The sequence below is a fragment of the Humulus lupulus genome, chromosome 3, assembly GCF_963169125.1.
Source record: "Humulus lupulus chromosome 3, drHumLupu1.1, whole genome shotgun sequence".
Classification (NCBI taxonomy): Eukaryota; Viridiplantae; Streptophyta; class Magnoliopsida; order Rosales; family Cannabaceae; genus Humulus; species Humulus lupulus.
In genome coordinates this window covers 281,773,622-281,897,672 of record NC_084795.1, presented here as the reverse complement: position 1 = coordinate 281,897,672, position 124,051 = coordinate 281,773,622, and the positions used below count along the sequence as shown (strand labels likewise).

Here is a 124,051-nt window from a genome sequence, read left to right as displayed (position 1 = left end):
CGGTTACTGTTTCTCAGGCGAACTTTGTGTAAGGATTTTCGTTTTTCCTTCTGGTTTTCATCATCTACACACACACACAGTTTCTTTATAATATGTGATTGATTTTGATTTTCTCTACATATAACTTGATTGCAAGGGAAATGACTCGTGACAGGTTAAGATTTTGTTTATGTGGTATTTTAGGTTTTCAATATTTTAGGTGTTATCTGGTTTTTATGATAGTAAATGTCATTGTTGGAAGCAGATCTATAGTTTTGACCATATTTCTTGTTATATATATCCTTCACTCTGTATATCTCTTCTGTTATCTATGGTGCCTGTAGTAATAATCATGTGTTTATGTGTGTATATATATATGTTTATCTTTTTTTTCTGACTTGTGTGTGTATATGGTTTTTATGATGAGTCTTGTTATATATATCCTTCACTCTGTATATATTTTCTCTTATCTATGGTGCCCGTACTAATAATCATGTGTTTGTGTGTGTGTGTATATATATATATATGTTTATCTCTTTTCTGACTTGTGTGTGTATATGGTTTTTATGATGAGTCTTGTTATATATATACTTCTCTCTGTATATCTTTTCTCTTATCTATGGTGCCTATAGTAATAATCGTGTGTTTGTGTATAATGACCCACTAATCTAGACTAATTGGACCATTATCGAAACTATACATAAAACTTACATTTTTACGAAAATACCATAATTTATTGAGTAACTTGAAAATAAGAGTTATTTACAAATAAACATAATACTAAGAAGGATTTTGGGAATGAAAATATCTTGATTTTACTTGAATAAAAATAATGGCTTTTTAAGTGAAAATCATTTGAATAATCGTTCAGCAGAGGCTGAAGACTCGTTCAGAAGATGCTGGACTGTTGAAGGAGTTTGAATGGCTGAAGGGAAAAGAATTCAAATGTATTTGAATTCATGCTGGTGGAGGCGATATATCGCCCCCTATAGGCGATATATCGCCTGGACCTTTGTTCCCGAGGCGACCGTGCATCGATTCGTGTTTTCCGTATCTACGTGCTGCGACATATCGCCCCCTATAGCTGCGATATATCGGCATACGCTGAATATTTAAACACGAATTTACACATTTTTAGCTGAGTTTGAATGGAGTAAACAGCCTTGACTAAGCCCTCAACGTGCTCAAAGCTGCTGACTGACCCTATACATTCAAACTTTTACCCTTATTTAATTTAATCCTCAAAAATACTTAATCCTTAATTACCATTCAAAACATGTGCTTAAAATCCTATTGGTTGATGTCTAAATCTTATAATATAATAATATAATCCTTAATATCAGACACATTAATCAAACCTTAGGTTATACTTAATATTCTTAAACTATAGGTTAAACTTAGAAAATCTATAAGTACTACTATGAGTGTCCAAATAACTCCCGGTCTGAACCAAAAATCCAAAGTAACAATGATAACACTAAACATACTATAATACTACTAAACAATTAGGTAAGTAAAGTTCTTGGACTCTACAATTCTCCCCTACTAAAAAGAATTTCGTCCTCGAAATTTACTTACCAAATAATTCCGGATACCGGCTCTGCATGTCCTCTTCCAACTCCCACGTTACCTCGCGTTCAGAACTATTGCTCCATAGGACTTTAACTATAGGAAAGCTCTTGGACCGTAACTGCTTCATCCCCCTATCTAGGATGCTAACCGGTCGTTCCTCGTAACTTAAGTCCTTCTGGAGCGCTATGGTGTCGTACTTGAGGACGTGAGATGGGTCTGACACATACTTGCGTAACATCGAGATGTGGAAGACGTTGTGACTATCGGCTAGTGCTGGCGGTAGGGCTAGTCTATACGCAACTGGTCCCACTTTGTCCAATATCTCAAAAGGACCTAAGAATCGGGGACTGAGCTTGCCTTTCTTCCCGAACCGCTTGACACCCTTCATAGGAGATATCTTCAGGAAGACTTGATCTCCAACTTGGAACTCCACATCGCGTCTCTTGGTATCTGCATAGCTTTTCTGTCGGCTTTGAGCAGCAAGCATACGCTGTCTAATAAGCGTTACTGCTTCTTGAGCTTGCCTAACAGCTTCGGGCCCTAGAAGCTGCCTTTCTCCTACCTCGTCCCAGTGCAACGGTGATCGGCACCTTCTTCCATATAGCAACTCATAAGGTGCCATCTCGATCGTCGACTGGTAGCTATTGTTGTACGAGAACTCGATCAGCGGTAAGTACTTGTTCCACGATCCTCCGAAGTCAAGTACACATGCGCGTAGCATATCCTCTAAAATCTGAATCGTACGCTCTGACTGCCCATCTGTCTGAGGATGGAAAGCTGTACTAAGACTTAACTTAGTACCCATGGCTTGCTGTAAGCTTCTCCAAAATCTTGACGTAAACACTGATCCTCTATCTGATACTATCGTCTTGGGGATTCCATGCAATCGTACAATCTCTTGGATGTAGATGTCTGCATATTGGTCTGCCGTATAAGAATTCTTAACAGGCAGAAAATGAGCCGACTTGGTTAGTCTATCTATGACTATCCAAGCAGAATCATGCTGCTTATTTGTCTTTGGCAGAGACCCGTCACGAAGTCCATGGCTATATCGTCCCACTTCCACTCCGGTATGCTAAGCGGTTGCAATAATCCTGCAGGCCGCTGATGCTCCGCCTTCACTTGCTGGCATACCAGACACTTAGATACATACTCCGCTATGTCCTTCTTCATCCCTGGCCACCAATAGACTGCCTTGAATGAGTCATCTTGGTAGACCCTGGATGAACCGAGTATGGGGTGTTGTGCGCTTCTTCTAGGATCGTCTTCTTAATACTTTGATCGTCTGGCACGCATACCCGATCCTTATATCTCAATAAACCTTGACTGGATATTGAGAAATCTGTAGTCTTGCCTTCTCTGACTGCATCCATGTGCGTTGCTAGTGAATCATCATGTCTCTGACCATTCCGTATGTCTTCTAGCAGATTCGATTGGATAGACAAGTTAGCCAACTTGCCTACAACCACTTCTATTCCGGCACTGATAAGCTCCTGTTGCAGTGGCTTTTCTATTCCGGATAAGGCTGCTAAGTTCCCATAACTTTTTCGGCTAAGTGCATCGGCAACTACGTTTGCCTTCCCCGGGTGGTATAGGATTTCGCAGTCGTAATCCTTTACTAATTCCAACCACCGGCGCTGCCTCATGTTAAGCTCCTTCTGAGTAAAGAAGTATTTTAAAATTTTGTGGTCCGTATAAATCTCGCACCGTTCTCCGTAAAGATAATGGCGCCAGATTTTTAACGCAAAGACCACCGCTGCCAACTCCATATCGTGAGTTGGATAGCGTTGTTCATACTCCTTTAACTGACGTGACGCGTAGGCTATCACTTTGTCATTTTGCATCAGTACGCATCCCAATCCTAACTTTGATGCATCACAGTAGACAACGAACTTGTCGTTGGGTGTTGGGACACTAAGTACTGGTGTTGAGCAAAGCTTATCCTTAAGCAACTGGAAGCTTTCCTCACACTTATCATTCCAGTTAAACTTTTGTTGCTTCCGGGTCAGGTTGGTGAGTGGAGTGGCTATTTTAGAAAAGCCCTCTACAAACTTTCTATAGTAACCTGCTAGCCCTAAGAAGCTTCTTACTTCCGACGCGTTCTTTGGTCTAGGCCAATCCTTCACGGCCTCTACCTTCGATGGATCTACTGCAACTCCGTCTTTCGATATGATGTGCCCGAGGAACGCCACTTGTGAGAGCCAAAACTCGCATTTCTTGAACTTCGCGTAGAGTTGGTGCTCCTTCAATCGCGTCAAAATCATCCTCAAGTGTTCCTCGTGCACCACTTCATCCTTGGAGTAAATTAAAATGTCGTCGATAAACACAACAACGAATTTATCCAAGCAGTCCTTGAAGACCCTATTCATTAAGTCCATAAACGCGGCTGGCGCGTTAGTAAGACCAAAAGACATAACCAAGAACTCGTAATGTCCATAACGAGTCCTAAAGGCTGTCTTAGGAATATCTTCCCCCTTTACCTTGAGCTGATGATACCCAGACCGTAAATCGATCTTAGAGAATATAGTCGCGCCTCGGAGTTGATCAAACAAATCATCAATCCGAGGTAGCGGGTATTTGTTCTTAATCGTTACTTTATTCAGCTCACGGTAGTCTATGCACATGCGCATACTTCCGTCCTTCTTTTTCACGAATAGTACCGGAGCTCCCCATGGTGAATGGCTTGGCCTAATGAAACCCAAGTCTAGGAGTTCTTGTAGCTGTGTCTTTAACTCCTTGAGTTCCGTAGGTGCCATCCGGTATGGTGCCTTAGAGATAGGCTCGGTGCCGGGTACTAATTCTATCGTGAAGTCTATTTCTCTAGTTGGCGGCAATCCTGGCAAGTCATCGGGAAATACTTCTGGAAATTCTTGTATGACTCGAACATCTCCAACTTTGAGTGATGTCTCCTTCTCCACATTCGTGATGTTGGCTAAGAATGCTTGGCATCCTTTCTCCATCATTCTCTGAGCTTTGAGAGATGACACTAACGGTGTGCGTAGTCCTGAAGCTTGTCCCATGAAGCACAGTTTCTGGCCGTCAGGAGTATCGAATGTCACCTTCTTGCGTCTGCAGTCGATCGTTGCGCCATGCCGTGCTAGCCAATCCATGCCTAGTATGACGTCGAAGTCTTTGATCACCAGCTCTATCAGGTCTCCTTCTAGTTCCTTGTCCTCAATCTTGATTGGTATGCCTCGTACAATTCGTGATGATAGAACTACTTTGCCCGAAGGCAACTCGGTTGCAAACCTAGTTCTAAATTTTTCACTAGGTTTGTCTAGTTTATCTATCATTCTTAACGACATATACGAATGGGTGGCTCCCGAATCAAATAATACATGACATAATTTATTGAGGATGGAAACCTGACCTGTGACCACCTTGTTGCTAGCATCCGCCTCTCCTTGGGTTAAAGCAAAAACCCGAGCAGGAACCATCTTTTCGTCCTTCTTTCCTTCCGGCTTTTGCTGAGGACAGTCTCTTTTACGATGCCCTTCTTGACCACAGTTGAAACACTCCTTGGTGTTGGCACGGCATTCTCCAGGATGCTTCTTCTGACATTTGGCACATGGCGGGTATTCCACGTAGCCCGACCTATTTCCCCCATTACTTGGTCGTGCCCTTTTATTGTTGTCGGTTTGCTTGTTGTCAGGATGCCTTCTCTTCTGTCCGTTACCGTTGTTGTTGGACTGACTGTTGCTGGACTGATTGTTGTTCCGACTGGCCTGAGGTTGGCTCTGCTGCCTAGGTTCCGGCTTGCTGGCTTCTTCTTTGCTCACGTTGGCTTGCAACCTTTCTACTTCAATTGTCGTCTCAAGAACGTCGGCATATGAAGTGTTTCCCGGGTTTGCTAACTTAACCCCCATCTCGATCTTCGGGCGAAGTCCTCTAACAAACTTGTTCACCCTTAGATAGTCGGTCGGAACTAACTCTGCCGCGAACTTGGCTAAGCGATCAAACTGACGAGCATATTCCGCCACTGTTAAATTCCCTTGCTTCAGATTGGTGAACTCCTCAATTCTCGTAGCAAGTACCGCTGAATTGTAGTACTTCTTGTGGAAGAGCTCCACAAATCGGGTCCACGTCATAGTGGCAGCATCGTGGGATTGCTGGACCAAATCCCACCATATCCTGGCATCTTTCTTGAGTAAAGATGAGACGCAGGATATGCGATCAGCATTATTGAGGTTCATGTGGGCTAGGATCGGCTCCACATTCCTTAGCCATTCTTCTGCTTCAAAGGGGTCTGTAGTCCCTTCAAAGTTCGGAGCGTGCTGCTTGCGGATTTCGTACACTGGCTCCATGTGCTGTACAGGATAAGGAGCGTAGTTCGTCATAGGCCATCCCCCATACGGACCAACTTGTTGGGGTGCTGGGGCCATTGGCTGTGGCTGCGGCTGCGGCTGCGGCTGCGGCTGCGGCTGAGGCTGAGATTGAGCCTGTTGGCGTTGTTGCTGCAGAAGTTCCACAACTTGTTGTCGCAGTCTGGCAATCTCTGCAGTGTTGTCAGCTGGCTGTGCCGGCGCGTTGCGGCGAGCAGTAACACGCACTCTCCTTCGGCGAACGGTAGGGACCGCATTGGTTGCTGGAACATCGTTGGAAGCGTTCCCGTTGGTGCGAGCAGATCTTCGGAGAGACATCGTAGCAGAGTTCTAACAGTTAAAAGAAACATGTTAGAACTTTTTCCTAATAGGCTCTAAGGCAAAAACTTATTCTAAAACAAACATATCTCGGACCTATTTATTATGACTTTTTATGAAAAATTATATAGGTCTTTATTTATTATTAGAGTGGGTTTCTATACTTAGAAAAACAAGTCATCTTTATTTTCTAAGTGTGTTTCTAATAATCCTATATGACTTAATTCTCAGGCTCGAAACTTATCTTTGTTCCAAAGTTAACCATATTGAGGGAGGGCTGGGATCAGTAAAATCGTTCCCACTACTAAGGCCCCCTAACTCTCAACAAGGAAACCAGGTTCATTGATTTGTATCCACCCTCACCGAACTCAGTCATTATTCATTTTATTTAGTATTTATTATGATTGAAAAAAAAAATTCAAACTCACACATGATATTCAAATAGCATGTTTATTCATTTGGAAAACAATTTCACTTATTACAATCATAACATAAAAGTAAATAAAACAAATAAAAACTACTAATCTAAAAATCGGGATCTTCTACATCCGATCCGTCATCTAACATATCATCATCTATAGCCTCATAGTCATCATTATCATGAGCATCAAAATGCCCTCTAGGAAGGTTTGTGAGAATCCTATTCTTTTGCTCCTTGGTGAATTGAAATTCAAATTTTGCGGTGAACCTAACTAAGAGGAAGTAGTATCTCATTGCTAATGGTGATTCATCCTCATCATTCATTTCTTCCCATATTTCTTCTAAGGCTGCTATTACAGGATGGAAATCTTTAAACAAACTAATCACTAATACATATTGTTCTGTTGATCTTAGCATTATTTGTTTAGCCTCTTGAAGGCCACCTATTGCTTGGTGAAACAAAAGCAACCTTCGTGTAATCCTTTCTAAGGCTCCTACGGTGTTTCTTGGCTCCCTTATTCTTTTTAAGGCCTTAATGGCTCGGATATCTTGGTAGGTTAAAGCTCCATTCATTTTTAACTGAAACATAAACACTAAAGTTGTTAGCTATACACATAAACAAAGTAACTTGTAACTTGTAACTTAAACACTTACTTGGCGGTCCGATTCGGAGCTTTGAGCATGTGTATCGAGGAGAACTTCATGCGAAGGAACCGTTTGCTCTGATACCAACTGTAATGACCCACTAATCTAGACTAATTGGACCATTATCGAAACTATACATAAAACTTACATTTTTACGAAAATACCATAATTTATTGAGTAACTTGAAAATAAGAGTTATTTACAAATAAACAGAATACTAAGAAGGATTTTGGGAATGAAAATATCTTGATTTTACTTGAATAAAAATAATGGCTTTTTAAGTGAAAATCATTTGAATAATCGTTCAGCAGAGGCTGAAGACTCGTTCAGAAGATGCTGGACTGTTGAAGGAGTTTGAATGGCTGAAGGGAAAAGAATTCAAATGTATTTGAATTCATGCTGGTGGAGGCGATATATCGCCCCCTATAGGCGATATATCGCCTGGACCTTTGTTCCCGAGGCGACCGTGCATCGATTCGTGTTTTCCGTATCTACGTGCTGCGACATATCGCCCCCTATAGCTGCGATATATCGGCATACGCTGAATATTTAAACACGAATTTACACATTTTTAGCTGAGTTTGAATGGAGTAAACAGCCTTGACTAAGCCCTCAACGTGCTCAAAGCTGCTGACTGACCCTATACATTCAAACTTTTACCCTTATTTAATTTAATCCTCAAAAATACTTAATCCTTAATTACCATTCAAAACATGTGCTTAAAATCCTATTGGTTGATGTCTAAATCTTATAATATAATAATATAATCCTTAATATCAGACACATTAATCAAACCTTAGGTTATACTTAATATTCTTAAACTATAGGTTAAACTTAGAAAATCTATAAGTACTACTATGAGTGTCCAAATAACTCCCGGTCTGAACCAAAAATCCAAAGTAACAATGATAACACTAAACATACTATAATACTACTAAACAATTAGGTAAGTAAAGTTCTTGGACTCTACATTGTGTGTGTGTGTGTGTGTATATATATATATATATTTATATCACTTTTTTGACTTGTGATTCTGTATATCTCTTCTCTTATCTATGGTGCCTGTAGTAATAATCGTGTGTTTGTGTGTGTGTGTGTCTATATATATGTATATATATATATATTTATATCTCTTTTCTGGCTTGTGATGGAGTAATTGTGATGGAAAAAGTCATTGTGGGAGGCAATAATTGTGATGGAAGCAGTAATTGTGGGAAGCAGTTATATTTTATATCCTTCAATCTGTCTTTGTTTTTCTCTTCTATATGGTGCCTTGTAGCAATATGCGTGTGTATGTGTATATATATATATATATATGTTTATATCTCTCTCTTTTTCTGTCATAGGGTGGGGGGACAGTGTAACATGGCTTATAATGAACATTCCCATGTTGTGTACTTTTAATGATCAAATTAGCTATGAGATCTAAGGGCTGTCTTTGGTTGTACTTTTTCTTTTCTTTTGAATATTCATGTTTGTTTATTCATGTTGTTTTATAATGCTACTTGTTAATAATAATATATTTTATTGAAGATTTTTCTAATGACAAGTAATGATTATTTTAATTATTAGTAAATAGAAGTTACTTTTGCAGTAGGTTTTGGTTTTGTATTTTACCTCTACTATGTGGAAGTTAATCATTTTTTTGCCTATATTATATTTGTTCCTCAATTATTTATCTAAACTTTTTAATTCCTGATGGTTTTTTGTGTTTTCTGTTTGTGTAGCGATGGTTCAAAAGGGAGGTGATGCTAGCTCTTCTAAGCCCTATGATCATGGTGGACCCTCATTAAAATTGCGACGTTCTCCTCGAAGTCCTGGGGGAGGATTGAAGTCCTGTGGTCCTGTGATTATTGATGAGACAAACAAGCAGGTATTTTAGTTTTCTTATATTCCTGGTTCAATTTTGTTTTTTTTCTTAGTTGGGTGTTTAGTCATTTTATAATGAACAAATTTTTATATGACCAGTAACCGGTTTCTATCTTTTTTTTTTGTTTGTTTATTGTGATTTATTTATATTTATTTCTGTTATTGGTAATTGGTTGGATTGAGGTGATTGATATTTTAATTATGTTGTTTATATTTTAAGGTGACCGGTTTCTTTGATGCATATTTTGTTCCTTTTTTATAGTGTGTTTTTTAGTGATTCTAAGTGATCATTTATTTGTGATTTTTTACTATTCTTGTTTCTATATTTGATATGTTTTTGGTTTGTATATGTTGTATGCTTTTTTCTTTTGCTCTATAATTTTATAGGTAACTGGTTACTTGTAGGATCAAACTAGTTGCCCTTCAAGTGTATTCATTTGTAATTGTTGTTTAATGTTTAAGGTAACTGGTTACTTGTAGGATGTATATTGGTGTTTAATGTTTAAGGTGACTGGTTAATTTGTAGTATGTATATTGTTGTTTAATGTTTAAGGTAACTGGTTACTTGTAGGATGTAACTAGTTACCCTTCAAGTGTATTCATTTTTAATTGTTGTTTAATATTTAAGGTAACTGGTTACTTGTAGGATGTATATTGGTGTTTATTGTTTAAGGTATCTGGTTACTTGTAGGATGTAACTAGTTACCCTTCAAGTGTATTCATTTTTAATTGTTGTTTAATGTTTAAGGTAACTGGTTACTTGTAGGATGTATATTGGTGTTTAATGTATAAGGTAACTGGTTACTTGTAGTATGTATATTGTTGTTTAATGTTTAATGTAACTGGTTCCTTGTAGTATTCCTGTTTTCATTTCAATTTTATTTTTTAAATTGTATATGTTGTAATGTCGCTGGTTACGCTTTAAAGTAACTTGTTTCCTTAGATGTGTATGGTTTGTTTAATGTTGTAGTAATTATTTATTTTAATATTCCTTTTTGTGGTATTTGTGTTATATTTTTATTCAGGCTGTGCATTATATGATCAAACCAGAGTTTCGGTTTGGAAGTAAGGTTCAGCAATGGAATAAACAAGAAGTTATAACTGATTTGAAAAAAGTCTTCACCAAGAAGCAGAAAGCTATGTTTAGAAGGACTCCTTTTGGTCATTTTTTGGATTTGCCAAGTACTGCATGGCAAGCACAGCTTGTGCATAGTGTTTTGATGAGGGAGGTTCATCAGGAAAAAGAAGAATTTGAGTTTTGGTTTAAGCTTGGTGATAAGGTAGTGAGGTTTTCTCTTAATGAGTTTGGATTAATTACTGGGCTAGACTGTGCTGGTAGTGTTGATTTAAGTATGTTTCCTGATGGTAAAAAAGGTCTTAGGACAAAAATTTTCCCTAGTGTTAAAGCAAATGACAAAGTTAGCAAAAATGAAGTTAGTAGCCTTTTTAATTTAGACAATTTTAATGCTATGGGGGATGAGCTTGTTGTGAAGTTGGGTATTGTCCACTTTTTGGCTAGTTTTTTGTTTGGGACCCAGAATGAGACAAGGGTAGACAATAAGTTTTTTGGTATGGTTGATTGTGAGCTTTCCCTGTTGAAAAAGTTTGCATTTGGCAAACTTTTATGGCAAAGAACTAGGTGTTATATGCGCTCTGCTTTAAAGGAGAGGAATGCTCTTTATATGAAGATTCCTAGAAAAGCAGATGGGTCTCTTGATAATTGGAGTTACAAGTGTTTTGGTTTTCCTCTTGCATTCCTTATATGGATTTATGGTTTTCCAAGTTGCTCATTGTTTTTATGTCGGAGGATTGGTTCTTCATTTCCAAGGATATTGAATTGGCATAACAAGGATAGTGTGAGTTATCATGAAGTTCTTGAGAAAGTTTTTATAGATGAGAAGGTAGTTTTTTTCCTCTCTTTGTTTTGTGTTGTATTTTTATATCTGTTATATTTGTAAGTAACTGGTTACTTCTCATTTTTTATAACTTTTTGTTGCTATTCATGTTTTTTTTTTTGATTCATTTTTTTTTAAATTTAATGTAGTTTGATGTCAATCTTGTTGTTCCTAATGCGGAAGAAAAGAAATTGGGTATATTGAATAATTTATCATTTGAAAGTGTATTCTGTCCAACCCCACCACCTATAGGTGATGACATTCCCCTATCGGAGATGCCTTTGTTGAGGCCTGGACTCTTTCTTCCAAAGAATCGTTTGGAGGTTTTTATTTTTTTTCCTTTTTTATTTTTTTTAAACCCTTGTTATATGTCATTATGTTTTAATGTTTTTGTTATCTTGTTAAATTTTATGTAGGATCAATATAACAAGGGGCTTCAAGATCAAATCAAGGAGTTACATGTTAAGTTGACTGAAGTTCAAGCGTCGCAAAAGTTGATTATTGGTGAACTTGGTTGCCTCAAGAAAAGTTTTGAAGCTGATTTTGCTACAGCTATTGGTTTGCTTGTAGACATTAAGTCTGTTGTGTCTGTGAAAACTGATGGTGGAGATTTAGATTCTGAAAATCAAGTGGACTTTGACCATGTTTATCATGTAAATAGTTTATTGCGTAATTTTCTTTTCTTATATTATTTTGTTTGTATATCTTGATTGAATATTTCATTGCTTTTCTACAGGATTATATTGATGATGTTTGTGTGGGGGGGTACCAAGATGTTCAAGTTGATGAAAAGTTGGGGGCCGATTTGGAGCATTCTGTGAAGATTGCTTCAGATTTTGTTACTCCTGTTAAGGTATGTTGTTTAAATAACATTTTGTCTAAGGAAGTCGTTTTTTTTATATTTGTTATAAATTTTAATTTTTCCCTTTTTGTTTTTGCAGAGTCAATCTAATGAAGCCTCATTGCGATGCTCGAGTCCTTCAACTTCTACAATTCATGTGTCAAATGAAATGTGGAAGATGATAAATGAGTCTACTAAGAGATCATCAAAAGATAGTAGTAATATGGAGGGTAAGAGCGATTGGTCAATTGTTGTCTATGATTCTTCAAGGTTGTCTGATCCTGTGGCTATTTTGCCTAAGAATAGAGAGGCGAAGCCAAGTGCTGTTGTCAAGTCTCCTTTCATGACAAAGTTTGGTTCTTCTGAAGATGAAGGTAAACATAAAAGAAAGAAGACTGTATTGGATAATATATGCCCTTTTTCTAATGATCTTGGTCAGAATCACACTGAAGAACAAGCTTCTGAGTTTCATAGTTGGATTGAAACTAAAGTGAAGCACAATAACAAGTATGTACAATTTGTTTTTTTTTTGTGATTTTTTTTTTTGGTTTTGTGTGAAATTTTTGGTTTAATTTTCTAAATACTATTTGATTTTTTTGTTTTGTAGGTATAAGAAATATGATGATAACAAGGTTGAGCCATCGATCGATTTCACTTTCATTTTTATTGATGAGAAGACTTGGTTCTACCGTTTGTATCATCCTGGGCAGTTTGTTGATTCATCGGTGAGTTTCTTTTTCTTTTTATGTTATGTTTCTCATTTAAAAAAAAAAATTCTTTTGATGTGCTTGAATTCTATATTTCTGTGTTTTGATGGGGGTAACTAGTTCCCTCTGTCTTTTTTGTGTTTCCACGATGTGTAACTGGTTACCTAAATGTATAATCTAGTAGTTTAGCTGGGGTAACTAGTTACCACAGTCATCTTTTTGTGTTGCAATGCTTTGTGTAACTGGTTACCCAAATTTATACATTGATGTTTAGCTGATGGTAACTTGTTACCCACACTTTTTATTATTTGTTGTGCAGCTGATTGGAACTGGTTACCCTATGTTTTATTTATTTATTATGATTTGTTGTAAGTGGTAACATGTTTCTACATAGTGGTCTTATAAGCCTTTATTTTTTAAAATGCAGCATATTGATGTCATGATGTATTATTTGAGGAGAAAGGTTAAGTTGTCCAAAGGTTTGATGAGGAGGGTCTCTACTACTGATAGTTGTTTTGCCCAAAATATTGTTTTCATGTATGAGAATTTTGTGAAATCAGGCAGTGATACATTGAACATTGATGACAATTGTGTTGCTTTGAAGATTATGAGGGGCAACTCATTATTTTGCAGTAGTCACTGGAATTTTCTTGATCATGTTCTTATGCCTGTTAATGTTAAGGATCTTGCTCATTGGCTTTTGCTACATTTTGACATAAAGAAGAGGTTGCTCATTGTTTATGATTCTATGTCGGGGGCGAGGCATGCAAATTTGAGTTTACCTGTAATTGAAGCATTTGCTGTAATGCTTCCTCTTCTATTGGAGAAGATTGATTTTTATGATCGTCGTGACATAAATCTTGATATTAGTCCTTATGATGTTGCTGAGACTGATGCTTTGCAGTTGAGTATTGCTAGAGGCATTCCTCAACAAGTTGAATGGTGAGTTTTTTTTTTTTTAAGTTTGCTTATCCTGTTTGTTTCTGGTTTTGTTTTTATGTTCTTAGTTTTTTATGTGTTTGTAATATTGCAGTGACTATGGGATTTTTACAACGTATTTTGCCGAGCAATTAATTCTTGGAAAGGAAAACAAGATGCCAAAAGAAATTGATGCTCAGTTGCTTCGCCAAGACATTGCTGTTAGCTTGTATTTTCATGGGAAGAAGAAACAAGAAGATGGATATTTGACTAGCGATGAGTTTTCTGAAAAGGTTTTGGATAGGAAGCAGAAGAGGAGGAAGACTGCTGCATAGGTTCTCTTAAGACTACTGCATAGGTTATTTAGGAAGTTTTATGAAAGGATATTAGACTTTTTTTATTTTGTCTATACTCTAAATCAGATCATCTTTTGGAAAAGGATGTTTGACTTTTGGAAATGATTACCAATAGTTAGTTTGATACTTGTATATGTTAAATTGGTACTATTTGTAAGACATTGGTTACTTAAGGATATTATATATATCTTTTGATCTTTTCTGTGTTATTTATTTGAATATGTATCAAAGTTATTATAATACTCAATATCACTGTATGAATATGAAAGTCAATCATTTAATGAATGAAGCGACTGGTTACTTTTTTGGTGTTTGTTGATTTTCATTTTTTTTTGTGGCAAATGTTAGATCAAAGTACCTACTTTATTGTTTTTTTTTTTTTTGTATTTCATGTTTAATAATTATATATAATAATATTCAACTTTTTAAAAGTAACTATGATATACAAAGCAATTGAGATATAATAACCAGGTACCCAGCTGGGTCATCATGTTATATACTAATTGGTAACTGGTTACCTCACCCAGAATATTATGTTTTATTTAAAAAAAAACATGTTTTCATGGTGTTGGTTGCATAAATATTTGACATATATCAACAAAAAACCAACAATTTATTATAAAGGGAATCTTATATGCTTTGGTAATCATTCAATTTATTTGAATATGTAACAAAGTTATTATAATACTCAATATCACTGTATGAATATGAAAGTCAATCATTTAATGAATGAAGCTATGATATGGTTGTTTTTCTGTAATATATCAAGCTATGACTTTTGTTTTTTCTGCTTGTTTGCCTTGTCAATTGGTGGATTCCTGCAAGTCTTCCTGTTATGTCCTGGTTGGCCACATTTACCACAGGTGATTATCACTTTTGGTTCTCCTCTTGATCTTATTCTTTTCTTTCTTGGTCTTCTTGCAGGGATTGTTGCCTTTGGAGGTAGCACCACTATGTCTAAGTGTTGTGGTAGATTCCATTCATCTTTATGAGGCAAAGGATGAACATTTTCTTCATACATTGCTTTCAAAGTTTCTGTTTTGTAAAACTTTGCACAGTAATCATATACTCCCAAGTTTCTCTTTGCAATTACAGCTACTGCATGCCCACAAGGCATTTCATCTTCTTGAAACCTATTGCATGCACAAGTTCTATTGTGAATATTTACTGTGAAATTGGTCCCTTTTTCATCACGAACTTGATATTCTATTGGGTTGAAATGTAAGACCTGAAAATAGTTTTGTGATGAATTAAAATAAAATAATAAACATTTATGTACAATTAACATTGAATGTATGCTGTTCCCACTCTGTTTAGTTTATTGTTTTATTTTTGTTGTTACCCAGAGTAACTGGTTACCATATATTGACAGAATAAAGAATAGTAAGAATAAGTTTAGTTGCATACCTCATACTTCATTTTTGAAACAATGTCATGTCTCAATTCATTTTCTGTTGCTGTAGATACTTTTGTGAATGTTCCATTTGCATTATTTGAATTGTTCCAAACCCACTTTTGAACCAAACTTCTAAGACATTCAACCAATATATCAATAGGGAGATTTCTTGTAGCTTTTAGTGCAGCGTTGAGCGATTCTGCGATGTTGGATGTCATCATGGTGTATCTTTTTGTTGGTGAGTATGATCTTGCCCAAGTTTCATATTTGGCTTTCTCTAAATAGGGTCTAATGCGCCTGTCAAGTCTATCAAGGCTTCTCATGTAGTGTTCACATTCTGTTTTTGTGTATGCTTTTGCTGCTGCAATGAAATTCATTTGTAGCTGTTCTCCATGGTTTCCATACTTGCTTTTCAAATTATTGAGCAAGTGATACATGCAAGCTCCATGGAACGCATTTGGGTACACTATATGTACTGCATTCTCTATGCTCTTGTGTCTGTCAGAAACAATAGCCAATCCTGTGAAGTAACCAGTTAGTTTTATAAGATACTAAACGAAATAGCATGTATTTGTGTATTGGTTTTGGGTAACCATTTCCTTTTTATATGTAAGCCATATGATAAAATTGAAGCTACCATACCTTCGGGTTCTCCATATGTGTCTCTTAGTTTGGAGAAGAACCAAAGCCAAGAGTTATCATTTTCTGAGTCTGCTATTCCAAAAGCCAAGACAAAAATGTTGTTGTTTGGATCTAATGTTGATGCTAAAAATAGTGTGCCGCCATGTGCATTTTTTAAGAAAGTTCCATCAACAACAATGATAGGCCTCAAGTATCTCCAACCTTTGATTGAGTTGGAGAAAGCTATGTACAAGTATTTGAATCTATCTTCATTGTCTGTGAGCAGATGTGTTACTGTTCCTGGATTTGCTTGCTTCAACATGTGAAGATACATTGGCAACTTTTGATATGAATCATCAGGGTTCCCTCTTACTAGAAACAAAGCTTTTTCTCTTGATCTCCATGCTTTTGTGTATCCCATGGTTACTCCAAAGTCATCATTCATGATGTCATTTGGAGTATAATTTCTTTTGACTGACTTGTACTTATTCTTTATTAATTCCCCAATTATTATGCTTTTTGCTTGCCTATGATCCTCCATAACAATTTCAACAGAGCAAGTATGATTTGGAATGCATTTTCGTACCTTGAATAAATCTTGATTTCTGTATTTAGAAGCTCTCACAAACCAGCTGCATGTGTCATCTGCGCAGGTAACCAGGTACTCTCTTGGTTCTGATCTTTTTGTTTTGAACTGAAAGTTATGTAGCATTGCATGGTAGCCAAGAGCTGATTTGATTGTGTTCTTGTCCTTGTAAATCTGTCCTTGCTCTATTTTGTTCACTCTGTAATCAGATATTACTATTTCAATTTCCTCCAATCTCTTTTTTCTTTTTGAATTGTCTTCAATTATAAAATCAGCTACTTCTTTAGCAAGGTGAGGTATGTATGCCACATTGATTCCCTCATTTGTTGTGCTTGACATTCCTTCTTCAAGTAACATATGTTCATTGATGGAAGCTTTGTTTGCTTGCATTAATAATGTTCCCACCTCCATTTCTTGTGCTGTAGCTTTCTGATTTGATAGCTGAAGAAGATTATTTTCATCCATTGATTCTTGAACTATATTCACACACAATGGTAAGTCTGTTATTTTTTCTGCAACTTTTTTCTTTATTTCCAAGTAGAACAACACTGAATTGTCTGATTCAATCTTCATTGGTGGTGTTCCTTTGGCTACTTGATAATAAACTTTAATGCTTGCTCTTGTTTCCTTTATCTCCTGTTTTACCAAATTCACCAAGTTGTCAAGAGAACAATTTGGTGGAATCAATATTCCAGTCATTGTGTACCCTTCGTACTCATTTTTTTCATTCCACTTGCCTCCAAATTGAACCAAAGAAGTAGTATTTTCCATACCTGTAATATTTTGTAAATTTTTAAGTAGTTATTTGGGTGTATCTGGTGAAGGTAACTGGTTACTGTAGTCTGCAATTACATACTTCAGTGGAAAACTTAATTGGAAAATATGACAGTTTTCAAGGTAACTGGTTACTTTGTTGTTACTGAAAGTTTTGACAATTAGAATTCAGACCAATAGACCAATATGAAATGTTTTTTTTATTGCAAAGACAAAATTGAATCTAAAATAATCATAGTTCTTGTTTTTTTGTATATTTTTGCTCAATCAATATAACTATATTAGTAGGTTTAATTATTTTTTTCAAATTTCATGTTAATTATTATGTTTTTTTTTTTTAAAATGGACATAATGAACTTCATGATTACCATTATAATCTGTAAAATAGGTATGAGAAAAATATGAAATCAATGGTTCTATATTATGTAGAAGAATTATGAATTTAATAGATATTAAGTTGAATAAAATTACAGTAATATAGTATTTGACAGAGAAAGATTTTTAAACCTGAGTTTCTTGGATGCTTTGGATGATGGACAAGATCGTCGCCGGAGATGGAGGACGTCGCCGGTGATGGAGAAGGATGTCGCCGGTGATGGAGAAGGACGTCGCCGGAGATGGCTGGAGGTGGCTGGAGGTTCGGGTTTGTGGTTGCCAGAGATTGGTGTTCTTGCTGAATTTTTTTTTTTTGGCTGGGTTTGTTTTTGATCGACTGAAAATTTCACCATGGTAGGATGTGCATCTTTAATTACAATACTACCCTCCTTAGTGGCTTATTTGTTTTATTTTTCAATGTGGGATAACTTTTCCCATATTCTAATTTTCTGTAATTAAGTTTTTCCATATAAAGTAAGTAAAGTTTAATTACCATATTTTTGCACATTAATGGCTAAAAAGACATATTTATGAAAAATCCCCCTTTTTTTTTTTTTGAAATTGTTCTTATCTTATCTTTGAATTGGAAGTATTGTGGGGGAAAAAAACAAAAGATTGTTAGTTGTTGGGTACCATTAAAGAATAGTTAGACATTACATGGAAGTCTAAGACCCACAAAATTATTGAGAAAATATATACAATATTTATTTATATAAAAAGTGTATAAATAATAGAAATTTTTAGTTTTAAAGGCTTTTTTTTTGTTAACTTTAACGAAGCATTCTAAATATTTAATGGAATATACCTTTAAAACTAACTAAAAATATATTTATTAATTATATTAATATAAATTTAAATATTATAAAATATCATTATTATAATAATATTTGATATAAGACTACATATTTAATAAATATATTAATATAAATTCAAATTCAAATTCAAATGTTATAAATTTCATTATTATATTAATATATAATATAAGACTAAATATTCAATAATTGTATTAATATAAATTTCAATGTTATAAATTATTATTATGATAATAATATATAATCTTAATTTTTCTACAAATTATATTAATATAAATTTAAATATTATAAACTATTATTATAATAATATTTAATACTTATATTAATATATATTTAATATTTATATTAATATAAATTTAAATATTATAAAATATCATTATAACAATTATAGATAATACATAATCTTAATTTTAATTTTAATTAAAAAATTATCATTTATATTTTAAAAAATTATCATATTATATATGTTTAAAAATTTTAAACAATGTTTTAGTTTAATTTTTATTTTAATATGTTTATGTCATTCTTTTATAAATAATATTATTTATTTATTTGAAATTTATATGACAATGATACAAATTTAATAAAAATAATTAATAAATTCTATAATTAAAGCTAAGCAAACTGACATTTCACATTGTTTGTATCTAGTGTATATATATGTCTTCTATATAATAAGTGTGTAAATAACATAAATTTTTTGTTTTAACGGTTTTTTATTTTTTTTTCCGCTAACTTTAACAGAATATTCTTATATATAACAGTAGATTGTAAACATGACTTAAACTTAAATAAATAAATAGTTAAAAAAATTAAAATAAGATATTTTTTAGATATTTTACATTGATAATTATTTAAAAATAATAAAACCATACATTTTATAACTTAAATAAAATTTAATTAAACTTAATATAATATTAAACATATAATATATAATATTTTGTTGTCAATACCAAATTTAAAAACTAGAACAAACATAAACTTAAACAAAAATTAATTAATTAATTAATTAAAATATATAAGATATTTTATGATAATTTAAATAATTAAATCATATTTATTTAAAAATAATAAAGGCATACATATTATTTTTTTATCTTATAAATTTGTGAGATTTTTTATTTTTTATCAAGTGATTTGAACTCTTTTTCTTCATCAAATTCACCAAATAATATTGCGAGATACATTAGAAACAAAAAATAGTTGATGTACATATACTACTGTACACTATGACTTATTCTATTCTTATTTTATTTTTATTATTAATTTCTTTTTAAATATTATTGTATTATATATATATATCATGTAGTTGTGTAAATATATGTATCAACGTTGTATTTAAATGTCATATATGTAGATATTATTGATATAAATATTTATATATACTATAGAACTATAATTTATTCTATTATATATATATTTAAAAAAATAATAAAGCAGATTTTATTAAAATTAATGTGCATTGCATATTGTTTCTAGTTAATATATATATATATATTTCTAGTTAATATATATATATATATAAATAAAGGTAATTATTCTTAATTATGTAATCTTACTTTGTCCAACATATGCAAAGTTATTATCACTTTAATCATGGGATAGTTCTTTTATTAAAATATTATATAGATAATTTACATCTACATAGAATCACGTGTATCACGTAGTCATATGTATCAAAATATTATATAGATAATTGATAAGTCTTTTTTATATTATTAGTTCCATTTTAAATAAATTAATATGTGCCACTTTGTATAATATTTTGGTATACATTTCAAAGAGTGTATACACTTACATAAAAAAAAAATAGAAAGTTTTGGAATAACATTATCTCAATTGTGATAGACATAAAAATCATCTTTTTTTTTCTGTTTTATTAACTTAACACAAATTACATAACGAAATTAGAGAAAAAAAAAAGTTAATTTAATTTAGGTTTGATTCTATTTGTTTTTCTTTTATAACACTGTCAATAATCTTGAGGTTTTTTTCAAAAAAAAAAAAATATGGTAACCAATAATTGGATCAATATGTGACCTTTTTTTCTTCCTTGGAATGTAATATGAGGCCCAATCACTCAAAACCATGTAAATAAGCACGTTTTATGTTTGCCATACATATCATTGTCTTCTTCAGCTTTTTCTTTGTCACCTTTATTTGTAAACTAAAGGACCACTGCCAAAGGTACAATAATGTTTCACAGTATCTTGGCCTATAGAGTTAGCATTTTATTTGACAAAATAATAATGACAAATAAATATACTTATTTTAATTGTATTAATTGCAATGAGACTTGATGAATTTGGATGGTGGGTGGGGCCATGGATTAGGTTTTAGATATAAAGATCCAAATTCACTCTGTGGTGTTTTGGTCCAGTCAACTATGCTGATGTGGATTAGTTGACTGACTGCCTAACTGTCAAAGTTTACTATTCTTGTAATGTTTTAGTTTTATTACTCGGCTATAAAAATAGAGTAATACTCATATATAGAGTTTGACGAAACGTACAAAATTGATTTAGTTTTGTACATGTTTTAAAAAACATTCCAGTAATAAAGATTGAGATTCATTTTTCATTCTTGTTCTTTTTGGAGTATTGTGATTGTTCAACAGTTCTTGCATGAAAGTTATAGTTTGATTGAATATAGTGTGACAAACTAAACTGTAAGTATTTGAGTTTCACAACAAGTGGTGCGGTGAGCGTGGAGGACAGTCAGAACCATGGCATCAGCAAAGTACGAAGTAGAAAAATTCCCAGGCCAGAATGATTTTGGCTTATGGCGATTAAAGATGAGGGCTCTGCTTGTTCATCAGGGTCTTGAAGAGGCGTTACAAGGAGAGGCAGCTCTGGATTCAAAGCTGGATAAAAAGGAAAAGAAGATCTTGATGGACAAAGCTCACAGTGCGATAATCTTGAGTCTTGGAGACAAGGTTCTGAGGCAAGTCTCGAAGGAGAAGTCAGCAGCTGGTATTTGGTCAAAACTTGAAGGGTTGTATATGACCAAATCACTGGTAAATCGTCTTTATCTCAAGCAGACCTTATATTCATTCAAGATGCAAGAAGACAGAACAGTGGAATCACAGGTAGACATTTTCAATAAACTGATTCTTGATTTAGAGAACATAGATGTGACGATTGATGATGAAGATCAAGCCTTGCTATTACTATGTGCTATGCCCAAGTCGTTTTCTCATTTCAAGGAAACACTTTTGTATGGAAGAGAGACATTGTCTCTGGGTGAAGTACAATCAGCATTAAATTCGAAAGAACTAAATGATCGAAATGAGCAGAAGGCTTCTGCAAGTGGTGAAGGGTTACTAGTTCGAGGAAAATCAACCAAGAAAGACAAGAATCAGGAGAAAAGAAATACCAAGATGAAAACTGGAAGTAGTGGTGGCATGACTAATCTACGATGTTATCACTGTAAGAAGGAGGGGCACACTCGGAGGTTCTGTCCAGAAAGGCAAACCAGATCTAATTTCCAAAAATCATATGAAGGAGGAAAGGCAGCAATAGCACAGGATGGCTATGAATCAGCAGAGGCATTGATGATTGCTTTTGGGAAAACAGATGGAGAATGGATCATGGACTCGGGGTGCTCTTTTCATATGACACCTAATAAGTCCTTGTTTGATAAGTATACTGATCTTGAGGGAGGATCAGTATTACTTGGAAATGATGAACCATGCAAGATTCATGGTATTGGATCAATACGGTTCAAACTTCACGATGGAGCTGAAAGGATAATCCAGGAAGTGAGATATGTCCCTGACCTTAAGAGAAATTTGATTTCTCTTGGTGAATTAGATAAAAGGGGTTATCTGTTCAAAGGTGAAAAGGGTGCATTGGAAGTCATAAAGGATTCAAGGGTGGTCATGAGAGGAGTAATGAAGCAGGGTTTGTATTCATTAGAAGGAGAGGTGGTAATTGGGTCAGTAGCTTCAGTGACTGATAAGGAAATGTCAAAGACTGAGCTGTGGCATAGGCGATTGGGGCATGTAAGTGAAAGAGGACTGGTGGAGCTCTGTAAACAAGGCCTTCTGGGTGGTGACAAAGTGGAGAAACTAGAGTTTTGTGAACACTGTGTCTATGGCAAGGCTTGTAGAGTGAAGTTTGGAGTTGGACAACAAAGAACAAAAGACATCTTGGATTTGATACATGCTGATCTATGGGGCCCTTCAAGGACATTATCACACTCGGGTGCAAGGTATTTCTTGTCCCTTGTAGATGATTTTTCAAGGAAATTGTGGATCCATATTCTCAAAACTAAAGATGAGGTGTATGAGAAGTTTAAGGATTGGAAGACAATGATTGAGAATCAAAAGGACAAGAAAATCAAGAGGTTTCGAACAGATAATGGCCTGGAATTCTGTTCAGATTTTTTCAATGATTATTGCAGAAAGGAGGGGATTGCAAGACAGAAAACAGTGGTGAATACACCCCAGCAAAATGGTTTGGCAGAGAGGTTCAATAGAACTATACTCGAAAGAGTAAGATGCATGCTCTTGAGTGCTGGGGTCCCAAAGATTTTTTGGGCAGAAGCTGTAACAACAACTTGTTTCCTAATTAACAGATGCCCATCTAGAGCCTTGAATATGAAGACACCAGAGGAGATTTGGTCTGGTCATCCCCCCACTTATGACAGACTAAGGGTGTTCGGGTGTGTTGCCTATGCACATATAAGGCAAGATAAATTGGAACCAAGGGCATTGAAGTGCATGTTTATTGGTTATCCAGAAGGCATTAAAGGGTATAAACTGTGGTGTTTAGTAGATGGGCACAGGAAATGTATAATTAGTAGGGATGTGGTGTTCAATGAGTCTGAAATGGCTTATAAGACAACATCAAATACCAACAAGGAGCAATCAAGTTCAGTTCCAGAAAGTGCTATGTTTGAGGTGGAGCCTGCTGAAACTTCCCAAAGAAATTCAGATAGCAACAATGCACCTGAAGCAGAAGAGTTGGAAGGGATGCAATCTGAAGAAGAAGAAGAGAGAACTGACTATCTATTGGCTCGAGACAGAACCAGAAGACAAATTAAGCCTCCTGAAAAGTTTGGATATGCTGATCTTATGAGTTTTTCATTTGTAGCTGCCAGTGAGGTGTTCAATGATGAACCAAGGAGTTATAAGTCAGCAATGTCAAGCAATGATAAACTTAGATGGAGGGAAGCAATAGAGGAGGAAATGAAGTCACTTCTTGATAATCACACTTGGGAATTAGTCAAGAAACCAGCCTGTGCAAAACTGGTCAATTGCAAGTGGATCTATAAGATCAAAGAAGGTATTCCAGGAGTTGAACAAGGCAGATTCAAGGCAAGGTTAGTGGCTAGAGGTTTCACACAGAGAGAGGGCATCGATTATAATGAGGTGTTTTCACCTGTAGTAAAGCATAGATCAATTAGAATACTGTTGGCAATGGCTGCAAAGTTTGATCTAGAGCTGGAACAGATGGATGTGAAAACAGCCTTCCTGTATGGAGAACTTGAAGAGGTTATCTACATGAGACAACCTGAAGGGTTTGAAGAGAAGGGAAAGGAAGACTATGTCTGCAAACTACACAAATCCTTGTACGGGCTGAAGCAATCCCCCAGGCAGTGGAATAAAAGATTCAATGATTTCATGTCAAGGATTCATTTCAGCAGGAGTAAGTTTGACAACTGTGTTTATTTTAAGTTTGTCAATTCAGATACTTTTGTAGTCTTGTTACTTTATGTGGATGATATATTGCTTACAAGCAATGACAAGGCTGAGATTGCAAAAGTGAAAGGAGAACTTAAAAGGGAGTTTGAAATGAAAGACTTAGGTGCTGCCAGGATGATTTTGGGGATTGAAATCAAAAGGGATAGGAAGAAGAAGTACCTGTTTCTGTCTCAAGAAAGGTACTTGAGGAAGGTGTTAGATAGATTTGGTATGACTGAAGCTAAACCAGTAACACTTCCTATGCCCCAGCAATACAAATTAAGTAAGGATTTGGTACCAAACTCAGAAGAAGATAAGGAAGTTATGGCTGAGATTCCTTATGCAAATGCAGTAGGCTCGTTGATGTATGCCATGGTTTGTACACGGCCTGATATAGCATACTCTGTAAGTTTGGTAAGCAGGTTTATGTCAAATCCAGGAAAGGTGCATTGGCAGGCTTTAAAATGGCTACTCAGATACATTAAAGGCTCTCTTGGAAAGGGTCTATTGTATGATGGAGCAGATTGGAATAAAGCAGATGCAATAGAGGGATTTGTGGATTCAGATTATGCTGGTTGTCTGGATACCAGGAAATCACTTACAGGGTACATATTTACTGCATTTGGAACAGCTATTAGCTGGAAAGCAAGCTTACAAAAGGTAGTGGCATTGTCCACGACAGAGGCAGAATATATAGCACTTACAGAGGCAATAAAGGAGGCACTGTGGCTTAAAGGAATAGCAAGGGAACTTAAGCTTCAAGATCAGATTATCACAGTTCATTGTGATAACCAAAGTGCCATACACCTATCAAAAAATCAAGTCTATCACGAGAGAACTAAGCACGTGGACATAAAGTTGCATTTTATTAGAGAAGTTATCTCAGAAGGAGGAGTACATGTTCAGAAGATTGCTACTGAGAACAACCCATCTGATATGATTACTAAAGTATTACCAAGTAGCAAGTTTTATTACTGCCTAGACTTGATTCAACTCAAGTAAAGATCTCATCTTACATAGTTACTGTACCAAGGTGGAGATTTGTGGTGTTTTGGTCCAGTCAACTATGCTGACGTGGATTAGTTGACTGACTGCCTAACTGTCAAAGTTTACTATTCTTGTAATGTTTTAGTTTTATTACTCGGCTATAAAAATAGAGTAATACTCATATATAGAGTTTGACGAAACGTACAAAATTGATTTAGTTCTGTACATGTTTTAAAAAACATTCCAGTAATAAAGATTGAGATTCATTTTTCATTCTTGTTCTTTTTGGAGTATTGTGATTGTTCAACAGTTCTTGCATGAAAGTTATAGTTTGATTGAATATAGTGTGACAAACTAAACTGTAAGTATTTGAGTTTCACAACACACTCAATACCATTGGCCCCAATAATATCCTTAGCAATCTTTGCCTTTGGTCTTTTGTCCATAATGAAAAACTAGTAACAACAACAGAAAAAATTTATACCATTTTCGGTGTTTTTTTGTTTTTTAAGATCATATTGTAGACTTTTATTTTCAAACAATTACAAATAAATATTAATTTTTAAATTGATAAGAGATGATATACTGAACTCAAATTTAGTCAGGAATAAACTAAAAATTAGTCTCGATTTTCGTTGATGGTCTCATGTGATGGACTGAGTAGTGAGAGGAGAAATAGAAAAAATGAGAATGATTAATCTTGACCAGCATTTTGGTCAACGATACTGAATCAATTTATACGATAGAGTAAGAATTAAATGAATTGGAATCAAGTAAAATTGTGTGTTGTTAACTTCGAGAATTTTAGTTTTATTTTTTGTTGATATCAGTTTTGAGTTATTTCCTACAAAATTTTAATCATTAATATATACATGTCATTATCAAGCTTAGCAAAATAAACGGCAAAACACCCAATGCTTTTTTTTTTATAAAAATAGCCAGTCAAATACTATAAAATAATTTATTTTATAAAAAACAGAGTAAACAAACAAAAAGAGTAAATAGACAAACAGACAAAAAGCTATTTATCCAAACAGAGTAAACAAAGATAAGGAATCATACTTGCCAAAAACCTCAAAGAACCTTCAAACCCCAACACTGTAAATGAAAAAAGTCTGAAATAAAAATACATGCACACAATCAATTTCAGACATACTTTCCAAAAATTAAGCAAATATATATATAGAACATACCGATAAAACAACAAAGTTTATGTAAAAATCAACCCAAGTTGTCACAAGCCACCTGAAACAAAGAAAAATTATATATAATATATATATAAGTTTATATATATATAATATACTTTCAGATAAACTGCTCAAAACCCAGAAAAATTATAGCAAACTCAAGTCAAAAAATTAAAAACTCATGCTTTTGAGCTACAACGTACATCTCTATACTTTATTTGGAATAAGTAACTAGAACCCAACGTAAAAAATCCAGGAAAAATCTACAGATTTTGTTTTTCAGAACTTGCTAACGTTGTACATTTTACATTTTCAAATTCGTTTGAAACTTTTGCTAACATTTATAAAAACAAAAAGTTCCTGCTAAAACTTCTTAAAAATTTGATCTTTTCTTTTATAAGGGTACAAAAATCTCAAAAACTGAAAACTACCTGAATCCAAACAAGCGCTCAATATCTATCTATAGAATCTGAGAAATAAAAAAAATGTTCACTTGATCAATATTATTGTTTAAAAATGTAAAAATTTCCAAGAAAGAAGCAAGGAAAGCAGAACATGTAGCAAAAGCGCACAACAATGTACAAATATTTAGAATCAACATGTATAATACTCAATACAAATGTTTTTATAATCCAAAACTCCATTTCATGCGTCAGATAATGATGTTGATCCATGAGTAACTTAACTGTTCGACATTATTTTTTCAAAAAAAAAAAGATGGATTTATACCGACGAACCTTCGAGCTGGCGCTTTGAACTTGTGAAACAGAGTGCGTGAACGAGAAAGTGAGAGATTTTGGCGCCAGTACGTGATTCCGACGTGTGAAGTATGTGGATCACTCATCAACCATTGGTTTTCATCAACCTGAAACGGGTGAAAATGGCAGTCGGGAGGGAGAGAAAACGGGTGAGGGAGACGAATGGGGTGGGGAAAAATGTTATTAGATATTATATAATATTATTACCGGCGGGTCTCCGCCGGTAATACAATATCACCGGCGGGTCCGCCGGTATTAACCCGCCGGTAATACAACATCACCGGCGGGGTCCGCCGGTATTAACCCGCCGGTATTATACTATTACCGGCGGGTCCTGCCGGTATCACCATACCCCGCCGGCGGGTCCCGCCGCTATATCCATTATCCCGCCGGTAAAATCCCCGCCGGTATTAATTTTGAAACCGGTCTCGCGGCATTTGTATTATCCGCCGCTAATAATGGGCAAGTCCGCCGCTAATAAAAAAATTCGTTTTTTATTTTGATTTCCTCATTATTAGCGGCGGACCTAGTACTCCGCCGCTATATATACTGCACATTACCAGCGGATTTAGTCCGCCGGTAATATTTCCGCCTCTAAAAACTATTTTTCTTGTAGTGACAAAAAAATTTATAGTGGTTCGACTCCAAGAGTTGGTAATGACCTTGTAGAGTCCAAGAACTTTACTTAGCTAGTTAGATAATATATAGTAGTAATAGTAATAGCTAGTAGTAGTTATGTATGTTTATTACTGTGGATTTTGGTTCAAGCCGGGATTTAGTTGGAAACTCCTAGCAATAGTTATGGATTTTATAAGTTTAACCTATAGTTTAAGAATATTAATTATAACATAAGGTTTGATTAATATTGCTGGTTATTAATATGATGATTATTATAACCTAAGGTTTAGATAGAGCCAATAGGATTATGACACTTGTCATATGCATGATTATTAAGGGAAATATAAGGCTTAGTTTTCACCAGAATATGTTAGGAGCATGATATTTATTTAGATATTTAGACTCACAATTTTATTTATTTGTGGATTAGGTTGTTATTTAGATCATTAAATAGATTTTTTTTTCGTAACTTTAGGGTACTGTAACTTCCGACCTATTTTTGACTCAGTTATATTATGAATTTCGAAAAATAGTATTTCTAAAAAGTTGTAGATAATTTAATTATCTTTCTAACGGTATAAAGATATTCTAAATCGAAGTCCTACAACTCCAGATATGTTGATTTTACTGTAGGTTAGTTTAGAGTTACGGGATTTAGACAGTTAGAAGTTAGGATTTTATTTTAAATTTAAACTTGGATTATAATTAGAAGATTTTTATTCCTAGAACTCTATAAATAGGACCTAGCACCAAGCATTTTCATTCATTCTTCAAGCATTGATCAGAGCCTTCTAAGTGCTAGTGAGACTATAGAGTGATAAACACTTGAGTTGGGGTTATAAGCTTTGTCATTCTAAGCTTATTAGACACTTGGGAAGTAAGGTTCATAAAGTGTATTTCGGTTTCGAGGTGTAGTTCGGTCATAGCAATTTCAAAGGTATTCCTATTCTTAGTTCCTTTTCTGTATTGTTTCATTAGTTATTATAGTTTTTCTCTACTCAATTCCTAACCCAATCTTCTCTATTCTTGGTTAGGCATCTAAGTTCTTCGAACTTGAGATTTCTTGTTGGTAAGTATCTTCTCGATGGTTTAGTTCATTCCTCTTCATCTCTTTCTTTTAGAAAACTCACATCTCTATTAATGGTTTTTAGGAGTGTTCCAAAATCCTGACCTTGTTCTCATCATCCTGGTATTTTGGTAAGGAAAATAGGCTAGATCTTGTATGTTTGTATGATATGTTATGTTTTTATGTTATGTTATGTTTAATATGTTATGATAAGTTTATGTTTTTATATGTTATGTTATGATTTACCCTACCTCAAATATTAGACAGGGGACGTAGATGGGTTATCATACACTACATGTGATCTAACCTACCTCAAATATCAGACAGGGGACGTAGATGGTTTATCACATGTCATAATGGGCATTATTAGTATAGTCTTATATAGTATATGTTATGATATGTTTTTAGCATATGTTATGATATAATTTTATGTGTATGTTTATGTGGTTAGTAGTTTTTCCTTGCTGGGCATTAGGCTCATTCCTTTATGTTTATATGTGCAGGAAAATAGTTATGGCAGCGGAAAGATTTTTGGCAGCTTGAGGATGTGTATTGAGGCAGGATGGAATCGGTGGATTGCGTGTTCGATTCGATGATGAAGTTTTTAAGTCTTTTAGTTATGATTTCTATGTATTATTTTTCCGCACTTAATTTTGTAACCAATTTATTTAAGTTATGTTTTGTTTTCAAAACAATGGGATCTCATATCCTAAATGAATTTTTATGTATTTAACCTTTACTTTACAGTTTTTAAATAAAGTTATGGTTATTTCATATGTACATTTTCTTAAGATTAGTATAGTAGTCATTAATGGTCCAAAGTCTAGAATAGTTGGGTCGTACACCAGCATTTTGGTCAACGATACTGAATTAATTTATTCGACAGAGTAAAAATTAAATGAATTGGAATTAAGTAAACGACACAAAGAATTTTATAGTGGTTCAGCCCCAAGAATTGGTAATGACCTACGTCTATTTGTACTTTTATTTATCGAAAGAGCGTCACTCTTAAGATCAAGAAGAAACAGGGTTTAACTGAGTTTCTTAAGCTGTGAAAGAATAAATTCCAAACAATGGGACAACATAGAGAGCCAGGCATTACAACCATCACCTGCACAAGGTTGGCAACACCTTGCGACCACCACTAGGGAGAAGAATATTAGACGAGCTAAGGTCGTTTGACAAAACATGGATCCGGTAGAAGGACTGAGTGGCAAGCTTCCGATGAGAATAGCAGCAATCTCGGCCAGAGCTGATGAAATTACGGCCAAGAAAAACTCAGTAATGGGGTCCGTCTAGGTTAACGACGCTAGAGAGCAAACAAGAAACCCTAAAGACTATATATATTCTTGTACGTAAGCCTGTGGTGAACTGATTTCTTGCTTGCTATGAATAATTATCATTAGCAAAATCTACATATTCGCTGATAAATTATTTAACTTAGATTAGGGATACATATGTTCCCTATTGAACGGAGCCTCGAGAGGATCTGTCCTTAATGAGGCAAGGATTTTCAATCTAAATAGGAAACGAGACAGAAACGAGGACAATAATGAATGATGCATATATTATCTTGATTTAATTTTTAAATATATTTATATACAAATGGAGGTAATAGTTGGAGCTACTTTTTATCATCATCCATAACGAACTCATTTATTTTGAAAATAATAATAAAAAAAATATTATCATCATTGGAACTATATAAAAAGAAGAGAATAATAAGAAACTCCATAATTATAATAATCAAGTGATACCTAGAGCCTGAAATGTGTATATATAGATACACATATATATTATGTACGTATATGATTAATTAAGAAGAAGAAGAAGAAGATAGAGAGAAGAGATATTAGAGAAAATGAAGAGCAAGAGAGGGAGTTTAGTTCTTCTCATAGTCCCTCTGTCTCTACTACTCCTCCTTTACGTTAATCCATTTGGCTCTTCCTCTTCTAATAATCACCACCTTTCTCATCAAACTACTCTTCACTTAACAAACCCTACTTCTACTTCTTCTTCTTCTTCTTCCTCGGCCAACTACGCCGTTATATTCGACGCCGGTAGCTCTGGTAGCCGTGTCCATCTCTACCATTTCGACTCTAACCTTGACCTTCTCCCCTTTGCAAACGAACTTGAGATTTTTAAACAAGTATACTCATTATTCTCTTTTACTACAACAACTTAATTAGTAGTCTTTGGTATATATATGTATATATATATAATGTTATTTGTATACGTGTATATGCAGGTAAAACCAGGACTAAGTTCATAAGCTAGTAATGTCACCGCTGCTGCAGAATCTTTGATTGGACTTCTCCAAGTAGCTGAGGATGCAGTTCCTCAAGATCTCCATTCCTCCACACAAGCTAGGGTTGGGGTGAGTTTTATATATATATATATATATATATATATACCTCTTTGTGGTCAGCATGAGAGTAATGATAAGTAACCAAAATATACACTCAAACTTTACACACACTAACATGTCACTGCTTTTTAAAATAGTGGGTCTTAATTTTAATAAATGTGATTAGCTAGGCTAAGCTGTCATATCGTGTGTAATATTTGAGTGAATACACATATCATTACTCTTATTTGGTGTTTGGTATGAGGTAAAGTAAAAGTGGGAATGAGAATCTAAATTCATTCCAATATTTGTTCAAATTTTAAGGAGGTAAAGTTAATAATTTGTGTGGGCTCCACGTGTATTTTAAAGGTAAAGTGAATATTTTTGTACACAAGAGTTTAATATTACCTACATCCTAAGTCCCTCTACACTTTTCAAGGTAACTCAACTACTCAAAACAAACACCACTTTAGTATAAAACTCATATGAATAATGATATATATGTGAGTCAAAATTATGTACTAAAATATTACACCAACTAATGTGGAATTATTTTTTAAAATAATGGGTCTCACCTTATATAAATTTGATTGCTTAAATAAAATTAAATAAAATTATCATGTGAGTTGGTTTAATATATTTGTATTGGTGCATAATTTAGTATACATATCAATACTATATATATATATAGTCAGATTTGTTTCTTCTATTTGTTAAATGAAGAAAATGTTATTATTATAATTGATTAATTAATGACGATATTTTAATTTTAAAATTGAAAAAAATATCTTGATTCTATTAAATGAAAGAGCAATGTGAGTATTTTATTCATGTAGTGCTAAAAGTTATTATTCTTTTTCCTTTTTTTTTAATTTTTTTTTAAGAAAAGAGAAATTTGATGCAATTGGTTTTATTAAATGACAAAATGCAGGCAACTGCTGGTTTGAGTTCATTGTATTGTCTGGGAATACTTCAGAAGAAATTTTGGAAGCTGTAAGTAGTTTTTTTTAATCATTGTTCTTATATAATTGTATATGGATCTGCTTTTATTATTATAAATTGAAGAGTTTAATTAATAAATTTTTGTGTGTCAAAAAAATTAGGTTAGGAATCTGATCAAAGAAAAAAGTGACTTCAAACTTGAGTCAGATGATGCAGTTGCTGTTCTTGATGGAATTCAAGAAGGATCCTATTTGTGGGTATGATATATCTTACATTAATTATGCCCACTTCTATATATTAATAATATATATATATATATATATATATTCATGGCTTAATGATTTGATGTTTCTTTGCATTATTGCATGAATTTTTTTTTTTTTATTTTCTTTGAATTTTGGTTAGTATCACAACCTGAATTCTAACACATTTTTTCAATTTCCTTTTTTTGGTGGGTCTTTATATGTCCCACTCCCAAGATAAGTGTGTGGTCTTAGAAGTCACCAAATAAGGGCAAGAATATGATAAAAATAAATATTGAGAATATGGACCCTATATAAAATGAATACCACTAACTAATAAAAAATAAAATATCACTTTAGCAAAATAATTAAAAAAAATTATATATAAAATAGTCTTGTGTGACTATATCTTCAACGTTATTTTGTTGATTATTAAATTTTACATGATGTTCTAAATAATTATAATGTAAGTCGTCATGAAAAAAAAATTAGAAACCTAGTGTCGAAACCCGAGAATGTGAACATACAATTGTACAGAAGGTTCTCCCCAAATTTTTAGTTGCAATATAAATATATATATAGACTAAGCATCATTTTTAGTAATAATAAAAAATTATTTGTAACTAAAAAATAATATTTAATTATAAATTATCACTAATATATAATTAACTTATTATATATATTGATAAAATATATTGTGACTAACAATATATTTAGTGACAATATAATTTATAATTAATACTTTTAGGTATGAATTTTTTAGTGAATCATATTATTTTAATTATAAATTTTTTATTTTTTATTTTATCACAAATTTTGCTGTGATTGCAAAACTTTTTGTAGTGCTAGTAGATAATGGTTTATTTAGAAAAATAGTCCTCTCCTACATGTTGGTTTAAAATAGATAATAATACTGATTCAACAAATTAAACCAAACACCATGTGCGAGGCAAGCACTAAGTAGGGTCTCATACCCCACTAAAATCATATAATTTTAATTTATTTTTAGGAATCACCGTTCAAATATTATTATTAGTTAAAATTCGACCAGTTATCAAAAAATTTCGACTAATTGTCTAAAATTTTCAATCACTTGTCTAAATTTTCGATTAACTGTCTAAATTATGAGATATCATTTTACAAAGAATTATTAAAATTAAGCTAAAGTGCAAAATAATTTTAAAAAAAAAAGCTATTTTACCAAAGTACCCTGAAAAAATAGGTCATATTGCCAAATGACCCTATATTTATTTAAGTGTACAGTATCATACCAATATGGAGATAGGATGTGTCAATGGGAATTTTTGGCCAATATTATATATATATATAAGTCCTATGCCTGTTACTCCACTGCAGACAATTTTCTCCCTTAAAGATATAGATACATGTGTATCCTCACTAACTATTGATGTTAATATATGATGGCAACTACAAAACTCATAAACTTCTTCATGAAGCTCAACATTAAAATTCATTTTCTCCTAATTCTGCTTCATATATTCTACAGGTGTCAATAAACTACTTACTAGGAAATTTGGGAAAAGAACATGGAAAAACAGTTGGAGTGGTTGACCTTGGAGGTGGATCAGTTCAAATGACTTATGCTATCTCTGAAGAAGCTTATGCAAATGCACCAAATCCAACATATGGAGATGAAACATATGTGAAGGAGACCTATCTCAAAGGCTCAAAATATTATCTCTATGTTCATAGGTTTTCATTATTATTCTTTCTTTTCACTTAATACATTAATTATAGAACTTTATGCAGCATAGGCCACACTAATATATATGGCATGTTGATTTTATTTGTGTGCAGTTATTTAGGTTATGGTTTGCTAGCTGCTAGAGCAGGGCTCTTAAATGTCACTGGAGATTCTGGAAGCCCTTGCATTCTGGCTGGCTATAAGGGTAAGTAATAAATAAGGTGATATTTGGTTGGAGGTAATGAAATCGAATGGAATGGAACAGAAAGGAATCAATTTTCATTTCATTCTTTTGTTTTGTTTTGTTGGATTTTAGACTATTGGAATGTCACTCCAACAGAATGATTTTTCCATCATTCTGGTCGAATAACTATTATTCCATTTGAAAAATGGGAGGAAAGATTACATTCAATTCTTATTCATTTTCTCATTCCCATTCTTACTTTTCCATTTTCATTCCCTCCAACCAAACGTCACATAAGAAAATAACTACTGCAACTTTTAATATTCACCTGATCAAATTATAAAATCATTATGTCTCTTAATTCTTGATTTTTCAAAGTAAATAAGAGTCTTAAGATTTTCTTTCTTTCTACCTTATCTTGAATTTTCTTTCAGGGTCTTATACATGGAGTAACTTACAATGCAACAGCCTCTGGCTCAAGCCTCAATAAGTGTAGGAATGTAGCTGATAAGGCTCTTAGATTATCAGAGACATGTTCATACTTGAACTGCACATTTTCTGGGATATGGAATGGAGGAGGAGGACTTGGAGAGAGTAATCTTTATGTTGGTTCCTTCTTCTTCGACCGAGAAGATCAGGTTTTGTATTGCCTATTCAAGATTATAAGGAGTTCAAAATTTGTTGTTATGTAGTGATTGAATGGTTGGACTAATTAACCACATAATTCAGGTTGGTTTCATTAATGGGAGTGACAATGTTGCCAAAGCTTACCCTGCACAGTTTAAAGAAGCAGCTACTCTTGCTTGTCAAACTAAACTCGAAGACGCGAAATCTGTCTTTCCAGGTGTAGACGAATACGATTTACCATACATTTGCTTGGACCTTGTTTACTAGTATTCCTTGCTTGTTGATGGTTTTGGTAAGTTTCACTTCCATATTTAGTTTAAAAAAAGTTCTTTATTGAAGCACACATTGAAGTTTTTGTTGTTTATGGTTTTCTAAATAGGTTTGGACCCTTCTCAAGAGATTACTTTGATGAAGAAAATTAAATATCAGGATGGCTGGGCTGAAGCACAATGGACTCTAGGCAGTGCCATAGAAGTGGTCTCATCATCATCATCAGTAAAAGCTATATAGATATGCAAAAGTTGGCCTCTGAATTTTGGTATCATATTCATGGAAAGTAGCATTTGGATTTGTTAACTAAAGACTGCCTGTAATACCCCGAATTCTCCGATGTGTTTAATGGCGGGGATAGTAGGCCGGGAGGGCCATACTTGTTTAATTATGTCATTAAATGAATATATGCATGTTTATAAGAATTATATTATAATATGATGATAAATGCATGCACGTAGGTCCACATTTGTTTACAGGGGAATTTTGGTAATTTGGCCCGTTGAGGGCGTAACTGTGTATTTGTTTGTATGTTAATGATATATATTGTGAGGCCACATTATAATGTGGATTGGGTAGAGTTATTCGGCATGAGACGATCTTTTAATATTAATTGTCGGTTTGGTCATAACAGGCTTGAGCTCGAGGCTCGGGGTGATTTTAATGATTGGAGTGTTACCGGGCATTAAAGGGTAATGAGATGTGAATTATTGGTGTTTGAGATTATTGAGATTAGCTGGAATTGGAGAGCATTAATTATGATTAACGAGATAGGTAGAAAATACCAATTTTACCCTTGGGAAGGCTTTAGAAACTTTTAATGACCTAGGGGCATTTAGGTCATTTGGTTTGGATGTATATGATGCTTTAGATGGCTGTAGAAAACAGAACAAAACAGAGCAAGGTTCTTCTCCTTCCCGTACATCATTTTTCCCTCATTTCTTCTTTGGAGTTTTTGAGTTCAGAGTGAGGAATCAAGCTAGGAAATCAAGGAGCTGAGTTCTTAGAGTTGGTTCATCCATTGGAGGGGGTTTAATTCCAAGTTTGAGGTGAGTTTCATCCATTAACTTTCTGGTTTTACTCTGTTTTGGTGTTTAGTTTCAACTCATGTTTTTATGGTGGGTTGTTGGAATTGATGGAAGTTTTGGTTGGGGTTTAACTTGGGTTTTGCTAAGGGAGTGATATAGATCAAGTTAGGGGTTGTATTGGAGGTTTGAGTGGTGTTTAAGCTTGGTTTGAAAGGTTGGTTCCAAGAGAAATCGCAGGGGAAGAAAAACAGGGATTATGGCTGAACTGGAGGTTGGGCCGCGGCATGGCCAGGGAGGGCCGCGGCCCTTGATGGATGCTGAAGTTGGGCGCCTCTGTTTGAGGGGCCGGCCGCGGCATGGCCAGGGAGGGCCGCGGCCCTTAGTGGCTTTTTGGCTAGAAATGGCTTTTTGGCTCGGGGATGCAAGCCTTAGGACTCGGGGTCGATCCTACTACCCGGTTTAGTAGTGTTTGATGTCTCGGAGGCTAGGTTTTGGTTTGGGAACCCTTTGTTAATCATTTTATTGATGGAATCCCATTTTTGGTTATGACCAGGTCACCGTTAAAGGACTCAAAGATTGATCGTTCTCAAATGTCGTTCTTATATTAATTTTCACTCGAACCAGAGGTAAGAAAACAGTGTATGAATACAAATGCACCATGTATATGTATATGACAGGCGTGAATGTTATTGAAGCATGTTGGTTGATATATGTGGACATGGATTGCATATTAAATGCTAGTGAATGTTGGACCGACCCTAAGGTCGATGAACTTATAAGCGGTTGACTAGTCTAAGACTAGTACTCAGAGCCAGCGCATAAGGCCCCGGTGACTGTTGTCACATGGCTAGGGAACGATGTTCCAGGATTATTACTCTATGGTCATGAGGAAGGTTATGTTGGTGACTATTCACCATGCATCTATCCTGGTTAAACTTATGAAAGGATCACTTATCAGTTAAGCCCTGGTGACCCTATTGTCACATGGCTAGAGGGAGCTGTACCCACTTTTGTGACATTTGCTATTGTCACCTATCTGCTTTGGACTGATAGTCTTGAATGGTTATTATGATCACTGTTGATATTATATCATGCTTTATTGTGTTTTCTTGCTGGGCCTTGGCTCATGGGTGCTATGTGGTGCAGGTAAAGGGAAAGAAAAGCTCACCTAGCCTTGAGTGGAGAGCTTAGGTGGTGTTGTGTACATATGCGGCCGCTTGACCACCACGGCCAAGGAGTTCTCAGAGGAACTAGGGGGTTTACCCTATTTTTGCCGCTTAGGTCGGCGGGTTTATATTTTTGAAACTGTAATGACCACTTTGAGTTGTAAAAAGCTTGTAAACATTTTGATGAGCTCATGAATAGTTTTATGTACTTAATAAAGTATATATTTTCCCTTTTTATTGATTTTCACCTTAGCCTGTTAATAACACTTAGAACACGTTTTTAACCAAAGGACTCGGGTAGCGGGTCAAATTTCCGGTTCACCGTTCACCGTAACTGTTCTGGGGTAACCAGGGCGTTACACTGCCTATTGTAAGTCTATATTTATCCTACACAATATAATAAAGAGTGACACCATACGAGGTGACACTTCATAATTGATTAGCGATACCTCATAATTCTTATTAAATTCAAATATGTGGGACCCGATATTGAATTGCGACAATAGCAATACGTCACATTTTTGTGGTGTTGGGCACCACTGGTGTCCCTTAGCAATTCTATAATAATAATGGTTTAAATCTCCAACTCTTTTGGAGTATTTTGTATGATTGGCTTTAATTTAAATATTTATTAACAATCCATCTTAAGATAACCCTAAAGAGACCCTAAATTTACATTGTTTGCTATTTTAAAACTTTTAAATGGAGACAGGTTAGCAAATTATCCCATTGAGTCTAAATCAAGTCGACTTTGTTTTGAGATAAAAAATCATATGATTTATGGTCCAACAAGCTAAAGCTTATTTGAATGTATAAGTATTATTATATATCATCTTTATAGTATAAAATGTTACAAATCATTTGTTAGAAAATAGAAATCATTTAATATGTTATATTATTTATATTATAAAAATATATAATGTTGATTAAATGAGTGTGACAAAATATTATTTTGTCAATTTGTAACATACAAAAAGTAATCAGTTACTAATTTGTATTTCCCAAAATATCACCATAATCAATATGTAAATGGATTTAAATATTCTTGATTTAATTTTTATGTGCTATAATGTTTTGTAGATGTTAAGGATGTTATTTTGACAGTCAACAATTACATAGATGTTACAAAATTACAAGGGAGAAGGGAGAAGGTTTGAGACATTTTAGCAGCTTGTAACCAAAGTTGTTACTTGGGGTTACAAATTAGTAACCTGATAGTTTAAGTTTTGAAGCATCTTTTTTATGCTTTGTATTTTAAGCATAGTGTTGATGTTTTTCTTTTTTCTTTTTTGTAACAATCACCTTGTCCAATTGTATTTGTTGTCTAGGACTATAATATTGGCTTTTATTATATTCCAATGAAATATAGTATTTAACAACTATATTATAAAGCTTAAGCTAAATCAAGCATAAGAAGATGAAGATGGTTTCAAGCTTGCACAAAAAAAAAGGACTTGAAGATGCATTAAGAGCTTGAAAAGAAGACTAAGAATCTATTTGTTTATTTGACTACATAGGTTAATTGCTTAGTTATGTATTCAGATTTGTTGCACTGTATGATTTTAATATAGCATGGCTTAAGTTTGCATACTTCACCAAAATAATTTTCAAGTATTCTTAAAAATGACTTTTTTACAAGAGAAATCTATTATTGGAAACAAATTTTTATGATATTTCAGTTAAAGCACATGTTTTTGTGTTTATTAACTTGATTATGCGTGCCTAAAACATAAGTTTAAAAAGGTATATTAAAATATAAGAGGAAATACTGTTTTGTGATTGTTTAAGTAGTCTTCTATAGGTGGTATAAAATACTTAACGATTTTACTTAAGTTGAAGTAATACTACGAGTTTTTGTTGTAAACATATATATTTAATATTTGGGGTTCTAAAGTGATACAAAGAGATTTCCAAGCATGCCCTAAAAGTTTGAAGTCATTTTGAGGTGTTTTTTGACACCTTAAGCAGTGGGATGGCGGCATGTCGCTTGTGGCCATTAAAAGTTTTTGTGATACCCCACGTCACTATGGCTGCTTTCTGGAATGATGACTGACCCTACAAACCAAGACAAGTCTTTCCAGCGTGCTTTGTCCTCACTCGCACACTTCCTGGGAAAACTTCCCAGGAGGTCACTCATCCCTAGATTACTCCAGGCCAAGCACGCTTAACCATGGAGTTCTCAAGTGATGGGCTACCGAAAAGAAGATGCACCTTCCTAATATAGGTAGTACCCATCAATCCATTTAAGCCCTCTTCAACTGTGTAATCCCATACCTACACAGTCTTAGAATCATTACACTTGACCTTCCCCAGGCGGTGTGCGATTGCACAACTTACCCGGTCTTTCCCCTTACGGATCACGGGATTCTGACTGTCACAGTTTTAATGGCTACAATAACATGTCGCCACATAGGTGGCGTATGTCACTTGGTGCAAAGAAATTAATGTGCATTTTGGCTCAAAAAATGTGTGATTAAAATGGGTTATTCTATTGGTTATTCCTAATGACGGTACCTACACTATAAAATGGATCATTTAGAGTTGTGAAGCATTGATCACACTCTTCAACAATCTCTAACCCATTTCTATCTCTAGATTTCTAAGAAACTCACAAAGAATTGCTTGACATGTGTGAGTTTAAAATGCTTGTTAAATCACACTTCTCATTCCATCTTGGTGAAGCTTCAAGTGATTTTGGGAAGGCTTGGAATAAAGATTTTGGATAACGATACTCCTAATGTATAAGCCTTTTGATGTTCCCCAAAGTTTGAAGACTCAATTGTTCAATTCAAATGTCGTATCTCTCTAAACCTCTAACTCTATGAGATAGACTATTTTGATTTTGTTTTTTAGTTTATGATATTTTGTGATTTTATCTTTAATATAGTTTTATTATATTTTATATGAGGGTTTCATTTATCAATAAAGTGTAATTTCACTCTCAACTTTAAATCTTTTTCTAGATTTTGCTTTAATTTTTGAATTTTCAAGATGTGTTGTCATACTATGCATGTGATTATTAATTAGTCTCTAGGGTTTGTTTATTGAGTTTATTCCTATATTATTCATTGTTAATCTAGATTGTGTAAGCCATAAATTCTCAACATGTACTTACAGGGATTGGTTGAGAATATTGTATATAAATATATTTTAAAGTTTTATATAAACATATTAAAACTATTCTACATAAATGTGACTATAACTTTGTTAGGGATGCATATTTTCCCCATGGGGATGGGGCTCCGCGGGAACCCGCCCCTAATGGGGCGGGGAATCCCCGTCTAAATGGGGAACGGGACGGGGACGGGGATAGCACTCCCCGCCCCAACGGGACCCGTTTAAATTCTTATATATTTTTGTAATATTTTATATGTATTTTATATATTTCTTTATGTGATTTTGTAGTATAGTAGTAACTTTTTTAATATTTTAAATTTTATTTAGGATAGTGTTTAATATTTTAAATAATAAATATTGTGCAATATTTTAATTTGCATATAATTTACGATTTTTATTTAAAATTTATTTTTTAAATAAATGGGTTCCCCGTAGGGATTCCCCGCCCCAATTGGAGATTCCCCACCCCGTCCCCGACGGGGAATAAGCGGGGATGGAGCGGGGATGGGGATTAGAAATATAAATGGGGACGGGGACGGGGACGAGAGAGCACTCCCCGCCAATTCCCCGCCCCGTGTGCATCACTAAACTTTGTATACATATGAGAGGATTAGTAAGTTACATATTAAAATTATTTACAACATATTAAAATAATAATCCTTAATCAAAATGCATGTGATTTATGTAACGCCCCACGCACTATGGTTGCTTCTTGGAATGACGACTGGCCCTGTAAACCAAGACGAGTCTTTCCAGCGTGCTTTGTCCTCACTCGCACGCTTCTTGGGAAAACTTCCCAGGAGGTCACCTATCATGAGACTACTCCAGGTCAAACATACTTAACTTTGGAGTTCTCAAGTGATGGGCTACCGAAAAGAAGATGCATCTTGTTGGCATAGGTAGTACTCATCAATCCATTTAAGTTATCTTTAACTGTGTAGTTCCATACCTACAAAGTCTTAGAATCATCACACTTGACATTCCCCAGGCGATGTGAGATTGCATAGCTTTTACCCAGTCTTTCCCCCTGTGAATCACGGGTAACATAATTATATAAGACGAGCCCCGATATGGATTAAATTCTGTATAAAATAATGTTTACCATAAAAAGTTATAATCATATAAATAAATGATCATATGCAAATCAATATGAATCCTTAGTGATCATGAACTCTTTTTTATGTCAACGGGATCTTTTGATACACTCATCAGAGTTTTACAAAGACTTTTTTTTTTTGATATTCATAGATATAGATGGCTAAGGACATAATTTAGAATACAAGCTTTCTTCTATGAAGATTGAATAGTAATTCCTCTAAGTACTAAATGGTTTTGAGCTCAAATTTATGAACGTATCATAAATTAGTCATTCACTAGTGATCAATCCTTAATGATAAAGATGTAATTAAAATGGTAAAACAATAATTCCATGTGAAGGAAAGCAATTTAGAATGGAAAGTAATTTTGAATATATAATGAGAATGTAAACAAAATATACATATATATTTAATGTGTTTGGTGAAGATGTGGGACCAAAGAATACGACACATATTATAAATTTAATAATTAAACTATAAATATATATATATATATAATGAGTGTTTATACATGGTAGGAAGGTCAAAAATAGGTGTACTTGTCCACTATTTTGGTGTTTTCGTTCGTGAATGGTTTTAGGTGCAATTTTTTTTATGATTGTGTATATTATAATTATTTAGAACATTTTACAAATTTTCATAAAATTTTCAATAATTTACAGTGTCAAAAAAAAAATTCAAACATGTTTTCTAAATGCATAAATAAAATAGTCACAAATGCAACAGCTTATTTTAATCTTATTTTCGGTACTAAAAATTAATTTTCTAAATATTTGAAGACGCTCTAAATAACTACTATACCGATAATAATTTTTTTTTACCAAAAACTATTCACAAACTTAAAACAAAATAAGGTATATGGGTGATCCTCTCTTTTTGGGTGTCCAACCTACACAAAAATTTACACAAAAATACTATTATTTTGAATTTATTTTATTTTATTTTCAAAAACAAAATATATCTAGGGGTAGTTAGGTACAATTTAAATTCACACATGCTAAACTCGTTTCCTATTAACATATATTTTTAGAAAATAATAAATAAATAGATAATGAATAAAAAGATAAGGAAGAAAAACTCCATAACCAAGTGAGCTCACACACACACACACACACAGAGCTTTGTTGAACCAGAAGAAGAAGAGTAGACAAAATGAAGAAGAAGATAGCGAGTTTGGTCCTTCTCTTCGTGCCTCTGGCTCTACTACTACTCCTTCACGTGAACCCACCTCGCTCTTCTCTCAATCTCCACACCATTAAACCTCACCGAAAGCTTTCTGCTCATCACACCAGTACCAGTACCACCACTCTTCTCTTAGCTTCTTCTTCTTCTTCCAATTCTTCGAGCTATTACGCCGTTATATTCGACGCCGGTAGCTCTGGTAGCCGTGTCCACGTCTACAATTTCGACTCCAACCTTGACCTTCTTCCCTTTTCAAACGAAGTCGAGATTTCCAAACAAGTAGCAGACTCATTTTTTTAATCTCTTTTACTATACAACTGCTTAGTACACTTCTGTATATATAATGTTTGTATATATATATATGTATATGTGTATATGCAGGTAAGACCAGGACTAAGTTCATATGCTAGTAATGTCACTGCTGCAGCAGAATCTCTGACTGATCTCCTCCAAGCAGCAGAGGATGCAGTTCCTCAAGATCTGCATTCCTCAACACCAGTTAGGGTTGGGGTGAGTTCATACTTCATATATATATATATATATATATATGTGACCAATCCACTTTTTTTTTGACAATTTAGGTATGGTTGGGTAGCACTTAAAAAAATAATTTTTTATTTAATTAATTAAAAATTTGAAAATTAAATATAAAATGTGTTTAGTAACTCTATTTTTTTTAATTTTAATTAAAATTTATTAAATTTTGAAAATAGAACTTTTTCACTTTTAAAATTTTTTTAAATAGTTTTCAATTTTTTTTTTCCTTCTCTTCTTCAAATTAACACCTTATATTGTTAACAAAAAAAAAAATTATCAAATGTGTTTATTATTTTTTGTTTTTAAAAACAAAAAACAAAAATAATTACCAAACATATTTTTATTTTTTTAAAATAAAGAAACAAAAATAAAATTATATTTCTATTTTTGTTTTTAAAAAATTCAAAAACAAAAATTTTACCAAACGGGCTCTTAGAGTCAAGAAATTTCAAATAATTTAATGGGTAAAAAATAAAGTTAAAATAATTTATAAGTCTGAATCTTATTATTGATATTATAATTTATTTAAAATTTTTAAAATATTTATTGAATATTTGAAATAACTACAATATATATATATAATATAAAATATTTTTTTTAGATTATGTTTATCTGTGCAGAAAATAAAAAGTAAGCGGAAAAATGTTGTCCTTAAAAAATTAACATATATACATAGTAGCTTTGTCTCTTTTGTTTGTTGAATGAAGACAAAAATGTTAGTTAATGACAATATTTTAGTTAGGCTATTTTCAATCTATAATACTATACAACATTAAAATTAAAAAATCTTAACATTATATATTTTTTTTATTCGAATTATGATACCAAAATTTATACAAAAAAAAATATTTTTTATTATTATATTAATTTTTAAAACATACAATTATAATATATATACATTTAACAAATTTTATTAGTATTATATTTAAAATTTAAAAATATATATTAAATAATTTTTTGCCATCATCAACAGTGGCGCCTCAAATTTGATGTTATCCAATTCGATTGGAGTTCGCCCTAAAAAAAAAAAGGAAAAGAATACATTTTTAGTACTAATGTATTTACTTAAATGAAACAGCAATTATTTAATGACAGTGAGTAGTTTTGTTTTTTTGCTTTTTTTTCTTTTCTAAAATGACCAAATCCAGGCAACTGCTGGTTTGAGGTTATTGTCAGGGAATACATCAGAAGAAATTTTGGAAGCAGTAAGTAGTTTTCTGATCCTTGTTCTTATATAATTGTAATGTTTATATAAAGGGTTTATATTTTTTTAGACTCTGTGTTTTTTCTCATTAATTGTTTAGATCTTGTATTTTGATAAATTATTTTTTGGACCTTATGTTTTGTAAAATAGTTAAAATAGAATCCTAAACTAAATTTTGACAAAGAAACAATTGAATATAACAACACAGTTTTTAAGCAGAATGATTTTATTTTTGTTCTGAATTGTTAGTTTGGTAAATTATTTGTGATTTTAGTTGATAAAATATTAACCAAAATCGGATTTAGGGTTCTATTTTAACCATTTTACAAAACACAAGGTCCAAAAAGTAATTTGTCAAAACACAGGGTCCAAACAAATAATGGGAAAAAATATAGGGTCCAAAAAAATATAAACCCTTGTATAAATATATATATATATATATATATATAGATCTGCTTTTATTATATTATTATAAATTGAAGAGTTTGATGAATTTTGTGTGTGTTAAAAAAATTAGGTTAGGAATCTGATCAAAGAAAATAGTGCCTTCAAACTTGATGCAGTTGCTGTTCTTGATGGATTTCAAGAAGGATCTTATTTGTGGGTATGTTCTTATTATATAATTAATTATACTCACTTTTATATATTAATAGTACATCTATGGCTTAATTTGATATTTCTTTGCATTATTGGTTTTTTTTACTTGTAATTACCTTTAACTTTTTATTTTTGTGGGGATTTATTTATGTCCCTCTCCCAAGATAAGATAAGAAAGGAATGAGAAAGATGATGAAAAAAATGTAGAAAGATTTATATGTTGTTTATTAGTGAGGGTAATTTAGTAATTTACTAAAATAATTTTAGAAATTTTTTAATGGGTCCCACTCTATGTCATTTTCCTCAATTTTCTCATTCATCCATTTTTCTCTTTTATCAAACACATTTATTTTAATTTTCTCTCCATCCACTTTAGTTTTATTTCAATTTTTCACTATAACTAACATAGTGTTAAAAGTTCATATTTTAAACTTATTAGCCATTAAAGGGTAAAAATTTAAAATATCACTTTAGCAAAATAGTTAAAAAAAAATTATATATCTAAAGTAGTTTTCTCAATATGCTATCAATACTATTTTGTTGAATATAATAGAGAATGTTATTATATATAATAGACTATTTCCCAAAATATCTTTAAAAAGAGAGTAATTTACAAAACATCTCATATTTCTTTGTAAATCAACACACAAAAAAGTTATCTTTTAGCTATAATATTTTAGTTGCAATATAAATGTTTTCATATTGTAATTTTAATTCTAACTTATTATATATATTGATAAAATTTGTTATGATTATAAAATAGTCACAACAAATTATAATTTTTTTGTAACTAATATTTTTAGCCATAATATAAATATAAACTTTTTTTTTTGTAACGGTCAAATAAATTTATAATGATGGTAGATAATGGTTTATTTTTAAAAATAATCCTCCCTTACCTGTTGATTTAAACTATACTTAACAAATTAAAAGCATATAATTTAGGGGCATGGTGCAAAATGACCCTTAATGATTTGTGAAAGTGAGTAAATGTCCATATTTTTAATTTTGTAGTAAAATAGTCCAATTATCTCATTAATATCACATATTACTAAATATGTCCTTTAACAAATTACTATTTTATTCTAAATATTCTAATATTATGGTATATGTATATTAGTTTTGTTTAATTAGTTTTTATTTTAAAGTTATTTTGATTTTTTTCGTTTTTTATGGGTTGTTGAATGATATATCATACCACAAAGTATATATACTGAGTTGAAAAATAATATACTATCAAAACATACAGAATTATTACTCAAAAATGTATATACTATCATTAAAAATGTATATACCATGATACAAAATTATATACTACCACTATGTATAATAAAATAGAAACTAAATATCACAAAATATATATATATACCATATCACAAAAAACATATACACTAATTAGAAAATAATATACCAACAACCTATAAAAATCTTAAAAAATCAATATAACTTTAAAATAAAAACTAATTAAACAAAACTAATATACATATATCACTATATTAAAGTCATACAGTCCTAAATAAATAAATAAATTATAAAAAATAGCATTTTAGGTAATCAACAATGTAAATGGGTTATTTCTCTACAATTTTAAAAATGAGGACATTAGCTTCTTGATGCATTTATTTTAGGCCATTTACTATAATTTCTCTATAATTTAACTTATTTTTAGCAATCCCTGTTCAAAATATTATAAGCCCATAAATATATACTAAATTTTATACACTAACTATTTTTTTAAAAAGTTTTTTTATAGTGATTTTTTGGATTTTAAATTCATATGAATTAATAAGTTTTAGATTATCTTTTATTTTTTATAATAAATTAAATTTGAAACTCAACCTTCAATATTTTTTTCCCACGTAATTATTTAAAATTGAAAAAAATATATATTTATTTCAAACAAATATATATACTTCAATAATATTTATCACATTTTTTTTCTATAAAAATAGCTCTATTGAATATAAGCATATATATATATATATATATATATATATTTAAGTCACTATGCCTTGTAACTCCACTACCTAATGTACGTACAAATTACACACTAAATTATAATGATTTGTTAAAAAAAAAATATGTCATTTAACATATGTGTCCTCACTAACTATGTGTTAATTTTCTTCAAAAAAGCTAAGCAAGAAAATGCATTTTCTCCTAATTCTACTTCATATATTTTACAGGTGTCAATAAACTACTTACTTGGAAATTTGGGGAAAGAATATGGAAAAACAGTTGGAGTGGTTGACCTTGGAGGTGGATCAGTTCAAATGTCTTATGCTGTGTCTGAAGAAGCTTATGCAAATGCACCAAATCCAACAGATGAAACATATGTGAAGGAGACCTATCTCAAAGGCTCAAAATATTATCTCTATGTTCACAGGTTTTCATTCTTTCTTTTCACTTGAAAGATTTCCTTGTTTTGCATTACTGTCATATAATATTAACTCTAGACTAACATGGCATGTTGTTCTCATTTACAGTTACTTAGGTTATGGTTTGCTAGCTGCTAGAGCAGGGCTTTTGAATGTCACTGGTGATTCTGGAAGCCCTTGCATTTTGGATGGCTATAATGGTATGTTAATGTCTATTCCTTGCTCATCTTATGCTATACAAATCATACTTTGTATTTTAAAATATTAGAATTCCCTTGATATCCTTATTTGGGTGTTTGCATTAAATGCTTTTCTAGATTATAAAATTGTTTTGAAAATTGATGATGCATCCATCCATCCAGGTATAAGACATAAAATAACAATAGAGACATTATAGTATGGAACTGTTAGAGAAAATATCTCATATCGGAAGTGTGTGGGTATACTCAACAATTTGTAAGAACATGAGTTACTCCACCTATCACCAAATGATTTTGAGATGGAACTTATGCTTCTTACTTTACACCATATTCTACTTTTAGATCACTTTTCAACATTCTAACATGGTATCATGAGCCAAAAAAAAACTCTAACGAACAAACACGATCCAAATCCAAAACTGGTCCAAAATGAGAGCAAAAGAAAACCCTTGTGATTCGGGGATAGTGAGCCAAAAAAAAGCCAAAGAGTCACCTTACGATCGAGCCATTTAAGATTGGTGTGCAAAAATATCCACCATCTTGAGAGGATGTTAGAGAAAATATCCCTCATCGAAAGTGTGTAAATATATTCTACAATTTATAAGAGCATGTATTACTTCACTCATCACCAATTATTTTTGAGATGTAACAGCATGCTTTTCACCATGCACCATATTCTACTTCTAGACCACTTTTTAACATTCTAACAGGAACCATTAACATATTATCTTGAATTGATTATAAGATGACAATATCTTTGTTGATGTTGTTTTTCGTCAGCTGAAAATTATTAATAAAAACTTAATGTCTTAAGATTTTTTTTTCTTATCTTGAATTTTCATTCAGGGACTTATACATATAGCGAAGTGACTTACAATGCAACAGCATCTGGCTCAAGCATTGACGAGTGCAGAAATGTGGCTGACAAGGCTCTTAGAATATCAGATACTTGTTCATACCCGAACTGCACATTTGCTGGGATTTGGAATGGAGGTGGAGGAGATGGAGTGAGTGATCTTTATGTTGGTTCTTTCTTCTTCGACAGGGCAAATCAGGTATGTTTGTTCATGACATTTTGTGTTAATTGCTTATTCAAGATTAAGGAGCTCAAAATTTGTTGTTATGTAGTGATTGAATGGTTGGACTAATTAACCACATAATTCAGGTTGGTTTCATTAATGGAAGTGACAATGTTGCCAAAGCTTACCCTGCACAGTTTAAAGAAGCAGCTACTCTTGCTTGCCAAACCAAACTCGAAGATGCGAAATCTGTATTTCCAGGTGTAGACGAATCTGATTTGCCATACATTTGCTTGGACCTTGTTTACCAGTATTCCTTGCTTGTTGATGGTTTTGGTAAGTTTCACTTCCATACTTAGTTTTTTTTTTAAAAAAAGTTCTTTATTGAAGCACACATTGAAGTTTTTGTTGTTATCGTTTTCTAAATAGGTTTGGACCCTTCTCAAGAGATTACTTTGATGAAGAAAGTTAAATATCAGGATGGCTGGGTTGATGCACAATGGACTCTAGGCAGTGCCATAGAAGTGGTCTCGTCATCATTATCATCATCATCGAGTGCTAAAGTTTGATGTTTAGCAGTCCATTTGGGCTTGTCAACTAGAGAATAAGTTTGATGTTTAAGAGTACACTTGGCTTTGTCAACAAGAGACTAAGTTTGATGTTTAGCAATCCATTTGGGCTTGTCAACTAGAGAATAAGTTTGATGTTTAAGAGTACACTTGGCTTTGTCAACAAGAGACTAAGTTTGATGTTTAAGAGTACACTTGGCTTTGTGATCTAGAGACTAAGTTTGATGTTTAATAGTACATTTGGATTTGTCATCTAGAGGCTGCCTATTGTAACTATCTACTACTTCCTACTGGTTCTTTGTTATCTTCTTCTTCATCGTTAAAATAGAAAGTAATTTATTAGGGTCATGATTCTCACCCATGAAACTGAATAAACATGAGAAAGCACAAAATTAACCCAAATAAGAACAAAACTAATAAATTTAAACCAAATTGCAAAGATAATATTTTGCAACGACTCCAAAATTTTGTTGTCAAATTTCTAATGATGTACAATTGTGCACAATCAAATAAGTAATATAGAATAAGTTATTGTCTTCAACAAGTATCAATATGGTGGTCATGAGCTAGGATGAATACTGACTCATGTATCACTCTTAGTAGATTATTCCCACACATGATTTCTCAATCATTTTTTTTCCAAACAAACCATTTCTTGAAATGCCATGACACCAATGTGTCAGGATCGGCCCTTAGCTAAGACGGGCTAGACCCACGCCTAGAGCATCTTAGCCCAATGACCTATTTTTTTTTTTAAAATTCTTTTGAGTTCTTGCCCGCCCAAAACCCCCTATCGGCGTTGAGTTCTTGCCATTCTTGAAACCCCCTCGCTCAAGTTGTGTTCCTGCCATTCTTACCTGATTTATCTCCAACCATCTTTTTAGTTTTTTTTTTATTTTAGTTTTGTTGAAAAAAAATATATTTATATAGTTTTAATTTTTTAAAATCTGATCTTCTTTATTTTATTGTTTACAAGTTTAATTTTTTTATTAATTTAAATGTATTTTTAATTAATTTTTTATTTTAAAATCAATATTTAAAAATAATTATGATTTGGATCAATAAAAACGTGACACGTGTCTGCCCACTCAACTTATTAACAGACCTAACGGAAGGGTCCTAACAGAATTACAGTTTTTACTTAGGTACTTTTTCCGTGAAAAAAAATTTGGGTACATGTCCCGTACAAACTCAAAACTTTGGCTACTTATGACGCAAATATCCCTTATAATAATAATAATACTCGTCAAAAACCTTTTCAAATATTTAGACTACTTTGAATATAAGCAGAGATTTTTTGAAACACTAAACAATTATAAAACCCTAACATTTAATCCTAAAATATTAATTTGGAAACAAAAAAATTAAAAGCCCTAGCATTTAACTATTAGATTACATCAACATAACAAAATCAAGACAGAGAGAAAGTTAGAGAGTTTATGGCAGTGACTAGGCCTATGCAAAAAAATTTGCAACCCGCCCAACCCGAATAAATCGTCCAAACCAACCCGAAAAAACTGACAAAAAATGCAACCCGAAAAACCCGACCTTCATTTCAAACTGCCCAATTATTATATTGGGCGGGTTGAAATTTTTGGCAACCCGTCCAATTAAGGATTTGCCTATTTTTTAAATTTTATATTTATTTAATTATTAATTATACATATATAAAACTAAATTCAATTTTTTTTTTATAAAACACCCTATATTTTAAAGTAACAATTATTTTAGTTACAAATACAAACTAAAAATAGAGAAAATAATAAAAAATATAAGTGAAAAAAATGATTTTTTTAGAAAAAAAAAATTTCGGCTGTTTGGGCGCCCGCCCAAAACAGATGGTCGGGTTGAACTTCAATTTTTTTTTATTGGGTGGGTTACGGGTTGAAAAGTACCAACCCAATTATAAATTTTGGTTTGTCAAAAATTTACCCAACCTGCCTAAACCGACCAATGAACACCCCTAACAGTGACTGATGAGGAGATTTTGAAGAGAAAGATGGATGATTAGAGAGTTTGAGAGAAATGGAAGAGAAAAAGAGAAATAGTTTAAAATGAGCCGAATCAACAGTATGAGTTTATTTATCTAGGCCCAATGCTCAATATTCTACAGAGCCCAATGTGTCATATTTGTTTCAAGATATAAAAAAAGCCCAATGTGCAGTATAAGTTTATTTATCAATAACACTTCTCAAAATATGTCATTTTTTTAATGGAATATAAAGTCTAAAATATTGTTGTGTAGATTGAGAAAGAACTAAATTAAGTAAAATTTTATCCAAATCTAAAACCAAAAGTATGATTTCCAAAAATATTATTAATGGATGAAGTGGATAAGGGAGAAAAGAAATTGATTAAAATTATCAATTCTACCAAAGCATTTTATTATCTTTTAAAAAAAATAGCACTCTTAATTTCACAAAAATACAAAATAACTTAACAAAAAATATATATCATATTGGACAAAGTATTAACCAAATATCAAAAAAAAAAAAAAAAAATTACATGTGACAATATAAAAAATAAATAAAAAATCTGCCCAACGTAATGGAGAATCTAATTGAAGAAGACCTAAGATACATAAGCTGACACTTGTTGACGCCGTTTTTCGTCAACAGATAAAAGAAGAGAGCACGTAAACAATTAAAGATAATGGCCAAAAGAAATAAACGAATCAAACACAAGGTTTTTTACGTGGTTCAGCAGTTAAATCTGCCTAGTCCACGAGTCTCTGTTATTAATCTCAAGATTATCTCTAAACAATTCTTTAGCATGAATTCTCCAGAGTTTTCTCTCAAGGATCAGAATTTCGGTCCTCTACAATGGTGCATGACTTCTCTATTTATAGAGAAGGATGCAGAATACTATCCCACATATTTTGGGTAGTTACCCTTTTGTGAATAAAAATAAATGGCTTTAAATGCCTTTAATCAGATAAAAAAGGAAACGTCCCTGAAGACCAGGGAATGCATAACTGACTAAATAATATCTCACAATTCTTGGGGATTTACATCAATAAATGAGGATTACATCTCATGTTTACAATACTTGTAGATATTCAAGGTGGTTATAGCGTATCTCCAAGGCTTCAGCATCTCAGGTTTCATGTCATTGTGCGAGCCACTGACATCTCCCGAGCTAACATTGCTTTCGAGATAGTACATCGAGCTCAAGACCCATGCTCCGAAGTTCCTGAAGATGAAGGTGTTCTCGGAGCTACATTTCTAGATCGAGATCATTTCGAGGTCACCGCATTCGAGATCATATATCATACTTTGCATGCTCGATTTACAATCCTAGATCATACTCTAATCCTCACGAGACCATTTATTGCGAACTCAGCTTTCGAGGTCATATTTACCATGGCTCGAAATCTGGGTATAACATCTTGCCCCCTCAAAAGTATTTGTTCGAATCCTAAGAGAAGGAAACTTTTGAACTACTTTCTCTGGGAACCGTACCGTCATACGCTCTTGAAAACGGACACGTGCCAGATGGGTATTGCTCACTTTAGGTACTTGAGTACCTTGGGAACATGCCCACGATCATCCGTCTGACAACTTTTCGGCGCCATCTTGTCATTGATCCCCATCCGTTCGATCTAGTGAGAATTCCATTTGACGCTCCTGATTAATTCCATTTTCCCACCTATATATACAAGACCCCCTCTTCGTCTTCTTCTTCATGTTTGTTCATCGTAAACCAGAAAGGAAAAAAAAACAAGAAAACCAGAGACTTTCTTAAGAAGCTTCCGTCCCGTGCATGTTTTCTCGACCCAAGAAACAAAGAAATCCTGGTCTGTTCGAGTCAGTGAGTTCTTTCTTGCAACCTCTCCTCCAATCGACGATTTCGCTGCAATCACCATCACTGTGTAAGTGTGCCATTTTTGTTTTCAGCTTTTTACCCATACTGTTCTTGTTGTGTATGCTAGTTTACGTTCTTAGAATGATACGATAGGAAGTTTTGAACCGATGGGCTTTTATGCCTTCTAGATTTTCATTCTGGATGTTTGTCTCTGGTTTGTACCCAGTTTTGTCGTTTGAACGAAGTTTCAACTTTCTGGGTTTTGAAAATTTTAGGCCATGTTTCTTGTACACTAAGTTTTCGGGTAAAAACCCTTGTTCTTGACAATTGCACGAAACCCAAAAATGCCCTTTCCTGGCTAACCGCCACCTTTCTTTCCCTTGAATTTCGGGATTTTCAAAAAATCATCCACGCTCCTTTTCTTTCCTGTGGAACACACGCTCTGACTCGTGATTAAATCTCCGAGTTCATCCCATCGAGCTCGTGATACTTAGTTTCTTGTCCTTAAATCTCCGAGTTCATCCCATCGAGCTCGTGATTCTTGCATGCATGGCCCTCACCATTTTTTCTTTCTCGCTAGATGTCACAGAATCCAGAAAGACGGTGGGGGTCATTACGAGCAATCCCTTACGAGCCCAAATCTCCGAGCCCGGAATCGGTCTTTGCCCGGAACCAACGTCGGATTAAAGAATACGAGATCGCACGCGAGCAAGAAGACATTCGAGCCCACTATCGTCGCCAGATAGACGAGGTTATTGAAAAGAAGAGAAGAGTTCTTCGGGAAGCCATCTATCCGGAGCCCAACCCAGGACCTAGGCCAGTTCCCCTCGACCCTGTGTTAAAAGTCACGGTTGCATACCACCCAGGGGAACTCCAGTTTTCCTTAATGGCGGAGCCTTCGTCTTCGCAGCCTAGGAGGGAGATGTTTGAAGCCGAGTTCTACCAGAGTTCGGTTACCACCATCGACCAAATAACTGATATCTTGGCCCTCCATGGCCTTAGTTCGTTGGACACACTGAAATGTCGAGCTCCGACTAGGCATGAACGGAGCTGTTTCGCCCCTGGGGGCCGCGATTCCAGTGTAAAATACGCGGCCTGGAGCCAGGAACATATAAGGGGAGGAGCTTTGCTGCCCCTGAAGTCCTTTTTCAGAGACTTCATTGATTTCGTTGGGTTGGCTCCATTCCAACTCAACACCAATTCATACAGGGTGCTGTCTGCCCTGAGGTCCTTGTTCCACGAGCTGGGGTGGACAGGGCCTTCACCCCAAGAGATTTTATCTCTCTTTTGTTTGAAGAGTAATCCCTCCCGAGCTCGGGGAGGAGATGGTTTTTACTATCTTTCGAGCTACCCCAAAGAGACGAAGATCTTTGAAGATCTTCCGAACCACCCTCCTGACTTCAAGAAGGCTTTTTTCTGGACAGACGGCCTGTCCCCGTCTCGACATCGTTCGTTCAGGCGGATTCGTAAGTATTCTCGTTACTTTCTATTTTTGAGCTCGGAATTTTAGCCCTTAAGTCCATATTTAGTTGAAGTGTATCTCGCCTTTCAGCTAACTTTCAGCGTCCCACCCCTGACGAGACAATGAAGGGGCACAGAGAGACCTTGCTCCGACTCCCTTACGGCAGGAGATCTCTCTCATTTCTATTACATGAGGACAAGCTACGAGCTTGTGGGTTGTTGGGACAGGGCCAGTCAACCTCTGACTGGTCAGTAAAAAATATGAATGCTGGGAGGAAGTGCCACTGCCCACAGGCATCCTTCCTCCGAGGAGAGAAAGGAGGGCATCTCTTCCAATTCGCTCGAGAAGTCCGCGGTCGGGGAATGAGGCCAATGACGAAGCCTCGGGTTCGGACTCCGATGGAGGTAAAACCCTTCCTACTTCGCGAATGTGGTCCCCCACTTTATTAAAACACAGGCCCAATAGACTAGTCTCATGCCCACAGGATAGATACCACTTCTACATATGGAGTTGGGTAGATGACTGTGTCCATAGGTTTGATAGTGGGCTCGGGAAATACGACACTATGTACACCACGGACGAGGTGTGGAATGGGATAGCTGTGCAGTATGGGACCAATGATTATAGGGACCTCTCGAGGTTATCACCAACTTATAGGGAAGGCACTCCCCCCGCCTCTTCTGAAGACGGGGGAATTTCATGGTCCCCAAGCTCGAGCTCGGGGGAGAGTCTCAGTTAGGTTTTTTCTTCAACTGGTTTCCATCTTTTTTCAAAGTTATTATTATTGTTTTAACTCACTGTCATTGTGCAGGTGCCATGAATCCCGACCTCGACGCCGTGCTTTTTAGCGATGGGGGAGCTGGCGCCCAGAAGAGTAAACGCCCGAGGATACCAAAGAGATCCGACCGACCGTCCAAGGTACCTAAACATCACGAGACGACTCCCATGGCCCAGACCACTGCGAACACCTCCAAGGAACCGACTGCCCAGATTGATGGGTCAGGCCCGACTGCATCCATCTCGCTGCCTCCCACCGAAACCCTGTTAACAGTTGTTCGGCCCCCGAAGAAACCTTCTACCTCAACGGTTCAGCTGCCAACGGATCGAACCCACACTGAGGAGTATGTACTTGATGGTGCCGCTAGGACAGAAGGGGATGTACTCAGCTCGGACGTCCTTTCTCGGGTAGGTCAGAGCTTTTCTGGCTTTGGCGCCGACCACTGGGATCTCGTGCGCAAGGCCTCGGACTGCAACACTCTTTATGAGAAGAGTATCGAACTCACCGCCACGGTAGCCTTCTCAACTCTATTTTAAGTATTTATGCCTCAATTTGCAATTCTGATTCGTTTGTGTTTCAGGCCCTTGTTGTTTCAGCACAGCTCAACTATAAACTGACCAACGAGGTGCAAACGAGCTTGTCTCTGGCTCAGAAGTCGAAGGATCTCGAGCTTAAGATGGTTGACGAGCTCAAAGACTCGAAGTCTGAACTTGAAAAACTGAAGACCCGTCTCGAGGAGCTGGAAAAGTCAAATGCTGAGCTCGAGAAGGCCAATGCCAAGCTCGAAGAGGAGAAAGCTGCTACCCTCGACCTCATGGAGAGCGAGAAGGTCCGCCTCCTGAACGAGTCTAAGGAGCAGAGGGAGAAAGCGGTCGACCAGGCCATGTACAAGCTTTGGGCCGACAATGCCGACCTCGACACCAGCTTCCTGGGTCCTCTCGAAGCCACATATGTTGAGCGGTGGAATGCCCGTCTCGAGGCAAGTGTAGCTGCTCGAGAGGCGGCCCAGCAGGATAGTCATGCTATTCGTCCTGGAGGGTCTGGTGATATTGATGCTGAGAAGGCCAAGGATACTCCTCTTCCTTAAATCTGATCTCGGAGAAATCAGTTATCGGGGCTGCGTCCCCTCATTCCTATAACTATTTAAATTTGTGCCCACGGGGCTGACACAATTTCTTTAACTATTCCTTTTATATGCTTTACATTTCTTGGCTCGAAATATTTTGCATATTCTTACATTGATGAGCTAGTTATGTTTATTTAATTCATACAAACATAGTTTAGATTTAGGCTCGAAATTCGATGCATTCATGCATAGTTTATTCGAATTATCCGCTTCCAACCTCGTTATTTATCAAGGTCAGACATTACTTTAACCATGAACTAAAAAGTACTTATATGGCATGTAATATGAATGATTTGGTTATATCTTTTTTTAGTCACTTTTCCTCATCCTCAGTATTTTGGCTCCGAGGTTAAGAGTTCGAAACTATTTTTCTAAGATATTCCAGCCTCGACTTTGACTTATCTCGCAATAGGTTTAGGCTCCCATTTATCATCGATCGATAATTTGGCTGGTTTGTTCCAAACCTGATGTGTTTGCACATCTGGTTAACTCCAAATATTTAGGTTTTTTGATGGTTCGGTTATATCCGAACTATCTAAGCTCGCGTATTTGGTCATGTCCAAATACTTTATGTTTTTTATAATTCGGTTGTGTCCGAACTATCTAAGATCGCGTACTTGGTTATATCCAAATACTTTATGTTTTTGATAATTCGGTTGTGTCCGAACTATCTAAGATCGCGTACTTGGTTATATCCAAATACTTTATATATTTTTTATTTTTTAAGCTGGTGGTATGTATACCAATGATGCCCCCTTAATATCCTATGAGTGTGACCATAGGTTATTAAATTAAGAGAGATTGCAAAAATAAAAATAAATTACATGTGAAACAAAGTAGACCTTTCATTTGTTGAAATTCAAAAACAAACTAATATAGATAGAAAATCATGGTTACAGGCAACACTTTTCCTATACTATTGATAATAAGGTCTAAGGTGTTCGCCATTCCATGCTCGTGGTATCAGGTTCCCATCTAATCTCGCCAGTTTGTACACGCCAGGTCGGATGACTGATTCTATCTAGTACGGTCCTTCCCAGTTTGGCCCGAGCACTCCAGCCGCTGGATCTCGGGTTGCTAAGAATACGCGTCTCAATATCAGATCTCCCACTCCGAACTTTTGATCTCGAACCCTTTTATTGAAATATCTTGTGGTTCGTTGCTGGTAAGCAGCATTTCTTAGCTGAGCCTCTTCCCTTTTTTCTTCGATCAAGTCTAGGGTTTCTTCGAGCTGAGTGTGGTTTGAATCCTGATCGTAAATTTGAGTTCGAATTGTTGGGATTTCAACCTCGATGGGAAACATTGCCTCGCAGCCGTACGCTAGAGAGAACGGGGTATGTCCCGTCGATGTCCGAGCTATAGTTCTATATCCCCAAAGGACTTGGGGTAATTCTTCGGGACATCGTCCCTTTGCCTCCTCCAACTTTTTCTTTAGAGAACTCTTGAGAGTTTTGTTAACGGCTTCGACCTGACCATTCGCCTGAGGGTGAGCCACTGACGAAAAGCTCTTTACTATGCTGTTCTTGTTACAAAAGTTGGTGAATAAGTCGCAATCAAACTGGGTTCCGTTATCAGATACAATCTTTCTTGGTACTCCATATCGGCATACGATGTTCTTTACCACGAAATCTAGGATCTTTTTCGAAGTTATGGTGGCCAATGGTTCAGCCTCCGTCCATTTTGTGAAGTAATCAACCGCGACCACAGCATATTTTACTCCTCCTTTGCCAGTTGGGAGTGAGCCTATGAGGTCGATGCCCCATACCGCGAAAGGCCATGGGGATGTCAACATGGTCAGTTCGGAAGGTGGAGCTCGGGGTATCGTGGCGAATCTTTGGCATTTGTCGCACTTTTTCACGTACTCGAAAGAGTCCGTTTTAATGGTTGGCCAGAAATATCCTTGGCGTATAATCTTCTTGGACAGGCTATGCCCCCCGGTATGGTCTCCGCAGAACCCTTCATGAATTTCTTCAATAATCTTCTTTGCCTCAGGAGGAGTCACACATCTGAGCAACGACATGGAATACCCTCTTCTGTATAGCCTTCCGTCCAGGATGGTGTAACGAGGAAGTTGATACATTAGTTTCCGAGCCTGATATCGATCTTTTGGAAGAATTCCATTTTCGAGATAATCAACTATCGGGCTCATCCAGGTCGGCTCTGTCTCGATCATACACACATCTTCCTCGTCTGGCTCAGTAATGCTGGGTGCTGACAAGTGTTCTACGGGTACAACATTCAGCTCTTCATTTTCGGCGGAAGTGGCGAGCCGAGCTAAGGCATCTGCATTTGAGTTTTGCTCTCGGGGAACCTGTTCGATTGCATAAAACTCGAAATACTCTAATGTGGATTTTGCCTTCTCCAGGTAAGCTGCCATTTTTGTGCCACGAGCTTGGTATTCTCCCAAGATTTGATTAACCACGAGCTGGGAGTCGCTGTAGCAATGTATAGCTTTGGCCTTGAGCTCTTTTGCTATTCGTAGTCCCGCAAGTAAAGCCTCGTACTCAGCTTCATTATTAGATGCTTTAAAGCCGAACCTTAAAGCAGAGTGAAATTTGCTCCCTGCAGGAGTGATCAGAATAACTCCTGCCCCCGCTCCATTTTCATTTGACGAGCCGTCGACGTAAAGTTTCCACAGCTCGTCGGCCGTGGTTATTACCTCGTTGTCGGCTATACCAGTGCACTCCACTATGAAGTCTGCCAAGGCTTGTGCCTTAATGGTCGTTCTCGGATGGTAGGTGATCTCGAACTGTCCAAGCTCAACAGCCCATTTAAGGAGTCGACCAGACGCCTCTGGTTTAGACAAGACTTGCCTTAGTGGTTGATCTGTTAGTACATGGATAGGATGTGCCTGAAAGTAAGGGCGGAGCTTGCGAGTTGAGTGGATTAGACTGAGGGCGAGCTTCTCCATCAGTGGATATCTTGATTCTGCCCCCAGTAATCTTTTACTGATATAGTAGACGGGTTTCTGTATTCTCTCTTCTTCTCGAACGAGCACCGCGCTTATCGCGTGTTCGGTAGTTGAGAGGTATAGGAACAGTACTTCTCCCGTCTCAGGCTTCGATAGGATGGGTGGTTCGGCTAAGAGCTTTTTGAGCTCCTGAAAGGCTAGCTCGCACTCATCTGTCCATTCAAACTTATTACTTCCTTTCAATAAGTTGAAGAATGGGAGACCGCGGTCCGTTGACTTCGAGATGAACCTGCTCAGAGCTGCCATCCTGCCAGTCAAGCTTTGAACATCTTTATGCTTCCGAGGCGAAGGCATATCGATCAGGGCCTTTATTTTGTCGGGATTAGCCTCGATCCCACGAGAGTTGACAATGAAACCCAGAAATTTTCCTGAAGACACCCCAAAAGTGCACTTCTGAGGATTCAACTTCATGTTGTACTTTCTGAGCACGCCAAAGCACTCTTCGAGGTCATCAACATGGTTCTTGTTAAGTTGAGACTTTACGAGCATGTCATCAACATAAACTTCCATGTTGTTCCCTATTTGCTCTGAGAACATCATGTTTACGAGCCGCTGGTACGTGGCTCCGGCATTCTTGAGTCCGAATGGCATGACATTGTAGCAGTAGAGCCCTTTATCTGTGATGAAGCTCGTATGCTCTTGGTCGGGGGCGTGCATGGGAATCTGGTTATATCCAGAATAGGCATCCATGAACGACATCAGACCATGCCCCGCCGTGGCGTCTACGAGCTGGTCAATTCTCGGCAGTGGAAAACAGTCTTTTGGGCAAGCCTTGTTGAGGTCCGAGTAGTCAATGCACGTTCTCCACGTCCCATTGGGCTTCGGGACCAACACTGGATTGGCCACCCAGTCAGGTTAAAAGGCGTCCCTAATGAAATTATTTGCTTTCAGCCTGTCAACTTCCTCCTTTAGTGCTTTCTTTCTGTCTTCATCCAGCTGTCTTCGCTTTTGTTGCTTCGGGGGAAAGCTTTTGTCTATATTCAGTGCGTGGCTCGCTACATTAGGGCTTATTCCCACCATGTCAGAGTGTGACCATGCGAAGACATCCTGGTTTTTCTTCAGAAAGCAAATTAATTGCTATTTTGATTCGTCTTGGAGGTGTTTTCCGACCTTCACCTTCTTTGAGGGATCAGCTTCCTCGAGCTGAACCTCCTCGAGCTCTTCCAAAGGTTGGAGGTCAACCTTTTCCTCAATCCTCGGATCGATCTCCTCATCAATTTCTAAAACTGTCCCATCTTTATTTAGTATGACGAGTGCTTGAGCGCTCGTTTGTTTCTTTCCCCTTAAGGAAATGCTGTAGCACTCCCTTCCTGCCAATTGATCTCCTTTCAATGTTCCGACCCCGCTTGGAGTTGGGAACTTAAGGGCTAGATGCCTTACAGATGAAACTGCCCCCAGCCCGACCAGGGCGGGTCTCCCGAGCAGTACATTGTAGGCAGATGGTAACTCTACTACCACGAACTCCATCATCTTGGTTACCGAGACTGGATAGTCTCCCAAGGTCACAGGGAGTTCAATGGACCCCATACAGGCGGTTCCTTCTCCAGAAAAGCCATACAAAGTGGTTGCACAAGCCTTCAGGTCGCGAAGGGAGAGTCCCATTTTCTCTAGCGTTGCTTTATAAAGAATGTTAACTGAGCTCCCATTATCTATGAGAACTCGGCGCACTCTTCTGTTGGCAAGCTGCAGGGTGATGACAAGTGGATCATGATGAGGGAACTGGACATGGGAAGCATCTTCCTCGGTGAAGGTTATAGGCTGAGTTTCAACTCTTTGGCTTTTTGGTGCCCTTGGTTCGGGTTCATAAGGAGACCCGTCCCCTGTCTTCAGCTTATTCACATATCGCTTTTGAGCATTTCTACCCCCTCTTGCGAGATGAGGACCTCCCGAGATGGTTATTACGTCCTCTCCATCTATCGGCGGAGGCCTGTCTTCTTCCCGAGATCGGGAGTTATTATTCTGTGCTGCCGGAAGTGCAGCTACTCTCTGGCTTGCAGTAGTCTGTCCAGTACTCTGGTTTTTGACATACTGCCGGAAATAACCTCTCGAGATCAACCCTTCGATCTCGTCCTTCAGCTGTCGGCACTCATCAGTTGTGTGTCCGGTGTCTCTATGAAACCGACAATACTTACTGGAATCCCTCTTGGACTTTTGATTCCTCATTGGGTCCGGACGCCTGAAGGGGACCTGGTGTTCATTAGCCAGGTATATATTTTCCCGAGACTCGTTGAGCTCGGTGTGTACTTTATATACGGAGTAATACCTTTCTCCTTTCTTTTTCTTTCCTCCTTCAGCCTCGGGGTTATTTCCCTCGCTCTTTTTCCTCTTGGAGGGATTCTCCGAGGTAGGCTGTGGAGCTGCTGGGTCAGCCGAGGTTGAGGCGGAGTTAATGTTTATCGTTGTAGTTTCGGTCTGCGAGGTCGCCTTGAGCGTTGACCTCGCCTCCTCTACATTGACAAATCTCTGCGCCCGTCTGTTAAACTCGGTTATCGACCTCACCGGTTTCCCTTGCATGTCATCCCAAAGGGCACTCCCGGGTAAAACACCAGCTCGGATAGCCATTAGGTGCCCACTGTCATCCACATCTCGAGCTCGGGCGACATCAAGATTAAATCTTGTCAGATAGCTTTTCAGTGTTTCGCCCGGCTGCTGTCGGACGTTGGTCAAAGTGGATGCCTCTGGTCTGACTCCCATCATTGCCCGGAACTGCTTCTTGAAGTCCCTAGATAACTGATCCCATGAAGTTATCGAGTGTCTCTTGTACTTCTCGAACCAACTCTTGGCAGGTCCGGCCAATGATGTTGGAAACAACATGCACCTGAGCTCGTAACCCACGTTACTAGCTCTCATAATAGTGTTGAATGTACTCAGGTGGCTACATGGGTCGGTTTTTCCCTCAAACGCTGGGACGTGAGGAATCCGGAACCCTTGGGGAAACTGAGTGTTAGAAATATTGGGAGCAAACGGCTCGAGCTCCTCGTCAGAGTCCTCATATCGATCGTTCCCTCGTTCATTCTTTAAAAGCCTAAAGGCTTTTTTGAGCTGATCAATCCTTTCTTGGACCGGGTCCTTAGGCGGTGTCTGGAATTGTCAGTCATTGATTATGATCCCAGGCTCGCGTCTCCGTGAGGGATCTCTACGCCCATTTAGGTGATTCCTTAGGTCCGGATTTGTCTGATCTCCCTTCCCCCTGCTCTGATTCAGATGATTCCGCAGGTCAGGACAGGTCTTGCGGCTTCCAGTATTTTTACAACCTCGGTCGCGTTTACTGACGGACCTAGTTTCTCCGGACTCGTCACTGGTGAAACTTATTGATCGGTCGTTTCGAGATGGGTTCTTCCCGTGTCGCCTTGTCTCCGCAGTGCGAGACCGAGACGTCTGACTTCTCTTAGATTGTGCGCCTCTCCGCTCCTGGAAAGTCTCCCTGTGTCCTTGCCTATCCCCCGTACGCCCTTGATCCTGATTCTGAACAGGTTGAGCGTTTCTGCAGGGAGGTGAAGGATATCTTACGGGAGATGGAGGGAACCGTATAGGTGACGGTGGCTGCCTCCCTTGCTTCGGCCTAGAGGGTCCAGAATTTGCCCGAGATGGACCAGTTGCGTTCGGTGCGCTACCAGGAACCTGAGTCCGAGCCTCGGTAGGAGCTCGGTTATTCTCAGTTCCTGCAGGTGCTTCCGCAGGTGGATTAGGCGGGACCCGAGCTCGGGTACCCCTCTGGGGCCTAGAAGGAGCGGATGGCTCTGCTGGTGCCGGAGGTTGAGTCGGCCTCCTTGTGGCAGCATTTTTTCGTGGACGTCCACGGGGCCTCCGGGGAGGAACGTGCACGTCCCTTGGAGGAGGGACTTGGTTTTCGCGCGGAGGCGGGGGCTGAGCCACCTGCGCCTCTGCGGCTATCCTGGTCAACTCCTCGTTACGTTTGTTGGCTTCTGCCAACAACTGTTTCAGCTGCCGATTCTCCAATTCTACAATAGGGACATAACGCTTAGGATTGTAGTACATGTCCTCATCCCTTGGTTGTGGAGGTGGTCCCCGGGAATCAGAGGACCCACTTCTTTCATCAGCATCCGGGTTCTCCATTGGTTGTTTTCCAGGGCGCCTTGGGTAATTTTCTTCAGGAGTGTTCTGATTGTTTGCAGCCATGAATCTCTCAGGGATGGATGCTTAAGGCTCTCAATGAAAGCACCAAACTGTTGACGCCGTTTTTCGTCAATAGATAAAAGAAGAGAGCGCGTAAACAATTAAAGATAATGGCCAAAAGAAATAAACGAATCAAGCACACGGTTTTTTACGTGGTTCAGCAGTTAAATCTGCCTAGTCCACGAGTCTCTGTTATTAATCTCAAGATTATCTCTGAACAATTCTTTAGCATGAATTCTCCAGAGTTTTCTCTCAAGGATCAGAATTTCGGTCCTCTACGATGGTGCATGGCTTCTCTATTTATAGAGAAGGATGCAGAATACTATCCCACATATTTTGGGTAGTTACCCTTTTGTGAATAAAAATAAATGCCTTTAAATGCCTTTAATCAGATAAAAAAGGAAACGTCCCTGAAGACCAGGGAATGCATAACTGACTAAATAATATCCCACGATTCTTGGGGATTTACATCAATAAATGAGGATTACATCTCATGTTTACAATACTTGTAGATATTCAAGGTGGTTATAGCGTATCTCCAAGGCTTCAGCATCTCAGGTTTCATGTCATTGTGCGAGCCACTGACATCTCCCGAGCTAACATTGCTTTCGAGATAGTACATCGAGCTCAAGACCCATGCTCCGAAGTTCCTGAAGATGAAGGTGTTCTCGGAGCTACCTTTCTAGATCGAGATCATTTCGAGGTCACCGCATTCGAGATCATATATCATACTTTGCATGCTCGATTTACAATCCTAGATCATACTCTAATCCTCACGAGACCATTTATTGCGAACTCAACTTTCGAGGTCATATTTACCATGGCTCGAAATCTGGGTATAACAACATGTTGACCCACGATTTAGCCAACTGACACGGAGTCAAAATATGAGTGATATAGACAAATATATATAGATAATAACGTAATGACAAAAGTAAAGAAAACACAGTAATTTATAGTGGTTCGGCCCCAGGATCTGGTAATGACCTACGTCCACTTAGAATGATATTGATATGGGATCAAAAGTGTGATCAGAGAACTTGGGTTCAATGAGTTTCAACACTCCTCATAAACAATACAAGTTTACTCAGATAATTTCTATAATCTCTATGATTTCCGGGCTCCCCCCAAAAAGTCCCTTCCCATGAGCCATCTCCTGCTATTTATAGGCTCATGGAGGGTTGTCCAATATTGTTACAGATATTGTCCCTGAATCATGGGATATTCAGAAGATTGCATGAGATAAATTCGGGATTCATAAGATCTTTCCATAAATGTTGCTTTGCCAGCGGAACCACCGACCAGTCTGGTCGTGGTAAAGACAGGTCTGTCCTGCTTCTGGTGTGTCTCCTGGTCGATACTCTAGCAGACGCTCTAGGTGTCAGCCACGTGTCAAGAGATTATTCGCCACGTCACAAATGCTAATTTATTGGATAACATTTGCCCCCCAAAGTTTATTTACCACAAACAGTAAATAAACTTTGAGCGAACGACCCTTCGGTAACCCCTCCTGACGTGTTAGAGCCCTTCGTGCGTTCTTGAAAAAAGCAAACCACTCCTGTCTAATCAAGGCTTTTCAGTTTCCCAGAAACAATTTTGATGGCCATCACGCTTCCCCATACTTCGAAAATGGAAAACTAATGATCACGCCTCTTGAATACCAAAGACAAACTTATATAAGGTTACTTGAGCCACTTCTTTCCTTTTTACGCACGTTACTTCTCTGTCGAAAACCCTAAAAACCAGAGCTTTACTCTCTCCGGCGAACCTTCCTTTGTGCTGTAGGATCAGACGGTGGGCTCATTGACTCTCCGAAACTCTCACTTCCATCTTCACGACCATTTTCCTTGGTAAGTTACTTTGAAACTCCATGCTCCTAACCTTTTGTGGTGCATGCTTTTAAATGGTGTACTGTTTGAATCTCTTGGTTTCTGGTTTTTTGAACGCCTGTAGATAAGATGTTTTTGTAGGCAAAGTAGGCTTTTGAGTAGGTTTAAAACCCAGGATTAGTGCTTTTTAGGACGTAGGATCGAAGTAGCATTTCGATTTTTTAAACCAGTTAGAAATAATTTTTTCCCGTCGTAAGGGGAGTCGAAAAAGCTTTTCAGGAAAACTTTTCACTTTCACCCTTTGGTCCGTTTTTTAAACTGTTTGCACAGAGAGACTTAGTTAGAATGTTGTTATATAAAGGCTTAGTTTTTATACTCGACCAGCGTTATTCTAAGAACCTCCTAGATTCCTCTGACCTTGCCTCCCCATTCTTCTGTTTGCAGATTTTAATGCCAGATTTGTGGGGAGGTGAGAGACCCATTGACGACGACCTCCTCGCCCAACTGCTCGAGGGAGAAGAACAACCAGCCGATCGCATCCACCAGATACCTTTCTCACGAGCCTCTTCCAGACCGCACCCTTCTCCTTCAATGGCCCGTTCAAAATCCTCTGGCAAGAAAAGGTCCGAATCTGAAAGTAACCCTTCTTCTTCTGCCCAGCCTGATTCGTAGGCGGGGGCTCCCTCGACCAATGGTCGAGAGAATCTTGTTCCTGACCCCAATATCCAAACTAGGGCTCGTCCTCGTCATCGCAATCCGCCTGATGTCGAGTGGTACACTCCTCCAGTCAGTTCGATGACCCTTCGGATGGTCGCCAACTGCTTCAGAAAATACCCCCTAACGGGGGTGACCATTACACGTCCTACTGCGGAGCAGAGGGCTAACCGTCCAGGAGGAGCAAACAGCGCCTGGTCCCGGTATCACATTGAAGCGGGGGCTTATCTCCCTCTTCATCCTTTCTTTGTGGGGGTGGCCAATTATTTCGGCGTCGCTCCCTTTCAAATAACCCCTAACGGATATAGGATGTTGGCTGCACTCTATGTCCTGTACAAACTTAACAAATGGCCAGAACCTTCACCTCATGAGGTTAACTACCTCTTTGACCTCAAGTCCAATCCTCAACACAACGGGACGGGCTTTTTTCACTTCTGCCATCAGGAAACTGGCCGGACGTTTTTGAGTGGCACTACCCATATATCAAACGTGGGACATTACAACAAGGAGTACTTCTTTACTCCGGATATATCCAGAAACAACTTGGCCTTCGCGAGAGGAGGTACAAATTTGCCTTTGCCTTGGTCGATACTTTATCATAGAGTATTTCCTTTCGTCATTTCTCAAACTTGATCTGCTTTTCAGGCCCCTGGTTGCGCCCGACCCCTACACCAGACATGGTGTCGAGGTCTGATACTCTGGCCAAGATGTCTGCCACAACCAAATGTGTCAAGACCTTGACACTAGAAAAGAATTTGAGGTCGTCTGGCCTTCTGGCTCCTCGCCATGACAATAGAGGGTCCGAAACGGACGAACCCACTGCCGGGGGGGTTCCCGAGCAACAACTTCCTGTGCCCTCTCCAAGGAGGAGGCCAACAGGAGTTACGATCAGGGAACCCACGGGCAGCCCTTCTGCAGAAAGGCCTTCTGCTCCCCAAGGCAAGGGGAAAGAAAAGGCCACAGAACTAGTTGTTGACTTGGAAGAGTCTTCTGATGACAATGGTAACGTTATTTCGCTTTTAAATGGTCTGCCAATCCCCTGTCACATGTTTGACGGGGATGGTAACTTTACATATGCTCCAAATCTAGGGCCAAACTTCTTCATGCCAGAAAATGAGTATATGATTAATAGAGTCAATAGTATAGCGACCAGTAGTTGTAGCTCGGGTATTCACTTTATTATCTTCTTTCTGTTGTATTACTTACTTTCACCTTTTTCTTCCCTTACTAACCTCTTGTGTTTATTTTTATGCAGATATGTCGACTCCCAATATCTTTGACATGTACCAGGCCGAAGAGGAAGAGGAAGTCCCTCAACTTCAACGGAGGTCAAAGAAACGAACTGGTGAAACCAGTCAAGGCCCTTCAGCCAAGAAGAGTCGACCAGAAGACCTTCCTCAGGGCACACCAACCGGGCATAGTCCTGCGCCAACTGGGCGAACTCCTACCCCTCCTCCAGCTCCTTCTGAACAGCAAAACATCCCTGCTCGGTCCAACCCTCCACCTGCGCCTGCTAGGGAGCATCTTTCTCGCGAAGAGGCTCATGAGGCCAGGCTCGTGAGCCGTACCATTCGATCCGCTAAGGATCAAATTGAACGCATAGGCAAAGGTGAGCGTGTTGGGGCCGCCATGATCCAAGCTGAAGAGCTACCAGTCGATCAGATCCTAAACAGGGCTCTGAACGAGATCTCCAACGTAAGTATTTCTTTGTTCTTCGAGTCTTTGTTTTTTCAGTTCTCGTGATAAGTCTTGACTTCTTTTTCTTTCGTTTACAGGCCTTACTTTCTGCCATTACCGCTCGTACCCGAGCCCAGGCCTACTTTGAGCAGATTGAGGCTAAAGTTCTCGAGAAACATCAGGTGAAGGCGGCTGAGGAGCTTTCGGCTGCTAAGGCCAAACATGCTAAGGAGTTGGAGACGGTGGTCCGAGAGAGGGATGCAGCGGTGACCAAACTGTCCGCGGCTGAAGCTTTCAGAGGAAGTCAGAGTTGCGGAGTTGGCTCGGTGCGCTGCTCAACTGGCTGAAGAGGAGGCGAGAGCTGCGACTCCTGCAACCCCAAGCGTCGTTGGTTTGGATGAAGAAACCATCGAGGAAGAGACTGACCAGGTTGTTGCCCAGGATCCTCCTGCCTCCCATGCCTCTTAATTTATTTAACTGTCTTTCTTTCTTTTTGAACATGCGACCCACGGGTCGTAATGTAAAAACAACAGTTTCTTTTTATTTTAAACTTTGCTGCACGGGTAGTAAATCTTTTTGTTTGAACAATTACATCCAAGCAGCAATGCTTGCGGTGTAAAAGCTTAACTCTTAGTGTTATAATATTTTTACTTATTATAACGTTTTTCCGTATGACCGAACTTAGCATAGTACTTTGGCATGATTTATCAAAACATATATTTTGAAAAAATACTCTAAGTACTTGAAGCATGCTTTCACTCATTTTGTTCATGTGTTTACATACCTTGAGAGTATGCTTTGCTATCGATGTGCCTTATATGCCCCCCAAGTGATCGAGGAGCTTTAGGTCCTTGGTCACTTGCCTTGACCATGGCCTGTCCGAACATTCCTGTTCGTGCGGAAAAATGATACTTGTAATACAGCAAAACAACACACGTAATGAACAAATACTTGTAAATGTAAATTCACAAAGGTTGGCAAGAACGACTGGCTGAGCATAGTCCCTTATAATTTTGTATTAAAAATAGACTAATCATGTCATTACGAATGATTCTGAAACAGAATCTTACATATATGAGCAGTTAGCCATACACCGTGGCTAACCCTCTTTGCAAAACTTGTAAAAATTAATAGAAAAATTTGAACAAGCCAGTCCTTTAAGAAGGGATGTTTATTGATAATACTTGCGCAGGTGTTCTCCATTCCAGTAACGTGGAACGAGATCTCCGTTTAAGCGTGCAAGTTTGTAGGTGCCTGGGTGAAGGACTTCTTCAATCTGGTAAGGTCCTTCCCAGTTAGGTCCGAGCACGCCAGCAGTGGGGTCGCGGGTATTCAAGAAAACTCGTCGTAACACCAAGTCTCCGACGTTGAATCTTCTTTCTTTAACTTTGGAGTTAAAGTACCGGGCGACTTTTTGCTGATAAGCAGCAACTTGGAGTTGAGATTTTTCTCGTATCTCATCAATTGAGTCTAAGGACTCCAGCATTAGCTGGCTGTTTTGCTCTTGATCGTACGTTAAATGCCGATGTGAGGGGGGATTTATCTCGACGGGTAACATGGCCTCATACCCATAAGCTAAGGAAAATGGGGTACGTTCTGTGGCTGTTCGATGAGATGTTCTATACGACCAGAGGACTTCAGGTAGTTGTTCTGGCCATGCTCCTTTAGCTTCTTCAAGTCTTTTCTTCAGGGTGTCCTTGAGGGTTTTGTTTACAGCTTCGACTTGCCCATTCGCTTGGGGGTGTGCGACTGAAGAAAAGCTCTTAATTATCCCATGCCTTCCGCAGAAATCGGTGAACAGGTCGCTGTCAAATTGGGTCCCGTTGTCTGAAACTATCTTTCTGGGCAGACCATAGCGGCACACAATGTTCTTGATGACAAAGTCGAGAACTTTCTTGGTCGTTATGGTTGCGAGTGGTTCAGCTTCGACCCATTTTGTGAAGTAATCAATTGCCACAACTGCGTACTTTACTCCTCCTTTTCCTGTTGGCAGGGATCTAATTAAGTCTATTCCCCATATTGCGAAAGGCCACGGGCTCTGCATTTGCTTTAGTTCGTTTGGAGCTGCTCGTGGGATTTTGGAGAACCTCTGACATTTATCACACCTTCGTACGTACTCCATTGAATCCTCGTTCATCGTTGGCCAAAAATAGCCCTGTTGAAGAATTTTTTTCGCCAAACTCTGCCCCCCAGCGTGATCTCCGCAGAAGCCTTCATGCACCTCTTTCATGAGTTCCTTAGCTTTTTCTGATGTAATGCACCTGAGCAGTGGCATTGAATATCCTCTTCGGTACATAACACCGTCGAGCAGTATGTACCTAGCAGCTTGTCTTTGCAGAGTTCTGGCCTTGTTTCTATCTGCTGGCAATGTCCCATTTGTCAGATATTCCAGGTAAGGCGCCATCCATGTATCTTCTATTCGAATTTCCATGCTGACTTCGGTCGCATCAATGCTTGGTTCACTTAATCTCTCTACTGGGACTATGTTCAAGGTGTCAGCATCTTTAGCACTTGCAAGTTTGGCCAAGGCGTCTGCATTCGAATTTCGGTCTCGCGGAATCTGCTGGAGGGTGTATTTTGTAAACTGTGCTAGCAAATCTTTTGTTTTGTTAAGGTAGGCCATCATTTTTAACCCTCGCGCTTGATATTCTCCCAGGACTTGATTCACGACCAGCTGGGAGTCGCTGTAAATATCGAGCGCTTTTATATTCATCTCCCTGGCCATTCTCAGTCCAGCGAGGAGTGCTTCGTATTCCGCTTCATTGTTTGACGCTGTGAAGTCAAACCTGATTGCGTAGTGAAATCGATGCCCATCGGGTGTTATCAATATCACTCCCGCTCCAGCGTGAGATTCATTAGATGATCCATCTGTGAATAGTTTCCACGAAGGAGTCTTGTCTTGAGGCATGGGCGCCTCAGGCTTTTCGCACAACTCGTTGCTGGGGAGTTCGGTGAACTCCGCAATAAAATCGGCTAAGGCTTGTCCTTTTATTGCTGCTCGCGGTGAATAAGTTACGTCGAACTGTCCCAATTCGACCGCCCATTTTAACAGTCGTCCAGCCGCCTCAGGTTTTTGGAGGACTTGCCGAAGGGGCTGGTCGGTCAGAACCGTGATAGGATGGGCTTGGAAGTACGGTCGCAACTTTCGGGAGGCTAGAATTAGGCAATATGCTAATCTTTCGATCGGTGGATATTTTAATTCTGCACTGATAAGCCTTTTGCTGACGTAGTAAACAGCTTTCTGCACGCCTTCTTCTTCCCGTATCAGTACCGCACTAGCAGCAACTTCGGTAATCGCCAGATAAACATACAAAGTCTCTCCTTCGATTGGTTTTGATAGGATGGGAGGTTGCGACATATGAGCCTTTATTGTCTGGAATGCTTGCTCGCAGTCTTCCGTCCATTCAAACTTCTTATTTCCCCTAAGTAGATTGAAGAATGGAACGCACTTGTCAGTTGATTTTGAGATGAATCTACTAAGGGCAGCTATCCTTCCGGTCAGGCTTTGGACATCCTTGATCTTTTCTGGCGACTTCATATCGATCAGGGCTTTTATCTTGTCGGGGTTGGCCTCTATTCCCCTTGAATTCACTATAAACCCCAAAAACTTTCCTGACCCGACTCCAAAGGAACATTTGAGGGGATTCAACTTCATATGGTACTTGTTTAACACATCAAAGCACCTTCGCAAATCCCTCACATGTCCTTCAGCCTTCTTGGACTTTACCAGCATGTCATCCACATATACCTCCATGCTTACTCCGATCAGCTCCTTGAACATGTGGTTGACCAGTCGTTGGTAAGTCGCACCTGCGTTTTTTAGTCCCAAAGGCATTACCTTGTAACAATATAAGCCCGTATCGGTCCGAAAGCTGGTATGATCCTCATCAGGGGGATGCATGCTGATCTGATTGTAGCCTGAATACGCATCCATGAACGAAAGGGTCTCATGCCCAGCAGTTGCATCGACTAGCTGGTCGATCCTCGGGAGTGGGAAGCAGTCTTTTGGGCAGGCTTGATTGAGGTCTGTAAAATCCACACAGGTCCGCCATTTGCCGTTAGGGATGGGGACCAGCACCGGATTGGAGGCCCATGATGGATAAAACGCCACCCTGATGAACCCATTTTCTTTAAGTCTTTCGACTTCTTCTTTCAAGGCTCTTGATCTGTCTTTATCGAGCAGCCTTCTTTTTTGTTGCACCGGTGGAAAGACTTTGTTTATGTTCAGGACATGGCTGATCACTGCAGGATCTATTCCGACCATGTCTTTATGCGACTAGGCGAAAAATTCCTGGTTCTCTTGCAAGAATTCCACCAGCGCCTGCTTTGCGGTAGGTTCTAAATTCTTCCCAACCCTTACGATTCGGGTCAGGTCTTTTTCATCGAGCTGGACCTCCTCCAGGTCCTCGACGGGTCCAACATTTTCTTCAAAATCCCCAAAGCGAGGATCCAAATCTATATCCTCACTTTGGGCAACACCCTATTTGGTGACTTTTCCACCTGATTGGATCTGTCTGTCTTCCGTCATCTGCAATCGTTCTGGGGTAGCGCTCCTCGATGCTCCACTTTTTGCCTATGTGATCGAGGCGTTATAGCACTCCCTGGCTTCCCTTTGGTTTCCCAAAACGCATCCTACCCCTGCGTCCGTTGGGAACTTCATGGCTAGATGCCACATGGAGATGATGGCCCTCAATTCAACCAGTATGGGTCTTCCAATAACGGTGTTATACGCTGAAGGACAGTCGACCACTACAAAAGTGGCGAGTAATGTCCTTGAGGCAGGCGCTGTTCCCGTTGTCACTGGGAGTTTGATCATTCCGGCTGGTGCGAGTCCTTCTCCCGAGAAGCCGTGTATGGTTTGATTGCAGGGCTCCAAGTCCTTCACGGACAGCTTCATGCGTTCCAGCGTTGATTTATACAGGATGTTCACTGAACTTCCTGTATCGACCAGTACTCTTTTTACCATCATATTGGCCATTTGGATATCTACGACCAGCGGATCGGAATGTGGGAATCGGACGTGTTGGGCATCGCCCTCAGAGAAGGTTATCCTGCACTCCTCTGAGCGGGCCTTTTTCGGCGCTCGGTCCTCCACAATCATCATTTCGATATCCTGGTCGTGGCGTAGAGTTCGAGCATATCGTTCTCTAGCCTTTCCGCTATTTCCTGCGAGGTGCTGGCCTCCACAGATGGTTAAAAGTGTTCCGGCTACGGGGGGCGTGTGGACGTCTGCTCGTTGCCACCTGGAGCTTCTCGTTGGGAAGTTCCCGAGGCCCGTACGTACCTTCTCAAGTGTCCTTGTCTAATGAGGAACTCAATTTCATCTTTTAGCTGGTTGCATTCATTAGTGTCATGTCCGTAGTCGTTATGGTAACGACAGAATTTGGTAGTGTCTCTTTTTGAAATGTCTTTTCGAATGGGCCCAGGTTTCTTGTAGGGCACACTAGAGCTTGTGGCCTGGTAAACCTCTCCTCGAGACTCAATGAGGGCAGTGTAGTTAGTGAACCTAGGTTCATAACGATTACCCTTGGCTCGTTTATTGTCGGAGGTGGAAGGCTCATTGTGTGGCCGTTTCCCACCATTCTTGCCATTACCGTTGCCGTTTATGTTGCCCTTGCCGTTGCCATTTGGTTTGGTGCCATTGGCGGCTTTGGCGGGTTCGGCAGCCTTCTTACCCTTGTTCGAGGGTTTTCCATCATCGGCAATGGCTTCTTCGAGCTTGATATACCGATCAGCTCGGTCTAAGAACTCCTGGGTGGTTCTAACCCCATCCTTACGAAGACTTTTCCATAGGGGCGAACGGCGCCTCACTCCCGCGGTTATAGCCATCATTTTTCCTTCGTCCCCGACTGTCTTTGCTCCGGCTGCCGCTCGCATAAAGCGCTGGATGTAATCCTTCAGTGATTCTCCATCCCGCTGGCGGATCTCGACCAGTTGGTTTGCTTCGGTCGGGTGGACACGGCTTGCGTAGAACTGTCCGTAGAACTCCCTTACGAACATTTCCCAGGAAACTATGCTTGCAGGTGGGAATTTAAAGAACCATTCCTGCGCGGCTTCAGAAAGTGTTGCAGGAAATATCCTGCACCGAGCGTCTTCGGATACTTTCTGAATGTCCATCTGGATTTCAAACTTATTCACATGCGAGACGGGATCCCCGTATCCATCAAAGTTTGGGAGCGTAGGCATCTTGAACTTGCCGGGAGTCTCTGCGTTGGCTATTCTTTGGATAAATGGAGTGCCTTTTCTCCTATCGTGATCAATGTAAGAGGTCCTTCCTCCGACCAGTTGTTGCACAGCCTGATTTAGTGCGTCTATCTGGGCTTGCAACGCAGTAGGAATAGCTACGGTCTCTGCTGCTGGGTGGATGTTCTCACCATGCTTCTCTCGACGATCATTGAGTATGTCTCTTAGATCTTCCTCTCTTCTCCGTTGCTCGCTACCTCCGAGCCGGTTGAAGACATTATTTTGCCTGGGTTGCCCCCCAGCATCTTGTCTATTTGGTTGATCATCTTGAGGTATTTGGCTCCTGCTCTTACCTCTATTTCCGTTCCTCCCATCAGCATTGTCCTTGCCTGAGTAAGCCTCGTTATAGCCGTGGCCATCTTTGAACTTTGACTGGCTGTGGTAAGACTGGTTGTTCCCTCTATTCCCGTCTCTGGCAGAAACACCCCGAGCGTTAGAGGGTGGCCTGCGCTGGTCGCGATGTCCCCGTGCATTATCATGCCGCTGGGATCCACGGACCGCAGAGCCTAACTCCGAGTCTCTCCTGTTACCAGGAGGGTAGTGACCCCTGTTCGCTTGGTGTGGCCCATCATTCTCGCGGCGTCTAGGACTACGAGGTTGTCGCTCGGCCCTATTCTGCCTTTGCTGCGAGGGATTACCTCGAGCACCGTGGGATGGAGGATCTGCCTCGGGGTCCAGTGGAACGTCGTCATGGGGCATCTGGGGCTGTTCAGGCCTTTGCGGACTTGAAGGATGGACCGGCAGGCTAGGATTGGGACCTCCCTGGGGTGGCCCAGTTTCAGGTTGATTAGGCTGCGAGGCAGGCGCGGCCTGATTTCTGGCCAACAGCAAGGCCGCTTCAAGGGCTGCCATGGCCTCGGTCTGGCGGCGATCCACCTCCGCTTGTCTCTCGCTTAACTCCGCCCGCTGACGATCAAGTTCCTGCTGCTGCCTTGCCATAGCTTCTGCGGCAGTCTCTTGATTGGCTCTCAGACTAGCCAACTCTTCCTGCAACGTGCCCAAGGTGCTCCTCAAAGTCGCATCGTCCATTTCCTCCTCTTCAAAATCTAGTTGTGGCTCATCTTCCGCCATGCTTGCAGGGGGAGGAGGAGGTGGCGGATTCGACGGTGCAGCGGCGGCGGTCTAAGCAGCTTTCTTCCCTGCTTTCGCCATTAGTTTTATCAACAACAATGAATCGTCCTCTCAATGAAAGCACCAGAATGTTGACCCACGATTTAGCCAACTGACACGGAGTCAAAATATGAATGATATAGACGAATATATATAGATAATAACGTAATGACAAAAGTAAAGAAAACACAGTAATTTATAGTGGTTCGGCCCCAGGATCTGGTAATGACCTACGTCCACTTAGAATGATATTGATATGGGATCAAAAGTGTGATCAGAGAACTTGGGTTCAATGAGTTTCAACACTCCTCATAAACAATACAAGTTTACTCAGATAATTTCTATAATCTCTATGATTTCCGGGCTCCCCCCAAAAAGTCCCTTCCCATGAGCCATCTCCTGCTATTTATAGGCTCATGGAGGGTTGCCCAATATTGTTACAGATATTATCCCTGAATCATGGGATATTCAGAAGATTGCATGAGATAAATTCGGGATTCATAAGATCTTTCCATAAATGTTGCTTTGCCAGCGGAACCACCGACCAGTCTGGTCGTGGTAAAGACAGGTCTGTCCTGCTTCTGGTGTGTCTCCTGGTCGATACTCTAGCAGACGCTCTAGGTGTCAGCCACGTGTCAAGAGATTATTCGCCACGTCACAAATGCTAATTTATTGGATAACACAACACTAATTAACCAAATAAAGACGATTAAAGGTAATAGATTCCAGAGAGTAATAATTTGTTAAAACTTAGTATTATATATTTTTAAACTTATTTATTTTATTATTTATCACTATAACTTATTTAAGATCTCATCAGTTGTCCAATTTTGGTATTTGAAAAAATTACAACTTAATTATTTTTTCATGACAGTATATTTTATAATTATAGCAAATTTTCTAGTAATTTTTAAAAAATTTCGAATAATTTATAGTGCTCTAATCATAGTTCAAACAGTTTGTTTTCCACGTGTATAAAAAAACTTAGTTACGTGCATAATTGATTGTTTAGACTTTGATTTTGGCACTGTAAATTATTTAGAATTTCTCGAAAATTGATGAGATGTTTACTATAATTTTTCTAAATGTCAGAAATAGAAAATGTCCATAGGATAGGGCACAGGACTACCAAAAAATTATCCAATATTATATATTGCTTATTACAAAATTCATGACATAGGGTAGGTATACTAATTAAAGTTTATTAAATAAATATAGCATACGCTAATTAGCCTATATGTTTCCACATTTAGAGGGTCCCTCCCCACCACTTACTAATATATATAATTATATATAATGAAAATTAATATTTATTGTATTTGGTGATAATATGGGACCTGAGAATAAGACACATATTCTAAATTTAATAACCATATTATGAAGGGTTTATACATTTTTGGACCCTGTATTTTTTTCACATTACCTGTTTGGACCATGTGTTTTGACAAATTACTTTCTGAACCCTATGTTTTGTAAAATGGTTAAAATAGAACATGTTATCCCCAAAAATTGGAGTTCGATGACGTAGCAATAGAATTGACAAATGGCAAGGAATGGTTGGGTGATCTGACTTAGGAGTGACCCGGTAGACCAGTGAAGAATTTTGACTGGCCAATCACATGTTTGTCTGCCCAGGCATGACCTTGGCCGACCAGTCATGACCATGTCCGATCAGCCAAGCGCATCTCTGCCTAGCCAAGTGAATGTCTGCCCAGCCAAGTGCATGTCTGCCCCGTTAGGTGCGTGTCTGCCCAGTGAAAGTTTGGCCGACCAGCCTGAATGAGATATGGATCGAATAGACAGAGCGAGGCTACGCAAGAGATCCCAGAAACGGCTTCCACAAGAATTGGTCTTGGCTTGCACGGGAATCTCTCATTTATCCCACGAATATAGTATATTGTTATATTATGAATATTATTGTAAATTAAATATAATGAGAATAACAAAATATCCCGATTATGAAGGGATACCATCTGTACGATCCTGAGCCTATAAATACAAGGCTTATGGCATCATAAAGAGGACTTTTGAACTTTTGATTCGAATTCTAATTTTCTAGAGAGAGAGAGAATATTTGTATTTGAGAGAATTCTTGTATTCCTGTATTCTTGTAATCTGCACTGAAGAAACTCAGTTGACTCAGGTTCATCTGATCTTGAGTGCAGACCTATAATCTCAAATTTAAGTGGATTAGGCTATTACCAACACATTGGGGCTGAACCACTATAAAAATCGTCTGTGTCATTTATTTCTCTTGAAGGTTTTTGTCGTTTTTGACGTCTACATGTCGTTGGCCAAAAACGCGGTCAACATTTTGGTGCTTTCATTGAGAGCCTGAGGAGAAAGACAGACGGTCCCTGAAGTATTATGGCACCTAAGAGCACCAATGTGGCCTCCAAGAAGACAGGCTCCTCTAAAGAGCCAGCTAGATCAGAAGGTCCTGGCCCACAAGACCATGAGACTGAGCCTAGGGTCATGCTTGAGGACGTGACTCCAGAAGTCGAAGAACTCCAGGAAGCCATGGGGGCCTTCCAGAAGGAGATGGCACAATTCCATGCCAGACAGGAGGCGTTCGCTGAAGAGATGGTCAGGCAGAAAGCCGCGTTAAAGCAGCAAAGGCGCGATATGGAGGCCAAAAGCGAAGAGCTCAGACAACAACAGGAGGAGGTCAATCGAAGACATCGTGAAGCAGCACTTGCTCTAGAAGCAGCTACCCAATTGGCCCAAGCCAATGCTCAAGTCGCAGCACAAGCAGCCACCCAGGGAGCAAGAAATAATGACGCTGGTCGAAGGACCACTGACAGAGCCGATTCTCGAGGACCGGGCAGAAGCAGGAGTAACCCCCCTGGTCGGGAAGATGATGGGGACCGATCCAGAACTGCCTCGATGCAAAGGAAGCACTCTAGAACCCTCTCCAGGAGCCACCGATCAGAGACTTCTAGATAAGGGAGTCACCGATCGGGCAGTAAAAAGACTCCACCCAGGCAGGATTAGACCAAGACTCCTCGAGAGAAGAGGACTTCACAATTCAAAGATGGGCATGGTCATGATGAGGCTGATAGTCATCACACCGATCAGTCAAAGGAAAAGGAGGGCAACAACCAACAAGATAGGAAAGACTGCCCAGGACATACTGAAAGGCCTCCACTGCACCCCGACCAGCAGCGTAGTAGGAGAGAGCAAGTCCCGCGTAGTAAGCCCTCTGGGAAATCGAAGAGTACGGTGTTCGATCGGGCAGGAGAGCATGCTTCCCGGAAGGATCTAAGGGATGTTATCACCAACAAGAGGAGGACTGTCTCGGTCGAAGGGCAAAATCTTGACCGCCCTGCCAGTCAAGTAGAAATATTTGACGACAGCGCGCCAGATGGAAATTCCTGACCAGGCGGTCAAGATCTTGGAACTTCATCAGTTGCACCAGCCATCCAAGCCCAGCTGGATGTACTAGCAGCTGCAGTGCAAGGTTTGTCAAAACGACCTTCCGGGATAGATGCGATAGAACACCGGAGTGGCAGCCCATTTTGTGCCCGGATTAGAGCAGCCCAGCCACCGGCAAAATATAAAGCATCGGTTCTGCCAGTATATACAGAAAAGGCAGATCCCATCAAACATGTTGGGATATTCGAGGACCAGATGGAATTGCTCGGAGTAAGTGACGATTATCGGTGTAGAGTTTTCCCGACTACATTGTCGGATACTGCCCAGGAATGGTATTGGAAGTTTAAGCCAAACTCCATTACCTCTTGGGAAGCATTCAGGAAGGAGTTTTGTAGACAATTCAACACTGCCCGGACTCCACCAGTTTATGCCAACCACTCGGTAGATATCAAACAAGGAAAAGATGAGTCTCTAAAGAATTATATACAGAGATTCATGAGAGAAGCCAATAGAGCAACTGCTATAGGAGACAAGGGGAAGATGGTTGCAATATCTGCTAGGATAACTTATCGAAGCCCTTTGTGGGATATAGCATACATAGAAATCCAATTTCAACACTTCAACAATTTCTTGACTGAGCAGACAAGTATATGAAATTGGATGATGCAATCGAGAAAGAGGAGAATGGCATAAACAATCCGGGCGGATCAATTGACTGTCCTAAGGATGGTGGAAAGAAACGTGGAAATAACGGGTCTGACCACCATAAGGAAAAGAAAGTAAAGTTGAGTTCTAATGAAAAGCCAACCAAGTATGAGCCTCGGTTCACTAACTACACCACTCTCTCGACCAGCCGAGCAGAGATATATCTTGCTAGTCATGAAGAGGTTCCCTACAAGAAGCCTCCCCCCATCAGGAAAGAGATGAGGAAAAGAGATATGAATAAGTTTTGTCGTTTCCATGGAGATTATGGTCACGACACGAATGAATGCAATCACCTCAAGGACGAGATATAATTTCTTCTCTGGTCGGGCAAGTTGAGGAAGTACCGGGCAGAGACACCCTAAGTTGAGGAAGTATCGGGCAAGTTGATATTACAATTTTATATCAAAATAATTATATATGTTGGGAATTCAAACAAAGTTTCACATAGATTAAAAATGTAGAAGAAATGAGATTGATAAGTATAGACACATCTCCATTGGTATGTATGATGAGGTCTTTTGGGTAGAGTCCAAAAGTAAATTCATAAGGGTCAATATGTAAATATTTATATATATGTTTATGAAGAATTAGTGAAAATGACATCTTTTTTGAAGTGATTTTGCATTTTTGCATGCTTTTAGTAATTTTTTACAAAATGACATCTGTCTAAAATTCGACTAGTTGTCGAAACTAACTGTCTAAAATTTTCGACCGGCTGTTTGAATTTTTTGACCACCTATTTAAATTTTTGGCTAGCTGTCTAAATTATGAGATGTCATTTTGCAAAGAATTATTAAAACTAGTTTAGAGTGCAAAATGACTTTAAAAAATATGTCATTTTGCTAAAATAACTTAAAAAAATAGGTCATTTTGCCGAAGGTCACTATGTTTATTTAAGTGTACAATATCATACCAATATGGAGATATGGGGTGTCAATGGGGATTTTTCGCCAATATTATATATATTTAAGTCCTATGCCTCCACTGCAGACAATTTTCTCCTTTAAAGATATAAATACATATGTATCCTAACTAACTATTGATGTTAATATATGATGGCAACTACAAAAATCTCATAAACTTCTTCATGAAGCTCAACATTAAAATCCGTTTTCTCCTAATTCTGCTTCATATATTCTACAGGTGTCAATAAACTACTTACTAGGAAATTTGGGAAAAGAATATGGAAAAACAGTTGGAGTGATTAACCTTGGAGGTGGATCAGTTCAAATGGCTTATGCTATCTCTGAAGAAGCTTATGCAAATGCACCAAATCCAACATATGGAGATGAAACTTATGTGAAGGAGACCTTTCTCAAAGGCTCAAAATATTATCTCTATGTTCATAGGTTTTCATTATTACTCTTTCTTTTCACTTAATACATTAATTATAGAACTTTATGCCGCATAAGCCACACTAATATATATGACATGTTGATTTTATTTGTGTACAGTTATTTAGGTTATGGTTTGCTAGCTGCTAGAGCAGGACTCTTAAATGTCACAGGAGATTCTGGAAGCCCTTGCATTCTGGGTGGCTATAAGGGTAAGTAATAAATAAGGTGATGTTTGGTTGGAGGTAATGGAATCGAATGAAATAGAAATGAATCAATTTTCATTCTATTCTTTTGTTTTGTTTTGTTGGATTTTAGACTATTGTAATGTCACTCCAACAGAATGATTTTTCCATCATTCTGGTGGAATAACTATTATTCCATTTGAAAAATGGGAGGAAAGATTACATTCAATTCTTATTCATTTTCTCATTCTCATTCTTACTATTTCATTTTCATTCCCTCCAACCAAATGTTATAGAAGAAAATAACTACTGCAACTTGTAATATTTTCCTGATCAAATTATAAGATCATTATGTCTCTTAATTCTTGAATTTTCTACCTTATCTTGACTTTTCTTTCAGGGTCTTATACATATAGTGGAGTAACTTATAATGCAAAAGCCTCTCGTAGAGGCTCAAGCATCAATAAGTGTAGGAATGTAGCTGACAAGGCTCTTAGAATATCAGAGACATGTTCATACTTGAACTGCACATTTTCTGGGATATGGAATGGAGGAGGAGGACTTGGAGAGAGTAATCTTTATGTTGGTTCCTTCTTCTTCGACAGAGCAAATCAAGTATTGTATTGCTTAATCAAGATTAAGGAGTTCGAAATTTGTTGTTGTTATGTGATTGAATGGTTGCACTAATTAACCACATAATTCAGGTTGGTTTCATTAATGGGAGTGACAATGTTGCCAAAGCTTACCCTGCACAGTTTAAAAAAGCAGCTACTCTTGCTTGCCGAACTAAACTCAAAGACGCGAAATCTGTCTTTCCAGGTGTAGACGAATCCGATTTACCATACATTTGCTTGGACCTTGTTTACCAGTATTCCTTGCTTGTTGATGGTTTTGGTAAGTTTCACTTCCATACCTAGTTTTAAAAAGTTCTTTATTGAAGCGCAACATATTGAAGGTTTTTGTTGTTTGTGATTTTCTAAATAGGTTTGGACCCTTCTCAAGAGATTACTTTGATGAAGAAAATTAAATATCAGGATGGCTTGGCTGAAGCACAATGGCCTCTAGGCAGTGCCATAGAAGTGGTCTCATCATCATCATCATCATCATTAAAAGCTATATAGATATGCAAAAGTTGGCCTCTGAATTTTGGTATCATATTCATGCATAGCAGCATTTGGATTTGTTAACTAAAGACTGCCTATTGTAAGTCTATATATATCCTACACAATATAATAAAGAGTGACACCACACGAGGTGACACTTCATAATTGGTTAGCGATACCTCATAATTCTTATTAAATTCAAATATGTGAATTGCATCAATAGCGATACGCCACATCTTTGTGCTATTCTCTATAATAAAATTATTTAGAGGCATTTCGTGAATTCCCTCTTGGTTTTAATCTCCAACTCTTTTGGAGTATATTTTGTATAATTGACTTTAATGGAAATATTTATTAACAATCGATCTTAAGATAACCCTATTAAGAGACCCTAAATTTACATTGTTTGCTATTTTAAAACTTTTTAAATGGAGACAGCTTAGCAAATTATCCCATTGAGTGTCAATCAAATCGACTTTGTTTTGAGATAAAAAAAATCATATGATTTATGGTCCAACAAGCTAAAGCTTATTTGAATGCTTAAGTATTATTTTTATATCATCTTTATAATATAAAATGTTACAAATCATTTGTTAGAAAATAGAAATCATTTAATCAAGTAGGGTATTATTATATTATTTATATTATAAAATAATGTAATGTTGATTAAATGAGTGTGACAAAATATTATTTTGTCAATTTGTAACATACAAAAGGAATCAGTTACTAATTTGTAACTCCCAAAATATCACCACAATCAATATGTAAATGAATTTAAATATTCTTGATTTAATTTTTATGTGCTATAATGTTCTGGCTGTTAGGGATGTTATTTTGACAATCAATAAGTGTATGGATGTTACAAAATTGTATGGAGATGATTTGAGACGTTTTAGCAGCTTGTAACCAAACCTATTACTTGGGGTTCCTAATTAGTAACCTGATAGTTTCAGCTTTGAAGCATCTTTTTTATGCTTTGTATTTTAAGCATGGTATTGTAATAATTATTTTTTTTGTAACAATATCCTTGTCCAATTGTATTTGTTTTCTAGAATTATAATATTGGCTTCTATTATATTCCAATGAAATATAGTATTTAACAAGCATATTATAAAGCTTAAGCTAAATCAAGCATAAGAAGATGAAGATGGTTTCAAGCTTGCACAAAAAAAAGAGGACTTGAAGTTTAAGAGCTTGAAAAGAAGACTAAGAATCTATCTGTGCCTAAAACATAAGTTTAAAAAGGTATATTAAAATATAAGGGGAAAGATTGTTTTGAGATTTGTTAAATATAATGGTTAAGTAGTTTTACATAAGGTGGTATAAAATACTTAACGATTTTACTTAAGTTGAAGTAATATTACGAATTTTTGTTGTAAACATATATAATTAATTTTTGGGGTTCTAAAGTGATACAAAGAGATTTCCAAGCATCTCCTAAAAGTTTGAAGTCATTTTGAGGTGTTTTTGGACACCTTAAGCAGTGGGATGACGACATGTTGCTTGTGGCCATTAAAAGTTTTAATGGCTATAATAGGAAACATGTTGCCACATAGGTGGTGACATGTCACCTGGTACAAAGAAATTAATGTGCATTTTGGCTCAAAAAATGTGACTAAAAGATGTTATCCTATTGGTTATAAGACTTAAACCCGAAATTACCCAAAAAAAAAAAAAATTCAGAATAGGTTTGGTACCCCATTTCTTAACCTGAAACCAATAAAATTCGAATCTGATGCACTTGAAACCAAAAAACATAACCCGTGTGCACCCTACAACTACACCTAATGATTTAACAAATAGAGTGGTAAAGGGATTTTTTTCATCCAAAAAATAAAATAAAATAAAAGTCATGGAAAGCCGCTAAAAACATATATTTAGATAGAAAAAAAATAAACAAATTGAAATATATTGTTATACAAAATGTATATTTTTATGTTATGCAAAATAACTGGTTATGTATGAGATGAAAGTGTACAATTATAAGCAGGGATTTTTTTTCATAAATATGGTTTTTTAGCCATTAATATGCAAAAATATAGTAATTAAACTTTTCTTGGTTTATATGGACAAATTTAATTAAAAAACTCAGATTATGGGGAAAAAAATATGGTATAATAATGATTTTTTACAAAAATATGGCATAATAATGATATTTTACAAAAATATGGGAAAAAAATCTCATAGAAAGGAATACAAGTTTTAAAAAGCCATAAAATAATACTTGTAAAAAAAAAGGCATATTTTTTAAAATTTTATCGAAAAACCCATATAAAATGTAGTGAAGTATCTTTCTAATGTGAGTGAGTGTCTGTAGTTCAACTAAGCTTCAAATGGGCTTTTCAAGGTCAGTAAGAGTAGTCCAACTAAGATCATATTTTTCAAGCTCAACAACTTATCTATTCTTATCTCACTTATAAGCCCAAGATAAACCCAATTCAACCAGACACTATTATTTTTTTTTTTTTAAAAAGTACAATGTTCTTCATTTTCCCTTTTAAAGATTTATTTTTGAGGATAAGACTTGTAAATGCCATTTATTTTGTTCAAATCTTATTACCTTTTTTTTTTGAAATTGTTCTTATCTTATCTTTGAATTGGAAGTATTGTGGGGAAAAAAACAAAAGATTGTTAGTTGTTGGGTACCATTAAAGAATAGTTAGACATTACATGGAAGTCTAAGACCCACAAAATTTAAGAGAAAATATATACAATATTTATTTATATAAAAAGTGTATTGATAATAGAAATTTTTAGTTTTAGTGGCTTTTTTTTTTTTTTAATTTTAATGAAGCATTCTAAATATTTAATGGAATATATCTTTAAAACTAACTAAAAATATATTTATTAATTATATTAATATAAATTTAAATATTATAAAATATCATTATTATAATAATATTTGATATAAGACTACATATTTAATAAATATATTAATATAAATTCAAATTCAAATTCAAATGTTATAAATTTTATTATTATATTAATATATAATACAAGACTAAATATTCAATAATTATATTAATATAAATTCAAATGTTATAAATTATTGTTATGATAATAATATATAATCTTAATTTTTCTACAAATTATATTAATATAAATTCAAATATTATAAACTATTATTATAATAATATTTAATACTTATATTAATATATGTTTAATATTTATATTAATATAAATTTAAATATTATAAAATATCTTTATAACAATAATAAATAATACATAATCTTAATTGTAATTAAAAAATTGTCATTATATTTTAAAAAATTATCATATTATATATGTTTAAAAATTTTAAACAATGTTTTAGTTTAATTTTTCTTTTAATATGTTTATGTCATTCTTTTATAAATAATATTATTTATTTATTTGAAATTTATATGACAATGATACAAATTTAATAAAAATAATTAATAAATTCTATAATTAAAACTAAGCAAACTTACATTTCACATTGTTTGTATCTAGTGTAGTGTGTAGATAACAGAAATTTTTTGTTTTAATGGTTTTTTATTTTTTTCCGCTAAATTTAACAAAATATTCTTATATTTAACATAATATTCTTATATATAACAGTAGATTGTAAATATGACTTAAAATTAAATAAATAAATAGTTAAAAAAAAAATTAAAATAAGATATTTTTGAGATATTTTACATTGATAATTATTTAAAAATAATAAAATCATACATTTTTTAACTTAAATAAAATTTAATTAAACTTAATATAATATTAAACATATAATATATAATATTTTGTTGTCAATACCAAATTTAAAAACTAGAACAAACATAAAATTAAACAAAAATTAATTAATTAATTAATTAAAATATATAGGATATTTTTAAGATATTTTATGATAATTTAAATAATTAAATCATATTTATTTAAAAATAATAAATGCATACATATTATTTTTTTTATCTTATAAATTTGTGAGATATTTTGTTTTTTATCAGGTGATTTGAATTCTTTTTCTTCATCAAATTCACCAAAGAATATTACGAGATACATTAGAAACTAAAAATAGTTGATGTACATATACCACTATACAATATGACTTGTTCTATTCTTATTTTATTTTTATTATTAATTTCTTTTTAAATATTATTGTATTATATATATCATGTAGCTATGTAAATATATATATCAATGTTATATTTAAATATCATATATGTAGATATTATTGATATAAATATTTATATATACTATAGAATTATAATTCATTATATTATATATATATTTAAAAAATAATAATCAACTAGACTTTATTAAAATTAATGTGCATTGGTTATTGTTTCTAGCTAATATATATATAAATAAAGGTAATTATTCTTAATTATGTAATCTTACTTTGTCCAACATGCAAAGTTATTATCAACTTTAATCATGGGATAGTACTTTTATTAAAATATTATATAGATAATTTACACCATTTCAATCTACATAGAATCACGTGTATCACATAGTCATATGTATCAAAATATTATATAGATAATTGATAAGTCTTTTTGATATTATTAGTTCCTTTTTAAATAAATTAATGTGTGCCACATTGTATAATATTTTGGTATACATTTCAAAGAGTGTATACACCTACATAAAAAAAATGTAGAAAGTTTTGGAACAATATTATCTCAATTGTGATTGGCATAAAAATCATCTTTTTTTTCTTTCTGTTATACTAACTTAAAACAAATTACATAACAATCACTACATAACGAAATTAGTGAAAAAGAAAAAGTTAATTTAATTTAGGTTTGATTCTATTTGTTTTTCTTTTATAACACTTGTTAATAATCTTGAGTTTTTTTTTTTTTTTAAATCCCTTCAAAAAGAAAAAAAAAATATGGTAACCAATAATTGGATCAATATGTGACATTTTTTTTTATAAATTACACAAAGTGTCCAGTTTTAAAGGTAACAAGGAAAAAGCTGAAGAAGACAAGGATAGGTATGGCAAACATAACATGTGCTTATATATACATATTTTTTTTTCTTTTTGAAGGGATTTAAAAAAAAAAAAAAACTCAAGATTATTGACAAGTGTTATAAAAGAAAAACAAATAGAATCAAACCTAAATTAAATTAACTTTTTCTTTTTCACTAATTTCGTTATGTAGTGATTGTTATGTAATTTGTTTTAAGTTAGTATAACAGAAAGAAAAAAAAGATGATTTTTATGCCAATCACAATTGAGATAATATTGTTCCAAAACTTTCTACATTTTTTTTATGTAGGTGTATACACTCTTTGAAATGTATACCAAAATATTATACAATGTGGCACACATTAATTTATTTAAAAAGGAACTAATAATATCAAAAAGACTTATCAATTATCTATATAATATTTTGATACATATGACTATGTGATACACGTGATTCTATGTAGATTGAAATGGTGTAAATTATCTATATAATATTTTAATAAAAGTACTATCCCATGATTAAAGTTGATAATAACTTTGCATGTTGGACAAAGTAAGATTACATAATTAAGAATAATTACCTTTATTTATATATATATTAGCTAGAAACAATAACCAATGCACATTAATTTTAATAAAATCTAGTTGATTATTATTTTTTAAATATATATATATATATAGGGAACGACTATAACACATCACTTTTTTTGCAACACCGATATATCTTTTTTTTATTTCGGCACCTGGATAGATATAATCCCAATTTTTTTTTTATATAACGGTGTACATTATAGGTATTTAGAATATCCTGCAAATTTTCAAGAAATTCTGAATAGTTTACGAAGCCGAAAACAGAGTTCAAACTGTCAAATTTTACACGCGTACACAAAAAAACAAGCACATGTGCAAATGACAGTTTAAACCCTGTTTCGGTACCATAATTTATTCAGAATTTCATGAAAATTTGTAAGATATTCTAGATAGCTATAATGTACACCATCATATAAAAAAATTTGGTATTATAATTATTCAGGTGCCGGAATAGAAAAAAAATGTACTGATGTTGCAAAAAAATGGATGCATTATAGTCGCTCCCTATATATATATATATATATATATATATATTTAAGTCTTATGACTGTTACTCCACCGCAGACAACTTTCTCCCTTAAAGATATATATACATATGTATCCTCACTAACTATATTGATGTTAATATATGATGGCAACTACAAAAATCTCATAAACTTCTTCATGAAGCTAAACATGAAAATTCATTTTCTCCTAAGTCTGCTTCATATATTCTACAGGTGTCAATAAACTACTTACTGGGAAATTTGGGAAAAGAATATGGAAAAACAGTTGGAGTGGTTGACCTTGGAGGTGGATCAGTTCAAATGGCTTATGCTATCTCTGAAGAAGCTTCTGCAAATGCACCAAATCCAATATATGGAGATGAAACATATGTGAAGGAGACCTTTCTCAAAGACTCAAAATATTATCTCTATGTTCATAGGTTTTCATTATTACTCTTTCTTTTCACTTAATACATTAATTATAGAACTTTATGCAGCATAGGCCACACTAATATATATGACATGTTGATTTTATTTGTGTACAGTTATTTAGGTTATGGTTTGCTAGCTGCTAGAGCAGGACTCTTAAATGTCACAGGAGATTCTGGAAGCCCTTGCATTCTGGGTGACTATAAGGGTAAGTAATAAATAAGGTGATGTTTGGTTAGAGGTAATGGAATCGAATGAAATAGAAATGAATCAATTTTCATTCTATTCTTTTGTTTTGTTTTGTTGGATTTTAGACTATTGTAATGTCACTCCAACAGAATGACTTTTCCATCATTCTGGTGGAATAACTATTATTCCATTTGAAAAATTGGAGGAAAGATTACATTCAATTCTTATTCATTTTCTCATTCTCATTCTTACTATTTCATTTTCATTCCCTCCAACCAAACGTCACATAAGAAAATAACTACTGCAACTTGTAATATTTTCCTGATCAAATTATAAGATCATTATGTCTCTTAATTCTTGAATTTTCTACCTTATCTTGAATTTTCTTTCAGGGTCTTATACATATAGTGGAGTAACTTATAATGCAAAAGCCTCTCGTAGAGGCTCAAGCATCAATAAGTGTAGGAATGTAGCTGACAAGGCTCTTGGAATATCAAAGACATGTTCATACTTGAACTGCACATTTTCTGGGATATGGAATGGAGGAGGAGGACTTGGAGAGAGTAATCTTTATGTTGGTTCTTCTTCTTTGACAGAGCAGCTCAGGTATTGTATTGCTTAATCAAGATTAAGGAGTTCGAAATTTGTTGTTGTTATGTGATTGAATGGTTGCACTAATTAACCACATAATTCAGGTTGGTTTCATTAATGGGAGTGACAATGTTGCCAAAGCTTACCCTGCACAGTTTAAAAAAGCAGCTACTCTTGCTTGCCGAACTAAACTCAAAGACGCGAAATCTGTCTTTCCAGGTGTAGACGAATCCGATTTACCATACATTTGCTTGGACCTTGTTTACCAGTATTCCTTGCTTGTTGATGGTTTTGGTAAGTTTCACTTCCATACCTAGTTTTAAAAGTTCTTTATTGAAGCACAACATATTGAAAGTTTTTGTTGTTTGTGATTTTCTAAATAGGTTTGGACCCTTCTCAAGAGATTACTTTGATGAAGAAAATTAAATATCAGGATGGCTGGGCTGAAGCACAATGGCCTCTAGGCAGTGCCATAGAAGTGGTCTCATCATCATCGTCGTCATCATCATTATTAAAAGCTATATAGATATGCAAAAGTTGGCCTCTGAATTTTGGTATCATATTCATGCATAGCAGCATTTGGATTTGTTAACTAAAGACTGCCTATTGTAAGTCTATATATATCCTGCACAATATAATAAAGAGTGACACCACACAAAGTGACACTTTATAATTGGTTAGCAATACCTCATAATTCTTATTAAATTCAAATATGCGGGACCCGATATTGAATTGCACCAATAGCGATACGCCACCTCCTTGTGGTATTGGGCAACACTGGTACCCCTTAGCAATTCTCTATGATAAAATTTCCCTCTTGGTTTTAATCTCCAACTTTTTTGGAGTATTTTGTATAATTGACTTTAATGGAAATATTTATTAACAATCGATCTTAAGATAACCCTAAAGAGACCCTAAATTTACATGTGTTTGCTATTTTAAAACTTTTTAAATGGAGACAGCTTAGCAAATTATCCCATTGAGACTCAATCAAGTCGACTTTGTTTTGAGATAAAAAAAATCATATGATTTATGGTCCAACAAGCTAAGCTTATTTGATTGTATAAGTATTATTATTATATTATCTTTATAATATAAAATGTTACAAATCATTTGTTAGAAAATAGAAATCATTTAATCAAGTAGAGTAATGTTATATTATTTATGTTATAAATAATATAATGTTGATTAAATGAGTGTGACAAATAAAATGAGTGTGACAAAATATTATTTTGTCAATTTGTAACATACAAAAGGAATTGGTTACTAATTTGTATCTCCCAAAATATCAGCTTAATTAATATGTAAATGAATTTAAATATTCTTGATTTAATTTTTATGTGCTATAATGTTTTGTAGTTGTTAGAAATTTTATTTTGACAATCAATAAGGAATGGATGTTACAAAATTGTATGGGAGAAGATTTGAGATGTTTTAGCAGCTTGTAACCAAACCTGTTACTTGGGGTTCCAAATTATTAGCCTAATAGTTTCAGTTTTGAAGCATCTTTTTTATGCTTTGTATTTTAAACATAGTGTTGTAATTTTTTTTTTTTTTTTTTGTAACAATCACCTTGTCCTATTGTATTTGTTGTCTAGAATTATAATAATGGCTTTTATTATATTCCAATGAAATATAGTATTTGACTAAGAATATATTTGTTTATTTGACTACATAGGTTATTTGCTTAGTTTTGTATTCAGATTTGTTGCACAATATGATTTTTTTTTAAATAAGGATTTTATTAGCAAATATCCTTCAACATTACATCAAGCAAAGGAGGAGAGAAATCACCACTCCTGATAACACGATCAACTACCAAACGGGATGCTCTTGCGAGGGCATGAGCAACACAGTTTGCAGATCGTTTAATAAATGAAATAGAAATAAGCGTATCCTTCCATAAACTCTTACAATCAGAAATAATACTCCCAAAGTAAGAGTCCATTGCGACTGAACTTCGAAGAGCTTGAATCACAGTAAGGCAATCAGTCTCAATAATAACTTGATTCCATGCTTTCCTTTTAATCCAGCTCAATGCTTCCTTTACCCCAATAGCTTCAGCCATTTCAGGGGTCGTCTCCCCTTGCTTACAACATGTAATGGCCTCTATGGCATGCCCCTGATCATTGCGTGCAACACAAGCAAAGCTAAAATTTCCTTCATCCGGAAACAAAGCGGCATCAACATTGACTTTAATCACACCTTCTGCTGACTTTGTCTACTTTTCTGCCCCATCATCTTTAGTCAAGAAAGCAGCAGTAGGAACCTCCAACTTATCTTGAGCTTTAGTCCATTGAAACAGTGTATTCTTAGCCAAATTGCACACACTCACCACTCTCGCTTGCTTAGCCTTCCACACGCTGTCATTCCGCACGCGCCAAAGTGCCCAACATATCATAGCAATGACCTTCAACTGATCCCCATCATGAGACTGAAAGGCAGACGTCAGCCATGCTGCAAAAGTACCCTCCACATGAGTGTTGACTCCAATACCTGTGCGGTTCCAACTGGCCCTAGCTATAGGGCACTCCACTAAACAGTGAGATATGGACTCACGATCATTGTTGCACAGAGGGCAAGTGGCATCAATATCCACATGTTTTAGGCGCAACTGAGCTTTTAATATATGATTTTAATATAAGCATGGCTTAAGTTTGCACACTTCACCAAAATAATTTTCAAGTATTCTTAAAAATGACTTTTTTACAAGAGAAATCTATTATTGGAAACAAATTTTTATGATATTATATTTCAGTTAAACCACATGTTTTTGTGTTTATTAACTTGATTATGCATGCCTAAAACATAAGTTTAAAAATGTATATTAAAATATAAGAGGAAAGATTGTTTTGAGATTTGTAAAATATAATGGTTAAGTAGTCTTACATAAGGTGGTGTAAAATACTTAACGATTTTACTTAAGTTGAAGTAATATTACGAGATTTTGTTGTAAACATATATAAATTCATTTTTGAGGGTCTAAAGTGATACAAAGAGATTTTCAAGCATCCCCTGGAAGTTTGAAGTCATTTGGAGGTGTTTTTGGAGACCTTAAGCAGTGGGATGGTGACATGTTACTTGTGGCAGTTAAAAGTTTTAATGGCTACAATAGGAAACATGTCGCCACATATAGGTGGCGACATGTCACCTAGTACAGAGAAATTAATGTGCATTTTGGCTCAAAAAATATGTGATTAAAAGGTGTTATCCTATTGGTTATTTCTAATGATGGTAACTACACTATAACACGGATCATTTAGAGTTGTGAAACATTGATCACACTCTTCAACTCTCTCTAACCCCTTTCTGTCTGTAGATTTCTAAGAACACTTATTTTTTAAGAAACTAACACAGAATTACTTGACATGTGTGGGTTTTAAATGCTTGTTAAATCTCACTTCTCTTTCCATCTTGGTGAAGCTTCAAGAATTTTTGGGAAGGCTTGGAATAAAGATTTTGGATAACGATACTCCTTGTGTATAAGTCTTTTGATGTTCTCCCAAGTTTAAAGACTCAATTGTTCAATTCAAAAGTTGTATCTCTCTAAACCTCTAACTCTATGAGATAGACAATTTTGATTTTGTTTTTTAGTTTCTCATATTTTGTGATTTTATCTTTAATATAGTTTTATTATATTTTATATGAGGATTTCATTTATCAATAAGGTGTAATTTCACTCTCTACTTTAAATCATTTTCTAGATTTTGCTTTAATTTTTGAATTTTCAAGATTTGCTTTTATACTATGCATGTGATTCTTAATTAGTCTCAAGGGTTTGTTTATTCAGTTTATTCCTATTATTCACTGTTAATCTAGAGTGTGTAAGCCATAAATTCCCAACATGCACTTCCAGGAGGGATTGGTTGAAAACATTGTATATAAATATATTTTAAAGTGTTATATAAACATATTAAAACTATTCTACATAAATGTGACTATAACTTTGTATGCATATGAGATGATCAATAAGTTACATATTAAAATTATTAACAACATATTAAAATAATAATCCTTAATTAAAATGTATGTGATCTAGATCCTGATATAGATATATATATATATATATTAGTGGATGTGTTTTATATAATATAATTATATAAGATGAGCTCCGATATGGATTAAACTCTGTATAAAATAATGTTTACCATAAAAAGTTATAATTATATCAATAGATGATCATATGCAAATCAATTCGAATCCTTAGTGATCATGAATTCTTTTTTATGTCAACTGGATCTTTTGATACACTTATTAGAGTTTTACAAGGACTTTTTTTTTTTAGATTTATAGATATAGATGGTTGGGGACATAATTTATAATACAAGCTTTCTTTTATGAAGATTGAATAGTAATTCCTCTAAGTTCTAAATGATTTTGAGTTCAAATTTATGAACGTGTCGTAAATTAGTCATTCACTAGTGGTCGGTCCTTAATGATAAAGATCTAATATTAAAATGGTAAAACAATAATTTTATGTGGAGGAAACAATTTAGAATGAAAAGTAATTTTGAATATATAACGAGGATGTAAACAAAATATACAAATATATTTAATGTGTTTGGTGAAGATGTGGGACCAAACAATAAGACACATATTATAAATTTAATAATTAAATATATATAACGAGTGTTTATATGGTAGGAGCGTAAAAAATAAGTGTACTTGTCTACTTTTTTTTTGTGTATTATGTTTGTGTTTACACGAGAGTTTGTGTATTTACAACATTTTTTAAATTTTTATAAAATTTTTAATAATTTATTGTGCTGAAAAAAAAAATTAATCACAAGTATAATAACTTATTTAAATTTTATTTTCGACAATATAAATTATTTATAATTTTCTAAAAATAATAATTTTTTTTACCAAACATTATTCACGGTCTAAAATAAGAATAAGGTACATCGGCCAGTGATCCTCTTTTGGGTGTCCATCCTACCCCAAAAATTTACTATATATGTAATACCATGATGTATAATCTATTATTTTGAATTAATTCAAATTTTTTTTTCAAAAACAAAATATATTTGCCTAGGGGTAGCTGGAGAGGTACAATTTAAATTCACACATGCTAAACTCGTTTCCTATTAACACATATTTTTAGAAAATAATAAATAAATAAATAGATAATGAATAAAAAGATAAGGAATAAGAAAAACTCCATAACCAAGTGAGCTCACACAGAGAGCTTTGTTGAACCAGAAGAAGAAGAAGAAGAAGAGTAGTCAAAATGAAGAAGAAGATAGCGAGTTTGGTCCTTCTCTTCGTGCCTCTGGCTCTACTACTACTCCTTCACGTGAACCCACCTCGCTCTTCTCTCAATCTCCACACCATTAAACCTCACCGAAAGCTTTCTGGTCATCACACCAGTACCAGTACCAGTACCAGTACCAGAACCAGAACCAGTACCAGCACCAGTACCAGTACCACGACTCTTCTCTTAACTTCTTCTTCTTCCAATTCTTCGACCTATTACGCCGTTATATTCGACGCCGGTAGCTCTGGTAGCCGTGTCCACGTCTACGATTTCGACTCCAACCTTGACCTTCTTCCCTTTTCAAACGAAGTCGAGATTTCCAAACAAGTAGCAAACTCATTTTTTTAATCTCTTTTACTATACAACTACTTAGTACACTTCTGTATATATAATGTTTGTGTATATATATATGTATATGTATGTATATGTGTATATGCAGGTAAGACCAGGATTAAGTTCATATGCTAGTAATGTCACTGCTGCAGCAGAATCTCTGACTGATCCAACTAGCAGAGGATGCAGTTCCTCAAGATCTGCATTCCTCAACACCAGTTAGGGTTGGGGTGAGTTCATACTTCATATATATGTGACCAATCCACACTTAAAAAAAAAATAGTATTTTATTTAATTAATTAAAAATTTTAAAATTAAACATATAATCTATTTGGTAACTCTATTTTTATTTTTATTTTTTTAATTTTAATTAAAATTTATTAAATTTTGAAAATAGAATTTTTTCACTTTTAAAATTTTTTTAAACAGTTTTCAATTTTTTTTTTTATTTTCTTCCTCAAATTAACACTTTATATTGTTAACAAAAAAATAAGTTATCAAACGCGTTTATTATTTTTTGTTTTTAAAAACAAAAAACAAAAATAGTTACCAAACATATTTTTATTTTTTAAAAATAAAAAAATAAAAATAAAATTATATTTCTATTTTTGTGTTTAAAAAATTCAAAAACAAAAATTTTACCAAACGGACCCTTAGAGTCAAGAAATTTCAAATAATTTAATGGGTAAAAAAGAAAGTTAAAATAATTTATAAGTCTGAATCTTATTATTGATATTGTAATTTATTTAAAATTTTTAAAATATTTATTGAATATTTGAAATAACTACAACATATATATAATATAAAATATTTTTTTAGATTATGTTTATCTGTGCAGAAAATAAAAAGTAAGCGGAAAAATGTTGTCATTAAAAAATTAGCATATATACATAATAGATTTGTCTCTTTCGTTTGTTGAATGAAGACAAAAATGTTAGTTAATGACAATATTTTAGTTAGGCTATCTTCAATCTATAATATTATACAAACACTAAAATTAAGAAATCTTTGTTTTATATATATTTTTTATTCTAACCATTGATACTAGAATTTACACCAAAAAATATATTTTTTATTATTATATTAATTTTTAAAACATATGAATTTATATTTTTTTGGACCTTGTGTTTTTTTTATTACCTGTTTGGACCTTGTGTTTTAACGAATTACTTTTTGGACCCTATATTTTGTAAAATGGTTAAAATAGAACCCTAAACCCGATTTTGGTCAATGTTTTCTCAACTAAAATCACAAATAATTTACCAAACTAACAATTCAGAATAAAAATAAAATCATTCTGCTTAAAAACTATGTAGTTATGTTTAATTTTTTCTTCATCAAAATTGAGTTTAGGGTTCTATTTTAACTATTTTACAAATCATAGGGTCCAAAAAATAATTTATCAAAACACAAAGTCCAAACAAGTAATAAAAAAAAACAAAAGATCCAAAAATGTATATTCCATTATAATATATATATACATTTAACAAATTTTATTAGTATTATATTTAAAAAGTAAAATCATATATTAAATAATTTTTTGCCGTCATAGTGGCACCTCAAATTTAATGTTATCCAGTTTTATTGGAGTTCGCCCTTAAAATAAAATAAAATAAAAAAATGGAAAAGAATGCATTTTTAGTACTAATATATTTACTTAAATGAAACAGTAATTATTTAATGACAGTGAGTAGTTTTGTCATACATTTTTTTTTTTTTTGCTTTTTTTTCTTTTCTAAAATGACCAAATGCAGGCAACTGCTGGTTTGAGATTATTGTCAGGGAATACATCAGAAGAAATTTTGGAAGCAGTAAGTAGTTTTCTGATCCTTGTTCTTATATAATTGTAATGTTTATATAAATATATATATAGATTGCTTTTATTATATAATGGGTTTATATTTTTTGGACCATGTATTTTTTTTTATTTTTTGTTTGGACCCTGTGTTTTGACAAATTACTTTTTGGATTCTATGTTTTGTAAAATGATTAAAATAGAACCCTATACCCGATTTTGGTCAATGTTTTCTCAACTAAAATTACAAATAATTTACTAAACTAACAATTCAGAACAAAAATAAAATCATTCTACTTAAAAACAGTGTTGTTATATTCAATTTTTTCTTTATCAAAATTGAGTTTAGGGTTCTATTTTAACTATTTTACAATAAATATGGTCCAAAAAATAATTTGTCAAAACACAAGGTCCAAAAAAGTATAAACACTTATATTATTATAAATTGAAGAGTTTGATAATTTTTGTGTGTTAAAAAATTTAGGTTAGGAATCTGATCAAAGAAAATAGTGCCTTCAAACTTGATGCAGTTGCTGTTCTTGATGGATTTCAAGAAGGATCTTATTTGTGGGTATGTTCTTATTATATAATTAATTATACTCACTTTTATATATTAATATTACATCTATGGCTTAATTTGATATTTCTTTGCATTATTGGATTTTTTTACTTGTAATTACCTTTAACTTTTTATTTTATTTTTGTGGGGATTCATTTATGTCCCTCTCCCAAGATAAGATAAGAAAGGAATGAGAAAGATGATGAAAAAAATGTAGAAAGATTTATATGTTGTTTATTAGTGAGAGTAATTTAGTAATTTACTAAAATAATTTTAGAAATTTTTTAATGGGTCCCACTCCATGTTATTTTCCTCAATTTTCTCATTCATTCATTCATTTTTCTCTTTTATCAAACACATTTATTTTAATTTTCTCTCCATCCACTTTAGTTTTATTTCAATTTTTCACTATAAATAACATAGTGTTAAAAGTTCATATTTTAAACTTATTAGCCATTAAAGGGCAATAATATGTTAAAAATAAATATTGACAATGGACCATGAAATTGTAATAAAATGAATATACCACTAACTAATAAAAATTTAAAATATCACTTTAGCAAAATAGTTAAAAAAAATTATATATCTAATCAGTCTTCTCAATATGCTATCAATACTATTCTGTTGAATATAATAGAGAATGTTATTATATATAAATAATCGATTGGTGTAGACTATTTCCCAAAATATCTTTAAAAAGAGAGTAATTTACAAAACATCTCATATTTATTTGTAAATCAACACACAAAAAAGTTATCTTTTAGCTATAATATTTTAGTTGCAATATAAATTTTTTCATATTGTAATTTTAATTCTAACCTATTATATATATTGATAAAATTTGTTATGATTAAAAATACATTTAGTCACAACAAATTATAATTTTTTTGTAACTAATATTTTTAGCCATAATATAAATATAACATTTTTTTTTTGTAACGGTCAAATAAATTTATAATGATGGTAGATAATGGTTTATTTTTAAAAATAATCCTCCCTTACCTGTTGGTTTAAACTATACTTAACAAATTAAAAGCATATAATTTAGAGGCATGGTGCAAAATGACCCTTAATGATTTGTGAAAGTGAGTAAATGTTCATATTTTTAATTTTGTAGTAAAATAGCCTAATTATCTCATTAATATCACATATTACCAAATATGTCCTTTAACAAATTACTATTTTATTCTAAATATTTTAATATTATGGTATATGTATATTAGTTTTGTTTAATTAGTTTTTATTTTAAAGTTATTTTAATTTTTTTTTCGTTTTTTATGGATTGTTGAATGATATACCATACCACAAAATATATATACTGAGTTGAAAAATAATATACTATCAAAAACATACATAATTATTACTCAAAAATATATATACTATGTTAACAAAGTTATATACTACCATTAAAAATGTATATACCATGATACAAAATTATATACTACCACTATGTATAATAAAATAGAAACTAAATATCAAAAAAAAAAATATATATATATATACCATATCACAAAAAACATATGCACTAATTAGAAAATAATATACCAACAACCTATAAAAATCTTAAAAAATCAATATAACTTTAAAATAAAAACTAATTAAACAAAACTAATATACATATATCACTATATTAAAGTCATACAGTCCTAAATAAATAAATAAATTATAAAAAATAGCATTTTAGGTAATCAACAATGTAAATGGGTTATTTCTCTACAATTTTAAAAATGAGGACATTAGCTTCTTGATGCATTTATTTTAGGCCATTTACTATAATTTCTCTATAATTTAACTTATTTTTAGTAATCCCTGTTCAAAATATTATAAGCCCATAAATATATACTAAATTTTATACACTAACTATTTTTTTAAAAAGTTTTTTTATAGTGATTTTTTGGATTTTAAATTCATATGAATTAATAAGTTTTAGATTATCTTTTATTTTATTATAATAAATTAAATTTGAAACTCAACCTTCAATATTTTTTTCCCACGTAATTATTTAAAATAGAAAAAAATATATATTTATTTCAAACAAATATATATACTTCAATAATATTTATCACATTTTTTTTCTATAAAAATAGTTCTATTGAATATAAGTATATATATATATATTTAAGTCACTATGCCTTGTAACTCCACTACCTAATGTACATACAAATTACACACTAAATTATAATGATTTGTTAAAAAAAAATATGTCATTTAACATATGTGTCCTCACTAACTATGTGTTTAATTTTCTTCAAAAAAGCTAAGCAAGAAAATGCATTTTCTCCTAATTCTACTTCATATATTTTACAGGTGTCAATAAACTACTTACTTGGAAATTTGGGGAATGAATATGGAAATACAGTTGGAGTGATTGACCTTGGAGGTGGATCAGTTCAAATGTCTTATGCTGTCTCTGAAGAAGCTTATGCAAATGCACCAAATCCAACAGATGGAGATGAAACATATGTGAAGGAGACCTTTCTCAAAGGCTCAAAATATTATCTCTATGCTCACAGGTTTTCATTCTTTCTTTTCACTTGAAAGATTTCCTTGTTTTGCATTACTGTCATAGAATTTTAAGCAGCCTAGCTAGGCTCTAGACTAACATGGCATGTTGTTCTCATTTACAGTTTCTTAGGTTATGGTTTGCTAGCTGCTAGAGCAAAGCTTTTGAATGTCACTGGTGATTCTGGAAGCCCTTGCATTTTGGATGGCTATAATGGTATGTTATGTTGAGCTTCTTAATGTCTATCCCTTGCTCATCTTATGCTATACAAATCATACTTTGTATTTTAAAAGATTAGAATTGCCTTGATATCCTTATTTGGGTGTTTGCATTAAATGCTTTTCTAGATTATAAAATTGTTTTGAAAATTGATGATGATGCATCCATCCAGGTATAAGACATAAAATAACAATAGAGACATTATAGTATGGAACTGTTAGAGAAAATATCTCATATCGGAAGTGGGTGGGTATACTCAATAATTTATAAGAGCATGAGTTACTCCACTCATCACCAAATGATTTTGAGATGGAATCTTATGCTTCTTACTATACACCATATTCTACTTCGAGATCACTTTTCAACATTCTAACATGGTATCATGAGTCAAAGAAAACTCTAACGAACAAACACGATCCAAATCCAAAACTGGTCCAAAAAGATAGCAAAAGAAAACCCTTGTGATTCGGGGATAGTGAGCCAAAAAAACCCAAAGAGTCACCTTACGATCAAGCCATTCAAGATTGGTGCGCAAAAATATCCACCATCTTGAGGGGATGTTAGAGAAAATATCCCTCATCGAAAGTGTGTAGGTATATTCTACAATTTATAAGAGCATGTGTTACTCCACTCATCACCAATTATTTTTTAGATGTAACCTTATGCTTTTCACCATGCACCATATTCTACTTCTAGATCACTTTTTAACATTCTAACAGAAACCACTAACAAATTATCTTGAATTGATTATAAGATGACAATATCTTTGTTGATGCTGTTTTTCGTCAGTTGAAAATTATCAATAAAAACTGAATGTTTAAGATTTTTTTTTCTTATCTTGAATTTTCATTCAGGGACTTATACATATAGCAAAGTGACTTATAATGCAACAGCATCTGGCTCAAGCATTGACGAGTGCAGAAATGTGGCTGACAAGACTCTTAGAATATCAGATTCTTGTTCATACTCGAACTGCACATTTGCTGGGATTTGGAATGGAGGTGGAGGAGATGGAGTGAGTGATCTTTATGTTGGTTCTTCCTTCTTCCACAAGGCAAATCAGGTATGTTTGTTCATGACATTTTGTGTTAATTGCTTATTCAAGATTAAGGAGCTCAAAATTTGTTGTTATGTAGTGATTGAATGGTTGGACTAATTAACCACATAATTCAGGTTGGTTTCATTAATGGGAGTGACAACGTTGCCAAAGCTTACCCTGCACAGTTTAAAGAAGCAGCTACTCTTGCTTGCCAAACCAAACTCGAAGACGCGAAATCTGTATTTCCAAATGTAATTGATTTGCCATACATTTGCATGGACCTTGTTTACCAGTATTCCTTGCTTGTTGATGGTTTTGGTAAGTTTCACTTCCATATTTAGTTTTTAAAAAGTTCTTTATTGAAGCACTACACATTGAAGTTTTTGTTGTTTATGGTTTTCTAAATAGGTTTGGACCCTTCTCAAGAGATTACTTTGATGAAGAAAATTAAATATCAAGATGGCTGGGTTGATGCACAATGGGCTCTAGGCAGTGCCATAGAAGTGGTCTCGTCATCATTATCATCATCATCGAGTGCTAAAGTTTGATGTTTAGCAGTCCATTTGGGCTTGTCAACTAGAGACTAAGTTTGATGTTTAAGAGTACATTTGGCTTTGTCAACAAGAGACTAAGTTTGATGTTTAAGAGTACACTTGGCTTTGTCAACTAGAGACTAAGTTTGATGCTTAATAGTACATTTGGATTTGTTAACTAGAGACTGCCTATTGTAACTGTCTACTACTTCCAACTGGTTCTTTGTTCTCTTCTTCTTCATCATCAAAATAGAAAGTAATTTATTAGGGTCATGATTCTCACCCATGAAACAGAATAAACATGAGAAAGCACAAAATTAACCCAAATAAGAACAAAACTAATAAATATAAACCAAATTGCAAAGATGATATTTTGCAACAACTCCAAAATGTTGTTGTCAAATTTCTAATGATGTACAACTGTACACAATCAAATAAGTAATATAGAATAAGTTATTGTCTTCAACAAATATCAATATGGTGGTCATGAGCTAGGATGAATACCCACTCATGTATCACTCTTAGTAGATTATTCCCACACATGATTTCCCAATCATTTTTTTTTCCAAACACACCATTTCTTGAACTGCCATGACACCAATGTGTGAGAGTCGGCCCTGAGCTAAGGCGGGCTAGACCCACGCCTAGAGCCCCCTAGCCTAAGGGTCCATTTTTTTTTAAATTCTTTTGAAAAATACCATAAACGTTTAGAAACTTGATATAAAAAAAGTCTCTAATCTTTAATATTTCTTAAGGTCCAATCGTATTCAGGGTCGACCATTCAATGTGCGAATTATGTATGATTTAGGGGTGGCCTTTGATTTATATCTATAGCTCTTGCATAAAATGTAAGTGAGATTTGGTAGGAAACATACATAACAAAACATTTGTAAGCATAAAAGTTCATCAAGGCTGACACAATATCTCATTCTCATAATGTCACAAGACTTATGTCTTGAGTGTGCGCCTCCCTAATCTTTCAAATCCAATTTGTAACTATTGATGTGTAAAAAATGTCATAATGATTATTTCCCATAATTGGAAATTGGTAACTCATAATAACCATCATTTAATCCCTTGATTCACACATGGGATTGACTTAATCAACTATTTATGTCTGTACATGTATTGTATTGTATAGTTGTTTACCGAGATTTTTGGAAACTATAGTAATGAATATTATTATAGGGGTAATGATAAGAAAAGCAAAAGATTAACACGGGATTTTTACGTGGTTGGGGCGTTAATGAGCCTTAGTCCACGAGTCAGTAGTATTAGAGCTTGGAAAGCCTTTTACAATGGAGTTTTTCTCTGTGTTTCGACAGAGTAACTGTATATTAATTGAAGAGAGATCTGCCTTTCCAGTGTTCTATTGCCTGTATTTATAGGTTCATGGGAACACTGGGTCTGGGCCGGGTATGACCCAGGCCCATCAGAGATATGGATACTCTTGGCCTCTCTAGTGGAAGCCTAATATAAAAGATAAAACATACATAAATTCCAAACCAGTTAAGGCCCAATAAGTTGGCCCAAGAGCTACATTTCGCCCGACAAAACGGTGCTTTTGGTCTGGACACTTCGAGTTACGAGGCAGATTCAGGAGACAAGACCAGTTAGAGTACTTGGCAGCGCAGATCTGAAACAACGACGTGCAATCCCGAGGTGACCTTTTCCGCAGGTGAAAAGTAGGGACAACGCCCACGCGGAGTGGGGCGGCTTCAGGGTCCTGGACACTTGGTCCCACCAACCGGGGACGATGTGATCCGGGTTCGTTTACCTTTGTCCCTCTTCATTTACCACAGGCCCGGACCGTTACCAGGGTCCGGGACCAGGACAAGTATGTCGTGGGGGGTTCGAACTGTCTGCACGTCTCCCAGATGACTGTCGTGGATGACTGTCTCGGACCTCCTTGGGGCCCAAAATCGCACCCAGACCCGTGCCCCCTTGGACATTCCCATACCAAGAGGCCTTGGGCCGGGCCCACATTTCGAACAGCCCCTGACCATGGGCCTGGACGAAGCATCCGGGTCCACGCAGGAAATGGGGATAACAATAGTATTATATTAAATTATATTATATAGTGTATTTTTATATAGTACTATGTTTAGCATTGACTTGTATTTACATATAAATATACAACATTATAATAAAATTTTATACCAAAATAGTACTACATAAAAATATGTTATATAATACTATACAATACAGTATAATACAAGGTACCAAATGAACTTTTAAGGGCATCTCCAATGCAAGCTACTCTAAGAGTTGCTACAATGACTTCACATATCACTTTTAACCAAAAGTTATAATATTTTATTTTTATTTTAAAATAAAGAAGAAATAGAGAGTTGGCAACAATGCCACTCTCATATGACTTTGGTGGGCAACCTTCTTGGGTTAGATCGCAAAAGTGACTTGGAGACCTGATGAATGGTAATTGTAATGCCCTGAATTCTCCGATATGGTTTAATGGCAAGAATAGTAGGCCGGGAGGGCCATACTTGTTTAATTGTGCCATTAATTGATAATATGCATGTATATGTGGATTATATTATGATATGATGTTATATGCGTGCATGCGGGTCCACATTTGAATAATTATGTTGTTTTGTTAATTTGGCCCATTGAGGGTGAATATGTGTATTAGGGTGCATAACTTGATTAATAAATGAGATTCCATTATTATGGAGATATATTCGAGCTATTCGGCATGAGACGGTCATATAGAGTGGATTAGCAGTTTTGTCATAACGGGGTCAATTTTGGGGTAATAGAAATGTTTATTTGATGATAAATTGAGAATATTTGAGATCAGGGTGAAATTTTGGAGGTTTTGACTATAATGTCCCCGGGGGTATTTTTGGGACCCCGAGCATTAGGTTTTAATTTAGGTTACTTAAGCTTGAAGTAGTTGTCAGATAGAACGTACGATCAGAAAACCTCTCGTTCTCTCTTTCGATAGTCCGTTTTACCGTTTAAGCATTTTTGAAGAAATCTTGAGTTCTAGGAGTCGGAATCAAGCGAGGATCAAGGCATAGCGATCCTAGGAAAGATTAGAAACTTCTTAACCGAAGGATTCGACAGAAAACAACCCAATCGAAGGTAATCAAAGTTTAAGTTTTGAGTTTTCCGAGTTTCTAAGCTTTGAATTGATTTTGTGAATCGTTGAGTTTTCGGTTCGTTTGAACCTTGGGTTTTGAGGGTTTTGAAGTATTGGGAAGGTTGGAAACTTTGTTTTGATGATTGGGGAATGTTTAGGTATGATTTTGGAGGCTTTGGAGTGTTAAAAATACGTTTGGGAGTGGCCCAGAGTTGAGGGCCGCGGCGCTGTTCTTGGGGTGCCGCAGCCCTGCTTCGAAGAAGCAGGTGGGAGTTTTTGTTCTTGGCTGGGCGTCGCGGCCCTTGGTATAGGGCGCTGCGGTGCTTGCTTCAAATATCTCTGGGGGCCGTGGCCCAAGGTGCTAGGGCTGCAGCCCTTGCCCAGTTTTCGCCCCATTTGCTTGTTTTGACCCAGGGAACTTAGTTATGGGCCTCAGGAGTGTCCCTACTACTTGGTTTAGTTAGGATTGATCTTTCGGAGGCTAGTTATTGGTGTGGAAACCTATGTTGATCATTATTATTAATGATGTCCCGTGATTGGTTATGATTAGGTGACCGCTAAAGGACTAAAGGTTGATCGCTCTCAAGGGTCGTTCTTTTTATCATTCTAGCTCGAATCTGAGGTAAGAAAACAGTGTATGAATACAGCTGCACCCTGTATATGTATATGACATGCGTGATTATTACTGAGGCATGTTGGTTGATAAATGTGGACATGGATTGCATATTATATGCTAGTGAATGTTGTATACTTGTACATGTACTGATTAGTCAGGGTTACTGACCTAAGAGTCAGGGATGGCATAGCGTTATGAACGCGGGGCCAATTGAAGATTAGATCTAATCGATATCGGCATTGAATGACTCTATGGCATTAATGCTGGACCGACCCTAAGTTCGATGAAACTTATAAGCGCTTGGCTAGTCTATGACTAGTTACTCAGAGCCAGGGCACAGGGCCCCGGTGACTGCTTGTCACACGGCTAGGGAATGATGTTCCAAGGTTATGACTCTATGGTCATGAGGAAGGTTATGTTGGTGACTAATCACCATGCACCTATCCTGTTTAAGCTGTGAAAGGTTCATTATCTGTTAAGCCCTGGTGATCCTATCGTCACATGGCTAGAGGGGACTGTACCCATTTCAGTGACTTTTGTGACTGTCACCTATCTGTTTTGGACTGATGGTCCTGAATGATTATTATGATCATTGTTGATATTATATCATGTTATATTGTGTTTTCTTGCTGGGCCTTGGCTCATGGGTGTTGTGTGGTGTAGGTAAAGGGAAAGAAAAGCTCACCTAGCCCTGAGTGGAGAGTTTATGTAACACCCCAACTCCAGGGACCGCTACAGTGCACATTACAAACAGTGCTAAACTCGCTAATCGAGTCGTTTGGCCATAAACGTGTAACTAAACATGATTAACGGTTTAGGGGTTAAAAACTTTGGTTAAGGTATAACGTTTTACTAGAACGTTTAACATATACATTGGGATCCCAAAAATATAATTTCAGGGTCTATTACAAACGAATATTTACAACAGGCCGTTCTAAGCGGCAAAACAGGGTTCAGCCCTAGTTCCACTTTCAAACCTCGCCCAAGTATTGGTCGAGCAGCTGCATATGTACATGTCATCACCTAAGCTCTCCAACTCAAGGATGGTCCAGCTTCCTCTTGCCTTTACCTGCACTACAAAGCACCCGTGAGTCGAAGCCCAGCAAGAAAACTCATATGCTCATAAACAGTCATATCATGATATCAAATCATATCTGGCATGCCTAGCAATCATAGCTCTATTCAGCATGCAAATGAATTCAAACATATGCTGGGGTATCCAGGATAAGAAATCATGGCCTTCCGATTAGAGGACTATCAAGTCAGTCCTAATCAGATGAGTGTCGCAACACTTGAGGTTCTGGTAAACCATACTGAGTGACTGACAAGCAAGCCACTAATTCAAGTGGAAGGGTGCCTGTTGGGTGAGCCTCTAGCCTTCAATAGGTTTTGGTAAACCATACTGAGTGACCAACAAGCAAGTCACTAGGGGCCTCGGTGCCCAAGCCATGCATATGATGATCAAAATGATCATACAGAGCTCATAGCTCTGATCAGATGAGTGAATATCACTTGAGGTTCTCGTAAACCATACTGAGTGACTGACAACCAAGTCACTAGGGGCCCAGTGCCCATAGCCGTGTAACGACACCATTACCTAGGCTTTCCCGCAATGGCTCTAAATGACTAGCCTTTGGCTAGATAAACGCTTGTTTATATTCATCGAACTTGAGGTCGGTCCTGCATTAAGGCTCTTTGAGTCATTCAATGCAGAGGGTCGATTTGGTCCAATCGACATAGCTTGCACTAAACACACTAGGGTTGTCATGACTAGTGAGTTAGCACAATGTGACTAGTGCCCAGTACCACTGCCGAACCTGACTAGTGAGTCACGACTTCACAGTTGATACTAACACCTTTGCCAAATCTGACTAATTAGTCAGTATCATGCACAAGTAAGCAATACTATCAATGTGTATCATATGCCAATTATCCAGGATTAGGGCATTCAACATGCTTACTAAACAGTTGCTAGCATAATTATGATCATGCACAAACACAGAGACTCAAGCTCTGACCAGTCTCATATTCATCATTCACGGCATGCCCTAATCACATGTTTCTCGTGCATCACATGCATCACACTTAATCATCCAGCATGCCTCAACAATAATCATATGCAAATGGGCAAGATTGCCAAGCATTTATTATGCTATCAATGTTTACATTTAAACATCCAACATGCATCAATCATAACCATGCATGTCACACATGGGGTGCAGTTTTCTTACCTTGGGTCCAAGCACAGGTTACCAACAAATAAGCCACAAGCACGATCCTGATCCAAGCCTCTAGTGTTAACCTAGTCACAACCACAAATGGTGATCCAATGAGTTCAAGTTCTAAAATCAACCCTTGAACTAAAACTTAGCCTCAAAGACATCAATCCTCACTAATCCGGATAGTAGGAATGATCCCGAGGCCTAAAACCATGTTCTCGGGGTCAAAACGAGCAAACGGGGTGAAAACAGGGCAAGGGCTGCGGCCCTGGCACCTTGGGCCGCGGCCCCCAGGGTTCTCTGAGGCAAGGGCCGTGGCGCCCTCCATCAAGGGCCGTGGCGCCCAGCAAGGCCAATTACCTGACACCTGCTTCTTCGAACTAGGGCCGCGGTGCTCAAGAACAGGGCCGCGGCCCCTAACCCTGGGCCATTCCCAAACGTGTCTTAAGCACTCCAAATCCTCCAAAAACATACCCAAACATTCCCCAATCATCAAATCAAAGTTTCTAAGCTTCCCAATACTCCAAAACCCAAGGTTCAAACCAACCAAAAACTCAACAATTAACAAAGTCCAATTCTAAGCTTAGAAACTTTAAAAACTTAAAACTTCAAACTTAGATTACTTTTGATTGGGTTGTTTTCCGTCAAATCCTTCAGTTAAGAATCTTCTAATCTTTCCTAGGATCGCTATGTCTCGACCCTCGCTTGATTCCGACTCCTAGAACTCAAGATTCCTCAAAAATGCTCAAACGGTAAAACGGACCGTCGAGAGAGAGAACGAGAGGTTTTCTAACGTACGTTCTTATCTGGGAAGCTACTTCAAGCTTAAGTAACCTCAAATAAAACCTAGTGCTCGGGGTCCCAAAAACACCCCCGGGGACACTATAGTCAAAACTTCCAGAATTTCACCCTGATCTCAAATATTCCCAATTTATCACCAAATATTAATTCCCATTACCCAATAACCCGGTAATGCTCTAAATACCCCTTGACTTACTCCAAGTCAAGCTTAAATCTCGTTGTGACTTTTCCACTAGCTTACCTCCTAGGATCGTCTTGTGCTGGGTAACCCTGGCATAACCAAATAATAATAAAGCACCATGCCCATTTCACATTTATGCCAAAAATGCCCGAAATGGCCAAAATATGAAAATCACTCAATTAATCACAAATGGGTTCACATGCATATTTAATACACCTAAACATGCATATTATCATTAAATAGCATAATAAAGCAATTATGGCCCTCCCAGCCTCCTAATCAGGGTCCTAAACCTTATTAGGAAATTTGGGGCATTACAGCTTAGGTGGTGTTGTGTACATATGCGGCCGCTTGACCACCACGGCCAATGAGTTCTCAGAGGAACTAGGGGGTTTACCCTATTTTTCCGCTTAGGTCGGCGGGATTGTAAATTTGAAACAGTAATGACCACTTTGTACTGAGAACAGCTTGTAAATGTTTTGATTAGCTCTGCAGAGCAGTTTATAATGTAAAACATCCTTTCCTTTTATTGTTTTTTTTTCTACCTTAACATGTTAATCACATTTAGAGCACGTTTTTAACTAAATGACTCAGGTAACGGGTTAAATTTCCAGTTCACCGTAACTGTTCTGGGGTAACCAGAGCGTTACAGTAATTTCTCAAGCTCTTAGCGCTACTCATGCTCTAATGTGTTCTTCAACTGAAGAAGTGGAAAAAACCCTTTGGGAGTACATACAAGAAGAATTTATGATGTCTAAGTCAAATGAGATTCTCTCAACAATTTGAAAGAATAATTAAATGAAAAGTATGGAAATCTAGTCCAAGAAAGAATAGAGACATGTTCTGATTGGTCATGGAAGCCAATTAATTTCCTTCAAATACTATTTTTCAAAATGCTTCTATGCTTACACTTTCATTTTAAATGAAAATGGGGCATTTTGACCATTACTTTCACTTTAACATATAATAAAGGAAACTTTAGAGGCTAAATATTTTGGGCCTATTAGTCTTTCATCGATGATCTTGCACCATTTTTAATCCAAAAGTATGATCTTGGGGTAATTGAATAGTAATAATATGAGCTTTTAGTTTATTATGACCAATTAATTAATGTTATTTAATTATTAGTTATCATTGATTTGTTCATGCTCTCTAGTGTGTTATGTATTCTTGATAATTAGATATATGATGTTCTTAAGTTGTATATTAAATTATATTAGATTTCTTTATGTATAATATAATTAGGATTTAGATCTATCACAAGGTGATATTGACGTGGTTTAGAAAAATAAAGATTGTAGTGCATTTTTCAATTAATTTAAATCTATATAAATATATACTAGATACAAGTAACGTGCAATGTACGTTTCCTTATTTTTATTTAAAGAATTTATTAATTATTTTTATTAAATTATATTAATGTTATATAAATTTCAAATAAATATTCTATTTTAATTAAATATTTTATTTATTTTTATTTAAGTTTATGTTTGTTCTAAATTTTGAATTTAGGAGTGACAACAAGAGATTATATGTTATATATTTAATATAATATTAAATATTATACGTGGATTTTAAATTTAACTTTCTTGCTAGTTTTTTAAAAAAAATAATTTATTGTTAATTGACAGTAAATTATATTATATGTTTAATATGATATTATTCTTATAATTGAGTTTAAGTTTGATTAAATTTTATTTAAGTTATAAAACGTATGATCTTATGATTTTTAAATAATTATCATTGTAAAATATCTCAAAAATATCTTATTTTAATTTGTTTAATTATTTATTTATTATTTTTAAATATTTATCATTGTAAAATATCTCAAAAATATCATATTTTGATTTTTTTTAATTATTTATTTTATTTAAGTTTAAGTAATGTTTACAATCTACCGTTAAATATAAGAATATTATGTTAAATATAAGAATATTATATTAAAGTTAACATTAAAAAAATAAAAAACAATTAAAATAAAAAATCTTCGTTATCTACACATTTTTTATATAGAAGAGATATATATGTCGAAATCTAATTCCAGTTTCCATCTTCAACAGAAGAAGAGAGAGGGAGAAAGAAGTTCATACCCTTCAAATGAGTAATTTGCTAAAATGACCACGTTAAAATTTGAAATTAGCAAACAATATGAATTTAGATAGGACCAACTAGTGCAGTTTAAGTTTGTTTATAATATCACGACAAGAATCATAGGGCTACATCTAAAAATCAATTGGTGATTAGTGAAATTACTCATATTCTTATTAATGGCTCAATATTCTTACACTTATTCTATGTGAGACATTATATCCAATATCATGCGCATTATAACTAGGTGTTGCCATGCTGAAAGTGTAGCTTTTTATGATGACGAGATAACTTCTATGACGCTGCCTAGTGTCCATTGTGCATTAACCCAACTATCCAGATATTTATCTCTCTTCACCAAAGTAATCTCTTGTGAAGGATCCAAACTTAATTGGAAAAAGGATATTTGTGACATGAGTACCCAAAGTTTTGTGTTTGTACACAACATAGATCCAATCTTTTTTTTCGCGAGGAAAGTACTCGATCATAGTAAAACTGAATTTCTGTCAATGTTGAGTCGTTAGGAGGTGACTAGGACAACACGTCTCATCACCTAATTGGGTAATCTCATAAATATTTTTAACAAATCATTTTAAATAATTTTAAAATAAAAAATTAGTTAAAATATATTTAGAAATATTAAAAATGATTTAAATAGATTTTAAATTTTAAGAATAATTAAAAACTAAACAATTCTAATTTAAAACAAAATAACTTTTTAATAAAATAGATTAAAATCAGTTTATTTTTTAAAAAAAACATACCCTTCTTCTTATCTTCTTTAGATCCAAGCCCATACCCTCCTCCTCCTTCTCTTCTTAAGATCCTATCCTGCACTCATCCTATCCCCTTCTTCTTCTTCAGATTCATTTTTTTTTTTTTTTAAAATCATTAAAAAAACCTAGACCTAAACCATTCTTGTCCATCCACCAACCCAATCGCCCCTGAAACCTAGCACCACCACCACTCTCGTGATACCTAGCTCCACCGCCACTGCCTTCAGTCAGTGTGATCCCTATCTACTTCACTCAGGTCAGCGACGTCGCAACTCCAGCCCCCGCCCATGCTTGCCAGCTTCCTAGGCTCCAAATCTCGCATAATCGCGATGACTCGACCCAAGAGCTTCGAAATCATGCCGGCGCCGAAATCTTTCCCCCGCTCAAAACCCCCTGTCGGCGTTGAGTTCTTGCCATTCTTAAAACCCCCTCGCTCAAGTTTTGTTCTTGCCATTCTTACCTGATTTATCTCCAACCATCTTTTTAGTTTTGTTGAAAAAATATATTTTATATAGTTTTAATTTTTTTAAATCTCATCTTTTTTTTATTATTTAAATGTTTAATAATAATTATGATTTGGACCAATAAAAACGTGACACGTGTCTGTCTACTCAACTCATTAACAAACCTAACGGAGGAGTCTTAACAGGATTACAGTATTTACTATGCTCAGGTATCTTCCCCGCGAAAAAAAATTGGATCTATGCCACGTACAAACCCAAAACTTTGGGTACTTATAGCGCAAATAGTAAATAATAATAATAATAATATAGAATTTGAGAGCTGAGAGGAGAGCAGAAGTATTTGTTTAAACTATAAATACTCGTCAAAAGCATTTTCAAATATTTAGACTACGAATATAAGCAGAGATTTTTTGAAACACTAAACAATTATAAAACCCTAACATTTAATCCTAAAATATTAATTTGGAAACAAAAAAATTAAAAGCCCTAGCATTTAACTATTAGATTACATCAACATAACAAAATCAAGCCAGAGAGATTCAACAATTTACCTATACAGATCGAAGAGACTTCGAGAGAGACTCTAAGAGAAAGTTGGCTGGAGTAAAAAAAACATCGGAGTAGGTCATTGTATCGAAGCTTCTAATTGAGAGTTTATGATAGTAACTGATCGATGAGAAAGAATGACGAGCTATTCCAGATCACGAGGGAGATGAGGAGATTTTGAGGAGAAAGATCGATGATTAGAGAGTTTGAGAGAGATGGAAGAGAAAAAGAGAAATGGTTTAAAGTGAGGGATTTTTTCATAAATATGGTTTTTTAGCCATTAATATGCAAAAATATGGTAATTAAACTTTTCTTGATTTGTATGGACAAATTTAATTAAAAAAAATATGGCATAATAATGATTTTTTACAAAAATATGGCATAATAATGATTTTTTTTACAAAAATATGGGGGGAAAATCACATAGAAAGGAATACAAATTTTAAAAAGCCATAAATAATATTTGTAAAAAAAAAAGCTATAATTTTGAAAACTTTATTGAAAAACCCATATAAAATGTAATTTTCACTTAAAATGAGCTCAATCAACAGTATAAGTTTATAGGAAATTACATTTTATATGAGATTTTTAATAGAGTGTGCAAAAATATGACTTTTTTTCAAAAAAAGTTCATCTATAGTTTTTTTTAAGAATTTTCATTTTTATGGGTTTATTTTCCCATATTTTTGTATAAAAGTTGGTTTATGCCATAACTTTACTCTTAATCAAATTTGGAAGGGTGTGTTTGTAATTTGATTATTATTTTTTTAGGTTATTTATTTTTTTATATTGTTTTTATATTACTAATTTTATATTAAATTTTACTTTGGTTGTTTTGCAAAAAAAATTTGTAATATGAATTGTTTTTAAAATTATTATTTATTCATTATAAACATGTTTTTTTTAAGATTGTACGTTTTTTTTTTCAAATCCTGGGTAGGGTAATCAATTACTTGATTGATCTTAAAAAAAAATCCTAGAGCTAAGTTAAATAACATGCACCAGAAGGGATAACCAGTTATCCTAAGATGAGTAACTTTCTGCCATAAGAGGGGTAACCAGTTACCGAAGAAAGGTGACGAGTTAGTCATATTAAATATGAAAAGAAACATCAAATTTGAAGGAAAAAATGGAAGAACACTTTATTAAAAAGGAAGAAGAAGTAACTATGATTTTAGTAACATAAATAACTAGTTACCATAAAGAAACCATAAATATACACACACCAGAACGTGAAAGTAACCAGTTACCCTCAGAAATATACACACAAAGAATGTGAAGGTAACCATTTATCCATTCACGTTTTCATATTTTTATTAGTTTTCTTTCCAAATTTTGGTATTCCTATAAATGTTACAGTAAAAAGAAAATGCTGAAAAATTTGATTTGAATTTTTTTTACATATACTGGAAAAAACTATAAAAAAAATTACAATAATAAAAGATAATAAATAAAAAAATAGTAGAATAATTATGTAATGTTAAAATATATGTGTGAAAAAAAAGGGAAAAAAATAAGAAATAGAATGAGAAAAAAATAAGTACAAAAATAAAATAAAAACACAAGAAATGATGAATGAAAAAAAAATAGATGAATAAATAAGAATGAAAAGAAGTAGAAGAAAAATAATGGAAAAATGAAAAGAAAAAAAATATGAATAAAAAATTTGGTAGAAAAAAATGAAAGAAAAAATAGAATGAAAAAAAAAACTGAAAAAATATGAAGAAAAAAAACAATACAAATGAAAGAAAAAAATAGATAAATGAATAAAACTGAAAAAAAAATAATAATGAAAAAATGGAAAGAAAAAAAGATAAAGGAAAAAATTGATAGAAAAAAAAAGGAAAAAATGGAAGAAAAAATAATAAAAAAATGATGGAAAAATATAAAAAAAATTAAAAATAAAAATAAAATTACCTTCAAAATCAAAGAAAACATAATTATGATAAAAAAATGTGACATTTCCATATTTTAGTTAGTTATTAATTGTGTTTCTCATACTTTAACTTTTTCTTTAATAAATTTCTCATACAAATTAAGAAAAATATAACTCACATATTTTTGCACATTAGTGGCATAAAAGCCATATTTTTTAAAACTTCCCATAATATTATTTATCAAGGCCCAATGCTCAATATTCTACGTAGAGCCCAATGTGTAATATTTGTTTCAAGATATAAAAAAAAAGCCCAATTTGCAGTACAAGTTTATTTATCAATAACACTTCTCGAAATATGTCATTTTTTAATGGAATATAAAGTCTAAAATGTTGTAGTGTAGATTGAGAAAGAACTAAATGAAGTAGAATTTTATCCAAATCTAAAAGAAAAAGTATAATTTCCAAAAATATTATTATTTATTAATGGATGAAGTGGATAAGGGAGAAAAGAGATTGATTAAAATTATCAATTCTACCAAAGCATTTTATTAACTTCCAAAGAAAGAAACACATACTAAATTCACATAAGAGCCAAATAACTTAACTCACAAAAAGACCAAAAAAAATTGATATGACTAAATTAATATGTGACAGTCAGAATCCCGTGATTCGTAAAGGGAAAGACTGGGTAAAGCTATGCAATCTCACACTGCCTGAGGAAGGTTAAGCGTTATTCTAAGACTGCGTAGGTATAGGACTACACAGTTGAAGATGGCTTAAATGAATTGATTGGTACTACCTATATCAACAAGATGCATCTTCTTTTCGGTAGTCCATCACTTGATAACTCCAAAGTTAAGTGTGCTTGACCTGGAGTAATGGGTGATCTCCTGGTAAGTTTTTCCAAAAAACGTGCGAATGAGAACAAAGTACGCTGGAAAGACTCGTGTTGGTTTGTAGGGTCAGTCGTCATTCCAGGAAGTAACCATAGTGACGTGGGGCGTTACATAATATAACTAAATAAAAATCTTGAAAATAAAAAAAAAATCTTAAGTAATTAATATGACTAAATTTTTTGATATTATTATTTATTTTAAATTGTAAAAAAAATACTCTTTTATTTCCTTTCTATTAACCCAAATAACTTTAAAATTATTACACTTATTTCCTTCTTTCTTCTTTCTTATTAACATAGTGTAAATGAGAAAGAAAGGAAAAAACAGACAAAAGCATAAAACAAATTAAAGTAAAGAATTGAAGGGAATTGAATGAAAATCAAATATAAAGATAATTAGATTAATGGCTGAAAAAGAAAAGTATATTAAATATATATTTATCCAACTATAAAAGAAAAAGATATAATTTCTAAAAATATTAATCGTTTGGATTTGGATTAATTATAAAACCGAAATGTATTGCAAATATTACACTTTAACATAATTATGTGAAGTTGATGGAGAATTGAAAAAAGAAATTGATTAAAATTATCAATTCTACCAAAGCATCTAATGATCTATTTTAAAAAAATAGCCCTCTTAATTTCACAAAAATATAAAATAACTTAACAAAAAAATGTATATATCATATTGGAAAAAGTATTAACCAAATATCAAAACTAAAAATAAAAAAATTACATGTAAATATAAAAAAAAAAATATGCCCAACGTAATGGAGAATCTAGTAACTGAAGAAGACCTCAGATACATAACCTGACACTAATTAACCAAATAAAGACGATTAAAGGTAATAGATTATAGGTAATTTTGTTAAAACTTAGTATTATATATTTTTAAACTTATTTCTTTTATTCTTTATCAATAATATAACTTATTTAAGATCTCATTAGTTGTCGAATTCTGCTATTTGAAAAAAATTATAACCTAATTGTCTTTTCGTGATAGTCTATTTTATAATTATACCATATATTTTATTAATTTTTAAAAAAATTCGAATAATTTACAGTACTCAAATCATAATTCAAACAGTTTATTTTTCATGCGTATAAAAAATTTAGTCACGTGTGTAATTGACTGTTTAAACTCTAATTTTGGTACTATAAATTATTTAGAATTTCTCGAAAATTAATAGAATGTTTACTATAATTTTTCTAAGTGTTAGAAATAAAAAATGTGGTTAGGATAGGTGCATAGAACTACCAAAAAAATTATCCAATATTATATATTGCTTATTATAAAATTCATGACATAGGGTAGGTATACTAATTAAAGTTTATTAAATATATATATATATTTAGCATTGGTTAATTAGCCTATATGTTTCCACACTTAGAGGGGTCCATCCCCACCACTTACTAATATATATAATTATATATAATGACAATTAATATTTATTGTATTTGGTGATGATATGGGACCAGAGAATAAGACACATATTCTAAATTTAATAACCATATTATAAATAATAGCAATATGTATAGGTAGCCATTGAATGACAATATGTATACATGATAGATAGGGTATTACCCGATAAATTAGGGTTTAGGGTAGGACGATAGTACAAAAATATGAACCTAATGCAGATATAGAGTAGAGTATGGGTATAGGTGTACCCAACCCTATTTCCCTACCCGATTATATATGTACATTTATTTATAGTTATTTGCATATCTATATATAAATTTATATTAATATATTTAAAATTTAATTATATTTTTTAAGATATAAAAAAATAAAATTCTATAAGATAAATTAAAAAATACATAGAAATATTAGTATATCTTATAAATATAAACACATGTCATATAATATATATTATAAATAGTTAATATACATTTTCAATTATAATTTATACACTAAAAATTGAATACTTAAGGATCTAAAATTATAAAATCAATTAATATCTACTATGTACATATTCTAAATATAAATATAATGTTTCCTATTAGTATTTACTAAATATAAATATAATGTTTCCTATTAGTATTTAGGATCTTTAACACATTATATTACATTTTAATTAACTTTACAAGTATAAATAAAAATAATATATTATATTAATTGTTACACCCAAATTTCGAGGATGAATAAATGAGTATCGAAATATAGGCTCGTAAAGCGTAAGCTCGAAGATAACAAGCAGTGGATGGACACTTGTAAAAATTTATATGATTCCTGACTTGTTCTTGTTGGCGATCGAGCACAAGTTTAAAGGTTCGAGCTTAAGCGTCAAGCTTGAAAGAACGAATCTTCTCCGATGCACATGGGTGTTATTCGAGCCTTAGTTGTAAGCTCGAAGATGTTGGTCTTCGAAGATTGAGATCGATGAAACTACTGGCTAAGGAGGAGGCTGACTGAAATAGCGAGCTCGAAGTATTGGTCGATCTCGAAAGCGCGTTAACCTTGCATTCAAGGTCAGCAACGCGTTTGACACACGATAGTTCTTAGGAGATCCCTATTCCTTAGGGATTTGTTGTTTTCGAGTATTAAATCTCAATTATCATGAGATATTATGTATTAAATGTATTTATTTACATTTATTTCAAATTTGAATAATTGATTGTAACTTCCCAAAATTAGTGGAAGATGTTCTCATATCCAAGCCTATAAATAGCATGGTATTTTTCATTTGTACTCACGCATAATATTGTACTGAGAATACTCTGTTGAATTACTCTGAGAAAGCTTTGTGAGGGTATTACGAATTAATAATATTGACTCGTGAACTAGAGAGATTTTAACTGCTAAACCACGTAAAAATCCTATTGTTATTTTCTTATTTTCTAAATCTTTGTTTAGTGCTCTTTAGATTTAAGTTGATGAAAAACGACGTCAATATTAACTTTTACAATCTCTCACATTATATTATATTTTTATTAATTTTATAAGTATATTTTTATTAGCATTTACTATTTTTAATGTTTAATCATGTTATGTTTCATTTAATTTTATAAGTATAATATATTGATTTTTTTTTTTAATTTTAAATTTTATTAGGATAGGGTTACCCATAGGTACCCTATATACGTTAGGGCAATACCCGTACTTTAGCCGCTAAAAATTATAAGGTAATAGGGCAGGATATAAGTAGAACATTTTTTTATATGGTAGGGACGTGAAATAAGCATACCCTATTCATACCCTACCCGTTTCCATCCTTATATATATCACAGTTCAAAATTGTATATTTTTTTTTACTAATTTTGATAGAAAAATTTCATGATAAATATTTTTTTTAACAATATGTAAGATCCACGCACGTCTGAAGTTTCTATGGTGGAAAATCTTGACAGATGCACTTCCAACCACTTCCAAATTGGCCAATTTCCTACTTGTGGATAACACATCTTGTACTCAGCGTGGTAGAGAGGAAGAATCTTCTTTCCATTTTTTTTGGAAATGTCCATGGACAACTAAATTATGGTTTATCAATCTTCATGGGTTGAAGTCTGAAAGGATAGTCCTTGATAATTAGAGGGCCTGGTTTACTTTCTTCCAACATCCAATATCCCTAATCATCTTTCCTTTGATGATTTCTTTCTTCAAGCATTAGTGCTAGTGGAGATTATATGGAGAGAGAGAAATGAAGTAGCTCGTGGGGCATCGCCTAATTCGTTTACCTCTCTCTGCACCAAGTATACAACTAGACTTAATGAATGGACAACATTCCTTCTCATTGAGGGTTCTACAACAGCAAAATGCCTCCCACCTCCTACTGGATGGCATTGTCTCTCTACTGACATTGCCATTTCGGAAGAGGGACCTTTTGTTGCAATCATTTTTTGAAACACCCTTGGTGAAGTTGAGTCTGTAACTGCTCAAAGAATTAAGGAAGTGGATCCGACTCTGGTGGAAGGTAAGAGGGTGTTTGACACCTTTACTAAAAAATGTTTTTTGTTTTTAAAAGCTAAAAACTGTTTTTGAAAATAAATTGAGGTGTTTGGCGTTGTTTTAAAAAAAAACAGTTTTAAAAACAAGGTTATAAAAAATAGGAAATTTTGAGAACATCAAAAAGTTGTTTTCTGTTGTTCTCAAATTTTTTTATCACATCATTTTTTTAATTATTATTATCTAACATCATTTATTGTCACATCATTTTCTCTGTCATTAGTTTCTCTCTCACATCACTTTCTCTCTCATCATTTTTTCTCTCTCTCAATTTCCTCTCTCATCACTTTCTCTCTACTTCTCTCTCTCCATTTTCTTTCCCAACACATTCTTTCTCATTTTTTCTTGGATCAATTTCTCTATTCTCAATTTCTATTTCTTCAAATTTTCTCTCCTTACTTTCTCACTTCTTATTTTTCATCATTTTTTTTCAAATTATTTTATCTCATTATTTATTACAAACTTTTAAAATATTTTTCTATTTGTAAATATATTTGTTAATTTTTTATTTAAAATTTTAAAAAAAAAAAAAACTAAAAAATTGTTTTTAGAAAACATTAACTGAACACCTCTTGTTTTTATAAAACTACAAAAACAGTTTTTTGTTCTCAATTCTGATAACACAACTTTGAAAACAAAAAACTGAAAATAATGACAAACATGCCCTAAAGCTCTACTTCTTGCAGCAACATTGACTATATCCAAGGAGTACAGGGTAGTGGTCTTTAAAAGTGACAACCTATTGGTAGTTAGAGCTCTCAACAAACGTAACCACACTGAAGTGGTCATTCTCTTTGATGAAGTGAAGAGAGAACTCAACCGACTTTATGCTAAATTGCACCACGGGGAAATTGCTAAGGTGCCCCGTGAGTGCAATTTCTTAGCCCATAACTTTGCAAAATTGAGGGAGAAATTGATTGGAAAAGTTGTGACCAAAGCTCTTCCCAACAACTACAAGGCTTGGCAACCCCCTTGATGGGATCCTTCTAATGTTAATGGATTGGTATGTTGGAAGTGGCTTATTTGTGTTATTGCATTTATGTGTTTTAATTGTTGTTTATGCTTATGATTTTCGGTAGTCCAACTCTGGTTTCTCAGTTAGTGGATTGGTTCATCCTTGTGGTCTTCGTTTGTATTACTTTTATTTTCTTATTAGTTGCTTCTAGGTACTTCTCTCCTTGTTTTGTCGGAGGGATTGTTAGCCTTTAGTCTTTTCTTGCTTTGCTTAGCATTGTCTCCTGGTTAGTTGTGTCTTCTCGAGGTTTCTTTCAGAGAAGTGCCCTTGTGTTGTATCCGTCTTTTAGTTTAATATCGTCTTTTGTTGCATTCTTTAAGCATGACTCACTTTAGAAAAGAAAAAAAGACGATCGGTGATTTACAATTCTATATCAAATGGCGAATCGGACGACTCACACGAAGTGAGGAACTAATCTTGTAATTACTCAGAAAAATTGGTGAAAATAGCCTCTCTCTCTCTCTCTCTCTCCCTTTTTAAGTGATTTTGCACTCTGGTTTATTTTTGATAATTTTTTGCAAAATGACCTATGTCTAAAATTCGACCAGTTGTCTAAATTTTTTGATCACCTGTTTAAATTTTTTGACCATTTTTTATAATTTCTGACTAGCTATCTAAATTATGAGAGATTATTTTGTAAATAATTATTAAAACTAAAATAGAGTGTAAAATAATTTTAAAAAATAGATTATTTTACCAAGAGGCCCAATTACTAGTTAGTTAGTGAGACACTTTATTAATTTATTAACGTAAATAATACGTAAGTATAGTTTTATTTATTTATTTTAATTAGAAAATAGAAAATTAACGTAGAAATTAGAAAAAGGAGAAAGATCTCAACCAAAGCTTAGCGTGTATTACGTGGCCAGCCCAATCCAATGTAAACTTTACAACTACTACAAAACATTGTTTATTCCGAACTGTACAATGTTTTTTTAGTTATTATTATTTTCCATTTATTGATGCCTTTTTGGTATAGATCGAACTGAGTATTAATTTTTACTCAAAGAAAAAAGGGAAGGTTACTTTAATTTTGTAAAAACTTTAATTTTGTAACGCTTTTTACAAAATTCAACGAGTTTGGATTCGTTTTTAAGTTTTTAAAATATTAAAATATATTTCGTAAATTGGCTCCATTTTTTTTGTATGTGTTTGTAAATATTATGATGGAATAATGTGTAAAAAGGTTAAATATAGGGACTATTTTGAAATAAAGTTTTTAGAAAGATTGTTATTTTTAAAAAAAAAATTATTATATGTTACAATGATGTGTGTATTATAACAGAGAATATGATAATAATTCTCAATTCTATTTATATTTCGTAATACGATACAATTCACAAAAAACATAATAAGAGAAGAAGTGTCGAACATTATCATGAGAGAAGCGAAAACTGCAGCAGCACCACCATCTTTAGGACTAATACCACCATATTTAGGAGACAAATACTTGTGTATATTAGGGCTGAGCATAAAATTCGAAAAACTGAAAAAATCGTGTACACCGACCTACCGAACACCGAAAAAACCAAAACTGTTTAAACCGAAAAAACCGCCGACGGTGCAAACCGCCACTGTTCGGTCGGTTTTGAAATTTTGGGTGAACCGATCAATAAAACCGAAACCGACCGAACATAATAAAATAATAATATATAATTATTAATTATTAAAATTTTTAAAATTTGTACTTTTAATTATGGATTTTTAATTATGTTTCAAACTTTAAAATTTGTAAATATAATTATGTTCTATATATTTATGTTTTAAAAATGCACAAAAATGAATTCCAACAATCCAAAATTTTTAATTTTTTAACTAAAACTTTAAAAAAAAAAAAACAATAATCAATTCGGTTTGGTCGGTTTAACCGACCAAACCGCGGTCCAAAACGGTCGGTTTTTTTTTTTAAACTGGTTTGGTTCAATCGGTTTTTGGATTGCACCAATCCGGACCGAAAACCGAATTCTGGATTTTTTGTTGTGAAAAAACCGCCCAAACCGACCGATGCTCACCCCTAGTGTATATACATATATACTATTTTTGGTTTGAGTCTTAATTGAACCTACAACTTCTTAGTACAAAGCAAATAGGGCCCCATCACTAGGCCAAACTCGCGATAGTGATTGTTGACTACCTTTGAACTTCTCGAGATTAGTAAAATATTTATGAAATTTTTTTCAAACCAATGAAGTTTCTAAATTTATAAATTGCACACGGTTAAATTTATTATAAATTTAAGACAGTTGTTCGATATTCCATTAAAAAGGAGAGTATCGGTATACCCTCGTGTTTTTTACACCTAAATAGTTATAATCTTATTATATATATGATAATATATATTATAGCTATAGTGAGCATCCCATCCGTTTTTGAAATTTTTTGAATAATTTATGGTGCAGAAAACAATATTCAAATATTCTTTTTGCACGCGTGCCTAATTTTTTATATTACGTGCAACATAATGTTTGAACTATATTTTCTGCACCGTAAATTATTCATAATTTCTTAAAAACTGGTGGGGTGTCTACTATAGCTATAATATACACAGTCATATAAAAATCAAGATTATAATCATCCAGGTACCAAAAACACGAAAAGTATATCGATACTCTCCTCTTCACGGAAGTACGACAGAAACTCCTAAATTTATTATTATTTTTTCTAACTTTCTATCTATTAGTATGCATAGGCTAAAAAAAATATTGTAATTGCCACAAATTTATAAGTAAGAGTTAATTATTAATTAAATTAAATTCAAGTACTTAAATGTTACAAAAAATAGTCTATAGACTACTTTTCTAATTGAGGAATAATTCAGGGGTAACCCTTGAAAAATTAATTTACAAAAAGAGTAACCACAAATTTAGAAATTACAAAATCCGCCCATTTCCAAGTTTCCGACTTTCTTCCTCCATTTCTATATCTCTCTCGCTATATAAATAAATTTTTGTCTGAATCTCGGAATGTGGAGTTTTTGGGGGTCTGACACTCTCTCAAAAAGCTCTTCTTCTCTCTCGCATTGATTCTCACTCAGACATTTTCACAACCAGGAGATCGTCATTTCTCGATTCGAATCAAACACTTGGCCGCCGGCAATAATCGGCGACGGCGTGGTGGAACTCGGTGGCAGTTTGTTCTCTCCTGAGTAGAAATCTCGAGAGATCTGGTTGGTAAATATCCGAAACCTTACTTGTTTTCCTTGATTATTTTCTGCATTGCTTCGCAAATTTGACAAAATCCTTTTTTAAATTGAAGAATTGCTTTTAAAATAAAGGCGTACGCCGGAAATTTCCGAAGCAGAGCTGGAGACCGTACAGGAAGGGAAGCAGAAGGGTCCGCCTGCGGCCACCAACGGTCAGATCCGGTACCGATCGCCGTCATCTGCGGAGCTTCTCGAAGGTCAGACGAATTCTCCGCCTTCCGATCAGGACCACCATCATCACAGTCAGAGCCTTTTCGAATCGGAAAAAATGTCTAAGCGACCAGGCGGAGGTCGGCCTCTGGGTCACGATTCTTTCGGGGATAAGATCCAGAGGTACAGAGGGATATTTTTGCTCGTCTCCGTGCCTTTGCTCCTCGTTACCTTTATCGTTTACGTGATGCCGACGCGTTCCGAATACACCATTGCTAACCGCAAGGTTTCGCCTACAGCACTCAGATCCAAGACCTCTTATGCCGTTATCTTTGATGCTGGTAGCTCCGGTAGCCGCGTCCACGTCTTCAATTTTGATGGCAACCTTGATCTGATCCCCATTGGTGGCAATCTCGAGCTATTCTTACAGGTTATTTTTCTACTCTGCTTTGCTTTCTTTCTTTGTTGGTATTATTATTGATTGGAATTTATTTTTAAATTCATATAGTAAATTTCAAAAATGCAGATTAAACCAGGACTAAGCGCATATGCTGATAACCCTCGCTCTGCTGCCGAATCTTTGATTGGTCTTCTTGATAAAGCGCAGGAGGCAGTTCCCAAAAAGCTGCGTTCTTCAACTCCAGTTCGAGTTGGGGTAAGTTCCATGACTGCTAATCCAAAATGGAAATTATCCTAAATGTTATGCTAACTCTTCATATGCACTATTACTAGAGTTTGGAAGGTACGAGATAGATTTGAATTGTGTTTTGTTTTCCACATTTAAATAATTAAGGAATTTATTACTGAAATGCAGGCTACTGCTGGCTTGAGATCTTTGCCCGGAGATACATCTGAACGCATTTTGCAAGAAGTAACTTATGTTCCTTGTTCTATGTATCTGCTTATCTTGGATCAATTATGCAGCTTACTATATCTTTTAGTGGTTTTTCTATTCCTAATACATCACCTTGATTTCTAAGGTTAGGGATTTGCTGAGAGAAAGAAGCAGTTTCAAACTTGAGTCAAAGGATGCAGTGTC

General features: G+C 35.0%; 3 protein-coding genes and 3 pseudogenes across 5 annotated transcripts in view; 5 read left to right on the top strand and 1 right to left on the bottom strand.

Annotated features, from left to right (window-relative positions):
* Window positions 1-14,611: 14,611 nt before the first annotated feature.
* LOC133825805 (uncharacterized) lies at window positions 14,612-17,216 on the bottom strand. Its single transcript, XM_062258701.1, has 3 exons — window positions 15,881-17,216; window positions 15,250-15,758; window positions 14,612-15,070 (listed from the first exon to the last, which is right to left on the bottom strand). Exons 1-3 carry the CDS (start codon window positions 17,214-17,216, stop codon window positions 14,612-14,614), a joined length of 2,304 nt encoding a protein of 767 aa, XP_062114685.1.
* A 12,680-nt stretch (window positions 17,217-29,896) lies between these two features.
* LOC133825804 (apyrase 2-like) lies at window positions 29,897-35,338 on the top strand (annotated as a pseudogene).
* A 7,162-nt stretch (window positions 35,339-42,500) lies between these two features.
* On the top strand, window positions 42,501-81,850 carry LOC133824719 (apyrase 1-like). 2 transcript variants are annotated; one of them, XM_062257692.1, is made up of 9 exons: window positions 42,501-42,894; window positions 42,997-43,125; window positions 44,301-44,357; window positions 44,874-44,960; window positions 47,140-47,339; window positions 47,440-47,531; window positions 48,378-48,586; window positions 81,274-81,463; window positions 81,554-81,850. In XM_062257692.1, the coding sequence occupies exons 1-9, from the start codon at window positions 42,586-42,588 to the stop codon at window positions 81,688-81,690; spliced, it is 1,410 nt and encodes a 469-aa protein (XP_062113676.1). In that variant the 5' UTR covers window positions 42,501-42,585; the 3' UTR covers window positions 81,691-81,850. The 2 variants fall into 2 exon arrangements, with proteins under 2 accessions (XP_062113676.1, XP_062113675.1); XM_062257691.1 differs by lacking the exons at window positions 81,274-81,463; window positions 81,554-81,850 and adding exons at window positions 48,697-48,886; window positions 48,980-49,375 and having other exon boundaries at window positions 42,507-42,894.
* A 5,889-nt stretch (window positions 81,851-87,739) lies between these two features.
* LOC133825803 (apyrase 2-like) lies at window positions 87,740-89,416 on the top strand (annotated as a pseudogene).
* A 4,618-nt stretch (window positions 89,417-94,034) lies between these two features.
* Window positions 94,035-101,369, top strand: LOC133821703 (apyrase 1-like; annotated as a pseudogene).
* Window positions 101,370-122,615: 21,246 nt separating this feature from the next.
* Window positions 122,616-124,051, top strand: part of LOC133824714 (apyrase 2-like) — a 5,635-nt gene continuing 4,199 nt past the window's right edge. Inside the window, exons 1-5 of one of the 2 annotated variants that reach the window (XM_062257688.1) lie at window positions 122,616-122,826; window positions 122,916-123,442; window positions 123,539-123,667; window positions 123,827-123,883; window positions 123,993-124,051. The exon at window positions 123,993-124,051 is cut by the window's right edge and continues 37 nt beyond it. In XM_062257688.1, the coding sequence (XP_062113672.1) occupies window positions 123,131-123,442; window positions 123,539-123,667; window positions 123,827-123,883; window positions 123,993-124,051 (557 nt within the window). In that variant the 5' untranslated portion in view covers window positions 122,616-122,826; window positions 122,916-123,130. Of the gene's footprint in view, window positions 122,831-122,915; window positions 123,443-123,538; window positions 123,668-123,826; window positions 123,884-123,992 lie in introns of both variants that reach the window. The other variant, XM_062257687.1, reaches the window with a different exon arrangement.

Coding starts and splice junctions, on each gene's coding strand:
- LOC133825805 (XM_062258701.1), bottom strand. CDS start 17,216: ATGGAAAATACTACTTCTTTGGTTCAATTTGGAGGCAAGTGGAATGAA. Junction 15,759..15,880: donor CACATATGGAGAACCCGAAG/GTATGGTAGCTT, acceptor GTTACTTCACAG/GATTGGCTATTGTTTCTGAC. Junction 15,071..15,249: donor TTTCAAAAATGAAGTATGAG/GTATGCAACTAA, acceptor AACTATTTTCAG/GTCTTACATTTCAACCCAAT.
- LOC133824719 (XM_062257691.1), top strand. CDS start 42,586: ATGAAGAAGAAGATAGCGAGTTTGGTCCTTCTCTTCGTGCCTCTGGCT. Junction 44,358..44,873: donor CAGAAGAAATTTTGGAAGCA/GTAAGTAGTTTT, acceptor TAAAAAAATTAG/GTTAGGAATCTGATCAAAGA. Junction 48,587..48,696: donor TCTTCGACAGGGCAAATCAG/GTATGTTTGTTC, acceptor CACATAATTCAG/GTTGGTTTCATTAATGGAAG.